General features: G+C 39.4%; 3 protein-coding genes across 3 annotated transcripts; 1 reads left to right on the top strand and 2 right to left on the bottom strand.

Moving 5' to 3' along the window:
* Positions 1-9,387: 9,387 nt before the first annotated feature.
* Positions 9,388-11,478, bottom strand: LOC129717114 (uncharacterized). The gene is made up of 3 exons (XM_055666958.1): positions 11,386-11,478; positions 10,633-11,187; positions 9,388-10,563 (listed from the first exon to the last, which is right to left on the bottom strand). The coding sequence occupies exons 1-3, from the start codon at positions 11,476-11,478 to the stop codon at positions 9,388-9,390; spliced, it is 1,824 nt and encodes a 607-aa protein (XP_055522933.1).
* A 16,393-nt stretch (positions 11,479-27,871) lies between these two features.
* LOC129717113 (contactin) lies at positions 27,872-107,245 on the top strand. The gene is made up of 4 exons (XM_055666956.1): positions 27,872-28,023; positions 28,130-29,246; positions 101,436-103,708; positions 107,030-107,245. The coding sequence occupies exons 2-4, from the start codon at positions 28,217-28,219 to the stop codon at positions 107,243-107,245; spliced, it is 3,519 nt and encodes a 1,172-aa protein (XP_055522931.1). The 5' UTR covers positions 27,872-28,023; positions 28,130-28,216.
* A 375-nt stretch (positions 107,246-107,620) lies between these two features.
* On the bottom strand, positions 107,621-122,727 carry LOC129717112 (epithelial splicing regulatory protein 2-like). The gene is made up of 2 exons (XM_055666955.1): positions 122,722-122,727; positions 107,621-108,082 (listed from the first exon to the last, which is right to left on the bottom strand). Exons 1-2 carry the CDS (start codon positions 122,725-122,727, stop codon positions 107,621-107,623), a joined length of 468 nt encoding a protein of 155 aa, XP_055522930.1.
* Between the last annotated feature and the right edge of the window lie 21,452 nt (positions 122,728-144,179).

Below are 144,179 nucleotides of genomic sequence, written 5' to 3'. Positions count from 1 at the left end.
GTCGTAAATGAATATCAAATATTATGGATGTGAAAATCCGCACAATTAATTTACAAATGGATTTCTAATGGAATCATATAAAATTGAGAGATCTTTTGGTACGTTAAATTCATTGGACAAATTGAATAGAGAATATATGTCGACTTGTTTCAGTGCATGAATTATTCTCCAAATAATACCCCTCGTTATGCTAAATGGTAAAGTAAAGTGTGATGTCGCTACCGTCGCTAAACGGACTGTATTTTCATCAGTGTATGTACTTTTCACTCCCGTTGGTACTGACGTAAAATATATTGGCTATGCCGTTCGCTCTACGGCGACATCACATCTTAGGGCATCCTTAACATTGCGCTTCTATACCCCGTTTGGTAGCGCTCTATCATCACTTCATACCGTACCGGTCGCTGCTAAACGCGCTAGAGAAATAGTAGCCGGGCCTCCGGGAAGCATCGCGCTCTCAAATTTGGCAGCCCGGTAACAGCGCAGCTGAAGGTTTATGCTGGATGAAACGTCAAACAGAGACGGTAGCAACGACCGGTGTGAAAACGGGTGAGTGCGTAAAATAGCCGCGCTGTACACAGTCGCCATAACAACTTAAATAGTAGCGCACTGTTAAGGATGCCCTTGGAGCAAGCCCACCAGTGGCTAAATTGAAGTTTCTAAAGCTAGTTCGGCAACTCCCGCCATAACGCGGCAACCACACCGGGCGTTGCTATCTTGGTTTGGGAAATAACAATCCTCACGTCGGGTAGCAGCGAGTTATTAAATTTGGCAATGCGATAGCAACGAGCCGAACCGTTGCTATTTGATGAAATGTCAAGTTGTGTTTTTTTTTTGCTGGACAGTAAATGTTCGTAATAGTATAACGAAAATAGGAGTGTTTCGAATGCGGACATAAATGGTCGGCTCGGAAGGTGAAGCGCTTTGCCTCGCTTGGTTGAACACGTCGTACACACTTAACTGCATAATGTTTTCTCGGTAAAGTAAAATACCGAACTACTTGAAAACATTTTCGTTTACCGTTGTTCCGTAACAAAACTACTGAGAAATCGGAAACCGAATGTGTTTACCGGAATACCGCAAATTTGTTTGCCGAAAAAATCCGTAAAACAGCAAATTTCCGAGTTCAGTTAACTAAAATACTGAATCTCGGAAGCTTGACATCATTTAACCGAGATTTCGTTGAAGCAAAAAAGCTTTTACCGAGATTCCGAAAAAAAGAACTGTCAAAATAACGAAAGCTTCACTATCAGTTTTGTTCGTGTTTCGGTTTGGATGTGAAAGGAACAGGTTTCGCGGTTAATCATCATTCTGGAGAAATCTGTAATATTCAGACTAACCTAAAATGTTGAGTAAGTATACAATATTATGTCTCAGATCTTGTTTGTGTTTATTGCAAACATAATACTAAAAGAAAACAATTAATTCTTTCCTTACTCAATTTTGTAAGTTAATGACTCGTTTCGCAGGATGGAAGCTGCAGTGATGGATGTGGTTTTATTTCCAGGAAGCAACACAACTCTCCTGTTTCTACCAATGCTGTAAAAAGTTGAATAATTTGACATAATACTTAATAAAATTATACGGATAATTGATCGTTTTCATTTCCTGGATTTATCTTAGAAATCGCAAAATGCGTACTTCAGTAATTTTTACCGAAATTTTCGTAATAATTCGACAGTCAAAATTTCCGAATCCCGGTAAAATATTACCGAGAATCTCGTTGAAGTTTGACAAGTTGTCAGTTGTTGATTTTACAGAATCTCGGCATTTTGATGTATTACCGAGATTTTTACCGAGATCTCAGCTGTTGAAATCTCGGTAATTCATTTTACCGTACTCGGTGGTATTATCTAAGTGTGTGTGTTTATACTGTACAGGACAATTGCGGGGCTAGCGCTACGATCCTACTGACACTAACAGTCTCTCTCGAGCCGAGACTCGAACCAACGACGACTGGCTTGTTAGGCTAGCATCGTACCTCGAGACCAGAGTCTATGTTTATAATAAGAGTCCCACAAAGATGAAACCAAAAGAACCAAATCAGTGTCAAACGAGGATACCAATCGAGCAATGTAAATAAACAAGGTTAGGAGTGGAAAAAAGTGTTGTAATTGAGCGTAATAAAGAATACACACTTAACTGCATAATGTTTTCTCGGTAAAGTAAAATACCGAACTACTTGAAAACATTTTCTTTTACCGTTGTTCCGTAACAAAATTACTGAGAAATCGGAAACCGAATGAGTTTACCGGAATACCGTAAATTTGTTTGCCAAAAAAATCCGTAAAACAGCAAATTTCCGAGTTCAGTAAACTAAAATACCGAATCTCGGAAGCTTGACATCATTTAACCGAGATCTCGTTGAACCAAAAAAGCTCTTACCGAGATTTCGAAAAATAGAACTGTCAAAATAACGAAAGCTTCACTATCAGTTTTGTTCGTGTTTCGGTTTAGATGTGAAAGGAACAGGTTTCGCGGTTAATTATCATTCCGAAGAAATCTGTAATATTCATATTAACCTACAATGTTGAGTTAGTATACAATATTATTTCTCAGATCTTGTTTGTGTACAAATATAATACTAAAAGAAAACAATTAATTCTCACCAAACATGTGAAAAGGGCCCATGTGCCATATGTAAACAAGCCACAATTTCACGTTTTTCAATAAATACAAGCTTAATCTTCCCGTACAAATGAGATTGTTTGATTAAGAGTAAATTCTTTATCAATAAAGCTTATTGGTAAGGGCAGATTTCGCTTGTAATAATCAAAAAACGAGAAAATTTGGCTTGTTTACATATGGCACATGGGCCCTTTTCACATGTTTGGCGAGAATTCTTTCCTTACTCAATTTTGTAGGTTAACGGCTCGCTTCGCAGGATGGAAGTTGCAGTGATGGATGTTGTTTTATTTCCAGGAAGCAACACAACTCTCCTGTTTCTACCAATGCACAGTGGTCCCCCCATAGGTCATAAAGCCAAAAATCAAATTTTATTATTTTGGTATTTCTTCACCTCTCAGCATCCTTTGTAGTCTGCAGCTAACAATGGCATCAATTAATGTGTTGTATTACGAAGGAATTGTTTACTGTGGGACTTGGAAGTGCGCATAGTTTTCACTTTTAAACAGCAGTAAGAAGTATGCTATTTGGTTAAGTTCAATTTCACCACTTTTCAGTAAATTTAAGAACTCCAAAGTGGTTTTTGACATGGAGGTCCAAAAACAAGGAATGTTGAGGCCTTTTTTTGTGGTTTTAAGAATGTTGTATTGTGTTGTTAACGACTGAGCCAACGGTAAAATAGGTACATTTTGATATAAATTGATATCACCAATGTATTTTCATTTGTCAATTCAACAATGTTCTTAAGCGAATTTACGTAAGAGCAATACATCAAAATGTTCGTTAGGTATCGTACATATGTCCAAAATACAATTTGGCTGCCGAGACCTGCCCATTGGTTTGTGAGAAGTGAATACAAAATGGTCACTCTTACGATGTTTTCTCCGTTTTTGTTTTGTTTTTGAGGGTTTTTTTTGGTGGTAATATTTGGCAACCACTTTTCGACGAATACATTTTAACGTAAATATATTTCTAGGTTCATTGCTTAGATGTACATTTCCCAAAATGCATATCTTTAAAATTTGAGCAGAAAAATCTGGAAGAATTCATTAGAAGATACAAAATGTTTTAGAATCTATACACTCATCACTATGGGATTATTATAACTTGAAGCTAGATGAATAGTAAGCTCGAATACATTACAGTTGCACACGATTATCAGTTCCTTTGAAATAATAATAAAACAAAGAGCAACTGCATAAAAAGATATGCCACATGGTTGAATGAAACAGAGCAGATCTATCTTTTGTTATCGAAGTATGATAACAGCACCAAGGAGAGAACAGTTTTTTTTTTTGTGGTCAGCCGAGAACGCAGAAAGATTTTTATTTTATCACTTTTTATGACATTATGTGAATTATATATTTTGTTCATTGTAATTTCCTTAATATGTATTACCATATCAAATAAATGTTGTGAGCCAAACATATCCCTAATTTTCAAATACACATCGAAAAACACACTTCTTTTATATGTATACACTCATTAAATTTCTGGCATCGAACAATAAAAGTTCGGAAAATTGCATAGTAAAAAATAGTAGTCAAGCCAAAGTTGGTAAAAGACACCAGTAATTTTAGATGACCCTTGAGCACGAATCTATAAAAATACTACAAAATAGATGTGATTTTCGAATTCAGCATCGAAAAATACACTAAGATTGACGTTTTGAACTCAAAACATAGGAAAACAATATTTATGACCGCCCTTCTTAGAAAACGGAACCACTGTGCAATGCTGTAATAAGTTGAATCATTTGACAAAATAATGTTCCAATTTCCCTCTCTGCTGGGAGAAATCGTCCGTCTTGATACAAATGGAGTTCGCAATCAAGGCGCAACACGCACTAAACACTGAGGACTCTTTGTTAATGTAAGATCGAACAAAACGCAACTCAAGATAAACTTAACGGGAGTGGGCGTCTTAAGAAATAAACACTAGGATCATTGTGTACTTAAATCTATTGGTTATACATACAGTAGTCTAGTATAATCTGACAACTTCAGCTGACTCAAACGATCGTTGGGGGCCCCGTGATGCTGCGTCTGCCGCACGCTGTCCGCTACCGTCGATTTGCTGTCGCGCCATGCACGATCGCGCCGGCAGGCTTTGCCGCCGGTGGCACTATCTCGCACCACTGCGCTGCCGCATCAGCGGTTTGTGCTCTACAGTCCTAGAGTGTCACACACAGAACTCTCAAGGCGGGAGGACTCGCGCCTGTTCACCAGCTGACAGAACCGCCACCGAATTTGCTCGCTGGAACTTGGTGAGGTGGTCCAAGGTGTCGCCTTTCCAGCGCCCTCTAGCAGTTGACTCAGTTGATGATTGGGGATTGATGAACCACGCTTTGGCCTGTAAATAAAAGGCCCTCTATCGAGGCGATACATTGTTAACTTAGCTTCCATGAGGTCTTCATTGTGAAGCACATGTACCTTTATGAAGGCCTTCTATGTGTGCTTGTGGGTGCGCGAACAATTTGCTTGGGCTCAGGCCCTACGAGCTGATCCTGTGACCGAAGTGATCAAAAGGGATTTAAGTTGAGCCTGTGATTTGTCTGGCATATGACTCGGTCCAAGTCCCCAAGATGATCCCGTTTTGCACCGTAATGTCGGAATCGTTCCTGGTGATCACGTGGTTGTCGTGTTGCAATATGAAGCTCTATGGGAAGCCCAAATTAGTCTTTATGGGATTATGCTTGCCCGTTTTCATGCTTTTACCTTTAAGCAGTCGATTTGTTTAATTTTACGGTGATCCTTTCTGTAGCGAGCTTGCGTAATCATCCGATTGACTGCTCGCAATCGTGTTTGCGGCCGAGGAGTGCCCTGTGGTGCGAGAGCGGAAGCAGTTTGCTGCTTTGATTATTTTCAAGCGAGAGAATGAGCTTTTGGGCTCTAGATTGGCTGCATTCTTAGCAACCTTAAGCGTTATGTTGTGCACGGGAAAATTTGTTGCGGTATTTTTGTCGGCGTAATCTCAAAGTGTAACACAACATCATACAAGTGGTCACGAAATTTTTGCGGAGGCTTACATCCGCAAAAATTTCGTTTACGTTCTGACGTAAGATGTTGAAGAGGCTAATCGATTTTTACTCTATGTAATCTCGACTAAATATTCTCCAATTTGGACATCGATGATCGCAGTTTCTGTACTTTACGGTGTTTCAAAACATATCTTATTAGCTAACGGTAACTGATTTCCTTGCTACACCTCTTGGTGCCAGATATACAAGAGGGTTATCACCGCCAATTAACAGTGCGGAATATTTCTTATTCTAGCCTACTGTCTATTTAAATCTAGGTTGATCGCATCTTCAATATCTGTGTACATTTATTATAGTTGGGCGCCAGAAATTGCACCGAGAAAATACATATTGCAAATTCAAATTTTAATGAGAATTGTTCTGATCTACGCCACGTTTCTATTTTATAGTGTCATGTCATGTGTTGTTTTTTGATCAGTCCTTAGTATATTTAGTGTTTGCGTGCGAATGTATTTACCGAGAAGGAATGGCATAAGTACCCGTTCTGGAGGTCGTGATCTGGTAATTACTGTTGCCGATAGGGTTTCAATTATGATTGTATGGGGCCTCTAATTGGTCAAAAGCAACGGTTTCAGTGGCGTGAGTGCTCTTGGTCGACAGTCTAACTGCGTACATAGCTGGCAAAAAGTAGAATCAATCTGCTTTAATATCCTTCGAGTGATAAACTCCAGTTTTCGAGGTCTTTATGTCTTCTAGCAAGTAATTGTTGCATCCTTGAATTTGTCGTACAATGCATGGAATAAATTTCGCTCCTAGCTTTTTTGTGCGATGTTCCGCTGCTTGAGACAGCTCGAATGAGCGCCTCCATACCACATCTCCTACGTTGAAGCCTCTAACACGTGCCCTGAGGTCGTATCTTTTTTTGCTGCTTTCGTGTGCGGCCTTTATTCTGCCAATGACAAACTGCTGGACATTCTGAATCGTCTTAAGGCGCACCTTTTGTGCTTCAGTCGGATCTTGTAGGGAGTTCAGTTTGGCCAGCGGATATTGATCAGTGAATAAAATATGATCTCTACCAAAATTGCAGTAGTAAGGACTACAACCAAGGGTTTCGTGTTTGGCCGTGTTGATTGCGCAAACAACTTGTTGAATGTGTACGTCCCAGTCTCTTTGGTCTTCGTCAAGAAGGGATCTTACGCAAGTAATTAGTGTTCGATTTGTTCTCTCGGCAGCATTGCACATCGGTGTGTAAAATGCTGTTCGCACGTGTATGATGTTATACCGTTTCAGCAATGACTGGAATACGTGAGACAAAAACTGTGAGCCTGAGTCAGAAACTATTATTCTTGGGGTGGAAAATCGTTGAAAGACGTACTGCTCTAGAAAATCGGACATCTTTTGAGCATTTGCCATGCGGAAGGGCTCTGTAATGATAAACTTGGTCACCCAATCGATGATTACAAGAAGGACGGTGTTTCCCTTTTTGGAGCGGGTGATCGGTCCAATGTAGTCTATTGAAATTAGTTCCCACGGTAGCTGAGCTGGTTTTGGGTTTCCTAAAGTTGGTGTTAGAGTCGTATTGGGTGCCTTGCTGGCTTTACAAACATTGCATGCTTGTACATATTTACGCACGTCCATCGCCATCCGTGGCCAGTAGTAGTCTCGCTGTATCCGATTTAATGTGCGTTCTCCTCCTAGGTGGGCTGCCGTCGGAATGTCGTGGCTGCGATGCATTATATCTCGCCGTAAATGCATAGGAACTACCTTTTTCCATTGATGATGCTTGCCTCCTGTTTCATTCTTTACCGTACAGTTTTTGTAGAGGTGTTCTCCAATGACCTTGAAGTCTGGAAAGTTATCCGGATTCGCTAAAGTATCCTGTACAAGTTTATCGTACCACGGATCAGAAGTGCTTTGATGTATCGTGTTGATTGCGTTGACGATTTCCACTCGACTTAGACAATCCGGTACAACATTCGAGGTTCCTTTGCGATATTTTATATCGAACGAATAGGCGTTTAAGCGTAGAATCCATCTTGCTAGCAAAGGTGTAGGGTTTTTCATTGACTTAAGGTAAGTTAAACTCGAGTGATCGCAGTAGACGGTGAAATGCGTACCTTCCAGGTACCCCCTGAACTTTTCAATGGACCGTATCACTGCCAAACATTCTCGTTGTGTGACTGAGTACTTTCGTTCGGAAGATGAAAGTTTTTGTGAGAAGTAGCAGATCACTCTTTCGTGGCCTTCGGTATCTTGTGTGAGTACTCCTCCCAACGCTACGTCGCTTGCGTCGCAAGCAAGGGCGAACGGTTTTGAATAATCCGGAGTTGCTAGAACCGGAGCAGATATGAGATGACTCTTAAGGGTTTGAAAGGCTGTCTCGCATTCTTCTGTCCAGCGGAACTTGATCCTGGCCTTGGTGAGCTCTGTTAGAGGGGATGCGATTTGCGAAAAGTTTTTTATGAATCGCCGATACCAACCACACATCCCAATAAATCGCTGAAGTTCTTTCTTAGTAGTTGGAGCAGGAAACTTGCTAATTGCCTCTACCTTTTCTTCGTCAACGTGCCAGCCTGTCTCGTCCAGTACGTAACCTAAGTACTTGAGGCTCTTCCTGCAGAAGACGGATTTTTCAGCGTTGATCGTCAGTTGTGCGCTCTTTAGTCTACGTGCGACCTCCTGCAGGAGATCTAAGTGTTCCTGGAACGTTTCGGTAGCCAGCACCAAGTCGTCCAAATATACGAATACTTTGGGCTCGAGATCAATAAAGATGTGGCTCATCACCCGGGAGAGCGCCTGACTGGCCGTTGATAGGCCAAACGGGACTACTGTGAATTGGAAGTGCCCTCTCTGTGGGATAGTGAATGCCGTTTTCTGTTTCGATTCGTTTTCTAGCGGTATTTGCCAAAATGCCGATTCCAAATCAATCGATGACAAGAACCTAGATCCACTCAAATTATTCATAATGGAAGCAATCTGGGGAATGGGATATGCCTCTTGTACTATGACTGTGTTTAATTTTCTTGCATCCAAGCACAGCCTCATTGAACCATCTTTTTTCTTGACTGCTACCGTAGGGTTGTTCCAGGGACAGCAAACTGCGTTTTCGATCACTCCTAGGTGCAACATGCGGTCAACTTCTTTATTCAAGTTTTCTAACACAAATCTAGACATCGGATAGTGTTTTTGCTTGAAAGGAGTTGCATTGCCTGTGTCGATTTTGTGAAAATATAAGCTTGTTTTTCCCAACCTGCCTAGTTTTTGTGACGTTGGAAACTGCTGGATTACCGTGTCCAATCTCTGCTTATCCTGTGCCGATAGGGAACTGACGATGGATGAGTTGATGTCGTGATTAGTTGTTACTCCGCATACGGTGGCTTGGATGCCGAATTTGGACCAAAAGTCCATGCCCAAAATTAGTATTGATGGCATGGTTTCAACAAAAAGCATTGGTATTGCGTGGTTTTTATTGTTGTATGATATAGGCACGTAGGCGAAAAATGATACTGAGTGCGCAGAGTTGTCTGCTGTTTTAACTTCTCCGTTCACTGGAAATTTGTGCAACCCCAATTCAACCGCCAGTGTGCATAGTGAACCGCCGATTAAACTACAGGTTGCTCCACTATCCAGCAGACCACGTATTTGCCGACCTAACATATTGATGTGCGCATATGGCCGATTGTCACTATCGTGGGGATTGATCATAATCGATTTCGCTCTACAGAAAGCGGGAATATTCAGGAGTGAGGGAACAACAGTTTTAGCGGGAGAGCCCACACCCTTTATTGAGGGTTCTCCCATCTGCGGTTTCCCGACTGCTGTGAAACATTACTGGAATCCAGCTGCTTCCATCTTGAGATGCAAGCTTCGCAGTTGCGAGTGGTACATCCTTTTTTCCCGCAACTGTAACAAAAGATGTATAGTTTGTGGTTGGGACAGTTAGGATAGGTATGGCCTGGATTTTCGCATTGCCAACATATAATGGTTGACGCCAACTCTCTTGAGCGCTGCTCTCCATTACCTATGTTCTGTGAGTTTGTTGTTTGCCTGTCTCGAAAATTGTTCTGCAAGCGCACCGCGTTCACTTCCTCCGCGACATTTGCAGCTGTCTCGTTCCGTAGAGCGATGTCCTGTTGCATGGCTTCATGCTCTCGAATCTCCTGTGCGTTCCAATCGTCTTCCTCTTCTCTGTTTAGTTCTATCATGTTGAGTTGAGCTGTGTGAAATGGTTGTCGGGTCAAAATTTGACGGCTAGGATTTTCTGTTCTGTTTGTTGACGCTCGCTGAAATGAAGATGTTTCCTGTTTTGGCCAGTAAGTGCGTGGTGTCAAAGACGACCTTCCTCTGATTGCATACGATCGAGATACTTCGAAGTCCTTGCATACCACTACTAACTCTTTAATTGACCTGGCTCGGGAAGCAGCAGCGATTGGTGAATAATCCGGGTTCAGGTGGGATTTCACGATGAACAGTTTCTCTGATTCTGATATGGCTGGTTCCACTATTTCAAAAGCTGCCACGAGGTCTCTGTAGAACGATGTGAACGATTCGTTAGAACCTTGGAATCGCAAGTACAAGTCTTGCTTAAGAAATTCTTGCTTGATTTCTAATCTGAATGTCTCCCAGCTGGTTAGATAAAGATAGGAACGTGTGTACCATTGGAGAGCGCGACCTTTCAAGAGATGTTTGATTGACCGAAGTAGAGTTTGCTCATCAATTCCTTCCGTGTCGGCAAAAGTGTTTACTTGGTTAAGAAATTCACCCAACTGTATGATGTTAGGTTGACCAGAGTATGCAAAGGGCCACTTGTGAACCGGCTGCGTGAACCTTGCTGAATTTTGCACTTGTCCACCTGACCTCGGGGTGTTTGGTCTATTCTGAGATCGTAAGAAGCGCATGAAGTCGTTCCTGAGGTCGTGTGGTAACTGATCTACTCCTGGTATCGAATGCAGTGGGATCTGTCCTGGATAATCCAGCGGCCAATTTACGCTGGGGGGAGGATTTATCGTGTTGTCTAATTGGCTAACGTTAGGATGCTGTTGATATTGTTCCTGCTGACGATGTTGCAATAGTCCCATTTGGATTTCTATTTGCTGTCTTTTTGTTCTTTCCTGCTGTAGGAGGTGTTGTAGCTCTTGTTGTTGTTGTTGAAACTGTTGCAACTGCTGTTGATGGATTTGTTCCTGCTGTTGCCTACATTGTTCCCAGTATTGACGTTCTTGTTGCTGCCTCAGCAGTTGCTGTTGCTGCACTATTATTTGTTGCTCTTGATGTAAGTCTCGCTTTTCGTCCTCCACTTGTCCCTGTGCCTGTTGATTGACTACTGCTGGTTGCTGTTCCCGATCCTCGATTAGCGGCTGTTGCTGAGATTCCTTTACACTAGATTGTAATAGGGGATCCCTAAGCCTTTGTAGGGTTTCCCTATCTCCAGGGAGAATGTCAATATCCTCTTTTGCGTCCGGGTTGGTGGATGGTTGATTCAGCATGAAGTCCTGTATCCTGGCCAAGATTTGCTTGATTTTAGCCAACGATTTGTTTGCACTGGCCGTTATAAAGCTATCGGTGATTAAAGAGAGTCGGAGCTGGTAATGCATAAGTCTCGATCGACAAATTTTTAGTTGGTCTGCATTGTTTTGTCTAAACGACGATTCAACCGTTTAGAGAATATTTTGTAACCTTGCTTGACATTGATAAATGTTGTCTACATCTGACATTATGTTGTTGGAAGCCGTTGGTAGAGCTGAAGATTTGTTACGTGAAAGTTGACATAGACGTATTACTTTCCCCTGTCGGTCTAATCCTTTTATCTCTTTCGTACCTCGTATCAGTAGCTCAAAGTCCAACTCATCATCTGCCAAATGTTCGAACTCCATGGTTAAATAACGATGTTGTTTTTAGACACCAATCTCTACTCTGACGTTAGTGGGTTTTTAGGTTGGGCGCCAATGTTCCAAGTTCCCTCTCTGCTGGGAGAAATCGTCCGTCTTGATACAAATGGAGTTCGCAATCAAGGCGCAACACGCACTAAACACTGAGGACTCTTTGTTAATGTAAGATCGAACAAAACGCAACTCAAGATAAACTTAACGGGAGTGGGCGTCTTAAGAAATAAACACTAGGATCATTGTGTACTTAAATCTATTGGTTATACATACAGTAGCCTAGTATAATCTGACAACTTCAGCTGACTCAAACGATCGTTGGGGGCCCCGTGATGCTGCGTCTGCCGCACGCTGTCCGCTACCGTCGATTTGCTGTCGCGCCATGCACGATCGCGCCGGCAGGCTTTGCCGCCGGTGGCACTATCTCGCACCACTGCGCTGCCGCATCAGCAGTTTGTGCTCTACAGTCCTAGAGTGTCACACACAGAACTCTCAAGGCGGGAGGACTCGCGCCTGTTCACCAGCTGACAGAACCGCCACCGAATTTGCTCGCTGGAACTTGGTGAGGTGGTCCAAGGTGTCGCCTTTCCAGCGCCCTCTAGCAGTTGACTCAGTTGATGATTGGGGATTGATGAACCACGCTTTGGCCTGTAAATAAAAGGCCCTCTATCGAGGCGATACATTGTTAACTTAGCTTCCATGAGGTCTTCATTGTGAAGCACATGTACCTTTATTAAGGCCTTCTATGTGTGCTTGTGGGTGCGCGAACAATTTGCTTGGGCTCAGGCCCTACGAGCTGATCCTGTGACCGAAGTGATCAAAAGGGATTTAAGTTGAGCCTGTGATTTGTCTGGCATATGACTCGGTCCAAGTCCCCAAGATAATCCCGTTTTGCACCGTAATGTCGGAATCGTTCCTGGTGATCACGTGGTTGTCGTGTTGCAATATGAAGCTCTATGGGAAGCCCAAATTAGTCTTTATGGGATTATGCTTGCCCGTTTTCATGCTTTTACCTTTAAGCAGTCGATTTGTTTAATTTTACGGTGATCCTTTCTGTAGCGAGCTTGCGTAATCATCCGATTGCTGCATTCACTAAATGTGCCTTGATTCCAACGACACTACGACCACTCTGGATCAACTATACTGAGCGACTGACTGCTCGCAATCGTGTTTGCGGCCGAAGAGTGCCCTGTGGTGCGAGAGCGGAAGCAGTTTGCTGCTTTGATTATTTTCAAGCGAGAGAATGAGCTTTTGGGCTCTAGATTGGCTGCATTCTTAGCAACCTTAAGCGTTATGTTGTGCACGGGAAAATTCGTTGCGGTATTTTTGTCGGCGTAATCTCAAAGTGTAACAATAATTAATAAATTATACGGATAAATAAACATTCGTTGTTTTGCTTTCGTCTCGATTAGACGCAAATTGTTCATCTCCGTTTGAGTTTGCAAAATAACAATACACGAGTTATCGTACGGGTGTTTTTTTGTCGATTAGTTCTTGTGCTGCGCGATAACAATAGCCGGTAGTTTATCGGCAGAAACATCTTCTGCACACTGGTAGGGGCTGGCTACCCCGCCAGTGATCCGATACGCAGCTGATATATCAGCAAGAATAATTCTCCCGCACCGCTGTTACCCCGCTAGCAGCACGGACCACCATACGATCGAGCGAGTGGAAGTCAACTACAAGTGGCATCTACAAGGTCGCGTGTAGGATACGGCCACTGTGTCACAACACGAAGCTGGATCGTCATTGTTTGTTCTGCGGAGACGCTCGATTAATCCTACTATCAGCTGTGAGGTCGTGACTTAGACGTTTGGTGAAGTATTCACTTTAGAATTTTTATCATTATTATTAATAGTATTATTATTATTGTTATTATTATAATTATTATTATTATAATTATTATTACTATTATTATTGTTATTATTATTATTATTATTATTATTATTATTATTATTATTACTATTATTATTACTATTATTATTATTATTATTATTATTATTATTATTATTATTATTACTATTGTTATTAGTATTAGTATTACTGCCTTTTTTTTATTTTGATCCATTGTAGTTTGAAAAATTGTTTTTAAAATTTAATAGCAACTACTTGACCCCCCCCCACATTCGAATATTTATCGTTTGTGTGCGGTAGAGCGTAACGCTCCCGCAAAATGGACGACATGCAGGTGCAACTATTCCTGGATGTGGAAACAACTGGGGAAGAGATTGAGATCTCCCCCATCAATTCCCCTCTACCTTCCCCGCTACTTAGCCCCGTACCAAGGGTACCGGCAACACGGGTGAAAGCTAACCCAGATGCTTCGAAAGGTCCGTTCGTAGTTTACTTCAGGCCCATAAAGAAGCCTCTAAATATAATTCAAATCGGCAAGGACCTGGCAAAACAGTTTTCGGACGTAACCGAAATTACAAAGGTTAGATCGAACAAACTGCGAGTTGTTGTGAGTAGCTTGAAGCAAGCAAACGCAATTGCTAGCTACGAGCTCTTCACGAGAGAGTACCGCGTGTACATCCCTGCCAAAGACGTGGAGATCGACGGTGTGGTTACCGAAGGAAGCCTCACGGTCGATGACATTTTGCGCCACGGGGTTGGCTGCTTCAAGAACCCCCTGATTCAAGATGTAAAGATACTGGATGTCAAGCAATTGCATTCAGTATCCATCGAAGAAGGGAAGAAGAAATTCTTCCCTTCGGATTCCTTCCGTGTAACATTCGCCGGATCCGCACTGCCGAACTACATCTCTTTGGACAGGGTTCGTCTGCCTGTACACCTGTTCGTACCGCGGGTCATGCATTGCCGAAACTGCAAGCAGTTAGGTCATACAGCCACCTACTGCTGCAACAAGGCACGCTGCAGCAAGTGCGGAGGCAATCATGCTGAGACCGCTTGCAGTGAGGATACTGAAAAGTGTCTTTACTGCGAGGGAACTCGGAATGACCTTTCGGCGTGTCCCGCGTACAAACAGCGCGAGGAAAAAATAAAGCGTTCCCTCAAGGAACGATCAAAGCGCTCTTTCGCAGAAATGCTGAAGAGTGCTGAGCCACCCTCGACAGGAAACATCTTTTCCTTTTTGCCAACCGATGAGGGTACATCTGACGATCCCGTCGAAGGGTGTTCTTATGCCATGCCAGAAGGATCTAGGAAAAGGAGAATGATCAACTCTCCTAATCTTTCTCGCAAAGGTCGCAAGATAACCCCTAGCGGAATGACCAATAAGCCAACACAAAAAGGAAGCGGTGAAGAAAAACCGAAGCAAGTACCTCCCGGTTTTAATTTTAAATCAAACCAGGAGTACCCACCGCTTCCTGGGGCACCAAAAACCCCTCGGGCACCCATTTCTCGATCAGAAGATAAAATAGAAACAGGGATCATAAAATTTTCTGATATTGTGGACTGGATATTTAAAACATTCAACATACCAGATCCCCTACAAAATATTCTTCTTGCCCTTCTTCCTACAGTGAAAACCTTTTTGATGCAACTAGCAGCAACTTGGCCCCTCATTTCAGCTATCATATCTTTCGATGACTAATACGGCGAAAGAGGTTAGGAATTTTATCACTGTATTACAGTGGAATTGCAGAAGTATCATCCCCAAATTCGATCTATTTTCTCATTTAATAAATACATACAATTGTGACGCATTTGCGCTCTGTGAAACCTTTCTCAATTCAAACGATCAACTCAATTTCCACGATTTTAACATTATTCGTCGAGATCGAGACTCACACGGTGGAGGGGTACTTTTAGGGATTAAAAAGTGCTATTCCTTCTTCCGAATCGACCTCCCCTCGATCTCGAATATTGAAGTCGTTGCCATTCAAACGAATATGAATGGAAAAGACCTATGCCTTGTTTCGTTATATATGCCTCCATCCGCGCGGATTGAACAGAAGCATCTCACTGATATAGCAGAGTTGCTTCCCGCGCCTTTTTTGATATTGGGAGATTTTAATTCTCACTGTTCGCTATGGGGGTCGCTGTACGACGACAACCGATCTTCTTTAATCTGTAACTTGATCGACGACTTCAATGACAGTTTTGAATACTGGGGAAGCGACACGTGTACCTAATCCTCCAGCACGTGAAAGCGTGCTTGACCTATCCCTTTGCTCGACATCACTAGCGTTAGATTGCCGGTGGAAAGTAATCAACGATCCCCACGGTAGTGATCATCTTCCAATCGTTATATCAATTGCTAATGGTTCAACTCCCCCAAACCCAATCAATATTTCCTACGACCTTACACGTAATATTGATTGGAAGTGTTATGAGTCTATTATAGCGCAATCTATCGAGACTCACGAGGAACTTCCTCCGGAGGAAGAATACGCGTTCTTAGCTGGCTTGATAATCGACGCCGCGACTCAAGCTCAGACGAAACCGATACCCGGGGTAACGATTAGACAGCGCCCTCCCAACAAATGGTGGGACAAAGAGTGCTCTGAGCTGTACCCGCGAAGGTCCGCGGCGTATAAGGACTACCGGGAGTACGGCACTGTCAACCTGCTTCGAAAGTACGAGGCACTGGGCAGGCAGATGAAGAGCTTAGTAAAGGCGAAAAAACGCGGGTACTGGCGGCGGTTCGTAAACGCGTTGTCCAGGGAAACAGCGATGAGCACTCTTTGGGATACCGCCAGGCGCATGCGGAACCGTGACGTTTCGAATGAAAGCGAGGAGTATTCAGATCGCTGGATACTCGATTTTGCCAAAAAGGTCTGTCCAGACTCTGTACCGGAACAGAAAACCTTTCGCGACGCGTTATTAGTAACTACGGAAGAGCCTCCATTTTCGGTGTTGGAATTTTCAATGGCTCTCCTGTCGTGCAACAATAAGGCTCCAGGGTTAGATAGAATAAAATTCAACCTGTTGAAGAATCTACCCGACTCTGCAAAAAGACGCTTGTTGAATTTGTTCAACAAGTTTCTTGAGCTAAATATTGTTCCGCATGACTGGAGGGAGGTAAAAGTCATTGCTATTCGGAAACCCGGGAAACCTGCCTCTGATCACAATTCATATAGGCCGATTGCGATGCTCTCTTGCCTCCGGAAATTAATGGAGAAAATGATCCTCTTACGGTTAGACAAATGGGTCGAAACAAACGGGTTACTTTCAGATACTCAATTTGGCTTTCGCCGGGGCAAAGGGACGAACGATTGCCTAGCGTTGCTTTCTACTGAAATTCAACTAGCCTTTGCTCGAAAAGAGCAAATGGCTTCTGCGTTCATGGATATTAAGGGGGCTTTTGACTCGGTCTCTGTAGAAGTTTTAAGCGCGAAACTTCATTCGCAGGGACTTTCACCAAATTTGAATAACTTTTTGCTCAATTTGTTGTCAGAAAAGCATATGTATTTCTCACATTGCGATTCGACAACTTCCCGAATTAGTTACATGGGCCTTCCCCAGAGCTCATGTTTAAGTCCTCTCTTATATAATTTTAACGTCAATGACATCGATGAATGTCTTGCAAATTCATGCACGCTAAGGCAACTTGCAGACGATAGCGTTGTATCCATTACTGGTGGCAAGGCTAGCGATCTGCAAGGACCATTGCAAGATACCTTAGACAATTTGTCTGAATGGGCTCTTAAGCTGGGTATCGAATTCTCTCCGGAGAAAACTGAGCTGGTCGTTTTTTCTAGGAAGCATAACCCAGCTCAGCTGCAGCTCCTACTAACGGGTAAAACGATCTCTCAGGTTTTAGTCGCTAAATATCTCGGGGTCTGGTTCGACTCCAAATGCACCTGGGCTTGTCATATTAGGTATCTGACACAAAAATGCCAACAGAGGATTAATTTTCTTCGTACGATTACCGGAACTTGGTGGGGTGCTCACCCAGGAGACCTTCTAAGGTTATACCAAACAACGATATTGTCAGTTCTTGAGTACGGCTGTTTCTGCTTTCGCTCCGCCGCGAACACGCACATTATAAAATTAGAGAGAATACAATATCGTTGTTTGCGTATTGCCTTGGGTTGCATGCAGTCGACCCATACGATGAGTCTTGGAGTGTTAGCGGGTATTCTTCCGTTGAAACATCGTTTTTGGAATCTCTCTTACCGGTTGCTAATTCGATGCACAGTTATGAACCCATAAGTAATTGAAAATTTCGAGAGGTTGGTCGACCTTCAATCTCAATCCAGATTTATGACTTAATATTTTGACTATATGGCTCAAGATATTAATCCTTCTTCATACGATTCCTCCAATGTCGCACTTTTAGCTACTTCTAATAATGCTATATTCTTCGACACCACCATGAAACAAGACATTTCTGGTATCCCGGATCAATTGCGACCCCAAGAGATCCCTAAGATTTTTTCCAATAAGTTTAAACATGTTAGTTATGATAAAAGGTTTTTCACTGACGGATCTAATCTAGATGAGTCCACTGGCTTCGGTGTTTTCCACGAAAATTTTACCGCCTCCTACAAACTCGATGCTCCTGCTTCCGTGTACGTCGCAGAACTTGCTGCTATTCAGTACTCTCTTGGAATCATCGAAACCCTACCCATAGACCACTACTTCATTCTTCAGTGCAATTGAGGCTCTGCGATCAATGAAGCCTGTGAAGCACACCCCGTATTTCCTGGGGAAAATACGGCGGTTTTTAAGTGCTTTAACAGATAAAAATTACCGGGTTACCTTAGCGTGGGTCCCTTCTCATTGCTCGATTCCGGGTAACGAAAAGGCTGACTCTTTAGCTAAGGTGGGTGCTATTGACGGCGATATTTATGAAAGACCAATTGCTTATGATGAATTTTATAGCATTTTGCGTCAGAGAACACTCAACAGTTGGCAATCATCATGGAACTCAGATGAACTGGGACGGTGGCTACATTCCATTTTTCCTAAGGTATCGACGAAAGCATGGTTCAAGGGGTCGGATGTAGGTCGGGACTTCATTCGCGTGATGTCCAGACTTATGTCCAATCACTATACGTTAAACACGCATCTCTTTCGTATAGGGCTTGTAGACAGTAATCACTGCGTTTGTGGCGATGGCTACCATGACATCGAGCATGTTGTTTGGTCGTGTACCGAATACTGTGGTGTTAGGTCTGAGCTTATAGATTCCCTTCGGGCCCGAGGAAAACAACCGAACGTACCCGTTAGAGACATTCTGGGGAGCGGTGATCTCCAGTACATGACACAGCTATACGTGTTCATAAAACACGCTGGTATTAAAATATGAAACTCTTCTATCTATTTGTTAGATTACCATTCCCGCTACACGCTGAAAGAAGATGATACACTAAGCTGGAGACACTCAAACGAAGACTCGGCATCTTTATGTTCACGCAGACACCTCAGTCCAAACTGCTCAAATAGAACATCACTGCTTAGCCATGTACAAATAAATAAATCGTATAACTCAATATAGTTAAAATCAAAATTGTAACTCCCCTCCTCTCACCTTAAATCCCCACTAGCTCGTAGTCGGCCGCGAGAATAAAGAAAAGGCCTCCCTCTTTTCCCTGCTAATTTAGAATTTAAAAAAAAATGTACTTGGCTCAGTTAAACATAAATTGTATCGTGCCGTGTCAAATAAACTATTTAAAAACTACGGATAAATAATCGTTTTCATCATTTCCTGGATTTATCTGAGAAATCACAAAATCAGTAAATTTCACCGAAATGTTCGTAATAATTCGACAGTTGAAATTTCCGAGTCCCGGTAAAATATTACCGAGAATCTCGTTAAAGTTTGACAAGTTGTCAATTGTTGATTTTACAGAATCTCGGTATTTTGATGTATTACCGAGATTTTTACCGAGATCTCAGCTGTTGAAATCTCGGTAATTCATTTTACTGTACTCGGTGATATTATCCAAGTGTGTATGTTGTGTTGAATAAATTTTAGTTGTTTGTATTCACCCATTTTTAGTTTCAATTTTTTTATTTTTTGCTATGACTTCCGGTTCTATTATTGCTTTAATTTGGTCTCATATATTAATTAAAAGAATGTCAGAGTCTATTGAATCTTTTTGCTTGTGTTGTTGACTGTGTTTAATGATTGTGTCGTGCATGGTTTTGATCTTTTTTAAAATCGTGCCAAGGTTCATTTGTTTCATAAGGTCTTGTTTAACTTGATGTACCGTGTGATTATTGTTTTTCGTTATTTAGTGATTGTCTATAAGTTTGTGTTGTAATATTTGTACTTGGTTCGATCGAATGAGTTATGTTGCTGGTTGGCAGTGGTGGAAAAGTTTCTATCGAATTAAGTCTGTGTTGAACGGATTTTTGTTTGGGGAAGCGGTTTGCAGCTTCAATAAACGTAAGTTTTTCGGATGCCATCAGATATCTGATTTTGTCTTGTCTTTGTCTTTCTGGACAGTTCCAGTCGTTTGCCTTGTGTCCACCGAAGCAATGACAACATCGCGGTTGTGCTTTACAGCTTCTTCCGTCGTGTTCTAACGAGCAGACAATACAGCGTGGTCTGTTACTTTTACATGCTTTAGCAGCATGTCCGTACCTACAGCAGTTGAAACACATTCGCAGAGGAAAAACATAAACGGTGACATTCGCTGGAAAGCCAAAAATTGTCACCTGATTTGGTAGCTCCTGCCCTTTTACAAAAATTTTTACCGAGTAAGTGGGTGTAAGGGTTTCTCCTACCTTCTTTTGAATACGTTCTACTTTGATTATTTCCTTCTTGCCAGCTTGAATGTTTTCAAGTATATCTGAATCTGTTAGGGAGGGAGGTACATTTCTTACTACCCCAATGGATTCCTTCATCATGTTGGGTACGTATATGTGAAGTTTGAACTCATTTCTCAATAGTTTGGAGTTTATAAGTACTTCTGCTTGTCGTGGTCGGTCAAAGGTTATTCTAAACCTATCATGTCCCGCTATCTTTAGTTCTTTATATTCTTTGATACCACAACTATGAAGAATTTTGGCGAGTTCCATTGGGTGGATTTTTCTTGAATCTTTAGCTGATTCTTGTTTATTGATGTCTTGTATCTTCTGTCTTTCGATAAAAAAGACTGTATTATCATTATTTTTAATCCATTCGTCGTTGTTAGTGAGTTTAGTTCTCTTAGGTTTTGTGGTTAGTTCATGTTCAGTGTCGGTACATTGTGTCTTTTGGTTGGTCATGTCGACTGTTTCATTTCTAGGTCTCGTTTTTGTCTGTGTAGTGTCCATCTCTTCTAAGTTATCCACCATCACGGATTCAGTCTTTTTCTTCTTTTGCGTCATAGCTTTAGTTTTTTTAGGTATATTAGTTTCAGAATCACTGTACTCACATTCCTCTATTTTTCTTCTTGTTGCCGATCAGTCTCCCAATCTGGTGTTTGGGTTTGAGAACTTCTCTGTATTTAGTTATTCCTCAAAACCCTCGAATGATAGTTCATCACTGCTCATGTACTTTTATTTTGTTTTAAACCTAAATTTTTACTCTCGAAAAAACTTAACCTAACCTATTCTAACCTAACCTAGAAAAACTTAAATGTTGAAAGGAAATTAAAATCAAAAAATTAACAATTTTAATGTACGCGGCACTCTTCAATCATGCACACACAAATAATTCGATCATATAATCGCGGAAAAACTACAAAACATCCAATTATTAAAATCACGCGGGCACAAAAACCAAATTTTAGGACTTAGCTTTCACTTTCCGACAGAGATGACAGATGTTTTTGAAAAATATCTGCAACTGCTCGAAAACCCGAAAAAATGTGCTCGAAATCTTAAAAAAATCTATCCGTGATTCGAAAAAATTTCGCTCGCGCAAGCAAAAGTCTGTAAAAATCTGCACACATTTCAAGAAAAACAGCGCAAATATAAGGAGATTCTGACAAAAATCGGCAGAAACGTGGAAAAACTGCAAATATCTGCAAATCGATAAATATCTGCACACGGACTCCAAAAATCTGCGTATTGCAGACAAATCTGCACATTTGGTATCACTGCTTTCCGAAGCGTCTGCTTTAACGTTTGGCGCGAGAATGGTCAAGGGTCAAACGTTCTTATGTTCGATTAGAACAAGTGTTGACAGTTCGATTGAAACTTTTCAGTGACAGTCGTCCAAACTTTAACTCTAGGGCTTTAAATTTGGCCCGAATAACATTATAACGACAAGGCGTCACAAACACATTACAAACACAAAGTTTATTGGCGGATGTGAGACAGTTTTTAAAACATCAACATCAGCAGGTTCCGTATAGTGATGGGAAATATCGCCCAAAACGGACATCGATAGCAATCGATAATTCCGGGGCTTTTATCGATGATATCGATAAGTATCGATAATTTGCCAGCTTATTTTTGGGGTAATTTTTTTTTTCCAGATGGTGAGAAAAAAACTATTTCAGATGGTGATGAAAAAAAAAACTATGACAGATAATTGAGTTGGGTAAATTTCCCATGGAAGATTATCATGTTAGCTTTCTCGCAAAAAAATATTACGATCGCTTCGAGTAGTTGGCCGACGTCAAATCTGGCCAGAACACCGTGTCTTCGCGCTTATGGTATTACGTTGATGAACGACGCAACTTCTGTCAGGCACTTCGTACTATAAATTTCCCCGTTCACGGCCAGCCCGGAGCGAAAGAAGAGCAACTTTGACATCCCTTTCTCGCTGATTGTTAGCCACAGCCGCACCTTCTTGGGGAACTTGGTCTGTGAAATAAACTTTACCTCGGTGCTCACTTCCTTCGTGGGGGAGGTAAAATACGAAGAGCCCTGCTAGTCATTGCCATCCAGGGTAAGATAGTTCTAGTCGTCCAATACCACTGCCACGTCGCGATTCGCCGGGAAAATCGACTTGACCATCTTATTCAACCGCTGTCGCTGCATCATTGCCTGCAGCACCGAGACCAGTAGACGGGACTGCCGCTTCTTGTATGTATGTCCATGTTCTCCAGATACTTTTTCACTGTTTTAGAGCATGCACCAACCTCTCGGCCAAGTGCACGCAGCGATTTAGCCACTTTTCCCTCGGTCTTCCTCTTCAGCATCCTTTGAAGCTTCTTTTCGCTCAGGGTCGTTGACCGTCCGGAACCGGGCTTTCTTTCGATGCTCTGATCGTCGTCCAATAGAGTCAAGATGTTGTAGATGCCAGAACCGTCATACCCGGCGTCCACAAAGTGCCGCACGATGTCCGTTTTTGACGCGGCGGGGTACCGTTCTTTGAACGCGCACACTTCTGAACGGAGTAGCTTCACTTTTTTTCGTCATCACAGTTAGAGTTTGACTGATAGAGCTGTCAATTTTTTTTTTGCTAACTCATGGGTTACAATGATTGATGATGCATGAGTAGTTTCGTCAGTGCGCTTGAAGGTAAACCCATGAAAAATCGGCAATTTTTGTCCATTTTTTTACCGCAAACGTTATTCGACAAATGCAATTTCACTATATGAATTTGTTAAAAACAGAGACAGTGATGGCCCAAACAGAATGGATACGTTTGCGTTACGTTGACGTCAATGTGACAGTAAATGTATGGGCTAACTGTCAAATTACCGCAAACGCAGCCGCAACGTATCCATTGTGTTAAGGCCTTGAATGACAAATCTTACGATACTGCGAATGAAAATTCAAACAACCGGACGAGTTAAACAGTTTGTTTTGGAAAGTCTTCGGGTTTTACGCCGGGAGCGCTTTCTACGGAGTAGTTTCAAGCCGAAGTTCATTTTGAAGGTTGTATAATAAGGGAAATAATTGAAGCAGGCAAAATTCTGTCAATTTTAAATGGCCAAAATTGCATAAAATCACGAAAAATGAATCAGTTCTGACAAAACAGGTTTCATTTTACTGGAAAACTGTCCTAGTTTCCTAGTATTACTTAAGAACTGGACGTGACCAAGGGTCACTGGAAATGTTTCGCATTTCCGGAGTGTGTGCCAAAGTGTACATTTTTGCAACGCTTAGAACTTTTTGTGACATTCTGTTTCACTTAGGTTTATATGTTGTCAATAAATCAGAATTTATTTCGGGTTCATTGGTAGCCAAAGATTGAAAATTCGCCAAGGAATCAACGAGGTATGAATTTATTAAGTATGGGTGTTGACTTTGACGGTTTTTTCCCTAACTAATTTTCTTTGAGCTTGCAGCACTCTAACAGAATTCAATCGAACATTGTGGGTGTGTAGGTCTTATTAAACCAAGCTACTTTGCAAACTTGCGTTTGAAAATTTATCTGGATTAACATTTGAAAAGGTCAGACTATTTTCACGCGGATTTTCTCTAAAAGGTTATTTATGCAGATTTTCAAATTAATGTGGTTTTTACGCGAATTTTTGAATTAAAGCGGTTTATCAAGCGGATTTCTGAATTAACATGGTTTTTTCACGAGGCATGTATCCCCCGCGTAAGAAAACCTAACTGTTTTTGAACCTTTTTCTTATGAATCAATATATCTTAGTAAAAATTATCTGAACTTTCCTTTAAAAATATAAAAAAATTAGTTTAAGATCCTACTCTGAAAAAAATATAATTTTAAAAACAAAAAATGATTTTAGAAATTATCGGTGATCTCTGATTTTTTCAAATGAAGTATTTTAGATAGACAATTTAATTGCCTAAAACGTTCTATGCGTTGCAAAAATGTACACTTTGACACACACTCTTGAAATCCGAAACATTTTAGGTGTAGGTTGGTCACACCAAGTACCCAAGTAATACTAATATAATACTGTTTTCCAGTGAAATGAAACCGGTTATCAAAATTGATTCATTTTTCGTAAAGTTCTGGCCATTTAAAATTCGAGAGAATTTTATTTATCTCAATTATTTTGTCTACCCCCTGTATAAATCAGGATACTTTTGGGCGCAACAATTTCGTTGATTTGGATTTTTTTTGGAACTAAAAATTGTTTGTTGGGTAACAGATACTTTAAACTTAAACAGTTCCAAGTTAAACTAAACAATTACCAGAGCCATTTACCATGTCCATAATATTATACCATTATTACCATGTCCATCATATTATAAGAGCTATGCATGTCCATCATATTATAAGAGTTGGCAAGCCAAAGAAAATGCATTTTATTACAATTTCGTATCATTGCTTTTTATGAGATGGTGCAAAAAGTTTGGATACTTTTTAAAGTTCTCCAGTACTAAGGTGTCGAATTCATCTGTTCTTAGGAAACTAAAAACTATAAATACCTTTTTAGTTACCATTATTTCTCAGAAACTCAGTGACACCCGGGGCGAACCTTTACACCACCCCCAACAATGCTAAATCTTGTCGAATAGCAGCAACCAACAAATACCTAGCGGCAAAAGCAACTCCTGGGGTAGGGTAGGTGAGGTCTCCTTCTTTTGGGTCTCCTCCAGTAACCAGCCGCATTGACTTGTGCCTTAGATTATTGAAACATAGATATTCAACTCAACCAACAATACGGGCAACAAAAATGTGGCGCCCCTCCGAGTATGATGGCGGTTGGGTGAACTACATTTAATGAGCACACACAGAAAAATATTAAGGTAATAGAGATTAGTGACTTTTCACCTACGCACACTAATGAACGTGTAAACTCATGTAAAGTTGCTTTTGTTTCCTCCAAAATGTAGATAATCGCATCTCGTTGCTCCGACTTTTTATCACTTTTTACCATTTTTGGTCGATAATGTTAAGCAGCTTCCCCCGATTCATGATCACGAATGAAAAATTCATTCAGAAACGAGTTTAGAACTTATAATAAGTATTCAACTGAATATTTGTCCAGCTGCCAAAAACATAGCATAGCAAACAAAAAGGCGATTTGTAAATACTTTCCTCAACTAGGTGCACTAATACATTCGTACGTAAAAAGGTCTATTGCTATCTTTTTAGGCTTGGTCAGATTTGTGCGGTGTTTTTAACAGACTAATCTATATGGTCTAGATAATAATAATAATTTATTACAACAGGACTATAATAAATGTCAATGTATGAGATGACCATGATATGAATAATTTATTTTGAAGATAGTATGACTAATCGTTCATAGTCGTTTCAACAATATGTTTTTAAGCATAACCAAAGATGACTAGTACACAATACGTTACTCTTGCAGTATGCAGCGGACACGAGTTTCGCTGCGCGTGAACGAAAATTGAACTAATTTGTATACTGTTTATTTGGTGATGACAAGGTGGTGAAAGGTGAAGCATGTTTTTCAATATCATTGTATGGTCCTGTCATCTAATTTTCAATATCCTTATACGGTATTGCCATCTTGTTTTCGTTTTCATCTAGCGGATTGAGCATGATAAATCGATTTTGCTAATAATCACAGTTTTAAGGTCATCAGAGGGCACCGTTATAAAGGTGTTGCGAGCAAAATGTATGAAGTCAGGTATCTTGCTCATTAGCATCATTAGCATAACTCATTCGTTGTTTGTACCAATTTTAATAGTCGATTGAGAACCACTATACAGCTTTAATCCCTTTGCGGAACTGGTTGGGTTAATAATTCTGCCTCAGCCGTCAAATAATGCTGTAGGATGCTCTCCTATTCGTTTTTTTTTCTCTGTGTGGACTCATCACTGCGACCAGAGACATTTTGATCTATTGTGATATTGCCCAGGTGTTTTCTGTACTCCGCACTTCAAATTATTGGCAGTATCACTATTGAAGTGAATGATACGCTTTTTTTTTATTTATATCCGTGCTTGTGTGTGAGAGTTTACCCTTACATTTCAAGCTTACTGCTCTACTATACCGAGCCTCTTTTCTATCCTACCAATTTCGCCAAATTACAATTGCCTGAACTGAGGCTACACCCAACGTTCCTCTCTGGCCAGGTTTATTCTAAGAGGGACTTATTATGTCAAGAGGAAGGAGTCTTATCGAAACCTCGTTCCTCGTGCCAATATCGCCAATTACAATTCCCTGTAGAGGGTAAATATTTCTGAAATCAGTTTTATTATAAGAAGGACTTATTTTGTCAAGAGGAAGGAGTCTTATCGAACCTCGTTCCTCCTACCAACACCGCGTCACAATCACAATTCCCTGAAGAGGCACTCAATGCTTCACCTCTGGTCAGGTTTATTATAAGTAGGACTCATATTTTTGTCAAGAGGAAGGAGTCGTATCGAAACCTCGTTCCTCCAGCCAAGACCGCGTCATAATTACAATTCCCTGAAGAGAACTATTATACGTTACTCAGAACAGTTTTATTATAAGAGGGACTTTTTTGTTAGGATGAAAGTCGGCAAGGGTACTATAGAATTCAGCTTGAAGGAAGGGTATGTAGTATAGAGCCTGAGAATGAACCCATGTTAAAGTCCTTTGACAACCAAATGGCCTGATTCTACTAAGATTCGAACCCACGACCACTCGCTTATCAAAGCGGACTCTGTAACCTTGCGGCTACGAAGCTCTCATCTCCTATTCGGTTTGTAGCTTCCGTTGCAGATTATTGTTTGTGATCTCATTCATTATCAATTTCACTATTCCTTGCTTGAATGTTTAACTCGATTTATTAATATTTACAAAGAACTGAGAAAATCAAATTTGGAAATTTTCACTCATCCTTTTAAGTTCTATTTAAAAACGATACAATATTTATTTTGGTGAATACCGCTAAACGCTATTTTTAACTAAGGCTTTACATTACTGCGTTGAAAATCGTTGTTATATACGTCTCTTAATATCCTCAAAATTCACTTACAACGAGTAGCAGAGCATAGCATGACTTATTTCGTCGAAATTCACGAACGTCAAGTACAACATAAACAATGTTAAAATAATTTAAGTGAATGTGAAGCTTTGTTTTTTTTTTATTTTTGTCACCTTCGACAATTCGATGATAGTATCTATGAGATTCTTACATTTTGTGACTCATGCTAATTTGTAAAATTACGCGAGCATTTCTTTGCATTGTTGTTGTAATAAATTGAAATTGCAAATCATCTAGATTATATTGTAAAGTCGATTGAAAACCGCCGTACAAATCTGATTGAAAGTAACATAATATTTTTCTGGGTGTGAAAATCTGGTCAAGCTCACCACTGAAATGATAAGGAGTACCATGATATTTTTCCGAGTGGATATGCTTTAGTTCACCCAACGGCCTACAGATGGCAAGTTCATAGTGTTGCCTTGAGATTATATGCAGCGAAGCCCAACTTGGATATCTATGTCTCTTTAGTCTATGCTTGTGCTCACCCTTATAATATCGATAATTATCGTTAACGTCAAAAAATTAACGATAATATCGATGTCCGGCATTTATCGATATTATCGATAAGTATCGATAAGTTTCCCATCACTAGTTCCGTAACACCTAGCGAACCTATACATTAGAGAAATGACAAGACACTCACCGTTCAGGCAACTGTCAACATCAAAACGGATAACGGCAATGCAAAATGATACAACTCGCCCGTTTTGATGTTGACAGTTGCCTTAACGGTGAGTGTCTTGTCATTTCTCTAATGTATAGGTTCGCTAGTAACACCTGTCAGTTCGTTAAATGGTCTTAAATTAAATGGTCTATATAATGTTGTTTTAACAGGTTCTAACTTTCTGACGCCTCTGTTATTTGATTAGGTAAATTGAAAATTGGGACGGAGGTATGTGATAATGAATATAATACGTGTGTTGAAGACTGTAATTTTAGATTTATGTTTTATTAAATCAAAATATGTATTTTTCTTTTAAAAATTGCTTCCGTGTTAGGTCAATTGGAAAACTCAAGACCACGCCCAGACAATTCAATAAAACTGTCATTCACCGTATATACAACTATATGTATATTTGTATATCATGATTGATAAATATATACAGTTCAAGATCCTGGTGTTTATGTTAGTAAATGGATACGGGCAGAATGTTAAATATAATCAGGATAGCGGATTGCGCGCACCACCTCAATATGCATCAATTAATCTTGCTGGTGCCTCTGGTGATGATTCATTTTATAGTAGTCGCTATAAGCAATCGGAAAAATTTGGTTCATTACCGGATGGAAATTATTGCCCAGAATATTGGTTGGTTTATAGAAGTTCCTGTATACGTGTACATAAATCCCCACGGAAGGATTATCTAAATGCCCAAAAAATTTGTCAAGCTTATCAAGGCGACTTACTCAGTGTTGATAATATTGATAAACATACATTCATTCTTAAAATGCTGGACAATGAAAACAATAAAAATAATCGATATTTTATATCTGCCAGACAGGTCTCGCCTGGAAATTGGATTAATGCGGATAAATCACAACTAGCTTCCGTTGATGATTCTTTTAATTACAACGATGAAGATAAAAGCAGTTTTAATTCAATTTTCAACAATAATAAAATAGCACAAGAGAAACCGATTCCTCATAGAAATTATGGATTAGGCATTAACACAGATCGGATTTATTTAACATACGCTTTTAACACCATCAATGAGAAATGGCAGTTTCAACCGACGGGGCCGTACGATTTAAATTTATTTATATGTGAGTCACAGCAGCTGTATAGTATTGAAAATTTAAACGTATTGGAGGACGACCGCCGCAGCTATGATTATGGTGTCGAAGTGACAGATATGAACAAAATACCTAGAGGGCCTTATTTCATAAAACAACCACGTGAAACTACGTACGATACTGGAAAAGCCAAAATCACGAAAGATGTTATGTTAAGTTGTTTAGCGGGAGGATACCCTACACCGTCATACTTATGGTATAAAGAGCTTTACTCAAATGATAATGTTACCGTTATAAAGTTGGATCCACTTAAAAATCCTCGATATACGACAAGCGGAGGAAACCTAATAATACATGATCCCCAACAGATTCAAGATCAAGGTACGTGATAACAATTTATTTGCATTTTAGGGACCATTCATTAATGATGTCACGCGTTTAGGGAGGAGGGGGTTTCAAATATTGTGACATTTTGTGACATATGGGGGAGGGGGGGGTGGTTAGCTTGAGTGTGACATCACATTTCAACAAAAAAAAATAAATAAATAAAAAAGTCACATACCTAACCACATAGATCAACTCAGAACTATTTATATTATTTGCATCATTCATTTATAGTTCTACGATCCCCTTTTTTGCTTAAGATTTGCTTTAGATAAAATAAATGACAATTTTTTTCTTCCTAAAAAAGCATAATGTTCATTAATTCCGTTTCACCGTGCATGTTCATTTATGAATGACAGCGCGATTTCATTAATTTTTAATGTCCCTCAATCTAATCAACACAAAAATTGTGACAAAACGTAAATAAAAATGCTTGGTTATTGTAACATGTGGAGAATATTTGGATTGCGAATTGATTGAAGAAGAGGAACTAAATATTGATGGTTTTCAAAAATCAGCAATGATGCTGCAGTTAATGTCTCGGCTTGCTATGTCGTCGATATGCGACTTCACCAGCAGCATCCTTGAACAAAGAACTAAACGCCTTTTCTAGTTATCTTCTATAATCTTCTTTTCCTTCTAGTTTCAGTTTTTTCTTTCAGTAAAATCGTTCTTATTAAGAAAAAATACATTCCTAACAAATTTCTCGATTTCAATCAATTATCACCAAAGAAGGGGAAGGGGGATATAAAAACGTGACGTAATTTGGGGAGGGGGGGGGTTAAGGAAGTTGTGACAACTTGTGACAAGGGAGAGGGGGGGAGTTAATTTTATCCAAATTTTGCGTGACATCATTAATGGATCGTCCCTTACATGAAAATCGTGCATGTCTGTGAAAATGATTTTTGACGTAGGACTACGGAGCAATTCCACAAAAAATACCCCAATTTTAAATAAATTTTTTAATTGTCATTTTTGATTTGGCTGAAACTTTGCATAGACGTTTCTATAGACAAAAAATGCCATTGGCTTAATATTTTGAAACACGATTAATTTCAGAGAAGCTTTTTAAAGGTATTGATGATTACGAAAATGTTTAGAGCCAACACGATTTGTTAGATATTGTTTTCGGAAAAGTTGTAGATAATATTTAATTTTGTCTTTCCGAAAAAATACACTCTAAAAGTATTATTTATTTTTTATTGAAACAAAAAATTATAATTAATTGCATAGAAAAGCTCATTTTTTATGAAAACTACAAAAGATTACCTGAACCTTGAAAATTGTCCGATCATGAAGAAGAAAAAAAAGTTAGGTATAATACAGGTCGGACTCAATTATCCGGAAACTCGATGATCCGGATTTTCGAAGTGGAATACTTCTCTCAGGAAGTTCGGCTACATAGGGATGTGAAATAAAATCTGAAACCGAAAAAAGTGAAAAATATGTCCAATTTCGAATATAATAACAAGGTTAGTATTCGATGGATTTCCTTCGTTCTTGCAGCAATAGATTGGAAAATCTTCTAAGATTCTTCCCAAAAGAAGATAATTGTAATTGTACTATTGAGAATAGTCAAGCCTTGTCAAAACGAAAAATTTGACCTCTGATTGGCCGTTATATAATTGCTTCCCAAGCACGGTCGACAGAATCATATACCCTGCAATTTAAAACATGCTATTTGGCCTATATAAGAGCCTGTTTCAGTCGAAGCCGCTCATAATAGTTCTAGACAGTGCAGTGCAGTGGATACCAGCGATGGCGGAAAGCGGCCACAGCTGTGGCGTAGCAATGTATAGCGCACTAGTTGCAGCGGATTCCAGCAACGATAGCAGCTGGGCCAGCTGATGCAGGGACAGTGGATACCAATGCACAGTGGTCCAGATCGTCGATTTAGCGGTATTTAATTTTTTGTACAAAAACAGCTGTTGTTAGGTTAATAGTATATCTGAAAGATATTTTGTGTTTGAAAAGGCGCTTCTTTTTAGATAATAAAAATTAGGGTAGCTCCATTTTTATCAAAAATAGCAAAACTAACTTTTTTGCTGATAAAGATACAGTTCTTTTTAGTTCAGAGGAATTGTAGATCCATTTATTCTAAACAACTTTGCCGAAGAAAGCTAGTTTCTATCTTGCATAGTTTTCACGGTATGATGAATTTAATATAGCAAGTTAGGGTGTCGCTGAAAAATCTAGTTTTTTCGATGTAACTTTTTTATTTTTGATTCTATTAAAACTTGGTCTTCTAACAGTTTTTAGTTTGAGGTGCATATTTTCTCTGAATACTGGAAAACGCTATCTCATTCACAAGAAAAGTTATTAGGTTTTTCGCTTTCAAAATACGCCCTTTTCAAATGTTTGTATCTACTTAAATAGCAAACACAAACTAAAACTATTGATTGCGTTTGTAAGGTCGTACTTTTCTGTATATAATATCTAAAACCTGGCGGGTGGATATTTTTCTATCTCAAATAAATCTAATTTGAACTTTGCGGTTTTGGTTGGATTTCTCGATACATGGCATATGCATGCTATTATTTTTTTAATTTTTTTGTATTTGCTCGGTCTATATCACTAAACCCAAACGTAAGATCATACAAAGTAAGGTTTTTTCAAACAGTTTTATGATTCATGAAAGCCTTTTTCATAAAAAAAACAGGCAACAGTATATCTTTATATATTTTTTTTTTGTTCAAGGGATTTTAACCGAGGCGTTTATTCGTCCCTAATATCTTATATTCTACATGTGTTTTAGCAGTAGAAGTATTGCATTATATGCAGACTTTAACTCTGCTACGTTTACCAAAAATGGTTTTTTAAACACGAAACAACCCAGGAAATTAGCAGAATCATCTCGGAAAATAAAAAACTTCACCCTACTTTTGTCGACAGCATTTAAGTTACATCGAAAATGGCTTCCTACATAAAGGAGACAAAAGTGGTGAATTATTTCACTAAAATCAATTCACAAGCTTTTTATATACGTCATCGATAAGGAAGAACATTAAAAAGCGATCGTGACGTTAACGATCCTGAAAAATACAAATTAAGGATGTCACCCTCGTACGCCTACATTCGCTTCATACAACTCTTGGCGGAAGTAAGCTATCGTTTAACTATGGCTGAATCATTGTGGTGAGTAGCGACAACCTAGTTTCTGAAGCACGAGAAATCACAATTCGGAATGCGTTGAAAGCGAATTAGTAAACTTCTATATGATGGTGAGAATAACAGAATTTAGCTCGCAGATTTGTCAATATATATAAATTAGTATCAGAGATCACAAGCCTCAATGAAGAAATATTTAAGAGTTTCTACGTAATCCTAACGTTAATCAAAAATAAAATGGGAGTATGAAACATATACTGAGAAATTCGAACATACGCTATGATGATGAACATATTTTTTTCTAAGCCTCTGTGAACCTGTTAGATCTCGTTTTTTTCACATTGTCGTAAAATACATAGGAACGCTTCAATCAATTGGACTGTGCAACGACGAGGCACAGGAAGTACGAAACAAAAGTCAAATTCAAACCGTTTACGCCAGAAGAAATCAGAAAACACATTGCATTTAGTGCTGGAGTAATGCACACCATGCTGAAAACACAACACAAACAGAACATAAAAATATACTGTTGAGTGTTGCAAACTTCTATGTAAACAGCTCTCTTGAGTCATAAAACTATTAAAAAAACACCTTATTTATTATGATCTTACGTTTGGGTTTAGTGATATAGACCGATCAAATACAAAAAAATAAAAAAAAATAGTAGCATGTATGTGACATATATCGAGAAATCCAACCAAAACCGCAAAGTTCAAATTGGATTTATTTGAGATAGAAAAATATCCACCCTCCAGATTTTTGATAATATATACGGAAAAGTACGACCTTTCAAACGCAATCAATAGTTTTAGTTTGTGTTTGCTATTTAAGTAGATACAAACATTTGAAAAGGGCGTATTTTGAAAGCGAAAAACCTAATAACTTTTCTTGTGAATGAGATAGCGCTTTCCAGTATTCAGAGAAAATATGCACCTCAAAAAGACCTAAAAACTGTTAGAAGACCAAGTTTTAAGAGAATCAAAAATAAAAAAGCTACATTGAAAAAACTAGATTTTTCAGCTACACCCTAACTTGCTATATTAAATTCATCATACCGTGAAAACTATGCAAGATAGAGACTAGCTTTCCTCGGCAAAGTTGTTTAGAATAAATTGATCTACAACTCCACTGAACTAAAAAGAACCGTATCTTTATCGGCAAAAAAGTTAGTTTTGCTATTTTTGATAAAAATGGAGCCACCCTAATTTTTATTATCTGAAAAGAAGCGCCTTTTTGAACACAAAATATCTTTCAGATATACTATTAACCTAACAACAGCTGTTTTCGCACAAAAAATTAAATACCGCTAAATCGACGATCTGGACCACTGTGCAATGGCAGTGTATAGCGGCCACAACTTTGGCATGGCTATGGATAGCGCACTAGTTGCAGCGGATCTCAGCATCGATAGCGACTGATGTAGTGAGGCACTTTAGTAAAATGCAGTCTCTGTGCGATAGTGGGCACTAGTAAATGCATTCAATGAAAAATTGACTCATTTTGACAACACGTGAGCCGTCTAGTTTTTAGTGTTATATCAGCATTCCATTGTTTACTTTATCACAACGAATACTTTATTCGCACTGTCAGTGGTAACGCAAAGATGTAATCGGCATCTTATCCGATATTAAATTAAACAACAAATTGTCCTTTTTAGGATGATTAAAGCGTTAATGTTTTCTCTTTAGTTAATTTACATTTTGAAATTTGTAAAAGTTATAAATTTTACTTTATTTCCGTGTCTCAGAACGTACTGAATTATCTTTTCCTTCAGTCATGAGCACGACATCCGAAAAAATTTCATCTCAAAATTTAAAAATTGTTAAGCCCCAACCATGACAAGCAAATTATTATAATATTGAAAATGGTCAACCCTTGTTGAAGCACAAAATTTTATTGATCTGATTAGTCAACGTTTATTTACTAGAAAAAATGACAGACGCGCAAGCAGCCGGGTTCTCTTTCTGGTAAAAGTATTCTACTTCAACTTTGCGGTCGTGACTTAGCACACAGCCCTCCTGTTATTTGTTACCATTGATGTCACTTCCGGCATGTTTGGGACATGTTCGAATTAAGTGAAAATAATCAATGTCCAATTTATTTTATTTTGCTTCTCAGGATTTTACCTTTTTTCGCTTCCCAAATGATTTCTGGTTACGTCACTGTATCATTTAATTTACGTCACTGTATCATTTAACCCTCTAGTGCCCAAATTAATTTCAAGACGGACTTTTTTAAAATCACTATGAATCATTATAAACACTTTTTGAGTATTTATTGAAGCTTTTTAGAGGTTTGAAGGAAGCCCGCCAAATGGCGGCATTGGGCACTAGAGGGTTAAGTAAAATAAAATTCAAACATTTTTTCTGTGATTCGATTATCCGGAAAACTTGATTATCCGTAATGAAATTTTTTTCGATGTTCCGGATAATCGAGTCTGACTTGTATTCTGAAAAAAAAAAATTTTTTTTCATGGTAATATATTTTTTAAGACGAAATTATTATCCACAAGTTTGCCAAAGACACTACGCCAATCAAACAAACTGTTTTAGATGTGAACATATTTTTATTTACTAAAAAATATTTTTTTCTTTTCCCTGCGATAAAACTGAACCTTGGCCTGGTGCATGGGATTGTGTAACAATACCTCGAAAACCATTATCCCAAAACCTGTTTCCCCGAAAGATTGTTTCTCGAATGTACGAATACCCCGAATGTACAAGATAGCGCTCAACTTCCAAGCCGAGCAGACGTGTTGACGCGAAGGAAATCTTGGAAGTCGTTATCAAGTTTTATCGTTTAGTTTCGCCGCGAAAGTTCATCACCGAGCCGTTGTATGCTCCAGTACACCACGACTCTGCGATGATACGCCGCGAAAACGCGTTCCGCATTGATTATGCGGCCTTGCCGAAAAAACCAGACTATGTGAAGGTGTAAAGTTTCGTAAAAACTGTGCTGGGCTTAAAGCCAGGTGAAGTGACGAGAATCCAGTGTAGCCGTACTCTCGGTTGTGCCTTCGTGAAGGTTGTTGACACGGTTGCCAACTGTACAGATTTATCTGGAAATGTACAAATTTTCTCGGTTTTTTCGGTACAGATTCTGTACCGTACAGATTACAGATTTAGAGAAAAAGTACAGATAAGTACAGATTTTTTAGCTGGTTAGAAAGGATTAGACAACACTTTTTGGCCGACTCTGCAACGATACAATGAAAGCGATCTTGCAATCCACGCACTTAGAATGTACTGCCAAATCTCGGTAATTTGCTGCCGAGAATGGCACCGGTTAAAAAACGGCAGTTGTTACATTTTTTCGTAAATCCGAAATATCGGTAGTGTTGCTGAATTATGGGTTTCATTGTTTTTTGGCTGAATTTTCAGCCGGTAATATGCATTACCGAGCCCCATTTTTAAGTGTTCAAAAGTTTTATTGACAATCGAGCTAGTAGTTTGCAATTATTATGAGCTGATTCAACGCAGTCCCAGTTTTCTCTAAACAATTTACGTTGAAGCTGTATAAATATAAAAATAAAAACTTTGGGCCCACTACAGATTTTTCCTGGAAATAATACAGATGAAAAAGATTTTTGCAGCTCCCAGTACAGATTGAAATGTGGCAACACTGGTTGTTGACCATGCGCTGGCACAAAAAGTGTGCGACGAACACGATGGAAAACACAAAGACGGAGCCGTGGAGGTGAAGCTGTTCGATCTGTCAGAGGCTGTATCGGACGAATCCATCACCAAGTTTCTATCTCAATACGGTGACGTCATATTGGTACGCGAACAGATGTGCGGTGCTGATGAGCAGCTCGAGTTTCCGGGTATTTCGACTGGAGTTTGGGTTGCAAGAATGGTTGTAAAACGCAACATCGAATCATGGGTCTTCGTAGATGGCGAATGGACATACTTATCCTACTATGGCCAACGTCAAACCTGCCGACACTGCCGGGAATACATGCATACCGGAGCGTCCTGCGTGCAGAACAAAAAACTGCTCGTGCAAAAGTCGTATGCCGATGCTACGAAACAGCCAGCTGCAGCTCCAGCCAAAACCAACACGAAGCAGGTCTCAATACCAACGCTACTAGGTCCATCTCTGTCAGGTCTGGGTCGTCCCCCAGCAAAAAAGAAAAAGCAACCACAGCAACAGCAAAATCAACACCAAAAGAATTAGATGTCTCTCGCAATGCAATCGGAGCAGCAGTTTCCCTCACTTAATATGCCAATAATCCCCAAAGCGAGATCGGTGCGATCATCCGACAGCAGGTTATTGCCCTCTACCACTGGTCAACAACCTCCAGCTAGCGGTTACATAGATCCAAGATCCGATAGCACTAGACCCGATGGCAACGAGACAGACGAATCATCACTTTCGATGAACAACAAAATAGTGAAAAAGCGCAAACACAAGAAACGACGCAATGGTATTGAAAACTGGGACGAAATTGACGACGGCGGCGACGGAAACAATAGTGACGACGAAGTGCAGGTGTTAGAACTCTAAAATGGACCATTTCGCCAGTTACAACGTTGCCACTATAAATATCAACACGATTACAAACGAAACGAAACTCAACGCTCTCCGAACGTTTTGTAGAACGATGGAGCTCGACATCGTGTTTCTACAAGAAGTTGGGAATGCGCAACTCACCATCCCAGGCTACAATATTGTCACGAATATCGATGAAAGCAGAAGAGGGACGGCAATAGCATTGAAGGACTACATACAATTCTCGCATGTAAAAAAGAGCGTAGACGGCAGACTCGTCGCTCTTTGAGTAGCAAACACTACGATGGCAAATATTTTTGCCCCATCGGGCACAGTGATGCGAGCCGAACGCGAGCGTTTCTTCAAGAACACGATTGCTTTCTATCTTCGGCACAACACCGAAAATACCCTACTCGCTGGGGACTTCAACTGCGTACTGCGAACATGTGATGTGTCGGGCTGCAATAACAGTCCTGCCCTGCAATCCACCGTCCAGCAGCTAAGGCTCAGCGATGTCTGGATAAAATTGTACCCCTCAACCCCGCACAACTCTGTCTCCAGACTCGACAGAATGTACGTCAGTCATGGTCTCTGTGCGCATCTGCGGAACGCAGCCACCCATGTATGCTCCTTCACAAACCACAAAGCGCTTACTGCCCGATTCGCCTCCCCAGTCTCGGGCGCGCACCTGGTCGCGGATACTGGTCCTTGCGTCCCCAACTTCTGACAACAGAAAACATCGAAAAATTCCAAATTCAATGGCAATATGTGACCCGACAGCGGCGGAATTTTCCAAACTGGTTGACGTGGTGGCTTTCCTGTGCTAAGCCGAAAATAAAATCTTTCTTTCGATGGAAATCTCACGAGGTGTTCAGCGAGTTCTACACAGTACCTCAACGGCTATACGCTCAGCTGCAGCGAGCGTACGATGATTATTTCCAGAATCCAGCTATGTTAACCACCATCAATCGTGTGAAAGCACAAATGCTCGCGCATCAGCGGAAATTTTCGCAAAACTTAATGCGCATCAACGATACCTATATCGCCGGAGAAAGCATCAGCACATTCCAGCTGGGAGAACGGCAGAGGAAAAAAAACGTCATTACGGAGCTACACGGGGAAAACGACGAAATATTAAACACCTCTGAAGCAATCGAAAATCATCTGTTTCAATACTTCAAGAACCTCTACACGGCGTCAGCGGTAAACGAGGAAGCGAGGCAACCCTTCAATGCAATCGAGTCGTACCTGAAAATGATATCCCCAATGAGGCTTGCATAGTTGAAATAACAACAGCAGAAATCCTGGGATCCATACGATCGTCGGCCAAAAGAAAAGCTGCTGGCAGCGATGGGATACCGATCGAATTTTACCAACGCACGTTCGACGTGATACATCAAGAACTGAATCTTGTACTGAACGAGGCGATGACAACCGACTTCCCACAAGATTTCGCCAACGGCGTAATAGTGCTAGTGCGAAAAAGAGGAACGACAAACACTGCACGAGGATATCGCCTGATCAATCTGCTAAATGCAGATTTCAAAATTCTCAGCCGAATCCTAAAGGCACGACTTGAACTGATAATAAAATCGCGACGGACACTGAGTGATGCCCAAAAGTGTTGCAACGACGTGCACTCAATTTTCGAAGCCACTCTCTCTGAAAGATCGAATCGCTGAGCTGCGGGCGCGAAGGAGAAGAGGAAAACTGATAAGCTACGATTTGGACCACGCTTTTGATCGAGTGTCCCTGTCTTTCCTGCACGAAACTATGCGCCAGCTGGGAATAAACCCGGCTTTCGTAAATGTGTTGAAACGAATAGCAGAGCGTTCGTCCTCTCGACTGTTGGTAAACGGACATATCTCCGAACGCTTCTCAAAATCAACTACTATTTGATCGGTTTGAACAGACTGCTGGCACAAAATTGAATCGTGATAAAACTGTTGCGATTGATGTCGGGCTCAGTGATGGAGAACCATTATTTGTACCTTGGCTGCAAACAGCAGAAAAGGTTGAGGTTCTGGGTGTATATTTTGTAAATTCAATACGAGCAATGATAAAAATTAATTGGGACACACTGGTAATAAAATTCACTCAGCAACTCTGGATACACTCGCTGAGAAATTTAAATCTCCAACAAAAGGTGGTACTATTAAACACGTTTATCACGTCAAAAATTTGGTATGTTGCATCAGTTCTACCACCGTATTGTGTGCATACAGCCAAAATCACGGCCACTATGGGTTCGTTTTTATGGCGCGGACTTCCTGCACGCGTTCCAATGGAACAAATGGCGCGCGACAGAAACTCTGGTGGAGTGAATCTGCAATTACCGGCATTGAAATGCAAAGCATTGCTGATCAATCGGCACATGCAGGCAAGAAATTCCCTGCCGTTCTATCAATCTTTTCTGAACGAAGCAACTCCTCCCCCCGCAGATCGTCCCTGCCTTAAACTATTATCCCAACAAATCCCTCTCCTTCCACCACTCATACGAGAGCAACCCACGAGTTACCAGATACATGGGCTTTTTCTGGAACAAACGGAAACACCACGAGTGGAAAGAGAACATCCGAACTTGATAGTATACATCACCTATGTTAGTCAAGTTAACGATAGAATCGATGTTGAAGCACTAAATTTCTATTTTCAATGTGAAAGTTAACAATTTGTAAATAATATTTTAAGATCAGAAAAATAAACTAAACTTTAAAAAAAAATGTACCATTTCCCGGGAAAATATTTTTCTGAATGTACCACTTCCCCGGAAAATATTTTCCCGAATAAACTATTTTCGCGAAAACCGCAGAAAAAACGTTTTCTTCAAATGCACGTTTTTTTTTGTTCACACGAAGTATAGCATAGCATAGCAAAAGGAATTGCACACATCGTAGGTGGCTCTACAATGATCAGCTTAGTGATAATAATAATAACTTCACAAACACATCATCTGTTGTCACAGGAAAGAAACTTGGGACTAGTATCCTTCTTAAAGATGATGTGAGTTGCAAACTAAGCCTTTCATGGATACCTAGCTACGTCGTTACAGGAATCAGGGTGTTGTGTTAGTAGGAAAGGTAATATGCCAAGGATCTCTATTTTGACAAGATAGAGTGATGTGTTTTGGATAGCAACCGATCAATGCTGTATGGCAACCTAAACTAACAAGTCTAAGCAATCCTAGTTAATGTATAAAATAAAATATTCTTCATTCCACTTCAAACCTTAACAAACCTAGACGTGTTTTCCATTTCACTGTCTCCTATACTTAATAGATTTTGGACCCAGCACGTTAGGAATATAAGTTTTAATTTAAATATCGCTTAAGATTTCAAAAATGTCTGAAGAGAAGCTCTGGCTGTTCGACGGCAGTAATTTCGGCAATTGGAAGTTCCGAATTTAAGTTCTCATGGAAGACCGGAACCTGCTTAACTGTTTGACGAAGGCAATCGACGAGAAAGAGTATGCGATGGAACTGGCGACCGATGGCGAGGTAATGATCGCCAGGAAAAAGAAGCAACCCGAAGAACGATTGGCCTTGGACAAGAAATGCAAGAACCTCCTGATTCACCGGATTTCTGAAGACCAGCTATGAAAGACAAAAAGACGGCCAAAGATGTTTGGGACGCTTTGAAGAATGCTTTCGAGCGCGTTGGAATCGCAGGCAAGTTAATTATGAAAAAGCAGTTCCAAGAGCTGAAGCTAGTTGAAGGTGGAGAAGTGAAAGCATTCTTACTTCATTTCGAGAAGTGAACATGCAGGAAGAAGGTGTGGTCTGTCAACTCCTACGAAGCATGCATGAAATCCTACGAAGCGCTCATTACAGCCCTCGAGACAATACAGCCTAATCATCTGACCATGGAATATGTGAAGAAGTGACTCCTGGACGAGCAAGTGAAGCGTGCCAATTCAAGTCCAACTGGTGATGCGGAATGTTCTGGAGAATCGGCGTTTGCTAGTAAGAAAATGGGAACTCAGTGCTACGGCTGTAAAAAGTTTGGACATAAAAAAGCTAAGAGTGTCCGGAAAATCGCTTTACTGAAGAATCCGGAATGGTTCAAAACCGAAAATTTCGTAAACAATAATTTGGAGCGAACGTTGCCGAGGAAATGACGTTTGTTGCTACAACGATCTGCGAGCGTTCATCCGTTGCTATGATGTCGAAGAAAACAGTTCATTGGATTCTCGACTCAGGTGCGACGGACCATATGATGGGAAATAAGGCATTCTTGAATAAAATGCACCCGATGGACAGAAAGGTGCGTATTGCGTTGCGAAATCTGGTGAAGCCTAGTTGCCGAGTATGCAGGAACTGTTAAGGTGAATATGCTGATCGGGAAAACGAGAGTTCCGCAGTTAGAGTACCACGGTTAGAGTGTAGCCTATTCTCAGTGCGACGTATTGGAGAAAACGGAATGACGGTGAAGTTCGCCAACGGCAAGGCAACGATTATGAAGAACGATTGTGTTGTTGCAACAGGCCGGCGAGTCGGACAACTGTACATGTTGGACATCGAGCTGCGTGATGTATCTGATTCAGTGGCTGATAATTTGTGTGAGGCAGGAGCGTTGGCTACAAAGAAGGACGCTATAGATTTGTGGCATCGTAGATTCGGCCATTTGGGAACAGCGAGTATGAAGACTCTATGGAAGCATGGAATGGTATAAACAACGACGAAAATCTCCGATTGGCCTGAGATCTGTAAAGGGTGTTTGCAAGGTAAGCAACCAGACAGTCATTCGATGCTGTTGAAGGGCGGCGTGCGTCTCGCCCTCTGGAAATCATCCATTCAGACGTGTGTGGTCCGTTTACGCCAAAAACGTGGGACAATAAGCGTTTCTTCGTCACGTTCATAGATGACTACAGCCATTTTACGGTTGTCTTCTAGAGTCGAAAGACGAGGTACAATCTAAGTATGAGGAGTATTGTGCTCGAGTGTTGGCGTTCTTTGGTACTCGAGTGTCCCGGCTGAGGTGCGACAACGGAGGCGAGTATACTAGTAAAATGTTTCGTAAATTCTGCTGTACCCAAGGAATCAACGTGGAAGCAACCGTCTCGTACAGTCCACAGCAGATTGGAGTAGCGGAACGAATGAACCGTACGTTATTGGAAAAGTCGCGATCAATGGTGCACGATGCAGTTCTGAGCAAATCTATGTGGGGTGAAGCCATACTGACTGCTTCATACGTGAGCCACCGGAGTTCAACATTGGCGCTAAATGAAAAGAAGACACCGTATGAAGTATGGGAGACTTGGTTTTCTCCTCCGGGCGACCGAAGAGCAAGGTGTATTTTACATTTGCACTACGCGGGAATCAAAGGACTCCGCGCGTGCGATTAATTTACGCTACACCTATCAAGCAACTACTCACTCCTATTCATTCTGCACGGGAAAAACGAATCGGTAACACATCAGCAAAAGAGAAAGCCGAAGTTTTACACCTGAAACCGAAGTTTTGCTCCTCAAAACCGAACGATGGCACGCGGCGTCCGTCATATCATTACCATGGCTAGTGTGATTGATTTTCAAAGCCAAGGTAATTTTTCCCAGCATTCAAAGAGAAGAACAAATGAATATCTCAAGCATTTTTTCTGCTTGACAAGACGAGCCAACAGTAGCAAAATGACTCCGGAGATTTCCTGACCATAGCGCATCGGGCATAACATGTTGAGCGCAAATGCAACTGATGTATGACAATAAATTTAAATATGAAAAATGGATACTGAACTCTAATTAGCCACTCTAGTTTTGCAGCTTTTTATAGCCTTTTGCAAACGACCGCAATTTTTCATTGTCGGTACTTCGCATCCTTTATTTGTTCAATTTTTTTTACCCCGTAAGTACTCGGCTGGGTACCCGGTCACCCACAAAATGATATACTTCTTGCTTATTCATTTCTTGACCGATTTTCGATCTTGGCCCGTCAAAATATTGGAAAATCTATCTACTTTTAAAATCCAGGACCAACATGAACCTGTGACCACATCTGGTTCATGTAAATCCTGATCTTCGGGAACATGTTCCGGTGAGACATATCAGTACAATTGTCTCTAAAACCGAACAAAATTGGTATCAAAATTCATGAAATCACTCCAGGAGTTGATTTTCATTCATTTTGAGTCCATCTGATAAGTTGTCCGAAATGGCTATTTCGGGGCAGATTCCCGATTTTAGACATGGTCCCGAAGATCCGGATTTACGGGAACCATATGGGGACCAATGCACATAAGACGGTCCCTATATAAAAGAGTGGCCAAAATTATCAAAATGCGAATTTCATATGCAGGATGTTTTGAGCACATGATTTTGTATTATTTTATCTATATTTTCATAATTTTTGAATGAAATCTTGATACAAAAAAAGGTTCATGTTGGAAAATGCCTTCAAAGTTACCTATTTCATAAACGGAGAAAAATAGTTTTTCTGAATATTTTGGAATATATGAAAACCTACTAAAGCTATCATGATATGTTCACATATGATTGAAAGCTTATTAAATTAGTTTGCTAAAACAGGATGGGTAATGGATTTCAACCCTACAGAGTCAATCGCAGGCCACATTGAAAATATGCGTAATTTTCCTAATTTTGACCATCAAAAACATTAAATGTAAGCACGTGTAAGCACAGCACCTGATAGTGTGTCTGAGAGCCCTACTTGTGCCCTTCAAGAATATGTATTAAAAGTTTGCGGAAAATTTGCGTTTTGGTAGAAAAAGATGATTAAAAATTTTCCATTTTTTTGCAATTTTTGAATTTTTGGGTGATTTATCAAAAAAGTTTTTTGTATATTATAACAATTTGGTGCAAAACACACTAAAAACGTGAAATTATTAGAATAATTGGTTTATTAGAGCATACGTTGTTTAAAACATATGTTAAGAGTTTGAGTAAAATTTGCGTTTTTGTAGAAAAAGATAATTTAAAATTTTTAATTTTTTACGTGATTTTTTGGAGTTTTACGGAGACTTATCAACGTATGTCATAGCAAGGATCATACGAGGTCATACGAGGAAGTTAATAATATCGATTTAGTGAGTTTGTTCATACAACCTAGAACAGAAAATGTTATAAATGATTGCATTGAATTGATCAAGCACCGTTTTAAAACAGTTTTTTACAAACAAGACCATAGAAAACTGTATCAACATTTGGTGGCTCTACAATCGAGATTTGCTAAATCGTTTCGTCTTCAGTAGTTTTGTTTGAATTGAATAGATTTACAACTTTGCTGAAGAAACCATATCTCTTGGATGATCCTATCAAAAGTTAGATTCGTGCGCCATCTCTGCGGACAAATCGCGAACTAACTCTCAAATCCATAAGAAGCGTTTTACTATTATGTCAATCTTTGCAGAAAACAGTAATCGTTTATCTCGTTCCACTAACGAGTTATTTACGTTAATTTGAAAACACAAGACATTTGCCTCAGTTTACGTGGTTTAAAGACAGCCCCTTGTCAGTACAAAACTTTTTTTCTATGTCATAATCATCTGCAGTGGAAAACCAACAATTTGGCACAAAAAAAAATGAATTTTGGCCGGAAATTTCAATTTTCCGACCATTGTGCAATGGCGCTTTAGGTCCGTTTTCCAAAAATAGACAAATTTTCCAATCTTTTGGCGGGTCAAGATCGAAAATCGGTCAAGAATTAAAAAAGTAAGAAGCATTTCATTTCGGTGGGTACCCGGGTACCCTGCCGAGTACTTACGTGTGTTAAAATTGCCGAGTACATAACGGTTAAAGACGTACTCTGTCGAGAAAATTGTAAAAACTTATTGTAGGCAATTGGTCTACCATAAATATCATCGTTTGTTGCGCCCACCTAAGCCAAACTGTCCACCTTCTTATTGCCCGGAATGGAACTATGAAAAGGGATCCACACTAAGGTAATCTGAGAAGATTTTTCAGATGAAGCATTCTGATGTTCCCGTACGGAGGGTGCTTCGAAATTTTCATCGATAAAGAGCCTGAATAGAACTGAGACTGTCCATAAAGATGAAATAATGGTCCGCGGACATTTTTTGCGGCGTTTTGTTTCCTAGTCATTATCGCACAAAAACCTAAATTAATCCACCTAGCGGTCAGACCCAACCTTTCTCATTCAAACTTTTATTTATAAAAATAGATTTACATGAACGCTTCAATCCAATTCACTCTTTAGGTTCTAAAATATTGATGTTGCAATCTATGCATATAAAAAAATGCAGTCCGGTCTGTCTGTCTGTCTAATCCATATAGGCTCGAAAACTACCGAACCGATCGACGTGAAAATTTGTATGTAGAGGTTTTTGGTGCCGATAAAGGTTCCTATGATAGTTTGAGACCCATCCCTATTCTGGAAGGGAGGGGTCCCATACAAATGAAACATAAATTTCTGCACAACTCAAGAACAAACTAAGCAAATGAAACCGAATTTGGCATGTGGATGTTTTAAGAGGTAACAAATATGTCCATAATAGTTGAACGCCCCTCCATTTGCTGGAATGGAGGGGTTCCATACAAATGAAACACAAATTTCTGCACATCTCGAGAAATAATCATATAAATGGAACCAAATTCAGCATGTGAATGTTTCTAGGGGTAACAAATATGTCCATAATGGTTCGACACCCCTCCCTTTTCTGGCAGGGAGGGGTTCTATACAAATGGAACACAAGTTTCTGCACATCTCGAGAACTAATCAACTTGATGGAACCAAATTTGGCAGGTGAATGTTTTTAGAGGTAACAAATATGTTCCATAATCGACCTCAGGCAACATTTTGGATTGTAAGATGGCAACTTTCGGTTTCTGGAAAACAGCCAAAAATGGCTGATTTCCACCCAATATAACAATATCCGGATCTAGAATGATACACAGGAGTTAAAATCGGCCACAGATACCATTTTGAATTCTAAGATGGCGACTTCTGGTATTGGGTGTTATTCGATTATTTTCGGCTGTTTCCTAGGAACATGTGGCTCCAGAAGAGGGAGGGCCGTCGAACCATTATGGACATATTTGTTACTTCCAAAAACTTTCAGTCAGAATGACGCTCAGAGGCCAAAAATTATCCTAAATACCATTTTGAAATCCAAGATAGCGACTTCCGGTTTGTGAAAAGAATGAAGAAGAATGATGAATGAATGATGCAATGTGCCAACAATTGACCTCAGGCACCATTTTGAATGGCTAAATGGCAACTTTTAGGAAGCAGTCGAAAATGACCGGATAATACTCAATGTGGATATTTCCGTAATCGAGATGATGCATAGAAACCAAACATTGACCCTGGACACCATTTTGAATTTAAAGACGACCACTTTTAGTTTGTGGAAAACAACCAAAATAACTAAATACCTCCCAATATGGGTATTTCCGGTGTCAGATTGATGCCAGAAAGTCTGCTGAAAATGACCGAATACCACCCAATATGATATATTCAGAATTCAGGCGATGTACAGAAACCAAAAGTCGAGGATGTTGTCATTTCGATAAAACCAATCATTTCAAACGATTTGTTATTTGACTTTGATCATATCCTATGGCCGATTCGTCGTGCATTTGCAGACTTTGAACACATCGCAAGGAATCAATGAATTTGGAACGTTTACATAGTACGATACCACATTTAAATTATGTTGAGACCACATATATCGATAAAGCAGGTATAGTTTGAAATAGTCTTTGAAGTTCTTTTCTTTCCATAACTTTTGAGCCGCATATCAAATTGTTATGAAGTTTGTTATTTGTAAGTTCGAGAGATGACTCGTTCGTATACCACTAGTTATTTTCAAATAAGTCATGCAATTTTTGAGGTAATAGACTTTCGTTGTTTTATTAACAATTTAATACCTAACGGTTGCTTAAGTTCAATTATAATGAAATAATGAGAACGTATAGGGCAGCCAAACTTTGAAACCACGTGTTCAATCATAATTCATCAGTTAACGCTTAACTAGTCCACTCGTCTGATAATAATGTTAATCAATTCGGTTGTGTAGTTTCTGAGATAATGAAGTTTCGTGATTTTCACATTTCGGTACATTACAGACGAAGTTACAGTTCGATTACAGTAAAACTCAATGGGGTGTTATGAGGCAGCTAGACTTATTAATTGACACTAATTTTGTTGAAATCAGGTCAGCCATCTCTGAGAAAAGTGGGTGAGTCCAAGTAGGGTAACGGGGGTATTTTGGCCAGCTTTGGTAAGTGTTCTCACAATTCATTAAAAACAAACACAACTTTACAACATAAATACCTACTCTATTATACCATTGTTAAAAGCAAAGTGTCTATTTTAATATACACCGTTTAACAATGCAACATATTGAAAAATATCCTAGAAATATCAAAATTTCTACGAAGTACTAAAAACATATTTTGGTCCACCAAATTTTTAATTTGGCCCACCTTTATATCTACAGACGTGTATGGAAATAGTTCGGACTAATTATATTTAAGATCATCATCGGTATTTTTAGAGCAAAAATAGTGGGTTTGAGGAGAACATCCTTCTGCTGTGAATTTTTGTAAACTTTAGGCATCTAAAAATGAAATGATTTGGCTTATAGCGGTTTAACAGGGATTCTCATCCAATTTCATATCGTTAAATGTGTTAAATTGCGTAGTAATTACCTGTAAATTGTCACAAGCTGCTTCTTTGTTCACATGCAACGGTCGAACGGTAATCGAAGAGATGGTAAAACTTGGCATGGCCAAAACATGTTGGCTTCAGAAAGAGGCAAACATATTTCGGCCATGCATTTAACCACTTTTTCAACTTTTTCCAACATGTTAGAGTATACAAACTGTTTCTATTTAATTTATGTTACTACAACACCGAAATGTTTTAAAAGCATACATATTTGTTACAATAGCTTCCGGACGTTGACTTATATATTACCACTTCCTCTTGACTTTGGGTTGACTCAGCCATGACTTTGAATATGTATGAACTAATTCCAAAATAACACTACCTAGAGCCAGTTTTTTGCCGAAAATTATAGTGTAGTATGATTCTTAGGTGTTTTATTCAATGTTGCATGCATAGGTTTCTAATATTCATTGAATTTATCAGAAAAAATGCGTAAAATGTTACCGGGTGGGCCAAAATATGCATGTGGGGCAAAATACCCCCGTTCCCCTAGTCATCGGAATATGTTCCTTTTCATACCTGGATTTCACATTTTTAAACATAACAGGCAAAGTAATAGTCCGATTGCAAAACAAATCAATAGGGTCTTATGGGGCAACTAGACCTTCCATTTGACACTGATTTTATTAAGATCGGTCCAGCCATCTCTGAGAAACATGAGTGAGATTAAACAGTCTTCAGAACACGTTTCTTTTCGTAACTTTTGAACCACAAGTTCAATCTTTATAAAATTCAAAAGTTAAGAGTTTCTCAGGTTGCCCGTTCATTTGAATCCAATTTTGTTCAAATCGGTTGTGTGGTTTTAGAGATAATGATGTTTCATGATTTTTACATTTTGATACATAACCTCTAAACTAAAAATCCGATTGCAATAAAATTTAATAGGGTCTTAAGAGACAACAAGACCTTCATTTGTAATTAATTTCATGAAAATCGGTCTAGCCATCTCTAAGAAAAGTGAGTGAGAATAAAAATCTGCACATACACACACACACACACACACACATACAGAAAATGCTCAGCTCGTCGAGCTGAGTCGAGTGATATATGCCATTCGGCCCTTTGGAGCACTTTTATACTTTCGGTTTTGCAAGTGATTGCTATACCTTTCTAGGAGAAAGGCAAAAACTACTTATGACTGAACCATTTTTTGCAATATAAAAAAAAAACATAACGTACACGGTTAAATGAAGCTACCTAATTATGAGTACGAAAACTACCAGTTTTTGAGTTCGCCTAAGCGAAGTTCGATTTTGAGTAACTTTGATCGAGTGAAATTTGTAGAAAAAACTCACACGATGGAATAATACAGTATACTTATTTTTGAGTGAAATATTCTAGGTTGTATTATTTATGAAATTGGTAGTTTTCTTCGATCCCTTCCATCAATCATTTTCGCGGCTCGAGGGGTTTTGTTTTACCTATTTTTGGATAAAAATTTTTCATCTGCCACAGTGCTGTCAAGAAAGAAACAGTTGTGAAATTACAGTGTTTTTTTACGAGTGCTAAAAACTCGTTTTTTTGTGAAAAAAGGTTCGCAATAGTATTTTGTTTGCTTTTAATGTATTCAAAGTGAATGTAGAATCTTCATCGATTAGCGAAAGGTAAGGTTTGAGATTTTAAAATGCGGAATTCTCCATAGTTTCATATATAATAAATTCTGTTCCTTGTAGACCTCCACTCGAGAGCAAAACCAACCACGCAAAAAGTGGTATCGCCTGTGGGGACACCGAACCGGATCATGAACTGTTGGTGTGCGCCAGAGTGGCACGGGCCGGATTTTAGTTTTCCGGAAACTTAGAGCGTCGAAGATCCCACCAAGAAAACTAACAGCCGCACCCCGAAATCGATTGTGTGATGAGCAACTTTCGGTGGTTAAAGGGAAAATGAACAATGAAGTATTTTCTTTAGTGTTATGAGTTTTATTTATATAAAAAACCGAAATTTCCAATTTTTACTGCAGGAAGTCTCAGTGCTTAATTTGAGTAGTTTGAGCTTAATTATGGGTAGTTTTATCGATCGTTGAGTAATTTTCACCCAATTTGCAGTTCATGCCAGGTTCCCTACTTTTAGGTACTAAGTACTATCGAATTGAGTAAAAAGAACTTAATGAATGGGTTGAAATTACTTATTTTTGTGGAAATATGTTATGACAAGCTACTTAGTTTTGGGTGAAGTTTACTCACTGATATGTTAAAACTACCCACTTTGCATTACCATTGATCTGTAAAACAAACTAGTTGTGGGTTGAATTGACGAAATTAATCGTTAAAACTACCTGTTTTTGTTGATAATCATGAACTGAAACATCCTAATATGCGTTGAAACTAGTCATTTTTGTATCTGTTTTATTTCATATGCTACCAATTTTTAGGTATATTTCGTTATCCAATTATAAGTATGATCATATAACTCAAAAGTAGGTACAGCCTCTTTACTCAGATTTTGAGTTTGTGCGGTTTAAGGGGATTTTGAGTGATTTCTACTTATACATAGGTTTTTCCCGGTAAGCGTGTAGGTTATTAGTTTTCCCATTTGGTTTCATTCATCTACACGGTGCACCCGCCGTGTACTCGAGAAATAACACATGTACACCTGCGAACTAATGCGTGTTCACGGCGTGCGAAAAAATTCTCTTCGCACAAATCGAGTAGGCTGCTCCTCGTGCGGGTCGAAGGGTACACCTGGTGCAGAGAAATGCCAAGTCTGAAGTATGGTATGGTAGAAAACCCAATATAGATAAAATGCGTGTTATTACCGATTCTTAATAGCAACGCCGCTTTTTGTGCGTGCAGCTTTAAGCTATAATTTATTAAATGTGCTTAATTAGCAAATTTTAATTTACAAGTCTTAATATTTACTTACAAATTCGGTAACCAATTGACCTTTGTGTAATTTCGGGAAACTTCGTTTAGCGATTTTCTCCACCACTATAATCGAGAATTGTTTTGAAATTATTTTTCATTATTAAATTAAACAACTTACAAATAACCTTAACCGTTTGTATCAAGTAGCGAGACAAATTATGAAGCAGTCCAATGGATCTAGATATAATCAATTGTTTATAACTGCATTTAATTTATAATTTTCACTAACTTACGGCTCAACTAAACCTTCACCAAGCTAATTATTGGGTATACAAATTTTATACTATCGTAATAATTTTTATAACAATTCTGCGCGACTTTTAGAACGTGAATGCACTTAAAGAATGATGTTGCTATAATTTTCTCAGAATGCCGGAAATTAAATGTTTACTATAATCTATATAAGCTAAAACGTCAACATTTCATTTACTCAATCGCAGGGTTGTACGGTTCGACGTTACATTCCCCCACCCGTGAACCGTGATCATCGGAGTTATCCGTGTGCTCCGTTTCACTTTCATCTACAACGCCAAGTAGCGCGAGGCTGGTTACAGCTCTTCTGAATAACCCTGAGATAGTTTTCACGACAGCTTGTCTTACACGATCGTCCTTGCCTAATAACACTTTGACGACCCTACCTCTCTTCCCTACTTTGATTTCTTTCACATCTTTGAACCACTTACATCGCCTAGTTATAACTGGTACATACTCTTTAATCCATCTTCGCCATAGTTGGTCATTGATGAACTGAACAAGTTTCCAACTGTTTCTCAGCGTGCCGCGACAGTCAAGAGGGTTGACGGGGAGCTGTTTGATGCCAGAAGAACTGCCCAACAAGTAATGATTAGGAGGTAATGACTCTTGATCAGCAGACTCCAAAGGAATATATGTTAGTGGTCGTGTGTTGATCATCGCTTTCGCCTCTAGCATTATTGTCTCCAACGTTTCATCGTCCGGTTTCCTAACTTCAATTTGTAGACATTCAATTGCCTTTTTCACCGATATAACTAGTCTTTCCCAAGCCCCACCCATGTGTGGTGCGCCCGGGGGATTGAACGACCAGCGAGTGTTCGTGTTAGTGAATACTGCAGCCAAAGTACGATTCCTTTCAGCGATTTCCGCTTTCAACTGTCGGCTCGCTCCTAAGAAGTTGGTGCCATTGTCAGAAAATATTTCATTGGGTGCACCCCTTCAAGAAACAAACCGTCTGATAGCCATCACGCAAGATTCTGTCGATAGACTATGGACCACATCTAAATGGATGGCGCGTACCGTCAAGCAGGTAAATAAAGCAATCCAACGCTTAGCATTACTTCTACCTAATCGCACTAAGACGGGCCCAAAATAATCAATGCCCACGTACGTAAAGGGTTTAACGAATGTCGCTAAACGAGCGTCTGGTAGGGGGCTCAGTGGCGGCGCTTGAGGTTTCGCCAATCTTTTCTTGCAATGCATGCAGGATTTTATTACCCTTCCCAGTAAAACTCTCAGCTTAGGTATCGCTGACGTATTTCATTAATAACGGTTTCTCGGTTCGCATGACGATATTTTCTGTGATGTTAATCTGAAATCAGGTATGTGAGATTGTAAGCTGAAACCTTACGAGGATAACATGATCCTCCAAATTTTAATGACTTTCCAAACGGACCCAGAAAACATATTCCCACGGGCCGGATAGTCAAACATCTTCCAAATTATTCCCACGACAAGTGTTGCATATGACATTAGCCATACGCAAACCACTTCTTTCCCACCGAACTAACCCAATTCCTAAAACCTATGTCACTTAGCAAATCCTTATTCTAACATACGATTTCCCACGACAAGTGTTGCATATGACAACTAGCCATACGCAATATACTTGAGAATTCCCACCGAGCCAGCCAAATTCCTAAAACCCATGTTTCCTCAATAATTCAAAATTACCACACATTGGGTTCTCATGCATGTGCATGCAACCACTGGAAAATTAACCAAGTGCATGTGGATATATGAGAACCAAAGAACCTTTTCGGTCCCATATTTGCAACACCTCATAAACTAACCAAAACATTGCCAGCACAGCCAGCAATGTTTAGCTTCCCACGATTCTTTCTCGTCCCACTTTATCCTTTCGAAATAGAACGAGAGCCGCAAGCAGCTAAGACACTAGCGCAACTTGCGGACATCATGAACATGTGCTATTGCCTACACTCAGGCGTATAGGAATAGCCCGCTAGCAGTGTGAGTTTTATAGCAAGCCACACTGTATCAACCAATGACAATTCGATGCTCTGGTTCCGCCTATTTTCATATACATATTACAGACATACATAAACCATGTTACATGTAAAGTAGTATTAGGTAAAAGTTAGAGATTAAGAAGTGACTTAGAGTTAAGTAGAGTTTGAATAAATTAATCCCGTCCAGGAGTTCAAGCTGGAAAGAAATGTTCTTTCGGTGATAAAAAAAAAGAATGCCTCCACCAAGTTCAGTTTTCTACAAGGTTTAGTTATAAAGTTCTCATAAGTTCAGATGGCGACCGTGCGGCGCGAACTAGCACGCCAAGTAAATGAAAAATTAAAAAGTGAAGTGTAATTAGTAAAACAAGTGAGCGAAGGATGAAAAAAATCCCATGGCACGCCAAGTGAGCGAAGAATGAAAAAATCTCATGGTCTCATAGTCGCAAAGAATGAAAAAGTAAAGTTCAGTTGAAGTGAAAAAAAAATCAAAAAAAAAGAGTATTAAATATAAACTAAATTAGTGTTAGCAACACGTAAGTGAGTAGAACTCAAATAAATAATCCAAGTGTATAAACACAAAAAAGGGGGCATTATAAACAATGGGGTTTTTCAGTGCAGACGAAGTGATAACGAACACCGCGAGCAGCAGTGCTAACAGTTCGGTCGAGAATAAATACGCCGCGGGCGCACTGTGCTTAATAGCATTGATCTTAATTTTAATAATCGCGCTTAGGTTGCTACGAAGTGCAACCAAAAATTACATTGGAAAAAAAGTAAAGGCGCCTACGCCTACAAGTCATCAGTGCCTCGACAGTATAAGGGACAATTAAAGACAAAAACAAAAAAAAAATAAAAAGTGACAATGGAAACGGCATATGAAGCAGCCTATAATAGAGTGATAAAATATTTGCCAGAATTATACGAGTTAGGAAAAGAAGAAGCAACAAGGGAAATAATAAACATGAACAAACTCTCAAAGGTGTGTGTGCTAATCAAACTCCTCAAAGAACGTCGATTAGACGAAGAATCACTATTAAGAACCGAGCGATATATGAAAGTTCTGTTCGGAGAAAACAATAACGAAGAGTGAGTGCGAATAAAAACAATGAGAAACTATATGGAGGACTTTGAAGAATGCTTAGCATTCTATCAAGCGTGGGAAGCGGCTATTGCAGCCAATACACCCATAATACGAGAAAAATACAAAAACACTAAAGAAAAAGAAATCGAAGTGATACTAACATTTGAAGTGAACGGTCAAGTGGAAAAAAGAAAAACGCGTTTCGAGCGACGACCGACGGTACTAGAAGACTTAACCAAAGAATGGTTCGAGTCGTGGAATAAACTCAATATTACACCATGAGAAAAAAAAATCAGATAGGTAGTGACAAAATTGGAAAGACAATACAAACAAGTGCACAAAACAATAAGGGCAACTATCTCGCCCATAAGAGATAAACAGTGAAAAAAAAGGGAGAACAATTATAAAAATACAACGACAGCTGAAGTAGCAGAAATAACGATTCGGTGGACGTGACCGAACCGGCATCAAGGACAACAAGCTTGTATCCAGCAGTAACACAGGTGACAGCAGCAGCAGCATCGCCACGGAAACAACAAGTAACCACACTTATATCAAAACAAATTTTTATATATATATTTACAATTAATAATACAATGTTACAATGTTTATATAGTTTAAAAACTGTGTACAAATCAAATTTTTTTTATATCTTTTCAATATACAAATTATGCAAAAAAAAAAATTAGAAAGATATTATAAATAAATGTTCAATTTAACAAAATAGCATATGCTTACACTTTAAAAAGCAAAAGCCTAAATGTCAAAATCATACGAGGATTTGGAAAATTTACATAGATACCTCAAGAAAGCTATAAACACAAAGCTCACGGACGAACTTTTACATACCAAAAGACACCTCAGTAACATACTAACAAAAGGGGTAGAAGAATATTTACATGAGAACAACGACAACATCCCCGACAAAGAGCTTAACACTATCGCTAAAAATACAAGGACTCTAAACTACGAAATCAACAACATAATAGACTTAAAATTACAATACAACAAAAATAACTCTACTGACCCAAATACTGGCAGTAGCAGAAGCAATAACCCACCTGCGGGAAATGAAGACAATACAGCAAAAATCCATAACACTAACCCACCAGACGGTAGCAAAAACACCACAGCAACAATACAAACCACTGACCCACTACCGGGCAGCAGCGGACTAAACAGTAAAGGGCAACAAATAGCTAACCCATTAAGGCAGACGAACAACGACACGTTCGACATAAACAAGCGACCGCGCTTGTACCAACGTTCGACGGAAGTGCTGACGCACTCGGTTCATTCGTTGACGCTGCCAACCTATTAGCTGAGTTAAATCCAGCAGGCCAGGTGGCAACGTCTATAAAACTTTTGAAAATTAGATTGGTTGGAAAGGCAAGACAAGGCCTACCAACCAACATACCAACAATCAACGCTTTAATCCTCGACGTCCAAAAAAGATGTAAATCTAAAGAAACACCCGACACGATAATTGCCAAGTTGGGACAAGTGAAATCAAAAAATACGAACGAACTTTGTGATGACGTGGAAAATCTCACACAAAAACTCAAATTCATGTACATGGAGCAAGGTGTACCCGCTGAAACAGCAAACACTTTAGCTCTAAAATCAGGGTTAAACTCCTTGATAAAAGAAATAAGTAATAGAGAATTAAAAACAATCCTCAAAGCGGGGAAATTTTCAGAAATAGGCGAAGCGGTCCAAAAGGTGCACGAATACACCACGGACGCTGCCATATCATCAGAAAATGGAAACACAAATAACGTATTTTCAATACAACATCCTCGGAATCATAACGGATTCAGAGAAAATAGAGCGTCAATCGCTCAATATAATAATTTCCCACCAAGAAACAACCTCTATAGAGGAAGAGGAAATGGTTATGAAAACCACCGTGGAAATTCTAGAAATTTCTACAACAACAATCCTCAATACAACAACTACCAGAATTACAGACCGAATAGGGAAATTCAAAGACCACCGCAGCAATATTTCAACAACAGAGGGAGAGGAAATTTCTCAAATCGAGGAAATTTCGGAGGCCCTCAACAAAGGAGTAACAGAATGTTTCTGTTACATCCGGAATCACAGAATAACGAAGCAACCAGCGCTTCACCTCAGCAAGAAAATAGAAACCAAACTTACCAACAAACAACCGAGAACAGACCACGAAATTTTTTAGGAGAAAATTATACACAATGAGCATTAGCGCGTCAAATTTCGTAAAAATTTACGTGCGGATGGCAAACTCATTGTGTAACTTTATATTAGATACAGGCGCTGACATCAGCGTTATCAAAATTAATAAAATACCACCAACACAACCAGTCGACCCAAACAACAAAATTCAATTGACAGGAATTACAACCCAAACAATAGAGACAATAGCAACCACTACCACACAATTAGACTGCGGAAACGACTTGGTGATAAACCATACGTTTCACGTCGTAGATAGCGACTTTCCTACAGTCACTGATGGCATTTAAGGACGAGATTTTATCGCTACCAACAGATGCATCATGGACTACGAAAGTTGGCTGTTAAATTTTTCTGTAAATAATACCCCTGTGTCTTTGCCAATAGAAGACACAGTGGATAAACATTATATCATACCAGCAAGATGTGAGGTAATCAAAAAACTCCACGATCTTCAAATTAATGAGGACATGATGGTGGTTTCGCAAGAACTAACTCCAGGAGTGTTCTGTGGAAGTTCTATCATATCCCCGAAAACACCTTTTATTAAAATTTTAAATATAACAGAACAAACTGTACATATACCACTTAAGATTTTTAATTGTAAGATACAATTAGAACCACTTAGCAATTATAAAATACTGGAAAACAAGAAAAATCAACACAAAAATAATCAACGTGAACAAGAAATTTTAAAAAATATTAACACTAACAGCGTACCGGAATACGCGATAGGAGAATTTAGAAAATTAATTCACAACTATGCGGACATATTTTGTCTACCGCAGGAAGCTTTATCAACTAACAATTTTTATACGCAGAATATAAACCTGACAGACAATGTGCCAGTTTATATTCCAAATTATAAAACAATTCATTGTCAAAAAGACGAAATTACGCGTCAAGTGGACAAAATGTTGAATGAAAAAATAATTGAACCGTCTGTTTCACCGTACAACAACCCTATTTTGTTAGTACCAAAGAAAAGTGAAACAAATACGAAGAAATGGCGTTTAGTTGTAGACTTCAGGCAACTAAACAAGAAAATACTAGCCGACAAGTTTCCACTAACAAGAATTGATACTATACTTGATCAACTTGGTAGAGCTAAATTTTTCAGCACGTTGGATCTGATGTCTGGATTTCATCAGATACCGCTCGATGAAAATTCAAGGAAATACACCTCATTTTCTACACAATCAGGTCATTTCCAATTTACAAGAATGCCATTCGGACTAAATATAAGCCCGAACAGTTTTCAAAGAATGATGACAATTGCGATGGCTGGTTTAACACCAGAGATGGCTTTTGTCTATATTGATGATATAATAGTAACTGGATGCTCAGTGAAACATCATTTGAATAATTTAACAAAAGTATTCGACAGACTACGCGAGTACAATCTTAAATTAAACCCGAGCAAATGCAAATTTTTTAGTAATGAAGTAATATATTTAGGACACAAAATATCTGACAAAGGTATTTTGCCAGACAACTGAAAATTCGATGCAATAAAAAATTATCCCATACCAAAGAACAGTGACGAAGTGCATTTAAAACATTACCTTTTATCACCACAAATACTTCAATTTCCCGACTTTACAAAAACATTTATTCTAACCACAGAAGCTTTTGATGTCGGATGTGGAGCAGTTTTGTCGCAAATTACAGACGACGATGAGTTACCCGTAGCCTTCGCGAGTAAAACATTTACCGAAGGTGAACGCAACAAAGCAGTTATTTTAAAAGAGTTAACAGCAATTCATTGGGCTATTAACTATTTCAAATCTTATTTATATGGAAACAAATTCATTGTTAAGACAGATCATAGACCACTTGTGTTTCTGTTCGGTATGAAAGACCCAACATCGAAACTGACAAGAATGCGTCTTGATCTGTGTGAATTTGATTTCGAAATACAGTACATCTAAGGAAAGGACAACGTGGGAGCGAACGCGTTATCACGTGTTGTCATTTCCTCTGATGAACTCAAACAAAATTCCATCTTAATGGTAAATACAAGATCTATGACACGAAGTCAAAGACCAAAAATTATACAAAATAAGACGGAGTGCGAGTCCAAGATTGATCACCTTGCGATGTACACTACCGAAAATTTAAGCGATGTTAGAAAGTTAATGAAATTTCAAACAAAATTCGAAAATGATTATGTCGAATTTGCAGTATATTCAAAGGCGCGAATTACACCAAAGCAGAATGAACAGGTAACCAGTTACCAATTCAAAATACAAAACGGTAATGGAAGTCAAATTGTCAAATTTGCACTTACAAAAATCGAAGAAGATATGAAAAAGATGAAAATAAATAAAATTGCGCTGTCTCGAGACGATGAAATATTTAAATATGTACCCATGGAAGTACTCAAAGAAATGAGTAATAAAGCATTAAAAAATATGCAAATAATAATTTATAAACCAGCAATATTCATTAGTGATGTTTGCAAGGTAAAAAAAAAATTAAAAAGCCACCATGAAACACCAACAGGAGGACATATCGGACAACACCGATTGTACCTTAAATTAAGAGAAATATATGCATGGCGAAATATGAGGAAATCAATTTCTCAATTCATTAAGGCCTGTGAATTGTGCAAATTAAACAAAATAACAAAACATACAAAGGAGTGTACTACAATAACTAATACACCCTCAAAACCATTCGAAGTAGTAGCTATCGACACGATAGGACCCCTACCAAAATCAAATAACAACAATAGATACGCTGTATCAATGCAGTGTGAATTAACAAAATATATAGTTTTAATACCAATACCAACCAAAGAAGCTAACGTCATAGCAAAAACGTTAGTGGACAATTTTATATTAATATACGGATTTTTAGAATTAAAGTCAGATCAGGGCACAGTGTATAAAAACGAAATACTCGACCAGATCTGCAAATATTTAAAAATCAAACAAACATTCGCTACAGCTTACCATCCACAGACAATTGGCTCGTTGGAGAGGAACCACAGGTGTCTAAACGAATACCTGAGATCCTTCGTCAACGAACACCAATCTGACTGGGATGATTGGCTACCATATTATGCATTTACTTACAATTCAACACCACATACAGATCACGGATACACACCTTACGAGTTAGTATTCGGATTTAAACCACGACTACCACAAGAGACATATGACAATACAATAGACCCCGTATACAATTTCGAACAATACAGTAAAGAAATGAAGTATAAAATACAGAAATCCAACGAGATAGCAAAACAAAAATTAATAGATCAAAAATATCAGAGAAAAGAACTGCTCGACAAAAATGTAAACCCGTTACTTATTCAAATAAATGATACAGTATATTTGCAAACAGAAAATAGAAAGAAACTAAATTCGTTCTACAATGGACCATACAAAACCACAAAAATTATGGATCCAAATTGCGAAATAAGACACATCCACTCAAATCAAACATTCACAGTACACAAAAACAGACTTATAAGAGCTTAAAAACCATGTTACCAAATCAAGAAAAATATCATCAAAATTTATTAGAATATAACCCAAATTATACCAATATTGTAAAGGTGAGCAACAAGGCATTTTTCACGATTTATAAAACAATTATTGACAACAATTACAGAAAACCCTACCTATCCTTTTTCAGAATGATCCTTCGGCTTCACCCTCCAGATCATTCTTGGGGAGGAGATGTAAGCTGAAACCTTACGAGGATAACATGATCCTCCAAATTTTAATGACTTTCCAAACGGACCCAGAAAAAATATTCCCACGGGCCGGATAGTCAAACATCTTCCAAATTATTTCCACGACAAGTGTTGCATATGAAATTAGCCATACGCAAACCACTTCTTTCCCACCGAACTAACCCAATTCCTAAAACCTATGTTACTTAGCAAATCCTTATTCTAACATACGATTTCCCACGACAAGTGTTGCATATGACAACTAGCCATACGCAATCCACTTGAGAATTCCCACCGAGCCAGCCAAATTCCTAAAACCCATGTTTCCTCAATAATTCAAAATTACCACACATTGGGTTCTCATGCATGTGCATGCAACCACTGGAAAATTAACCAAGTGCATGTGGATATATGAGAGCCAAAGAACCTTTTCGATCCCATATTTGCAACACCTCATAAACTAACCAAAACATTGCCAGCACAGCCAGCAATGTTTAGCTTCCCACGATTCTTTCTCGTCCCACTTTATCCTTTCGAAATAGAACGAGAGCCGCAAGCAGCTAAGACACTAGCGCAACTTGCGGACATCATGAACATGTGCTATTGCCTACACTCAGGCTTATAGGAATAGCCCGCTAGCAGTGTGAGTTTTATAGCAAGCCACACTGTATCAACCAATGACAATTCGATGCTCTGGTTCCGCCTATTTTCATATACATATTACAGACATACATAAACCATGTTACATGTAAAGTAGTATTAGGTAAAAGTTAGAGATTAAGAAGTGACTTAGAGTTAAGTAGAGTTTGAATAAATTAATCCCGTCCAGGAGTTCAAGCTGGAAAGAAATGTTCTTTCGGTGATCAAAAGAAAAGAATGCCTCCACCAAGTTCAGTTTTCTACAAGGTTTAGTTATAAAGTTCTAATAAGTTCAGAAGATAGTGTTGTCGATGTAGAATTATCAGGAACTTTGTGTCGAAGGACGCCCAGCAAGCAGTTTCTATGCGTCCCCTCATACGTAGAATACCCCTCGAGTCCATAAATGGCCAACGTGATACTATAGTACTCGATTTTGATACAGTACTATAGTATCAGGGTGACGTTTTTCGGGTGGTCCCTTGGAGCTCTCCAACTATGCAATCTCATCGGAGAACGTCCCTGCTTGAGATTGTTTCAAGAGCATATTCTCTGCCCGAATAAGTTCATCTTGCAGCAGATTTCCTCGCTCAATTGATTCCTTTCGTTGTTTTCTTCTAATGTTATCGATGAACCGAAGAACATATGCTTGTGGACTGAATCGTCGCAATTCGACTAATTGAAACGAAATCGTGTGCTGATGGATCATTAACGGCTCTGTCGTGTTGATAACATTCGAAGCGTTTTGCGGCCAATGGGACTCGGCCTTGTGTAAAAACTCGGGCCCGTTGAACCACCAACTGTTTAACTTTAGGTTCGGTCCTTTTCCCCATCTGGTGGCATCGTCTGCCACGTTATTTTTAGTAGATATCCTTCGCCATTCTCCTACATTCGTAGTAGCCAGAATTTCCTCTACACGAATTGCAACATAGTTGGTATATTTACGCTGCTTTGATTGTATCCATGCCACCACCGTGCTTGAATCCGTCCACAAAAACCGCTTAGTTATTGTCAAAGTGTGTCTAGAGCATATGCTGTTCATCAAACGGGTACCTAAATCCGCTGCATACAACTCTAACTTTGGTATTGCTATTGCTTTCAATGGCGCTACCTTTGTTTTAGCAGCCACCAACGATACGTGAGGCCCACCTTTGCCATCGCACAGTGGTCCCCCCATAGGTCATAAAGCCAAAAATCAAATTTCATTATTTTGGTATTTCTTCACCTCTCAACATCCTTTGTAGTCTGCAGCTAACAATGGCATCAATTAATGTGTTGTATTACGAAGGAATTGTTTACTGTGGGACTTGGAAGTGCGCATAGTTTTCACTTTTAAACAGCTGTAAGAAGTATGCTATTTGGTTAAGTTCAATTTCACCACTTTTCAGTGAATTTAAGAATTCCAAAGTGGTTTTTTGATATGGAGGTCCAAAAACAAGGAATGTTGAGGCCTTTTTTTGTGGTTTTAAGAATGTTGTATTGTATTGTTAACGACTGAGCCACGGTAAAATAGGTACATTTTGATATAAATTGATATCACCAATGTATTTTCATTTGTCAATTCAACAATGTTCTTAAGCGAATTTACGTAAGAGCAATACATCAAAATGTTCGTTAGGTATCGTACATATGTCCAAAACACAATTTGGCTGCCGAGACCTGCCCATTGGTTTGTGAGAAGTGAATACAAAATGGTCACTTTTACGATGTATTCTCCGTTTTTGTTTTGTTTTTGAGGTTTTTTTTTGGTGGTAATATTTGGCAACCACTTTTCGACGAATACATTTTAACGTAAATATATTTCTAGGTTCATTGCTTAGATATACATTTCCCAAAATGCATATCTTTAAAATTTGAGCAGAAAAATCTGGAAGAATTCATTAGAAGATACAAAATGTTTTAGAATCTATACACTCATCACTATGGGATTATTATAACTTGAAGCTAGATGAATAGTAAGCTCGAATACATTACAGTTGCACACGATTATCAGTTCCTTTGAAATAATAATAAAACAAAGAGCAACTGCATAAAAAGATATGCCACATGGTTGAATGAAACAGAGCTGATCTATCTTTTGTTATCGAAGTATGATAACAGCACCAAGGAGAGAACAGTTTTTTTTCGTGGTCAGCCGAGAACGCAGAAAGATTTTTATTTTATCACTTTTTATGACATTATGTGAATTATATATTTTGTACATTGTAATTTCCTTAATATGTATTACCATATCAAATAAATGTTGTGAGCCAAACATATCCCTAATTTTCAAATACACATCGAAAAACACACTTCTTTTATATGTATACACTCATTAAATTTCTGGCATCGAACAATAATAGATTGGAAAATTGCATAGTAAAAAATAGTAGTCAAGCCAAAGTTAGTAAAAGATACCAGTAATTTTAGATGACCCTTGACCACGAATCTAACGAAAAAACCACAAAATAGATGTGATTTTCGAATTCAGCATCGAAAAATACACTAAGATTGACGTTTTGAACTCAAAACATAGGAAAACAATATTTATGACCGCCCTTCTTAGAAAACGCAACCACTGTGCATCGATACGAAAGTATCCTACTGCTGAATAAGCACTGGAACTGGCATCGACAAAAATGTGTACCTGTAAGGTGTTTAAATTGTCGATTTCATTACTTGGGAAGAGGCAGCGTGGGATTCTGAGAAGTTCCAAAGAGGAAAGCAAGGTAATTCATTGACGCCATTGGTTGAATAAAGTGGAATTTATTTTATCATCTCAGTCTGCGCCCGATGACCAGATATTTTGCATTAAAATCCTACCGTGAATGATGTCTAGAGACAGTGGTAATTCGCGGCAAAAAAGTTGAGAATTCGCGGGTGGCAAAATAGAAAATATTCGAATTTCGCGGTAGATTCGCGGCCTTTTCTTCAGAAAATACTGAATAAAGTGATTTTTTCTCTGGTAAAAACAAGAAACAATTGAAAATTAACTGTTAATTTAATGTACGGTAATTTAACCGCACAATCCATAATTCCTTTGCATTACTAACTAAAAGCACGTGCTGTGTCAAATTATTTTCTGTTATATTGTGGTGTCTCTAGGCACGTATTATTCATGTTATACTGGCTCACGCTGCGTTCCGTACCTACCGAGTTTCTGGAAATCGATAAATATTTGATTGCCAACCGGGAAAATTTAGGAAAACGTCCGCGATTCGAATACTTGCCAAAATTTTAATACCAATCTCACTGTCGATTATTTTAAAAAAGATGCTGGCTTTTAGGCCTCCCTCATTCATCTCTCAAGTTGGATTTTATGGCTGCACTCTCAGGAATTCTATCATGCACGTCACCAATCGCAAAATTCAATTAGGACTGACAAAGACAAGAGAGCGGTTGTAGTACTGTTTCATGTTATTGGTTGCGTAGAAAACGACCTTCCATTGCCATCTAGGTGCCCATTAATCTTAAGCTTTATCCTTGTTGCTGGTTTTCATGAATTTCGTAGGTTGCAAATCGAAATGTTTCATTATTGTCATAGAATGTTGCTGTTTTTTATTATTTTCGCGGCATTTCGCGGGTTTTTGTGAATTTGCGGTCGAAGCTAGATTTCGCGGAATTCGCGGCTTCCGCGAAATCGCGATTTACCACTGTCCCTAATGATGACGTATGCTATTACTCATTGTGACTCTTAGTACTTCTCGCTTGGTAGGAACATATGTTGAGAGCATAATTTGACGTAGGTCATCGCGTGTTGATAACGTAAAAGTAAAATAATCGTCCCTGGGTAACCATTTTATTCCTAATACAGATTCGGCACCACATGATGTTTCTAGATTAAGTTCTTTGCATTCTCCTGACGCATTCACGTCAACCCCTTCCAGTACCACACGAGAATTTGATAAAAAGTTTCGAATTTCAAATCCTATATTCTTGTGAATTATTTTACCTCACTTCCTACTGGTATTGCCTCCTGGGCTGTTTTATAACTGTCAAGATAATCGTCGACGTAGTGGTTTTCTGTAATTGCTTTCACAGCTTTCGGGTATCGGTCGATAAATTCATTGGCGTTTACATTTTTTACATTTTGTGCAGAGCACGGTGAACATGTAGCCCCGAATGTAGCCACCTGCATCACGTTTGTCTGAGGTTTTTCGTTTGGAAAGTTGCGCCAAAGAAACCGCTGTGAATTCTGATCACTCCTAATAATCTTGATGCGGTGAAACATTTCTTTAATGTCACCTGTCAAGGCCACAGGAAACTGTCTAAAGCGAGATAAAACTGTTGGCAGGGAAGTTATCATATCAGGTCCTTTCAGCAGATTCGAGTTTAATGATGTCCCGTTTGCTTTCGCCGCAGCATCCCATATTAACCGAAGTGTTCCGAAGGGTTCGTGATAACGCCTAAAGGTATATACCATATTCGTTCAGAATCAACACTTTGCACGTCTTCCCTAGTTAACAGAGCGTATCCTTTCTGTAAGTAATCCTGAATCTGATGACGAACCCGTTCGTACAGTGGGGGGTCCCGATTTAAGCGTCTCTCTAATGATTGAAGCCGACGAAAGGCTATCGGGTAGCTGTCAGGAAAGATAACCTTATCATGACGCCACAGAAGCCCAGTCTCAAATCCGTCCGAAACCCGTCTCGTTGTATTTTTCAGCAAATGTTTTACCCTTACCTCTTCATCTGATTCTGGTCGCGAAAAGGAATATGTAATTCCGGCTTCGTTTAACAACAGTTAGGTGAAGGTTTTGAAGTCCAATTAACAATTTCGGTTCGACATTTTCGTAATCTTCAATCGGTAGACCTTTGAGATGAGGAAATTTCTTCGCCAGTTCTCGATACGCCAGTGTTTGTTGGGGAAGAAGTAAATTTTCAACTGTACGCACGTTCGTTAATTTGAATTGAGTTGATTTTTTTGCACCAGCAACGGTAATATCGATACGTTGAGATTTTGGTTCGTTTCGTTTCACGTTACCTGTCCATTGAAGGTGTAACGGTTCTACAGGTCCCTTAAGAGCCAGTTGATCGACCACCGCACTTTCAATAAGGCTTAGCGAAGATCCTTCATCGATGAAAGCAAAAATACTCAAGCTTTTGTCGGTGTAACAATTGTGACGGGGAGAATGCGAAATAATGGTCCGCAAACTGCGTTTCCCTGACGTCTAGTAGTACAGGTGTGGTTGCTGGTTGCTGGTGGGTGAATCAAGGTGTGGTGACGCAAGCGACAACCAGGCATACCACAACCTCTCCAAGATTTACATGTCCATTTTCCATGATAATTTAAACAGGTTCTACACAGCGAATGCTGTTGTACTGTTCTCAATTTATCGTCATACGTATACGACTGGAAAACTTCACAATCTGCCACTCGGTGCCCATTTTTTGACGTTGACTAACGTCTATATCGAAGTTAGGCCCCTGAATTTGAAAATCTAGTAATTCAACCAGGGAAAACCAGAGAAAAGTGGTCAGGTTTTGAGCGCTTATTTCGCAGTCATCTATAATCAGGTTTTCGAGGTTTTGGCATCAATCGATCAGAAATTCTTTTACGGTTAAATTTATGTAACAAAAACAAACTTTTGTTTGAGATACACTATTGAAAAATTGGTAATTAATATCGATTGTCTAAATCATACCGCGCAGCCAATCACTACCTCTCTTCCCAAGCACAGTCGACACTAACGGATACAATCGATCTGACTTTGTTGTTATTGTTGTTATCACTTTCTGTTTCCGATGTTTATGCTGCTGCTAGCGGAAAAAACCTTGCAAATATGCATTTTTTGTTGGTGTTAATATTACGACAGCGGCCGGCGCCCCATAATTCTGATTCCAAAACCGCACCAGTGACATGCGGACGCTAGGTGATAGCAGCTGAAAGGAGGAAATACAAAATAGTACCGGTCATCTCGTGCCGGTTTCACCCGTTATGCTGGTGGCTTTAGTAAATGGCTACTGCAAAACACTTAAATGGCTGGAATTCTGGACGGATTAACCAGGAAACTATAATCGGCAACTGGCACCTTTTGTTGCCTCGAAATTTTGGTACAGAAGCGGCTAATTGAATTTTCTGTTTTACCAAATGCTGCTGCTAGCGGAAAAAACCTTGCAAAAATGCATGTTTGTGTTGGTGTTAATATTACGACAGCGGCCGGCGCAGCTTTCAAGAAACATTTGTCTCTACCATTCCATCATCTATGTAGCCCCGCCTTCTTTCTAATTATCTGACGAAGCCTTGATATAAAACGTATCGTTCGAACATTTCACCCCATCAGTTTCACTACTAAACCGTACCGGATACATACGGACGCTCGGTGTTAGCAGCTAAAAGGAGGAAAAACAAAATAGTAACGGTCATCTCGTGCCGGTTTGACCCGTGATGCTGGTGGCTACTGCAAAATACTAAAATGGCTGGAATTCTGGACGGAAACCAGTAAACAAGAAATCGGCAACTGGCATCTTTTGGTGCCTCGCAGTTTTATAATAGAAGCGGTTAGTTGAATTTTATGTTTTACAATTGCTGCTGTTAGCGGAAAAAACCTTCCAAAAATGCATGTTTATGTTGATGTTAATTTCACGACAGCGCTAGGTGTTAGCAGCTGAAAGGAGGAAAGACAAAATAGTACCGGTCATCTCGTGCCGGTTTCACCCGTTATGCTGGTGGCTTTAGTAGTAAATGACTACTGCAAAACACTTAAATGGCTGGAATTCTGGACGGACTAACCAGGAAACTATAATCGGCAACTGGCACCTTTTGTTGCCTCGAAATTTTGGTACAGAAGCGGCTAATTGAATTTTCTGTTTTACCAAATGCTGCTGCTAGCGGAAAAAACCTTGCAAAAATGCATGTTTGTGTTGGTGTTAATATTACGACAGCGGCCGGCGCAGCTTTCAAAAAACATTTGTCTCTACCATTCCATCATCTATGTAGCCCCGCCTTCTTTCTAATTATCTGACGAAGCCTTGGTATAAAACGTATCGTTCGAACATTTCACCCCATCAGTTTCACTACTAAACCGTACCGGATACATACGGACGCTATCTTGAAAGAATTCTGGACGGACTGACCAAAAACATGGATATATTCGGCACCTGGCCCCTTTTGGTGCCTCGAAATTTTGTTACAGAAGCGGCTAATTGAATTTTCTGTTTTATTACAAAATGCTGCTGCTAGCGGAGAAAACCTTGCAAATATGCATCTTTTTGTTGGTGTTAATTTTACGACAGCGGCCGGCGCCCCATCATTTTGATTCCAAAACTGCACCAGCGACATGCGGACGCTAGGTGATAGCAGCTGAAAGGAGGAAAGACAAGAGTACCGGTCATCTCGTGCCGGTTTTACTCGTTATGCTGATGGCTGTTAGTAATAAATGGCACTGCAAAATACTAAAATGGCTGGAGTTCTGGACGGACTAACCAGGAAACTATAATCGGCAACTGGCACCTTTTGGTACCTCGAAATTTTGGTACAGAAGCGGCTAATTGAATTTTCTGTTTTACCAAATGCTGCTGCTAGCGGAAAAAACCTTGCAAAAATGCATGTTTGTGTTGATGTTAATATTACGACAGCGGCCGGCGAAGCTTTCAAGAAACATTTGTCTCTACCATTCCATCATCTATGTAGCCCCTCCTTCTTTCTAATTATCTGACGAAGCCTTGGTATAAAACGTATCGTTCGAACATTTCACCCCATCAGTTTCATTATTAAACCGTACCGGATACATACGGACGCTCGGTGTTAGCAGCTAAAAGGAGGAAAAACAAAATAGTACCGGTCATCTCGTGCCGGTTTCACCCGTAATGCTGGTGGCTACTGCAAAATACTAAAATGGCTGGAATTCTGGACGGAAACCAGTAAACAAGAAATCGGCAACTGGCACCTTTTGGTGCCTCGCAGTTTTATGATAGAAGCGGTTAGTTGAATTTTATGTTTTACAATTGCTGCTGCTAGCGGAAAAAAACCTTGCAAAAATGCATGTTTGTGTTGATGTTAATTTCACGACAGCGCTAGGTGTTAGCAGCTGAAAGGAGGAAAGACAAAATAGTACCGGTCATCTCGTGCCGGTTTCACCCGTTATGCTGGTGGCTACTGCAAAACACTTAAATGGCTGGAATTCTGGACGGACTAACCAAAAAACAACAATATAATCGGCAACTGGCACCTTTTGGTGCCTCGAAATTTTGTTACAGAAGTTTTGTAAAAGAAGCGTTGCAATTCCCTCTTCAATGGAATATAAGAATACGGTAGTCAACGTCATGCGGTCGTGTCTTGAATACCACCCTCCTACTTTTTACATACAACACACACTTTAGGTGGTCGGGCTTCTAGCGCAGACTCTTCATCAACAGTCTCAGCTTCTTGTCTGTGTGTTTGCACGAACCCTTTATCATCGTAACTATTCATTCTTCTTATTACGACTGGAAGCTGTATGTGAAGGTTCGTTCGTGTTATCAATTACTTCACAGGCCATTTCGACCAGCGTCGACATGAACTCTCCAAATTTACATAAAGTTACAACTTCCGAATTGGCCTTATAAGCTGATCACTGTAATTTAAGACTAGTTGGTAACTTACGGACAAGTTCTTGTAATAAAGTTGGGTTCGATAAATGAGCTTCTTGTCGGGCGGCTTTGATGTGCTCCACCAGATTCTCTACAGCAGTTCCGAATTCGATTAAATGTTCCAGATTGTCTGTTGCTAGTGGTGGTAGCTCTCTCACATTATCAGTCAGTGTTCGTATTATCTGATCGGGACGTCCGAATCGACGTCGCAGCATTGAAATGACATGCGGTACACTGGCGGGAAGCAGCAGTCTTCCACGAACACTGTCCAATGCATGACCTTTGAGACTTCTTTGCAATCTGATCAAGTTTTTTTCATTCGAAAATCCACAAGTTTCTGTCGATTGTTCGTAATTACTAGAGACAGTGGTAATTCGCGGCAAAAAAGTTGAGAATTCGCGGGTGGCAAAATAGAAAATATTCGAATTTCGCGGTAGATTCGCGGCCTTTTCTTCAGAAAATACTGAATAAAGTGATTTTTTCTCTGGTAAAAACAAGAAACAATTGAAAATTAACTGTTAATTTAATGTACGGTAATTTAACCGCACAATCCATAATTTCTTTGCATTACTAACTAAAAGCACGTGCTGTGTCAAATTATTTTCTGTTATATTGTGGTGTCCCTAGGCACGTATTATTCATGTTTTACTGGCTCACGCTGCGTTCCGTACCTACCGAGTTTCTGGAAATCGATAAATATTTGATTGCCAACCGGGAAAATTTAGGAAAACGTCCGCGATTCGAATACTTGCCAAAATTTTAATACCAATCTCACTGTCGATTATTTTAAAAAAGATGCTGGCTTTTAGGCCTCCCTCATTCATCTCTCAAGTTGGATTTTATGCCTGCACTCTCAGGAATTCTATCATGCACGTCACCAATCGCAAAATTCAATTAGGATTGACAAAATCGCGTTGAAAGAGAGCGGTTGTAGTACTGTTTCATGTTATTGGTTGCGTAGAAAACAACCTTCCATTGCCATCTAGGTGCCCATTAATCTTAAGCTTTATCCTTGTTGCTGGTTTTCATGAATTTCGTAGGTTGCAAATCGAAATGTTTCATTATTGTCATAGAATGTTGCTGTTTTTTATTATTTTCGCGGCATTTCGCGGGTTTTTGTGAATTTCGCTGTCGAAGCTAGATTTCGCGGCTTCCGCGAAATCGCGATTTACCACTGTCCCTAGTAATTACTAAACCGTATTGGCCAATCTGCTGGATTGCCGGAAAAGGTGGGTAGGTCTTTTCCCATCACGTGACGCGCAGCTAATTGGCGATTTGTGGGACCTTTATTAAACTCTAACGGCGGTGATGGCGATACTTTGTGATTGATTGAGGTATGGTGATTGTTTTCGTGAAAGCCAGGTGTTAAAGTTGATCTATTTCGCTCTAGCGATATGGAATCTGTGAATAAACGTGGTGTTTCTGGGGTCGGTGCATCTTGAGTAACATTTTCCAGATTGTTCAACCATGTCTGAACCGCGTTACCTGTACAACGCTTGCATGGCTGATAGCTTGAGCTGATAGCTTGAGCTGTAGCACCTTCCTCTGTTGGTCTAGAGCTTGGTGTTGGATCTCCAGCTGTTTCATACGGAATTGGGTTTCGATTTCTAGTTTCCTCTGCATTGTTTAACGATCTAGAAGTATTTGTTGTTCTTGCAATTTTTGCTGCTCGTTGATGATTTTCATCTCCTGTTCCAATCTTCGACGAATGCTATGCTTACTGTCAACTTTAGACACATCTGAACATAGTCTCGAGGAGTTGTCCACAGTTTTTTATTGTTGCAGTTTTTTATTTGTGACAGTTTTTTATTGTTGCAGTTAATGCAGCACCACGGGTGATCTTCGATGCTTGAATCAACGCCAACACATTTGAAGTGGAACCAATTGTTACATATGTCACAAGCAACCATCTCCTCGTTATCTGGCGCATTGCAAATTTTGCAGTTAACCTCAATCGGTGCCGGGTCACTTTCGTTGGCAATCTTGCTCATAGTAAAGTTAAGTGTAAAGCGAATTTCTTAAAGACTGTTATTACCGATTCTTAATAGCAACGCCGTTTTTTGTGCGTGTAGCTTTAAGCTATAATTAATTAAATGTGCTTAATTAGCAAATTTTAATTTACAAGTCTTAATATTTACTTACAAATTCGGTAACCAATTGACCTTTGTGTAATTTCGGGAAACTGTTTAGCGATTTTCTCCACCACTATAATCGAGAATTGTTTTGAAATTATTTTTCATTATTAAGTTAAGTATCAGCTAGCGAGACAAATTATGAAGCAGTCCAATGGATCTAGATATAATCAATTGTTTATAACTGCATTTAATTTATAATTTTAACTAACTTACGGCTCAACTACACCTTCACCAAGCTAATTATTGGGTATACAAATTTTATACTATCGTTATAATTTTTATAACAATTCTGCGCGACTTTCAGAACGTGAATGCACTTAAAGAATGTTGTTGCTATAATTTTCTTAGAATGCCGGAAATTAAATATTTACTATAATCTATATAAGATAAAACGTCAACGTTTCATTTACTCAATCGCAGGGTTGTACGGTTCGACGTTACAATGCGAGTCTTCGGCCATGTCTGCCGTACACAGCAATTGGGCTGATAGAACATATAAGCGGCACATATAAGCCGCTCACCATTTACGGAACCTCACCTTCTCCATCCATCCTCCATTCCCAAGACAGCAGCAATCCAACGACGCACCGGAACTAAATTCTCTCCACGACATAGTAGAAACCGCCTCATCGAAGCCACCAAAAAAAAAGCGATTTTTTTGTTCACACGAAGTAGGTATGTACTAAAACTCCGGTTCCAACCAGCGTTGAAAAATAAGTTATAACTTTTACTGCATATTGCATATTAGGGTGGGGATAAGAGATCGATTTTTCAGAACCAATTTTTTTGGTTCCATTTAGGGGCCCGAACAATCCTAAACCTACCGGAAGTCGATTGGTTTCGTCTCCGCTTTGCGCATTGCATTTAAAATTTGTATGAAAAAACCTATTTTTCTACATTTTTCCTTCTAGAAAGCTCAGTTATGCTCTATTAGTGCATCGAGAGCTCAGTAATGCTCTAGTCTACATTGCGGAGCTTCGCATAGGGAGCTGCGGAGCTCTCTTGTTTCAATGTAATGTAAATCGTTATTCTAGATGTAGGTGGGATCTCAACATGAGACTACTTCTGATGGAAATCTGACTCTAGAATGGAAAATGCAAAAAACAAGGTTTTTTTCATACAAATCTTCATACAAATTGGAAGTGCAATGGTAGGGTTTGAAGCGGGTTACTTTTCAGTGACTTGGTCACTATTTTCAGGCCAGTCACTTAAAAGTCACCTTTTTCATCAAAAGGTCACTAAAATCACTATTTTCTGATAAACAGTCACTAAAGTCACTTTTTCAATTATATTTGACGAGCACCCCAGCGAACAATTTTGTTTTTTTATAGCTTGTTCAGCTGCTGCTAGGCAGGTTCCAGATGAACTACAGTTAATTAAGTTGTTATACAACAAAATTGTTTGTTGGGACAGTTCACAGCTCTCAGCGAAATTGAATAGTGTGTAACACTTTATTTTCTCAACAATTTTTGTCAGAGACAGTGATTCAAATTGAGCGTGTTATTGGTGACACGAATCGAAAGCGTGAGAGGAAAATCAAGCCTGAATTACACGTACCTGCCACAGTCATCGGAACACACCGTGCAAACTTGGGAGGGAGAAACGAATACTACACTCGAAACAGAGAACACGCTCATGCGTCGTTTTTTGATAGCGTGTAACTATCTTCTTGCTGTAACGCATGCATGACTCAAACGAAGGTTTTAGTAACATTAGGAATACTGAATGTGCCAATTTGTCTGTAAAACAAAAAAAAATCGAGTCTGTGTTTTTTTTCAATTCGAAATAAAAGTTTCTCCAGAGTTTTGAGTTTATATATATTTGCGCAGACTTTCTGAAAATGTGTACGAGAGCGTAGCCTGTGAGGCAGATTTTTCGGGGTTTCATGCAGCTGCAAAAATTTTACAATCCTACATCTCACTATTTTCTGAAACGAGAATTAACATTCGACCGTGATGAAGTGTGTTCGAACTTGTAACCAAAGCCTCAAATCCAGAATAGCGCAAGTTTAATAATGAAAAAAAAAGCGGTAAGAGCCGTTTAGCCGTACGGAGCACCTTCCGTTGTTGTGTCGCAGTTGCAAGAACGAAGCAGACTGACTTTGGTCTCGATCACACAGGTCTATAAGAGTTATCAGCATCAACTGACTCTTCTGTGTGTGCTGAGACATTCCTTTCAGTCTGTTCTGTCTGCAACATCACCTTTTAACTATCATCGAAGAAGTTCTAAAATCTGATACAAGGAGCTAACTTAGTTTTAGTAAATAAAATATCGTTTAATGTATTATAAATATCGCACACACTTTACATAACACTGATTAATCACCCAATTAATCTGCAAGCACTGTACACGTTACATTCGTTTCACTTAACACAACACAACGAGTACTAAAAAGATGCAGGTTTTTTTACTGGCCTTCCGCTGGTTTTTCCTGTCATAGAAATATCAAATATAGTTCGACTTTCGAAGCATACGGTTGTTCTTTACGGTTTCATACGGTTGAGACAATTTGCTCAGCCTTTGTTGGATGTGCTGCTGATCTACTGGCGCCAGTTGAGCTGTTTTCGCCTTGGAAATTGGAATACGTGCCATTTGGGACCCTGCATGGGACACGGACAACGCTTACTCCAAGCGTACACAGTCTATAAATAACGCTTGCACAGCAGTGTGTGTAGTTAGGGATGAGCAATAGAATAAGTGATACGATACAGATTGTGGAACAGTACCACCGTCCCCTGTAGTTTAATTGGTCAAAACACCATGCCGGAGACAGGGAGATTGCAGGTTCAAGTCCCGTCGATATGCGGTATATTTTTCCAAATCTGTATCATATTTCCAGTCCGCTTATTTTTCGCTCTCCCTTCTTCACATACTGTCTGCTTAATGAGCTTGCGTGTTAACGGGTAAAAGCCGTTGTTAAAAATAGAAATTTAGTTTGAAAAATATCTATGGGATGTTTACATTTTGTAACTCACGCTAATTTGAAAAATTACGCGAGATTTGCTATTTAGTATTGTTTTTTTTTTTTTTTTTTTTTTTTTGTTCACACAACATTTATTTGACACGGCACAATACAAATTAATGATTTACGGAGCCAACTATTATTTTTTTAGTATTATTATAGTAAATTGAAATTGCAAATCATCTTGACCATATCATCTAGACCAGTGGTTCCCAACTTTTTTGACTCCGCGGTCCCTTTTGCTGAACACAAAGAGCTCCGCGGCCCCCTTTGCGAAGCACAATAAGCTTCGCGACCCCCTAAAATAATACCTGATACTAGTTTTTCAATACCAGGCTTCGTTTTTAGGTCTCAAATCTTTCTGCAAGTATAATTTGTTTCATGTTTTGGTCCAAATACGCAGAAAAGCTGAAAATCCGCTTTCACAGAGGTATCTGAAAAAAATTTCTTCTACTTGTCATATTTGCCAAGAGCTTCGCGGCCCCCTGGGCGAGCCTCGCGGCCAGCTTGCCGGCCGCGGACTCCCGGTTGGGAACCAATGATCTAGACCATATAAGATAGTCGACTGAAAACCACCGTACAAATTCGATTGAAAGTAACATGATATTTTACTGGGTGTGCGAATCTGGTCAAGCTCACCACTGACATGATAAGAAGTACCATGATATTTTTCCGTGTGGATATGCTTTAGTTCACCTAACGGCCTACAGATGGCAAGTTCATAGTGTTGGCTTGAGATTATATGCAGCGAATTCCAACTTGGATATCTATGTTTCTTTAGTCTATGTTGAAACATACCTGATTTCTGTACTATCATAGTAGGCCATATATGCACATACTATAGTACACAAGTTAGCAGTGTTTTAGTGAAATTTACTGTTGAAAAATACATTTTTAGGATGAGTGCGCGGAAAAATGTTTTCTTTGCTTTTTTGAATGAATTACAATAATAATAATATCGGATATCGGATTGTTTTAATATCGAAATGTTTTTATGTAGATTTCTTCCAGAAAGAAGAACCACTTGTTCACTTGATGTATTTTAAGCTCGAAAGGTTAATGAGTACTATAGTAACCAGGGTATGCAAAGAGGTTGTGTGGTCTATTTATGCAATACTACCACAGATGCTGATCTACGGCTATTTGAAAAGCATAAGGGTACCCATTTAACAATTCCAACAAACAGAACTGTCGAAAAATAAAACCATGCTAGTTTCAGTTGTAGACTTAGTTTGAGCTCGTAGTCGGCAGCGAGGGTAAAAAATTTGCCTTAGTTTATAAAAGAAACTAGAAATAAGACCCAGTTGGCTCCGTTAAACATTATATGTATAGTGCCGTGTCAAATATACGTTTTGATAAAAAAAAAAAAATACTACCACAGGACATTTTTGATAATGTTGAGAATTTACTATCCATCGATAATATTGTTATCGGAGATGAAATATCGGTTGAACTAAGGAAACTGAAAGAATTTGATAAAATGAGCTTTTTGCAAAAAATCTCGTTGGGATCATAACCGTTTGATTTTTTTTTTGTTCATCTAATATTTATTTGACACGGAACAAATACAAATTAATGTTTAACGACGCCAATTTTATCTGATTTCTGACTCTCTGAAGTATCTTAATAACTTAAAGCAAATTTTTTATCCTTGCTGCCGATTACGAGCTAAAATTAAATCTAACTTAAGCTAGAATGGTTTGTTATTTGATGGTTTTCCATTGCCGTAGGTAGAAGCATATGCAATATGTTCCGCTGCTGGGCCGAGATATTACCGACTGGCATATAGAGTTGTCTCCCTTGGGCCCTGAGAGTATCGTGCGGGTCTGGTTGTTGGTTCCGAATCCGGGGTCTTAACGTGCTCTTGTCGTTTGGTTGGATGTAGGCGGAAGAGAATGGGACTAGACTGGGCATGGATGGGTTTCAGGAAAACGTATATAAGGGGCATGTAGGGTAGGTCACGACTCGCCAAGACATCACGAACAGGAACAGCCGTCTGCCTACCTTCCGTCTGAAGGGAAGCTATTAATTTAGACCTGGCGTCACGATGTACAGGGCATGACCAAACAACGTGCTCTATGTCGTGATAACCTTCACCACAGGCACAGATACCACTTTCCCCGAACACGCCGGAGATGTGCATCAAATCTATAGTGATTGGACATAAGCCGGAACATCACGCAAATGAAATCCCGACCTGCATCCAACCCCTTGAACCACGGGTTCGTCGATACCTTGGGGATTATGGAATGTAACCACCTTCCCAGTTCCACTATAGTCCATGAATTTTGCCAACTGATGATCGTATTCTGACGTACAAGTGCGAAAAATTCATTAAAGGCAATTGGTCTTTCATAAACTCCACCGTTTGTGGCGCCCATCTTAGCCAAAGAGTACGCTTTCTCCATGTCCGGTGTCGAGCAGTGAGAAGGGACCCACGCTAAGGTAATCTGAAACGATTTTTCGGATAAAGCACTCAAATGTTCCCGTATTTTCACCAGGAACATCTTTCATCGATCGGAGAGCCTCAATGGATTTGGGATGAAATAATGGTCCGTGGGCATTTTTTCGATAATCCCTAAGGTGTACTGAATTGCCGCTTATTCTGCGACGTAAACAGAAGCAGGTTTATCGAGCTTATGGGAGATGGTTAAATTGTTATTGAAGATACCGAAGCCAGTGGACCCCTCGAGAAGTGATCCGTCAGTGTAGTACATATTGTCGCAGTTGATGTTTCGATATTTATTGGAAAAATTTTTAGGGATCTGCTGCACGCGTAAATGATCCGGGATTCCACGAGTTTCTTCTATCATGGATGTATCGAAAAACACAGTAGAATCAGAAGTATTTGATAAGTCGACACGATTTGGAATATTCGAAGAAGGGTTGATATTTTGGGACATGTGATTGAAATACAATGTCATTAAACGGGTTTAAGAATTAAGTTCGATTAACCTTTCAAAATTTTCAATCACAGGACGGTTCAAGACTTCACATTTGATAAGAATACGAGAAGACGGTTTTTCAATGGTAGTACTCCAGCTAAGACCGCCAAACTCATCGTATGGGTCGACTGCATGCAACCCAAGGCGATACGCAAACAACGATATTGTATTCACTCCAGTTTGATCAAATGTGTGTTTGCTGCGGAGCGGGAGCAGAAACACCCGTACTCAATAACAGACAATATCGTTGTTTAGTAAAGCCTTTTAAGGTCTCCTGGATGGGCTTCTCACCATTGTCCGGTTATTGTACGAAGAAAATTCACTCTTTGTTGGCATTTTTTTAGTGGTCCCCGTGGCTCTGTGGTTAGCGATTTCGGTCGGCTAGCTCTTCCACACGGTTGTGATATCGGGTTCGATTCCCGATCGAGTCGAGGATCTTTTCGAGCTGGAAATTTTCTCGACTAAGCACTGGGGCACGGTGTATCGTTGTACTTATCCTACACATACAAAATGTGCCAAAAACAATATCGATAACGAATTCTCTCAACTAATCTAGTTGATCGAGACCGCTATTAGCCCCAAGGCTAAGCGTGCGATATTGTTTTTTGTTTGTTGGCATTTTTTCATCAGATACCTACCGTGACGACCCCAGGTGCCTTTAGAGTCGAACCAGACACCAAAATATTTGTGTACCAAAAAATGAGAAATCGTTTTACCCATTAATTGTGGTTGGAGCTGAGCACTTTCATGCTTCCTAGAAAAAACTACTATCTCAGTCTTCTCCGGAGAGAATTAGATACCTTGCTGTAAAGCCAAGACAGACAAATTGTCCAAGGTATCTTGCAATGGTCCTTGCAAATCGGCAGCTTTGGCTCCTGTAACAGAGACCACGCTGTCGTCTGCAAGTTGTCCTATCGTGCATGAATTAGCCAGACATTCGTCGATGTCATTTACATAAAAGTTGTAAAGAAACATGAGCCCTGGGGAAGACCCATGTAGCTAATGCGAAAAGTTGCCAAATCGCCATGCGTAAAATGCAGGTCTTTTTCGGACAACAAATTGTGTGAAAAATTGGAATAAATCCTTGTCGGTGAAGTTTACCCGAGAGAATGTCAATAGAAACGGAATCAGAAGCCCCCTTAATGTCCAATACATACGCCATAGCATACGCCAGCTGAATATCTGTTGAAAGCAACGCAAGACAATCATTCGTCCCTTTGGCACGGCGGAAGCCAAATTGAGTATCTGATAGTAGACCATTTGATTCGACCCATAGTTTAAACGACGGAGTATCATTTTTTTCATCAATTTCCGGATACAGGACAGCATTGCAATTGGCCTATAAGCCCATTGGCCATTGGGCAGTCAACTGCTTCAAAAATGATTTAACTGTTGGGAGGAATGCTTTAAGAAAAACTTTAATTGGATCGGGTGCATTGAAAGTTTTAAAAATCCAGTCCACAATGTCAGAGAAATTCACAAATCCAGAGTTTGTTTCATCAACTGGATGTGCAAAAGGAACAACTGGGGTTTTAGATGTTCCTGGCAGTGCTGGGAATTCCTTCTAGGACTTTAAATTTGCAAGCCCAGGAGGAGTTTGCTTCGGTTCTTCCGCAGCACTGTTTGGTTTCTTTGTAACTTTCATTCTACTTTGAGAAATCTTAGGACCTTTTCGGGGAAGTTTAGGAGAAGAAAGATTTTTACTCTTCCTGGACTCCCTAGGATTGGCACAAGATGTTCCCGCTGCTGAATCGTCAGAATCGGTTTCATCAGAGGACAACAGATCAAAGGGGTTCGATGTTATGGTAGAAGTGGTCACGGTCTTCTTCAACATCTCAGCGTAAGATCGCTTTGAACGCTCCCTAAATGACCGCTTGATTTTATCTCTGCGCTGCATGTACACCGGGCATGTGGAGAGCTCATGCTGATTTTCCCCGCAGTGAATACATTTTTCAGCATTTACACTGCAAGAATCGTCCGCATGAGTTTCTCCACACTTGCTACATCGTGCCTTATTGCAGCAGTAGGTGGCTGTGTGGCCTAACTGCTTGCAATTGGTGAAGTTCATAACACGGGGTACATAAAATCGCACAGGCAGACGAACCCGATCGATCGAGACTAGGGAGAGCAGATCCGCGAAACGTAACACGAAACGAGTCTGACGGAGTGTACACTTTTGTGCCGTCGACAAGCGACACAGATCGCAATTGTTTGCAATCTAAGATCTTTACTTTTACGTCGTGACACAAAGAATTTTTGAAGCAGCCAAAGCCGCTTTCCAAAATACACTCGACCGACAGATTCGAATCGGTTATGACACCGTCGATCTCCACGTCTCGTGCGGGTATATAAACGCGATACTTGCGTGTGAAAAGCTCGGAGCGAGCAATAGCGTTGGTCTGTTCCAGGTCGCTGACCACGACACGGAGCTTGTTGGGTCTGACCTTGGAGATTTCGGTCACGGCCTTGTGCCCTTTCGTCAGGTCTTTCGAAATCTGCAGGATGTTTACGGGTTTGATTTCGGTCCTGCCTTTGGCCGAAAGATAACAGTAAAGCTGCCCTGAGATCCGTCCGAGCAAAGCCTGGGGCGAGGGGAGACTGAAGAATTAACAGAGGAAGGGTTGGCAGAAGGGACAGGGTCGGAGGGGTTCGGTGATGATGAAGCGGGAGGCAAGAAATATACATCCATCGCGCTAAATCTAGCGCACTAGCGCCGACAAGAACACGTACCTCCTTACCTTCTCCTTCCAACGGGGTTGGTTGTCCGATTGTTCGAAGCTGCAGCCGTTAGCTGCAGAACAATACAGCCACACAGCAAGCCGGGTGCGGAATCACTTCAACGCAGCGACACAATTCACTGTCAGATGGCCTTGAACGCGGATTATCTTTTTGAAATCAAAGCTGCAGCCGGTAGGTTCACAACAATACAGCCACTGCAGTGAGCCGGGTACGGAATCACTTCAACGTAGCGACACAGATCACAAGCTAGTTGGCCTTGAACACGGATTATCTTCTCTTTTGTTTGGCTATTCGTACACACGGACCGGTTTAGAATGAAACGACCACTTTGCACGTCCGTTTCTGTCGAATCTTCGACGCGGAATGACCGTTTGATTTTTTATTTGTTGGATAATCGACAGTTTTCGGTGAAAAGTAGAATTAAAAAAATCGTTAAAAAACTGTCCACGTGGTATGTGGATGGCCCCTAACGTATTTTCGACTATGTATCACGTGTTCATAGTTCATATTTGCATATTGCTTGTTTTTAATAAATAAAATATGTTTTCGCTAAGTTTCTTACGCGATTCACAGTTTTGAAAAAACGTGTTCTCTCATCGTACGCTATATAATTTGAAGTAAACCTTTATTGCAACAGCAGTTTTGCTCATAATGTACTAAATAATAGGCTTTTTAGCATAAATATATGTAAAATAATCATGAACATCACGATCGTGAACTAAATTAATGATTGGGGCAGCATGGATCGTTTTTTCGTGGTCCCCGTGGCTCTGTGGTTAGCGATGTCGGTCGGCTAGCTCTCCCACACGGTTGTGATATCGGGATCGATTCCCAATGGAGTCGAGGATCTTTTCGAATTTTCTCGACTCAGAACTGGGTCACGGTGTATCGTTCTACACATGCAAAATGTGCCCAAAAACAATATTGATAACGAGTTCTCTCAACTAATCTAGTTGATCGAGACCGATTTTAGCCTCAAGGCTAAGCGTGCGGTATTGTTGTTATGGCAGCATGGGTCACCAAAGACGAGGCAGTATAGTTTGCATCGACAGCTGATTTGTCAATGTTAACGTTTCAGTTTTAAGGCTAGATTCGACATAAACGGTGTTGTCACTACGGAAAAAACTTTCATTGTTTCAATAAGCCGACAGTAGAGAAGTTCTCCAAAATGATACTGAAAGTAATCGTCGAGGAAAGTTTAACCCTTTCGACGGTATAACATGGATGAGATGACCCCACATTTTCGTTATCTATGAAAAGAAGGCATTTTTCTTGCTATCCGTAAAAAGTTCATTGAGATTTTATCATAATTTTGTGCTGTTTGAGAGGGTGACCCATCTTACCTTACTAAAATACCTCACCTTACTAAAATTTGCTCAAACCCATTTTGCTTGCCCTGCCTATTTTACAGGGCAAAAAAAAACAACCTTTTCTAAAAATTCTATAAAAGCGAACCAACATTTGATTTTTGTCATTTTAGTTATTGTAGACCGAAACTATCTTCAGTTACGAGATATTGAAAATATGACTTAGGTGACCCATCTTGACAAAGAAGTGGGGAATGACTTAGATACAAAACGGAGATTACTGAGGAGACTGTTAAAGCGGGATGTGTAAGAAAACCAAGAGTATGTTTCAAATGATAAATGAAATAGTTGGCATGTTAAACACGCATGCATGTTAAAAGACGCGGTGACACGGACAGAACAGACAGAAAGCCGTGAGTCGTCTGAAGAGATAGGCGCAGTAGGAGTAACGGTACCGCGAATTTCGTTAACAGCATCACCTCGTGATAAAGGGAATACAACGCCGGTGAAAAGTCCATTCCGTTTATATGGAAATAATACGCTAGGGGCGACCCGAAAAGTTGTGCAGACCAGCTCGAAGAGTCAGGATAGAATAGTTACAGAAGTCAGAATAAATAAGGGTCCCTCGAAAAGAGAACACCAGAGGGTACTGGGAGAGTTAGACTAAGTGTATAAAATAAACCTAACATTACAAAACCCAAATTAATCCACCTAGCGGTCAGACCCAGCCTTTCTCATTCAAACAAATGATTTGTAAATCTATTCACATGAACACTTCAATCCAATAAAGAAATATTCACTCTATGTGTTCTAAAATATTGATGTTGTAATTGAAGCATAAAATATAAAATTTGACGTAATGTTAGTGCTTAAGAAATAGCGAAATAAGAGAAATGACTTAATTTCGAACAATTTAATCACGAACAATACCAGGAACTTTCGAATAGTACGATACCATGTTTAAATTATGTTGAGACCACATATATTGATCAAAGCAGGCAGGACTGGAATTCACCTCAGTGCAGACAGAGCCACACAAATTTGTACACAACACATTTGCCATCAAACCGTGTGTGCCACTCCCGTTATTTCTTGTGTGTTCTACTCACCATTCACTCTTTTGCATTTCTTTCGCACCAAAGAAAAGTTGAAGAGGTTGTATATAAGACACGATCGCAGAGGTAACGTAGAATACGACAGCCTGTCTTATGTCAATGTCTTTCTTGGAATAGGTTTCACAATTCGACCGTATATTTTCTGTCTAGTTTACATCATCAGAACGTGAACGTGCCCATTGGCTGAAACTTTGCATAAACGTTTTTATAGGCAAAAGATGCCATGTTGTGCTATTGGTTTAATATTTTGAAACACAACTCACTTTTGAAAAGCTGTTGAAAATGCTATTTCGAATAGGTATTGATGATTACAAATATTTTAGAGCCAACACGGTTCGTTTGCGCGGTGTGACGTATTCGGCAAAGTTGTAGATAATAGTTTTGTTTTTCAAAAAAAAAAAAATACTCTAAAAACAAATAATTAAATTTTCGAAAAAAATAAATAAAAGAAAGTTATAAAATAATTATCCAAAACAGCCCATTTAAAAAAAACTGATTTTTGTATAAAAACTACGAAAGTTTACCTGAACAACGAAACCGGCCATGAGAAAAATCAGGAAGAACAAAGTTATTATTTACAACTTTGCCAGATACACTATGCCAATCAAATAAACCGTTTTGACTGTAGAAATATTCTTAATTCCTCATAGAGTGCTCTATTGGAAATTAAAAATATGTCTGTAGTTTTGGTGATTGAATTAAAGTGATCAATCGAAAAATCGATCGAAGCAGATAGGACCTTTTGAAATGTTTCTCTAGATGTGGCTCAAAAGTTATGGAAAGAAAAGAAATTCAAAGACTATTTGAAGCTATACATGCTTTGATCGATATATGTGGCCTCAACATAATTTAAATATGGTATCGTACTATTTGAACGTTCCCGGTATCGCTCGTGATTAAATTGTTCGAAATTAAGAGTCATTTCTTTTATTTTGCTCTTTCTTAAGCACTAACATTACGTCAAATTTCATATTTTATACTTCAATTACAATATCAATATTTTAGAACCCATAAGAGTGAATATACATTTATTGGATTGAAGCGTTTATGTAAATCTATTTTTACAAATAAAAATTTGAATGTGAAAGGCTGGATCTGACCGCTAGGTGGATTAATTTAGTTTTTTTTTTTTGAAATTCAAGATGACCATTTTGTCTGGCCTCCTAAGACACACAGACCGAATTATAATGGAAATTAAAAATATGTCTACAGTCGAAACGGCATAGTGTCTTCGGCAAAGTTGTAAATAATATTTTGTCCTTCCAAAAAAAACCTTTAAATAATAGAAAATATATATCTCTTTTCAAAAAATATTATTTTTTCAAATAATGATAACGTATTTTTCTTGATTTCTAAATAATCGAACTGGTTTCATTGTTTTGGTAATCTTTTGTAGGTTTTATTAAAAAAAATCAAGTTTTTAAAAAAATAAACCCCTTTTGAATAGTTAATTTTTAATTTTTCTTAAATTAAATAATCAAATAATTTTTTGAAAGTAATTTTTTGGAAAGACAGAATTATAATCTACAACTTTGTCGAAGACGTCACACCAATCAAACGAACCGAAGTGCTTTTTTGATTTTATACTTATTTTTCACAATATTATGAACCACCCTATGCCGAATAAATGAACCACCCTAATTAAACATAATGTATTCGATGCTAGTTATAGTGTATATTATTATACAAGCTATTTCGAGAGACTAGTGATCAATTTTTTTTGAACTCCGCCTTCCACAATTGAAAAAACGACTAAGTCCCAGAGAGTAGATTTTTGCAAAAAAAAATTTTTCAGAAAAATCATTTGGCATCAAAAAAATAAAATTTCGAAAACCGAAATTTCACGTACCTCCCCCTTGGGTGATTTTCCGGTTTTCAAAAAAGGCAAACTTCAATCGCTTTGCGCCACCCCATTTTAAGTCTGATTGAGCTGAAATTTTGCACAGGGTGTTTTTTCGAGCAGGTGATCATTTTGTATGGGGTTTTGCCTTTCTCCTAGAAAGGTATAGCAATCACTGAAAAAAACAAAGGAATAAAAGTACTCCAAAGGGTCGAATCTCGTATATCAATCGACTTAGTTCGACGAGCTGAGCATTTTCTGTATGTGTGTGTTTATGTGTGTGTGTGTGTAACGCTCTCCCAATCTCACTCGATTTTCTCAGAGATGGCTGAGCCGATTTCAATGAAATTAATTGCAAATGAAAGGTCTAGTTGTCTCATAAGACCCTATTGAATTTTATTGTAATCGGATTTCTAGTTTAGAGGTTATGTATCAATAAGTTAAAAATACGAAACATTAATATCTCAGAAACTACACAACCGATTTAAACAAAACTAATTTCAAATAAACAGGCTACCTAAAAAACCCTTAACTTCTGAACTTTATGTAGATTGAACTTGTGGTTCAGAAGTTATGGAAAGAAACGTGTTCTGGAGACTATTTAATCTCACTCATGTTTCTCAGAGATTGCTGGACCGATTTTCATAAAATCAGTGTTATATGGAAGGTCTTGTTGCCCCATAAGACCCTATTGATTTTTTTTTGCAAACGGATTATTACTTTGCCTGTTATGTTTGAAAATGTGAAATCCAGCTATGAATGTTTCTTTTCCAAAGGTTACATAAACTCACTCGCTTTTCTCAGAGGTGGTTGAACCGATTTCCACAAAATTTGTGTGAAATGAAAGGTCTAGCTGCCTCATGACACCCTATTGAGTAGGGGTATGCGAAACTGGCTTTTCTGGTGTCGAAACGAAACGAAACGAAATTAACCCTTAATTTCGGTTTCGCCAAATTAGTCGAAACGAAATCAAGGTGGATTTCGAGTTCTCGAGACGAAACGAAATTGGTCTCTAAATTTCGCGAAATTTCACGAAATTTCGAAAAATAAAATAAATGTTTCTGAAACATAGCATTACAACGATTTGAAACGTTGGAGCGTACGCTAACGAAGTACCCTTCAGCAGCTGATCGCAAGGTGCTTACCTGGTCGACGAAGAGTAACGTAGGTATTCAGATATCGATAAACCGACAATGACGAGAAAATCAAAAATGTTAAAAACTAAAATCTTGATGCATTCATTTATACAGATTATATTGCAGGTAATAGTAGCGCGATAGATACAAATGATATAAAGGTCAAACTCGAAATGTCTTTGTAAATAATAATTTAATAATCTTCTGAACTGATTCTTTTGGTTTGAATGCAACTATGTTTAAAATAGTAATCCTTCTTTCATAGCACTTTCATCATTCAAAATCCAAGTTTTGTCCTAGAGCTCGAGCTGGAAAACATGAGAGATGGTAGGTAGGTTTTCAACCATTCCTGTGAGTTTTGGTGTCCCTAGCAAAGATAACTTTTCCAAAGAGTTTTACCCTATGCAAACGTAAAAGCGACGAATCCGATAAGCAATTTCTCGGCGGCCTTCTGATGCATTTCTGCATTCTCTAAAAGCAGCAAAATTCACAGGAATGGTTAAAAAACTGTAAAACCTTAGGAGGGCAACCATTTTGAGCTTTAGGGCAACTTGTTTTTCGCTTTTGTCGACCAGTGTTATTGATTTTTTTTAAACACAGTTTAGTCAGACTAGACTAAGTGACATCTTTACCAATTCGAGGAAAACAAAATTTAAGTTAACTATTCTGTAAACTTTGAAGTTTTCAATATGTTTGCACATTTTTTAATATAACTTAAAATTACTTATTAATTGAGTAGTTCCACAAAAAATGTCCCAGTTTCAATATTTTTTGTAATTTTAGATTTGGCTTAAACTTTGCATAAATGTTCATAGGCTGAGGAGCTATTTAAAATGCTATTTTGGGAGGATTATTGTGATTATAAATATTTTCAGAGCCAAAAGTTTTTTGATCAGTGTGACGTCTCTGGAGAAGTTTTAGATAGTAATTTTATCTTTCCGATAAAAAAAAACTCAAAAAATTAATTTTTTAATGTAAAAGAGACATTAAATTAATATAAAAAAGATAATTTTCAAAAATCTTTCTTTTTGTATAAAAATTACAAAAAAATTACCGAAGCGATGAAGAAATCAAAAAAAAATTAAATTTTTTCAAAAAAAAAATTACAACAGCTTTATTTTTATCTACAACTTTGCTAAAGGCACTATGCCAATCAAACCAACTGTTTCGATTATAAAAATATTTTAATTACCCACAGAGTGCCCAATTGGAGATTAAATTATTTTTTCAGCTAAATCGGTTTGTTTGACTGGCATAACTAGTGTCTCTGGTAAGGTTGTAGAAAATAATTTTGTCCTAAAAAAATATGCCCTGTGAGTTTCTGCGACACCAAAAATAATAAAATGCATTTGGGACCATTCCTAAACTACGTGGTCATATTTTGATCCCTTTTATACCCTCGTACTCCCCCGTGGTCTTTCGTGGTCTTGTTTTGTGATCTTATTCTGCAAATATATGTACAATAAAGTATGAAAAATTTATAAAAAAAACGAAGGTTTAAGAAAACTGATTATTAGTTATTGCGCAAATTGTAAATAGAATTTTCAGTAATATCATTTTCTCAAAACCAAAATAACAAATAGATAATGGTTGTTTGATTTTTAATAATATTTCATTGTCCTTAACAAATATAATGATTTCCTTACCTGAAAGTAATTTAAAATACGCTATTCTGTTGAGTATATTCGAAATGATTTTTAATTTGTTGTTGAGTATCAAAATAAATAAAATTTGTTCAAGCAATTTGATCATCTACGATAAATTTTTCGCTTATAGTTATGGTATATTGTATACTCATCCAGAAATCATCTAGAAAAATATTTCGTTGATAATAAGTGAAACCTTACTTTTAGTGATTTTCAGGTATCGGATTTGTAACTTAGTTTTTTTTAATAAATTACCAAGCTTTTGAATGTCGAACAAAATATAAACATCTTTCTTTCTTCCTTCAGTTCACGAAAATCCAGGTCTTATATATTGTTTTTAAGACCAAAACGTAGATTTTTTTTTACCGGTCGTTGAGTATTGAAATATACTTCCAGGAAAAATGTCATAAATCCCGACGCATTGCAGAATAGAACTATTATTGTAAAGAAGTAAATGCCATATAAGGCAAAGCCTGTTTAAAACAAAAAAAAAATTCTTCGTTCGGATAAATTTGAAATATGTTTCAAAAATTTGATTACAGTTAATTGCTGACAACTCTCAAACTTTCCGTGACACTTATTAATTATCAAGTCGTGTCAAATAAATTCAATTAAAAAATTGCGAAAGCTTCGTCTTGACTTAGTGGAAATAATAAATTATAAGTCAGGAAAAAGACTACGTGGTCTATTCGTTAACCCCCACACCCCCCGCGTGATTTTTCGTGGTCTTTTGATAACCCCCCCCCTTCCCCCCCGTCTCCCTATATATGACTACGTGGTTTGGGAACGGCCCCTTTGAAACAAACCAAAAATTATTTTGCTTTCAACCAGGGCTGCTGAATATCACTTCGTTGCATTCGTATTCATTCATTATTGCCGAAGCACAACAACACGTGGCAACAGTGTATTCACTCAGCAATGGAAACAACGCCTATAGTGAACTGAACTGTTATGAGTGGCTTGTGGGCGATGTATAGTAATTAAAACGTTATATGATTACCTTCGTGTTTGATTCGTATTGGCTACGATTTACTCAAGTCATCCGAAGCGATATTGAGCGATCGGATGGGAATACATCGTTTCAGAAGCCTTTGTGACTCAGATCAATGCCGATGAATATTCACGGTGAATGGTATTACCAATCGCAATGATGCTTCGGGGCGAATCCAAACGAAAAATGAAAATTGCCGAGGAAGAAGCTTATACTACCGTGGGCTAGGATTTTGACGTAAGCGCCAAAAGCACAAAATCGCTACAGATCTAAATCGTTTGCAAATTAACAGAAGCGCTTTATTACGCAAACTAATCTGATAGAATCTGAGTAAATATGATAAAAAACATACCCCATTTCTTTAACACGTTTATTTATGTAAACGCATTGAGTTTTAATGCCAACGTCACTTCTCTTGCAAAGCAGCAAAACCATTTCAAAGTTTTGCACTGAAAGTGACGTTGGTACGCCTGAATAGTCTAGTTTGCCATGCGTACTGGTCGGTAGCCAGCGGCAAGGATATAAATAAAATTATGCACTCCACAAGCATGATACACTATCGTATTCGTACCTCAACGTCACTTCTATGTAAAGTGGCGCTAACGTCACTTCTTATTTTTGATATTTCTCAGTTATTTATCAAAATTTTTGGAAACGGCAACAAGAATCTTGAAGGTGATTTTCTATATTATAGTAATATGTAAAAAAATGAAATTTGAAAATTTGGCGCTTACGTGAAAATGCAAGCCCACGGCATATATAAATATATATATATATATATATATATATATATATATATATATATATATATATATATATATATATATATATATATATATATATATATATATATATATATATATATATATATATATATATATATATATATATATATATATATATATATATATATATATATATATATATATATATATATATATATAATATATATATATATATATATATATATATATATATATATATATATATATATATATATATATATATATAGTATATATATATATATATATATATATATATATATATATATATATATATATATATATATATATATATATATATATATATATATATATATATATATATATATATATATATATATATATATATATATATATATATATATATATATATATATATATATATATATATATGTATATATATAAAGATAAGGATTAAACTAAAAAAAATTATTATTATTATTATATTAAAACTATATATATATATATATATATATATATATATATATATATATATATATATATATATATATATATATATATATATATATATATATATATATATATATATATATATATATATATATATATATATATATATATATATATATATATATATATATATATATATATATATATATATATATATATATATATATATATATATATATATATATATATAGTCATGGAGAAAAAAATAAATACACTTGCAGTGTTGGATAATTTTCGTATTTGCGCACTGATTTTAATTGTTGTACGATGTTATGTTGCGTCTTTACGATCTGCAGACGCTCTTTTTTAAAGAGAAACGGAGAAATAACTGGAGAAATTTCTTTGTCGCTGATTCCAAAAATTTTTTGCGTGAGTTAGTGTTTTTAGAGTGGCGAAAAAAATAAATACACTATTGAAATATATGTACAAAACAATTCAAATTAGCTTTATTTCTCTACATATCGTTAGCAAAGTGACCTTTTACGTTACAAAACCCACTTTCAATATTTTGTGGTTTGACCTGTGTTTTGTAAAATCATATTCAAAGTGGTATGTTTACCACCCGGTTTTCACGAGTAGAAGCTGGACTGGCATTTCACGCTGCCTGTACGACATTCCATAAGTCTGTTTTATTCTTTGGATGATGCTTTGAAACCTAGATATTCCCAATCTTCCATAGAATTTCTAAAGGATTTAAATTAGGAGTCTGCGCTGGTCGAACTAATAATTTAATTTTTTCGTTTAAAAATCATCTTCGTGTTTTCAATACTGTATGTTTAGGATCGTTACCATGTTTAAATTATGTTGAGACCACATATATTGATCAAAGCAGGCAGGACTGGAATTCACCTCAGTGCAGACAGAGCCACACAAATTTGTACACAACTCATTTGCCATCAAACCGTGTGTGCCACTCCCGTTATTTCTTGTGTGTTCTACTCACCATTCACTCTTTTGCATTTCTTTCGCACCAAAGAAAAGTTGAAGAGGTTGTATATAAGACACGATCGCAGAGGTAACGTAGAATACGACAGCCTGTCTTATGTCAATGTCTTTCTTGGAATAGGTTTCACAATTCGACCGTATATTTTCTGTCTAGTTTACATCATCAGAACGTGAACGTGCCCATTGGCTGAAACTTTGCATAAACGTTTTTATAGGCAAAAGATGCCATGTTGTGCTATTGGTTTAATATTTGAAACACAACTCACTTTTGAAAAGCTATTGAAAATGCTATTTCGAATAGGTATTGATGATTACAAATATTTTAGAGCCAACACGGTTCGTTTGCGCGGTGTGACGTATTCGGCAAAGTTGTAGATAATAGTTTTGTTTTTCAAAAAAAAAAAATACTCTAAAAACAAATAATTAATTTTTCGAAAAAAATAAATAAAAGAAAGTTATAAAATAATTATCCAAAACAGCCCATTTAAAAAAAACTGATTTTTGTATAAAAACTACGAAAGTTTACCTGAACAACGAAACCGGCCATGAGAAAAATCAGAGGAAAAAGGTATAACTTTTTTTTAATTTTTTCACAGGGTACATTTTTTTTGGAAGAACAAAGTTATTATTTACAACTTTGCCAGATACACTATGCCAATCAAATAAACCGTTTTGACTGTAGAAATATTCTTAATTCCTCATAGAGTGCTCTATTGGAAATTAAAAATATGTCTGTAGTTTTGGTGATTGAATTAAAGTGATCAATCGAAAAATCGATCGAAGCAGATAGGACCTTTTGAAATGTTTCTCTAGATGTGGCTCAAAAGTTATGGAAAGAAAAGAAATTCAAAGACTATTTGAAGCTATACATGCTTTGATCGATATATGTGGCCTCAACTAATTTAAATATGGTATCGTACTATTTGAACGTTCCCGGTATCGCTCGTGATTAAATTGTTCGAAATTAAGAGTCATTTCTTTTATTTTGCTCTTTCTTAAGCACTAACATTACGTCAAATTTCATATTTTATACTTCAATTACAATATCAATATTTTAGAACCCATAAGAGTGAATATACATTTATTGGATTGAAGCGTTTATGTAAATCTATTTTTACAAATAAAAATTTGAATGAGAAAGGCTGGGTCTGACCGCTAGGTGGATTAATTTAGTTTTTTTTTTTTTGAAATTCAAGATGACCATTTTGTCTGGCCTCCTAAGACACACAGACCGAATTATAATGGAAATTAAAAATATGTCTACAGTCGAAACGGCATAGTGTCTTCGGCAAAGTTGTAAATAATATTTTGTCCTTCCAAAAAAAAGCCTTTAAATAATAGAAAATATATATCTTTTTTTCAAAAAATATTATATTTTCAAATAATGATAACGTATTTTTCTTGATTTCTGAATAATCGAACTGGTTTCATTGTTTTGGTAATCTTTTGTAGGTTTTATTAAAAAAATCAAGTTTTTAAAAAAATAAGCCCTTTTGAATAGTTAATTTTTAATTTTTCTTAAATTAAATAATCAAATAATTTTTTGAAAGTAATTTTTTGGAAAGACAGAATTATTATCTACAACTTTGTCGAAGACGTCACACCAATCAAACGAACCGAAGTGCTTTTTTGATTTTATACTTATTTTTCACAATATTATGAACCACCCTATGCCGAATAAATGAACCACCCTAATTAAACATAATGTATTCGATGCTAGTTATAGTGTATATCATTATACAAGCTATTTCGAGAGACTAGTGATCAATTTTTTTTGAACTCCGCCTTCCACAATTGAAAAAACGACTAAGTCCCAGAGAGTAGATTTTTGCAAAAAAAAATTTTTCAGATGACACCAATTCTCGACGTTTCATGCATTTTTAAGTCATTTGGCATCAAAAAAATAAAATTTCGAAAACCGAAATTTCACGTACCTCCCCCTTGGGTGATTTTCCGGTTTTCAAAAACGGCAAACTTCAATCGCTTTGCGTCACCCCATTTTAAGTCTGATTGAGCTGAAATTTTGCACAGGGTGTTTTTTCGAGCAGGTGATCATTTTGTATGGGGTTTTGCCTCTCTCCTAGAAAGGTATAGCAATCACTGAAAAAAACAAAGGAATAAAAGTACTCCAAAGGGTCGAATCTCGTATATCAATCGACTTAGTTCGACGAGCTGAGCATTTTCTGTATGTGTGTGTTTATGTGTGTGTGTGTGTAACGCTCTCCCAATCTCACTCGATTTTCTCAGAGATGGCTGAGCCGATTTCAATGAAATTAATTGCAAATGAAAGGTCTAGTTGTCTCATAAGACCCTATTGAATTTTATTGTAATCGGATTTCTAGTTTAGAGGTTATGTATCAATAAGTTAAAAATACGAAACATTAATATCTCAGAAACTACACAACCGATTTAAACAAAACTAATTTCAAATAAACAGGCTACCTAAAAAACCCTTAACTTCTGAACTTTATGTAGATTGAACTTGTGGTTCAGAAGTTATGGAAAGAAACGTGTTCTGGAGACTATTTAATCTCACTCATGTTTCTCAGAGATTGCTGGACCGATTTTCATAAAATCAGTGTTATATGGAAGGTCTTGTTGCCCCATAAGACCCTATTGATTTTTTTTGCAAACGGATTATTACTTTGCCTGTTATGTTTAAAAATGTGAAATCCAGCTATGAATGTTTCTTTTCCAAAGGTTACATAAACTCACTCGCTTTTCTCAGAGGTGGTTGAACCGATTTCCACAAAATTTGTGTGAAATGAAAGGTCTAGCTGCCTCATGACACCCTATTGAGCTTTACTATAATCGGACTGTAACTTCGTCTGTAATGTATCGAAATGTGAAAATCACGAAACTTAATTATCTCAGAAACTACACAACCGATTTGAACAATATTGATATCAGATGAACGGGTTAGTTAAGGGTTAACTGATGAATTATGATTGAACACGTGGTTTCAAAGTTTGAACACCCGTTATGTATTAAATTGTTAAAACAACGAAAGTCTATTATCTCTAGTACTACACGACTTATTTGAACATAACTAGGGTAGGTGAGCCAGTTATGACAAATGCACCAGTTATGGTTATATCGCATAGGCGCAATGGTACCAGTTATGGCCCTACTCCATGTAAACTCCATAGGCCATAACTGGTTCATGCCATAACTGGTACATTTTTGCCTTTCTCCTAGAAAGGTATAGCAATCACTTGCAAAACCGAAAGTATAAAAGTGCTCCAAAGGGCCGAATGGCATATATCACTCGACTCAGCTTGACGAGCTGAGCATTTTCTGTATGTGTATGTGTGTGTGTATGTGTGTGTATGTGTTTGTGTGAGTGTATGTGCAGATTTTTATTCTCATTCACTTTTCTCAGAGATGGCTGGACCGATTTTCATGAAATCAGTGTCAAATGGAAGGTCTAGTTGCCCCATAAGACCCTATTGATTTGTTTTGCAATCGGACTATTTCTTTCCCTGCTATGTTTAAAAATGTGAAATCCAGCTATGAAAAGGAACATATTCCAAAGACTACATAAACTCACTCACTTTTCTCAGAAATGGTTGACCCGATTTCTACAAAATTACTGTCAAATGAAAAGTCTAGCTGCCTCATAACACCCTATTGAATTTTACTGTAATCGAACTGTAACTTCGTCTGTATTGTACCGAAATGTGAAAATCACGAAACTTCATTCTCTTAGAAACTACACAACCGTATTAAATTGTTGTTAAAACAACGAAAGTCTATTATCTTAAAGATTACACGACTTATTTAAACATTACTAGTGTCATACGAATGAGTCATCTCTCAAACTTACAAGTAACAAACTTCATAACAATTTGATATGTCTAGATAAACCTTTCAAAAGGTCCTATCTGCTTTCATCGTTTTTCCGGAGCGTCTTTTAATTTTGGTAATGGTTCAGCTTTAGTAACATGTTTTCGTTCAGAAGGCTAGAGTTATATCTCCACTATCAACTCGTGCAAATAATGTGGCATAAAAGGTAAGTTAATAAGTTTTGGTGATTGAATTAAAGTGATCAATCGAAAAATCGATCGAAGCAGATAGGACCTTTTGAAATGTTTCTCTAGATGTGGTTCAAAAGTTATGGAAAGAAAAGAAATTCAAAGACTATTTAAAGCTATACATGCTTTGATCGATATATGTGGCCTCAACATAATTTAAATATGGTATCGTACTATTTGAACGTTCCCGGTATCGCTCGTGATTAAATTGTTCGAAATCAAGAGTCATTTCTTTTATTTCGCTATTTCTTAAGCACTAACATTACGTCAAATTTCATATTTTATACTTCAATTACAACATCAATATTTTAGAACCCATAAGAGTGAATATACATTTATTGGATTGAAGCGTTTATGTAAATCTATTTTTACAAATAAAAATTTGAATGAGAAAGGCTGGGTCTGACCGCTAGGTGGATTAATTTAGATTTTTTTTTTTGAAATTCGAGATGACCATTTTGGCTGGCACCCTAGTACACACAGATCGAATTATAATGGAACGACCACTTGGCACGTCCGTTTCTGTCGAGGCTTCGACGCGGAATACCATTTAAAAATTGTAGGGCAACGATGAACATATTTTTAAAGTTACGTTTCGCTCAGAAAATGATACTCCTTCAGCTGATACATAAAAATTAGAAAGCCATGTAAAACTTTAGGACCCAATTCAACTACTCGAAAAAAGGAAAAAGAAAAGAAACCAATGATTCTGATTGTCTGGTTCGCCACTAGGTTTGCTATCTTTGTTTTTTTTTTACATTTATAGCGTGCAAAACAATACAAATGCATTAGGTTAAAACAGTGGTGCTAATTCAAGTGATTTGCATTGTACTTTGAAAGTGGATTCTTTTGAATAAATTTCAACTGAGGATTACTTTACTGCCAAATGTAAATCACTCGGAATTCAACACGAATTCACTTCAATTTGTAGTGCTTTGTTACAAATTGAGTTGAATGCAAAATCTATGGATATAAGCGTGGCAATTTTTCAACTTGTACAAAGAGGTACGACATTTTGTTTACCATGTCTTGCCATGTGTTGCGTATGTCTGTGCAATTGGGTTGTTTAGCTATTCACGGATTTCTGATTTTTATATATCACCTAAAAGAGTAGGTATAATTTTCTGAGTAAAACGTTATTTTTTTAAATTTTATATCATTGTCTTTTGATTTTTAAATGAAGAATAAAAATCGCTACAAGACAGTTAGTACATGGGCGAGCTGTCATTGTAGCGATTTCGAGCAGTTTTAGAAGAACAATGATAGAAAATTTTTGAAAATCACGTTTTGCTTAGAAAATGCAGCTCGTTCACATGATATAGAAAACTAATATACACTGGGGTCGCTTTTTATGCGGGTTGTTTATATGCGTTTTTTTAAACGGGATAACTTTACAATAACGGATTTTGAAACGGACGCTTAACGGTGTCCACTCTGACGAAAACGTATTTGCTGATTTTAAGGTCTTTCGGTATAAACACGAATTTTTTAAGGTGGTTTTCTGCTGGTTTCAACTGTTGCATTTGCAGGCGTAATGACTGGATCAATTCCGAACGACTACTGTCGGTTACTGGTACGTCAAAAAATTCCCCAGGCACGCGAAGCGTCTTCTTTGATAGTTGTGCGCAATCTCAACATAATCAATGGGAGTGTGTGACACCAATGTTTCGCATTTACACATGTGATTGTCGTTTCTAGAGTGCGGTGAAACCTCTCAACTAAACCGTTCGCCTGAGGATGGTAGGCCGTCGTATGGATCCGAGTGGCTCCAAGTAGTGTGGACAATTCATTAAAAAGTTCGGATTCGAATTGCCGACCGTGATCCATCGGTGCTAATCGTTTCTGCTAATGCACGTGTCTTAATCGACCAGTTGGTAGCGACAATGCTTGCAATGGTGCCGAAGTGTGGCGTTGTATTTTCGACCGTTGGCAGTCTACGCACGATTTAACAAAGTGGGCATCATCACGATTCATAGAAGGCCACACGAATCTATCCGCAATCATTTTCCTGGTCGCTCGTACTCCAGGGTGTAAAAGGCCGTGAATGCTTTGTAGAATATTGTACCGCTGCTCTTTAGGTATATAGGGACGTGCCCGATCTACGAGCGATGTGTCGCAATAGATTGGTTGTGTAGAATGCTTGGATGTTATCAGTTCCAGCTGCAATGAAGATTTCTTATGAGTTAGTAATTTTTGTAGTTAGGGATTGATTTTCTGGTTTTCTGCTATTTCGTCAAAATTGATTACAGATGGGAAACCGACAGTTTCGACGCATGAAAGCGTATCTGCCGCAACATTATCTTTTCCAGTGATATGCCTAATTGACTTAGTGAAACTCGAAATGTGTTCGAGATACCGTTCTTCATGTGGTAAGGGACCATACTTAAATATCATCGTTTTGTGACGAGCTGTGACAAGGGGGGGGGGGGGGGGTTTTGGATTTATTATTTTAAAAGATCGATTTTTTACAGGGAAAATGTAAGTATTGCAGCGAGAGCTGTCGAAATCTTTTTATCTGTGGCATTCTGCAATCTTCTGAAAGCTCTACTGCATAAACAATCGCTTGGATTTCCAAACACACAATCTGTTTTGAAAACAAAAATCGTTGTTTCTTTGTGGATTTTAATACAGTCAAACTTCCATGAGACTTTCTAGAAGTCGATATTTTCCTATACTCGAAGATATTTTCAGTCACTTTGATTTCCCATACAAACTCACTCCCAGTAGTCGATATTTCTACTACTCGATGCCTCCTTCGCTCGATGATCCTATGGTAATAGTAACTATGCTAGTTGTTTGGTTTCTATGAGCCAATGTTGTTTTCAAATTCTAAGTTCTGGCGTGAAAGAGTGAATGGAATCTCAATTCCCGCAGAAGATGAAGAAAACTGAGAAATGAAGTAATAATGTGCTGACTGTTGTTAAAATGTGATAGGCAAGATCGGATTTTGATGATTTTTGTTAGCGTAATTAGACGAAACAACAATCTCTAGGGCAATAATACTGGAAGCTCTACAGTTAGTAAAAAATCTTGCTTCAATATTATCCAACTAAATTTGTGATCCAGCAAGAAATCATTTAATAGCAGAAGCAAATCACTTAAAAGCCTCTCTAATAAAGAAATATTATCAGATGCTCACAACGCTTATATTTCTCATTTTAACATTCGCAAATTTTGACACTTGCTATCAAAAAATGTTAGATTTATAGTATTAAAAATCAACGGACATATAAAAATGCCATCACTTTTTATACCTATTTTTAACTTTTGCTATCAATTTTGACACTTGCTATCAAAAAATGTTAGATTTATAGTATTAAAAATCAATGGACATATAAAAATGCTGTCACTTTTTATACCTTTTTTTAACTTTTGCTATCAAAGGAAAAGTTACTTTTACATGGTATATTTTTTCTGCAATTTAACTATCTATAACATTGTCGATTACAGTATTTTAATAAAACGTGTAATTTTTTAGTATACTATATTTTACACATTGACATTTTTGAAGAATTTTTTTTCAGAATTGTGATTTTAAATGATCAATCAATTTCATAGAATAAAAAGTCTATCAATATCAAACAAATTTGCAGCTATATCGGAAACAATCGGCCCGGATCGATTCCCAAAGCAACATGTATTGACTCTAGACACCAGTTGCTACTAAAATTGAATTATATCTTAAGTTTAAAATAATAAAAAATAGTGTACACAGTTCTGTGCAATCTATTGCATGAATAATTGACGTCTTCAAAAAATTATTCTATGAGTCGATATTTCCTTGTGTCGATGGTCCCTTCGATATCGACTCCTGGAGGTTTCACTGTAGTGAAAGTTACAAGATACTCGTTTCTTTTCATAGCTGATAAGTGCAGGGATTAGTTTTTGTTGTGTTTTCTACAGATATATACTGCCGGTACCAGCATAACTGTCCCATACTAATTTTTGTCACTTTTGAGTTATCATCGGGAATCGACTTAGTTGTTATCATATTTTCCAAAAAAATCTAAAATTGATACTTTTGTATGAAAAAACATGGAAAAAATACCAAGTTGTGTTTATCCCATATTGAAAGTACCCGCATTACAGTCCCACTGCATAGTGATACAAACTTCGAACATATAATTTTGCTCCAGATTAGTGTATATCGGATAATTTTAGGCATATAGAAGTATATCATTTAATCAACTAGACTAATGTTATTTTTCAGTAGTAAAAAACTACGTTTCCAGCGATACTGCCGGTTGCTGGTTGAATTTATATGTCATGGGACAAAATATGCGTGTACTTTTGAAATGTACCCGCATATTTTGTCCCATATTATTTTTTTTCAAGTTATGTAACGTAAAACCAATTCCACCCATGGTTTTTTGTTCTCAACGTTAAACTTGTGATGCCATGAAACTGTTCTAGTCATTGGTAATTGCATAAAATAGCTGGAAATCAGAAAATTCACGGATAATTATAAATCGCCGTTTTCTCAACATGTTGTTTTTCATTATGGGACAGTTATCCGGGTACCGGCAGTATAGATCAAGCGAAGTTGTATAAACATATTTCCTTCTCGTGACAAAACACAAACCCTTCGAAGCAGAAAACATTAATCCAGAGCGAAGTTAACATCATATTAAATGCTGTCACAAGTGTATGAGTGATAAAAAAGTTGAATTAGACATGATTTTTTTTCAAGTAATTTGTTTTGTATTTAGTTACCTCTAGTATTTTTGTACGTTTTTCTCAAAACCTGAAGAGGGGGGGGGGTTAATGGAAGGCTACGTTTTTTCAGAGGGGGGTTGAAGTTTTGTGACCAAATGCTACGAGGGGGGAAGGGGAGGGGGGTTGAAAATCGTGGAAAAAATACTACGTCATTTAAGTATGTTCCCTAAGTGGCTGGACTTCGAGTTCAAGGCACAGGTGAGTGGTCGATGGTCGGTGTATATGACGAAATCGCGATCTTCGACGAGGTGGCAGAAATATTTTACTGCTAACTTCATAGCCGTTAATTCGCGCCCGAAGACCGAATATTTTTTCTGTGAATCTGAGAACTTTTGTGAGAAAAATCCTAAAAGTCTCCAAGTGCCATTTACATATTGTTGAAGTAGTGCTCCTGCCGCTGTGTCCGAAGCGTCGACCATCAGCCCCATCGGTTTTGAAAGGTCCGGATAATGTAACAAAGCGGCATTTGCTAGGCTATGTTTACTGTTTTCAAAGGCAGTTTCTGCCGCTGTATTCCATTTTAGTTTCCGTGTGTCGTTTTTTCGGTTGCCTGTAATCAACCGTTGAAGCTCTTGTTGCATGTCTGCAGCACCGGAAATGAACCGTTTATATCCGTTTAATAATGCTAGGAAACGCCGCAATTCCTTAATAGTGCAAGGTCGCTTGTAATCCACCACTGCTTTCACTCGTTCCGGTTGTGGTTTGATTCCATTTTCATTTATCCGGTAACCGAGAAAGTTTACTTCGGGTTGTGCGAATTCACACTTTTCGAGGTTGAGGACAAGTCCATAACGCTGCAATCTATTAAATACTGTTCGGACGTGCTCATGGTGCTCTTCCTCGGATGTAGATGCGATGCAGATGTCATCGACAAACACGACTACGAAATCTAGGTCCCCAAGAACACGATGCATGAAACGCTGGAACGACTGACTCGCGTTGCAGAGTCCAAATTGCATCCGTGTGAACTCGAACAATCCGAAAGGTGTAATCACTGCGGTTTTTGGAATGTCGCACTCTTCTACAGGAACGTTGTAGTATGCGCGTACCAGATCCAATGTGGTGAAAAATTTTCTTCCCAGAAAGTTGTTGAGTAAGTCGTGAATATGAGAAATGGGGGAGCGATCGGGAACTGTAACTCGGTTCAAGCTCCTGTAATCGCCTACAACACGCCACTCCTTGTTTTTCTTTTGGACACAGTGAAGCGGGCTGGCCCAGCAGCTTTTCGAAGGACGACATATTCCGAGCTCCATCATCATTGCGAATTCCTTTTTTGCTACCTGTAACTTATCCGGTGCCAATCTTTGCACTTTACATGCCACTGGGGGGCCTTTCGTTTGGGTGTGGTGGGTCACATCGTGGTTAATGTCACAACGCACTGCTGGTGGTGCTGTAATTCCGCGGTGTTCTATAAGAAGATCTCGGAAAGGGTGATTAACATCGATTGTTGTTATACCGTAAACTGCGGCTTCTTTCAACCCACCTTTTGAGTGTAGTTTAGTGGAATCATCGACTAAACGACGGTTTCCAAGGTCAACCATCAGTCCGAAGTTAGACAGAAAATCAGCGCCAATGGTTGCTGTTGTGACGTCCGCTAGCAAGAACTTCCACGAAAATCGGCGTCGTAGGCCTAAATCTGTCGTGCCGAAACGGGTAACGTACGTGCGTATTCTAGCTCCATTTGCTGCATGTAGTTGAAAAGCCGATGGACTGTTTGACTTATCTCCTCTGGATGCGGGGATTATGGACACGTCCGATTTAGTGTCGATAAGAAACCGTAAGAATAAAGAACCGTCGAAAATTTACAATCTATGACTTTGAAGAACACCGCCCGCCTCGCTTGTCTGAGGTGGGCGCGATGTTAGTTATTTGGATGGTAGTATTTACACGAAGAGCGGCATTGCTCCGCTTGCGAGCCAACTTTGCGATGGTACCAGCAAATGTTATTGTCATTGCTTCGACGTCGGGATGTCGAGCGTGAACGGACATTTTGTTGTCCTGCTTTCATGCGACGTAATTGAGCGGTCAAGGCTGCTACCTGTTCAGCCAGGTCGTCTTGTGATCCGAAAACTGGAGCTGCCGAAGCCGATGCGACTGGGGAGGCTTGAGGAACTAAGTCGATAATTTCATCACCCTGCTTCGCTATTTTCATGAGGCTTACATCGTTTATACTGAGAACGGTTCGTACATTTGATGGCAAGCGTTGTAAGAATAGCATCTTAAGTAACTCGTCGTCAACGTTTTGTGCAGCTGATAATTCATACATCTTGGCCAACAAATGCGTTGGACGGAGATCCCCTAAGTCACACGATTCAAGAAACTTCTCGAGTTTCGTTTGAGGTGTCAGCTCGAAACGAGAGATAAGACGATCATTTATAGAAGTATACTTGTTCTCCGCTGGTGGGTTCCTTATCAGATCAGCGACTTGACATATCACTGATTGATCTATTTTTGCTACGATGTGATGAAATTTTGTTTCATCCTGGGTAACACCAGCCAGAGCAAATTGCGCTTCTGCTTGCGCGAACCACATCGTAGGATCCGATTTCCAAAAATCCGGTAACTTAACCACAACTGCTGCTATGGCTGCTGGTTGCATCGTGGCGAATGACGACTATTTTGTAGACGTTATATTAATGGTATTTTCTGTAGCGCGAAAATGAATTCTTAATGCTCGGCGGGGTAACCAATGTGAGGACTACAATCGTTTCGGTGGATAAACCGGATACGACCGAACGGGAATGTAGATTAACGAAATAAACGCGCGGAATACGATTTCTGAACAGGAAGAACTAACGATGATGCGTATGTTTACGTACACATGTAGTCGTGACAGTTCCTGGGGCTGTGTTGCCACAAACCCAATTCAGTTGAAATTATATTTTACAGAAAATTGAAAGCAATTCTTTTATTTTTTATATTTTTAGGAACTTATCACTGTGTTGCAGAAAACATGTTCGGACGGATACTTTCAGAAAGCGTGGAATTGAATTTTGGATATATATTGGAATTTAATTTGCAACGTTCTTCAGAAACCGGTGAGATGAATTGGGGTAAATCATTGTATTGTGATCCTCCTCAACACTATCCAGATGTACGATATTACTGGTCTCGTGACTTTTTCCCAAACTTTGTTGAAGAAGATCAACGTGTTTTTGTTAGTCATGATGGATCGCTGTATTTTTCGTCACTAGAGATCAAGGATCGGGCTAACTACTCATGTAATGTTCAAAGCACTGTTAGTGACACCGGTAGAAATGGCCCATTTTTCAATCTACAGGTAGTATCTCACCCGCATTATCAGGATTTGATTTTTGCGAACACATTTCCTAAAAAATTTCCCGAAGCTCCGATAGCTGGTAAAGATATTCGACTAGAGTGCATGGCATTTGGCTATCCTGTACCATCTTATAACTGGACTAAACTAAATGGTAATCTTCCACGCTATTCATACCAAGAAAACTTTAACAGAGTACTAATAATTAAAAACTCTACCGTCAATGATAATGGAGAATATATTTGTACGATAAGAAATGATAGAAAATCTCTGTTCAAAAGCATTCTCGTCAATGTACAAATGGAACCAAATTTTACGATACCGCTGAAAGACAAAGCGAAAGATTATCAAAGTTCTGTAACGTTCTTGTGCGAGGCTTCTGCCATTCCAGATGTCAACTATACATGGTACAAAAATGCAGAGCTGATGGAAACTGAAAATTTCAAATTTAACAAGGACAAATATGTAATACAAGATAATGTTCTTAAGATAAATTTTCTTGATCCAGAAGAAGACGACGGAATGTATCAATGTAAAGCAGTCAATCAGCTAAAAGGTGTATACTCTTCTGCGCAGCTGCGTGTATTATCTATGAAACCTTCATTTAAGAAAAACCCTTTAGAATCAGAAATATATTCCATTTCTAATGGCAACACAAGTATTGAATGTCATCCAGAAGCCGCCCCACGACCTAAAATTGTATGGAAAAAGGATGGTAATGTTATAGGGAGTGGAGGACATCGCAGAATTTTGCCTACAGGAACTTTACAGATATCACCAACATCCCGAGATGATGAAGGTTTATACACATGCGTTGCAAGTAACTCCCAAGGCGTTGCAGAATCTAAAGCTCGTCTAATTGTATTACAGGAACTACGATTTATTGAACAACTTCCACCAAAGTTAATTAAGCAAGTGAATGAAATGCTTTATTTGAAATGCGATGTGAGTTACGATGAGGTTTTGGATGTCGCGTTTCTCTGGGCACACAATAATCGTGTAATGAATATTAATGATGAAGAGAATGAGCCATTACAGAATTTCAAATTTAAAGTTAGTTATAACAGCTTAGAAGTTTACAATTTAACGCAATTGGATGCTGGAGAATATGAATGTATTGCAAAATCAGCAGTGAATCAAATTGTTTCGAAAACAACTGTTTTTGTACAGGGTCCACCTGGAGCTCCGGGAGCGATAAAAGTAATTGACATCAAAAAAACCGACGCAGTTTTAGAATGGATTGATGGAACTGAAAATGGAAGACGTATTTTGTTTTATGACATTCTTGGAAGAATCAATTGGAATAAAACATGGGTGAATATATCACAAAACGTTATTGCAGAAGAAGTTGATCGCTATAATGGTAGAAGACGAGCAACTGTCAGTAATTTGACACCAGGTTGTGGTTATGAGTTCAGTGTGGTAGCAGTGAATGATCTAGGTGCAAGTATTCCTAGTTTACCTTCGCCAGTTTACAACACACAGAAGGATAGACCATATATTGCTCCACGAAATGTTGGAGGTGGTGGTGGAAAAATTGGTGATTTGACTATCACCTGGGACACACTACGTCCTGAAGAGCAAAATAGCATTGATATTCACTACAAAGTGTTTTACAGACTAGTTGGCCAACGCGAATGGGCCTCAGAAATATTAAAACGCCAAGGAAATGTTGGAAGGGCAGTTGTTCATATTCCATTCGACAGATATTATACCCAATATGAAGTGAAGGTGCAAGCTATGAATGACCTTGGAGAGGGTCCAATGAGTGATGCTGCAATTATTTACTCCGCTGAAGACATGCCTCAAGTTGCTCCACAGCAAACAATTGCGAGAAGTTATAATTCTACTGCTCTTAATGTGAGTTGGGTGCCTGTATCACAAACCAGAGAATCTATTCGAGGAAAGCTAATTGGACATAGGGTAAGTGATTATACTGTGTAGCGTAGAAGGAAATTTGGTAGACTTATTTTTAGCTTTTGCTAGTTGATACCGTGAAGTTACTGCGGTTACTAGCTCGCGACGAATACCATCTGTCTCGATAACATGTCATAACTTCGAATTTAAGCTAATTTTTAGTAAAATACTGGCTGACTTGAAGGGGGTGAGGGTTATGGTTACAGAGTCCGCTTCGATAAGCAGTTCGAATCTTTGTTAAAGAAGCAGGCCATTTGTGATTATCAAATGACTGGAAAATGAGAATAACCCATGCTTAGGTTTATTCTCATTCTCCTCATCACCACCCCGTGGTGGGCACCATTCCGCTAATTCGCTAATCGCTAATTAGCGACGCTAAAAATTAGTTAGCGGTTTAGCGATTTCGCTTATTTTTGAGCTGGTTAGCGAAACTGTAGCGTCGCTAAAATTTTGGCCTTCGAAACGCTAATCGCTAATTCGCTAAATTTTGTAGAGAAGCGACAATAGAAATATTTAGAAAAACTGTGAATTGCTGATATCATTCATATCAGTGCTTTTGTGTAATTACTACCTTTCCGTTTCAAGCTTACTGCTCTACTATACCGAGTCTCTGTCCATCCTAACAATATCGCCTAGTTACGATTCCCTGGAGAGAACTTTCATATGTTACTCACACCAGTTTTATTATAATAGGGACTTATTTTTATAAGGAGGAGAGTCAACAGGGGTACTGTAGAATCCAGATTGAAGGAAGGGTACGTGGTGGGGAGCCTGAAAATAAACCCATGCTCTTTGACAACCAAATGGCCTGATTCTACTAAGATTCGAACTCACGACCACCCGCTTACCAAAGCGGACTCTGCAACCTTGCGGCTGCGGAGCTCCCTCAATCGTAAATTGCTTCGAAAGATGAACATACTTTACTGCGAAAAGTTACTTTTGTCAGTCTTTTTACCCTAGAATGGAGTTTCAGTTATCGTACAAGCCCCATGAGCATTTTGAAGAACAAGCTCAAGGTCTAGATTGAATTTTCGGCACACCAAGAACTTTTGTAAATTGCAATGCGCTTGAAATTTAGACAACTTTGGTTCTACTTTTTCGATTCAGATAATAATTGAATTTTTATGAAAACATTCCTAAGAGTATCTTTTTTTAATGCAAGCTTAATAACTTTTGTTATTCTTGTTTTTACAAAATCAAGTATGAATACCGTTTCGTTAACCTCTTATTGTAAATAGCTTTAAAAAGTATGTTGCAATTTACCGGTAGTGGTAGAGCAAAACTACCGTGCATGGAATGTTATCGCATACACTAAACAAAAGCCACAACGAATCCAAATAGCATTTCAGTACAAAGTGTATTTATCCCCAACATTCTGACACGCAGTGTCGATTTTCTTAATCTAAAGCCCTACTAGTTCTACTATTTAACATTTAGTTAACATTAACGCCATACAATATGGAACGTGCTCACCGCCGTAAGATGCTCTTCCGTACTGAACTGGATCTTTGTTGACGACATGGAAGTGACGACATAGCTTTTTCGTCGACCGTGTTCTGATCTAAACGACTTGAAACCGACTGGCACTGACCGTTGACGTTCTCTGCCTTTTCTACTCGTGTTCGATGCCGTCTCTTCCCACTCGCGCCGGTCTGTGTTCGGGACCTTTATAATCTCCAACGCGATTTTCTAGTAAACGCCCACGTGCCTGCGTCAGAATTATTGTTTAACCCACATGATTGAGACATCAATTTTGTGTCAACTTATGGTGAATCGGTGCATCTCGGGTCTGGACGTGACTGATTTGTTCTCTGATCTTACTATTGGGAGCGGTCTCTTATGTGCTGTCCCAGTTGGCCTCCTCTCACAAATTTTGACACGTGTGGAACCTAACTGCTAATCACTAATCATTTTCCGATCTTGCCGTGACTATTACGATTTTACAATGCGTCCTTTGTCAGACTGCTTCCACGGAAGGCTCACTTCAAAATTTATTGTCACCAGATCGCTATTATTTCACTTAGACTGTCCGATAGACAGTCGTACTTTCTGGTGAAGCACTGATTCGTCTGGCGTACAAGGATCGAATGGGAGTCACCTCTGTACTCGCCACGATGAATTCCTTTTTTCTCTTTTCGACACGAGCGGAAGCTGCTCTCACTGTCAAAGTCAAACCCAAGCGGTGAGCAACATAATTTCTAGCGTGCGTTTATTTTCAAGTAATCTGTGGGGCTCGGACTTATAGCTATACGGCGATGATTCTACACTGAGCAAAATTTGTTGACACTTTCCAAATAATCTTTTGTAAATGCCTGATTTTCATTGTGTTTAACACTAAACGTAACACAACTCTACCGTAGCGGAAATTTTTTTGTGAATCGGCGATTAACCGATTCACAAAAAATTCAAAACTTATCCTTCGGGATGTTGGTCAGAGACTAAACGGTCAACAAAACCCTTGAGCAGACCTCCAGTTATAATCGACTTAATCGATCCCACATTATATGCGCAAACCTCGGCTGTTTGCCAAATCTTAATCTCCTTACTACATCATCATAATGTTTATAAACGCCAGCTGCGCCTGGCAGAACTACTAGAAGCTAACAAAATGTCTCTGACCAAGTCTTTGTCAAGTTTTCTCATTATTCATGCCCACTACGGCATACATTAATTCGGATTCTAGCCTATCCTATAACTATGATAGGCTCAATCTCACACAAAACGAAAGAAGCTTACCAATTAGTATTTGGCATGACGTGCCAATATTTATATATTTACAAGGACGAAATTTGGTTTGTGATAAATATGAGAAAAGCTGAATTTAGGCAAGCTAATCGCCATGAGCCCAGAACAAGGGGCCCTTGGGTCGCGTTACTTTTGTTTTGAATTTCATGGCGACCCTCGGATTTTAACCTTTGAGAACGCATTCGAAATAATTGGATATACAACAGAAAATTTGTGAACGCCGAGCCAGTCTTGGTTGGGGTTCTCCGAGATTCATGCTTTTAAGTCTCTAACCGAACTCTGCTTCTTCATGTTCTACCTACTTTTACTTCTGGTTTCTCTGGTTCGTTTCATCTCGCTACGATTACGGATCGATTTACTTCTATGGTTTCTGCTTTGTTGATAATGGCCGTAAGCTTCCACTCTCTATCGCCACGGTTCTGCCGCCGATCTCGAGGTTTCCGCTCATCCTATCCAGAAACTCATTGAAGTGTTGCGAATCTCCCTGCGAACCGTTTCCAGCCCGACAGGGTGCGATTTCTCTCGAATCGCGAACGGCAAGCGGTTTTGAGTTACCACTTTGATTTTCCCATTTTGTTTTAGGAGCATCGATTTCTGATTGTCGGCCCGATCTGGGAGTTTGCTCCAGGTTCGATTTACGCTGTTCAGGTGGAGAGGTGTAACGGCCCCCACGCGTCCCGTAGAGGCCTACAGGGTTCCGTCACATTATTCTACCGCATTCTTTTCGACGCTGGCACGGCCAACGAACTTTTCTTTTCGACGTTGGCACGACCAACGAACTCCGCTTGGCTTGGGTGACGAAAACCGATACCCGTAAGCAAATTATATTAAAACAGAACAAAGTCCGAGGTTGGATACTTGATGAGTCGGTAACTCATCGACGTGCGAGAAATGAGTTACTGAAAATGTTTGTAAACAAGGTAGAGTGACGACAGCACGGCGCCCCACTCTCAGTAGATTTAGATTAAGTGTTCTAAAACAGAGACAGGCCGAGAAAAAGCCATTAGGGTAATAAGGATAGGTAGTGATTTCGCGAGGGGAAATTGTCTCTCGCGAAATACACTCTAGGGTTAGCCGAAAGTTCTCATGTAAGCCAAAAATCAATCGTTAAGTAAATGAGATTCCGCACGGTCATGTGACCGTGCGTACAGGAATTGCACGTCGGTTTATCTTTTAACTTCCGAAGATATCACAATTCCTGGTAGGGTAACCCGGGGTTTCCCTACATATTGGTGACAGCGGTGGGATGTTGGGCGGCAGATGGTGCGCCCCAGCTGGGGCAGGGGCTCCGTAGTACGTGGTTGGCGATACCGGTGGACTTGGGTAACCCCAGTACAGAATCGGCTGCAGATAGTAGGCCGCGGCAGGATGGGCCCGCGGAGGTAAAACTGTCGCCTGTGGGTGTCCGAAGGGGCTAAAGCCACCGAATGGGCTGCCGACGATGGTTCCGCCGGGTGACAGTAGCGGCGGTTTCGAAATACTCGACGGCTGCTGGAATCCTCCGTTCAGGACCATATTCATGTCGTCGCCGGAACACTGAAACACTTCGATGTAGCGCTGCCCCAGCTGGGGCGCACCATCTGCCGCCCAACATCCCACCGCTGTCACCAATATGTAGGGCAACCCCGGGTTACCCTACCAGGAATTATGATATCTTCGGAAGTTAAAAGATAAACCGACGTGCAATTCCTGTACGCACGGTCACACGACCGTGCAAAATCTCATTTACTTAACGATTGATTTTTGGCTTACATGAGAACTTTCGGCTAACCCTAGAGTGTATTTCGCGAGAGACAATTTCCCCTCGCGAAATCACTACCTATCCTTATTACCCTAATGGCCTTTTCTCGGCCTGTCTCTGTTTTAGAACACTTAATCTGAATCTACTGAGAGTGGGGCGCCGTGCTGTCGTCACTCTACCTTGTTTACAAACATTTTCGGTAACTCATTTCTCGCGCGTCGATGAGTTACCGACTCATCAAGTATCCAACCTCGGACTTTGTTCTGTTTTAATATAATTTGCTTACGGGTGTCGGTGTTCGTCACCCAAGCCAAGCGGAGTTCGTTGGCCGTGCCAACGTCGAAAAGAAAAGTTCGTTGGCCGTGCCAGCGTCGAAAAGAATGCGGTAGAATAATGTGACGGAGCCCTGTAGACATCTAGGGACGCGTGGGGGCCGTTACATCTGCCCTACTATCCGCAGCCGATTCTGTACTGGGGTTACCCAAGTCCGCCGGTATCGCCAACCACGTACTACGGAGCCCCTGCCCCAGCTGGGGCGCACCATCTGCCGCCCAACATCCCACCGCTGTCACCAATATGTAGGGCAACCCCGGGTTACCCTACCAGGAATTGTGATATCTTCGGAAGTTAAAAGATAAACCGACGCGCAATTCCTGTACGCACGGTCACACGACCGTGCGGAATCTCATTTACTTAACGATTGATTTTTGGCTTACATGAGAACTTTCGGCTAACCCTAGCCCGTTTGAAGATTGCTTTCGCTTCGCACTCGTTGGCATACAAAAGTAAAGCACACATTTTGCTTTATGAGAAAAAACAAAGAACTGTCGTCGCCCTCCGCATCTTTTCGTATTCATTTAGAACGTTGTGTCATTCCAGTGACTTGGTTTTCAAATTCATAAATTCGTTGAATTTTATTATGGAGCCTTCAACTTCAGCAGCACCACCTAATTCAATGTCTAGTAAGTTGTCAATTCATGGTGTTATACATATATTTAAATGTCCTCATTCAACCATAGAAACCGGATTAGGAAGATAACATATATATGAAACAATAAAACATCGAAAATTACTAGAAGAAATGAAAATTGCAGCGAAAGACATTTTTCCTGCTAATAAGTATAATGAACTTCAAATTTTCTGGAAACAATTCAACACGAGATTTAAGCGATCACAGCGGAAGATGATAATGCTGATGATGATTTTTTCAATTTGTAATTAGTTTGTATTACTTATGTTGTTTTAGTTTATTCAAAAAAAAAAAAAAAAAAAAAAAATATATATATATATATATATATATATATATATATATATATATATATATATATATATATATATATATATATATATATATATATATATATATATATATATATATATATATATATATATATATATATATATATATATATATATATATATATATATATATATATATATTAGGGTGTGTCGATTTAAAAATCGCTTAGGCACATATGATTTTCAGATTTTAGGGATCAAAATAAGATACTTTTCTCAAGAAACCATACCTCTTAAATGAATTCTGATGTCCCTTGTACTAACGTGTAGGTACCCAAAAGGTCAAATTTCAAAAAATCCTGTTTTGACCCATTTAGAGTGACCCAATCGAGTCCAGATGTATGACCGACCCCCACTAACTTTGGAGGGCTGACCCACCCATGCTAGTGTTACCCCCCTGGGACCCCCCTAGGGGGTCTCCCATACAAAAATATAAAAAAAATTCAAAAAATCACCATTTTTGGCACTTTATATGACAAAAATCAGTGAAATGGCTATTATTTTTCCGCACAAATGAAGTTTCTAGGAAAAAAATGTTTATTTTTGTTTTTGGATTTTCGTTTTCTCTTTAAAAATTTATTCGATCAGAACATAGGAAAGAAACTAAAAAATTATTGTTTGAAGTCTTTTTTGGTTTCAACACTGGGCAATTTCGCACGGCTCTCTAATGTCGCCTCCATAACAGCCTCTACATTTTCCGATATTACTCGTTTGGAAACGCTAGCTAGCAGTTGAACGTGTTGTTCCGTTCCTTGTATATGTAATGGAATATGCGGATCAGTAAATGGTGAATCATCTTCATTTAAATATGCTATCAATGTTTCATACGGAATGATTCGCGTGAATGGTGGTTCAAATACGTTATTTTTATCAGTCAAATCGATCATTTTCGTGTAATCGAAGCAATGGAAGTTTATATCTGGTTTTTTATATTCTCTAAGTTCCGATGGGTCTTCAACATTGTCTCGATATCGTAAAATTTTCTTGATAGCAGAGTCGCGCACCTCTTTCCTATCATCAAACAACATTGATAGCAAGATATTTTCCGAATGTGCAAAATATGGATTATTTTTAATTACATGATTGACAACAGTGCGTAAATTTGGCTCCAGAAATTGTGCCCAAGTAATGTACTTGAAAAATAATACACTACCGTACACGACAGAGCTGTAATACTTGATATTAAAATACATTGGCACATAAACCTTAATTATAAATTCAACCAGAATTCTTAAATTTTTGGGTGGTTTTTTCATTGTCACATATAATCGTAATAATCTAGCGGCCTTGGTGAGCCAGCGAGAATGTACAATTTTCCCTGGTTTTATGTTAGCCAGATCCACAGAAACCACGCCATTAGAAATTGCATGTGCCATGTCGTATAAGTACTGCGAATCGGTGGAATATTCGTGCTGTTCTGCAACAGGAGGCATATTTTCCAACGCAATTCTCTGAAAGTCGCTCACCACCTAAAAATATATAATAATTAAATAAATTTATTATGATTTCACCATTCAAAATGTTAGAAAATTATAATAAATGAGTGATAGCAATGACTTACCGGAAGAGCTTCAGAATTTTCAATTTGCTTGCTTAGTTTCCCGGTTGTTGATGTTGGTCCAGTGGTGGATGATTTATCCAAAACCCCAAACAAATGTCGAAACGGAAGTTCGTTGAAGTGTAGAAGGCAAACAAACCAATGCAATGGTCTTTTTAGCAGCAATTCGAATCTTCGTATAATTCCACCGTGTGTGCCAGTGTTTGTTGGCTCACCGTCAGTGCATATGCCAATCAATGCATCCAGAGATATGTTTTTATCGTTGAAAAATTCATTCAATTTTGTTGTTTTGTATTCAGCACTTTCCTCTACCAGTCTTGCGTAACCAATCAATCGAGAATTCGGTTCTCTCAAAATAACAAGGTGAGGTTCTTTTACCATCCTACTATGATACTTACCATCAATTTTTTCTCTCGTATAAGTATCATCTTTTCTGCCGTCGAATGAAAACGCTATTAAACTGGAATCATCAAACCTTTTGCGGAGCACTATTCGTCTGCATTTCTCTCTTTCTCTACGAACTTTCGATTTATCCATGATGAGAGGTTCGCCATGCTGATCTTTCATTTCAAAATCTTTGAAAAGACTGGTTGCCAATGCTGACGCTACTCTATCAGACACACCAAATCTGTCACACATCAAGGCAAAGTTAAAACAATCGTATCTTTCTGTGTATTGTGAACTTGTGCTTCTATTCATAACATCTTCATCAACCGTCATCGGTACGTCTACGTATGTTGTATCATCGGGATCTTCGTATGTTGGCATTGTTGGCATTGATGACGATGTCCCTTGCTCTTCAATTTCCATCAGAAATGCATCAATTGTTAGTCTTCTCTGTTTATGTTGATCGTGCATAAACTCTTTGAGGCGTTCTGGAACCAAACCGCAGTTACATTGAGCTGCCGTCAAATCGCATTTACATGCTCCAATATAAAAAATTTCGTTCAGAGTACCGGTAAACACTAAAAGGTCTCTATTCGTCTTCTTAATTTCGGCTTGGTATTTGTCAACCAATCTATTCTATTTAACAGCAACTTATTTTTTGAAATTATTTCCATACCAAGTTTTTCCCAAATTCCAACCAACCTATCTGTTACGTGATTAGAGAATTGTTTATAAGAAAACTTTTTTTGTTCTGTTTTTGCACGTTCGCTTAAGTAAAAATAATATCTCAAGATACCCAGATCGGTTGGTAAATTAATATCATTCAAATCAGAAGACACATTCGTTGTTTTGCTTTCGTCTCGATTAGACGCAAATTGTTTATCTCCGTTTGAGTTCGCAAAATAACAATACACGAGTTATCGTACGGGTGTTTTTTTGTCGATTAGTTCTTGTGTTGCGCGATAACAATAGCCTGTTGTATATCGGCAGAAATATCTGCACACTGGTAGGGGCAGGCTACCCCGCCAGTGATTCGATACGCAGCTGATATATCAGCAAGAATAATTCTCCCGCGTCGCTGTTACCCCGCTAGCAGCACGGACCACCATACGATCGAGCGAGTGGAAGTCAACTACAAGTGGCATCTACAAGGTCGCGTGTAAGATACGGCCACTGTGTCACAACACGAAGCTGGATCGTCATTGCTTGTTCTGCGGAGACACTCGATTAATCCAACTATCAGCCGTGAGGTCGTGACTTAGACGTTCGGTTATTATTATTATTACTACAATTATTATTATTATTATTATTATTATTATTACTATTGTTATTAGTATTAGTATTACTGTCTTTTTTTTATTTGATCCATTGTAGATTGAAAAATTGTTTTTAAAATTTAATATCAACTACTTGAACCCCCCCCCCCCATATTCGAATATTTATCGTTTGTGTGCGGTAGAGCGTAACGCTCCCGCAAAATGGACGACATGCAGGTGCAACTTTTCCTGGATGTGGAAACAAACGGGGAAGAAATTGAAATTTCTCCCATCAGCTCACCCCTACCTTCCCCTGTGCCCTCCCCTTTGCCAAGTCCTGTACCAAGAGTACCGGAAGTACGGGTAAAAGCTTACCCAGATGCCGCTGGCGGTCCCTACGTTGTTTTTTTCCGGCCCATAAAGAAGCCATTGAATATTATTCAAATTGGCAAAGACCTGGCAAAACATTTTTCGGCCGTAACCGAGATTACGAAGGTGAGGCCGAACAAACTGCGAGTTGTCGTGAGTAGCTTGAAGCAAGCAAACGAAATTGCTGGCTACGAGCTCTTCACGAGAGAGTATCGCGTGTACATCCCTGCCAAGGATGTAGAAATCGACGGTGTGGTTACCGAGGGGAATCTCACTGTCGATGACATTTTGCGTCATGGTGTTGGCTGTTTTAAAAACCCCTTGATGCAAAGTGTAAAGATACTGGATTGCAAGCAATTGCATTTAGTATCCATCGAAGAAGGGAAGAAGAAATTCCTCCCTCGGATTCCTTCCGAGTAACATTCGCCGGATCCGCGCTGCCGAACTACGTCCGCTTGGACAGGGTTCGTCTACCTGTACGCCTGTTCGTACCGCGGGTCATGCATTGCCAAAACTGTAAGCAGTTAGGTCACACAGCCACCTACTGCTGCAACAAGGCACGCTGTAGCAAGTGCGGAGGCAATCATGCTGAGAACGCTTGCAGTGGGGATACTGAAAAGTGTCTTTATTGCGAGGGAACTCGGCATGACCTTCCGGCATGTCCCGAGTACAAACAGCGCGATGAAAAAGTTAAGCGTTCCCTTAAGGAACGATCAAAGCGCTCTTTTGCAGAAATGCTTAAGAGGGCTGAGCCACCCTTGACAGGAAACATCTTTTCCTTCTTGCCAACTGATGAGGGTACATCTGACGATCCCGTCGAAGGGTGTTCCTATGCCTTGCCAGAGGGATCTAGGAAGAGGAGAATGCTCAACTCTCCTAATCTTTCTCGCAAAGGTCGTAAGATAACCCCTAGCGGAATGACCAATAAGACAACACAAAAAGGAAGCGGTGAAGAAAAACCGAAGCAAGTACCCCCCGGTTTTAATTTCAAATCAAACCAGGAGTACCCACCGCTTCCTGGGGCACCAAAAACCCCTCGTGCACCCATTTCTCGATCAGAAGATTAAAAAGAAACAGGGTTCATAAAATTTTCTGATATTGTGGACTGAATTTTTTAAACATTCAACATACCAGATCCCCTACAAAATATTCTTCTTGCCCTTCTTCCTACAGTGAAAACCTTTTTGAAGCAACTAGCAGCACCTTGGCCCCTCATTTCAGCTATTATATCTTTCGATGACTAATACGGCGAAAGAGGTTAGGAATTTTGTCACTGTGTTACAGTGGAATTGCAGAAGTATCATCCCCAAATTCGATTTTTTTTCTCATTTGATGAATACATACAATTGTGACGCATTCGCGCTCTGTGAAACCTTTCTCAATTCGAACGATCAACTCAATTTCCACGATTTTAACATTATTCGTCGAGATCGAGACTCACACGGTGGAGGGGTACTTTTAGGGATCAAAAAGTGCTATTCTTTTTTCAGAATCGACCTCCCCTCGATCTCGAATATTGAAGTTGTTGCCATTCAAACGAATTTGAATGGAAAACACCTTTGCCTTGTTTCGTTATATATTCCCCCATCCGCGCGGATTGAACAGAAGCAACTCCTTGATATAGCAGAATTGCTTCCCGCACCTTTTATGATTTTGGGAGATTTTAACTCTCACTGTTCGCTATGGGGGTCGCTGTACGACGACAACCGATCTTCTTTAATCTGTAACTTGATCGACGACTTCAATATGACAGTTTTGAATACTGGGGAAGCGACACGCGTACCTAATCCTCCAGCACGTGAAAGCGTGCTTGACCTATCCCTCTGCTCGACATCACTAGCGTTAGATTGCCAGTGGAAAGTAATCAACGATCCCCACGGTAGTGATCATCTTCCAATCGTTATATCAATTGCTAATGGTTCAACTCCCCCGAACCCAATCAATATTTCCTACGACCTTACACGTAATATTGATTGGAAGCGTTATGAGTCTATTATAGCGGAATCTATCGAGACTCACGAGGAACTTCCTCCGGAGGAAGAATACGCGTTCTTAGCTGGCTTGATAATCGACGCCGCGACTCAAGCTTTGACGAAACCGATACCCGGGGTAACGATTAGACAGCGCCCTCCCAACAAATGGTGGGACAAAGAGTGCTCTGAGCTGTACGTGCGAAGGTCCGCGGCGTATAAGGACTACCGGGAGTACGGCACTGTCAACCTGCTTCGAAAGTACGAGGCACTGGGCAGGCAGATGAAGAGCTTAGTAAAGGCGAAAAAACGCGGGTACTGGCGGCGGTTCGTAAACGCGTTGTCGAGGGAAACAGCGATGAGCACTCTTGGGATACCGCCAGGCGCATGCGGAACCGTGTCGTTTCGAATGAGAGTGAGGAGTATTCAGATCGCTGGATACTCGATTTTGCCAAAAAGGTCTGTCCGGACTCTGTACCGGAACAGAAAACCTTTCGCGACGCGTTTATAGTAACTACGGAAGAGCCTCCATTTTCGATGTTGGAATTTTCAATGGCTCTCCTGTCGTGCAACAATAAGGCTCCAGGGTTAGATAGAATAAAATTCAACCTGTTGAAAAATCTACCCGACTCTGCAAAAAGACGCTTGTTGAATTTGTTCAACAAGTTTCTTGAGCTAAATATTGTTCCGCATGACTGGAGGGAGGTAAAAGTCATTGCTATTGGGAAACCTGCCTCTGATCACAATTCATATAGGCCGATTGTGATGCTCTCTTGCCTCCGGAAATTAATGGAGAAAATGATCCTCTTACGGTTAGACAAATGGGTCGAAACAAACGGTTTACTTTCAGATACTCAATTTGGCTTTCGCCGGGGCAAAGGGACGAACGATTGCCTAGCGTTGCTTTCTACTGAAATTCAACTCGCATTTGCTCGGAAAGAGCAAATGGCTTCTGCGTTCTTGGATATTAAGGGGGCTTTTGACTCTGTCTCTGTAGAAGTTTTGAGCGCGAAACTTCATTCGCAGGGACTTTCACCAAATTTGAATAACTTTTTGCTCAACTTGTTGTCAGAAAAGCATATGTATTTCTCACATGGCGATTCGACAACTTCCCGAATTAGTTACATGGGCCTTCCCCAGGGCTCATGTTTAAGTCCTCTCTTATATAATTTTAACGTCAATGACATCGATGAATGTCTTGCAAATTCATGCACGCTAAGGCAACTTGCAGACGATAGCGGTGTATCCATTACTGGTAGCGAGGCTAGCGATCTGCAAGGACCATTGCAAGATACCTTAGACAATTTGTCTGAATGGGCTCTTAAGCTGGGTATCGAATTCTCTCCGGAGAAAACTGAGTTGGTCGTTTTTTCTAGGAAGCATAACCCAGCTCAGCTGCAGCTCGTAATAACGGGTAAAACGATCTCTCAGGTTTTAGTCGCTAAATATCTCGGGGTCTGGTTCGACTCTAAACGCACCTGGGCTTGTCATATTAGGTATCTGACACGAAAATGCCAACAGAGGATTAATTTTCTTCGTACGATTACCAGAACCTGGTGGGGAGCCCACCCAGGAGACCTTCTGAGGTTATACCAAACAACAATACTGTCAGTTCTTGAGTACGGTTGTTTCTGCTTTCGCTCCGCTGCGAACACGCATATTTTGAAACTAGAAAGAATACAATATCGTTGTTTGCGTATTGCCTTGGGTTGCATGCAGTCGACCCATACGATGAGTCTTGAAGTGTTAGCGGGTATTCTTCCGTTGAAACATCGTTTTTGGAATCTCTCTTACCGGTTGCTAATTCGATGCACAGTTATGAACCCATTAGTAATTGAAAATTTCGAGAGGTTGGTCGACCTTAAATCTCAATCCAGATTTATGACTTTATATTTTGACTATATGGCTCAAGATATTAATCCTTCTTCATACGATTCCTCCAATGTCGCACTTTTAGATACTTCTAATAATGCTATATTCTTCGACACCACCATGAAACAAGACATTTCTGGTATCCCGGATCAATTGCGACCCCAAGAGATCCCTAAGATTTTTTCCAATAAGTTTAAACATGTTAGTTATGATAAAAGGTTTTACACTGACGGATCTAATCTAGATGAGTCCACTGGCTTCGGTGTTTTCCACGAAAATTTTACCGCCTCCTACAAACTCGATGCTCCTGCTTCCGTGTACGTCGCAGAACTTGCTGCTATTCAGTACTCTCGTGGAATCATCGAAACCCTACCCATAGACCACTACTTCATCTTCACAGATAGTCTCAGTGCCATTGAGGCTCTGCGATCGATGAAGCCTGTGAAGCACACCCCGTATTTCCTGGGGAAAATACGGCAGTTTTTAAGTGCTTTAACAGATAAAAATTACCGGGTTACCTTAGCGTGGGTCCCTTCTCATTGCTCGATTCCGGGTAATGAAAAGGCTGACTCTTTAGCTAAGGTGGGTGCTATTGATGGCGGTATTTATGAAAGACCAATTGCTTATGATGAATTTTATAGCATTGTGCGTCAGAGAACACTCAACAGTTGGCAATCATCATGGAACTCAGATGAACTGGGACGGTGGCTACATTCCATTTTTCCTAAGGTATCGACGAAAGCATGGTTCAAGGGGTTGGATGTAGGTCGGGACTTCATTCGCGTGATGTCCAGACTTATGTCCAATCACTACACGTTAAACACGCATCTCTTTCGTATAGGGCTTGTAGACAGTAATCACTGCGTTTGTGGCGATGGCTACCATGACATCGAGCATGTTGTTTGGTCGTGTGCCGAATTCTGTGATGTTAGGTCCGAGCTTATAGATTCCCTCCGGGCCCGAGGAAAACAACCGAACGTACCCGTTAGAGACATTCTGGGAAGCGGTGATCTCCAGTACATGGCACAACTGTACTGTTATTTGAAAAAGACTGACATTAAAATTTAATATTCTTTTGTCTATTTGTCAGAATACCCGTATACGACGCTGGAGACACGAACACGAAGAGCCTAAATCTATGTTTAAAAAACAAAAAAGAACACCAGTCGAAACACAAATAGATCGTATATCTTAATTAGTTTTAAGCAAGAATTGTATTTCCCTCCTCTCACCTTAAATCCCCACTAGCTCGTAGTCGGCCGCGAGAATAAATAAAAGGCCTCCCTCTTTTCCCTGCTAACGTAGAATTAATACGAATTGTACTTGGCTCAGTAAAACAGAAAATGTATCGTGCCGTGTCAAATAAACTAATTTTAAACAAATCAGAAGACACACCAAAAACAGCAACATCATGCTTGGGTATATGACTCATTGAGTTTTCGATAGCTGATGATGTTGTTGCTATTTCATCTTGCGGGTTCATTGTAAACTAAAAAAAATATATTTTGACTTTAACAATTTTCACTTTCACTTTCAGGTTTTTATTTCAGGTGTTGACTCTTTGGCGGACGATGTAGAATGATTTATGTTGACGTTTCTATCCTATACGAAACCTACACTAGTTCTACACCCAAGTATGATGACAGTTCTATAAGGTATGCTATTCACGTCGATGCATTAGTATTAGTGATCGTTATGAACTTTTTCCAATTTTGTATGGAATTTGAAATGATTTTGCATTTTAAACTAAACTTATTGAACATTCTTTCCTGAAAAGTTATAGAAATGATGTTGAAACATGTTTTATTTGTGGGGAATACATAAACATGCTGCGGTCTAGGTAAAATATGCTGTTTTTCATCAATTTGCCGGTAACCTTTTTGCACTTTTCTTTTTTTTCTTGTACTCTAATAGCGCTTCTAAATGGAGTCGCTTATGTTTCATACAGTAACAAAAGTCATGAGCTATGACAAAGACTAAGATTATGCTCCAACTATTAGAAATATAGCATTTTTATTTATTTTATTTCGACATATTGTCGCAACTTTTCACACTAAATCTAAATTAATATCAATTTTTAGTGTGTTTCAACTGGAGATTCACTCTCCAACTAAAAAAATCGATATAAAACAACATAAAACGAGAAATTTCCAAAAATGTTCTGAATTCCATACAAAACGCGAAATTTTTCATAACGAGATTTGTCTGTGTGCGTGGATAGACAAAAATGTAGCATACCTTGTAGAACTGTCATCATACTTGGGTTCTACACAGAGTGAATAGATAGAGAGACGCAGAGAGAAATTCAGTCAAAACAGCAACACGGTTTATTTATGTATCCATCAAAATATTTTTCTGGCAGCCCCTTTTTGCTCAAGTTCCAGTTGACTTCAACGGAGTGTTGTTATCGTCAGAGTGAAAAGATAGTTATTGTATTTAAATTTAAAACAAGTTCGTTTGATAAAGTTTGATAGAGATAGATAAAATGAAGTGCGTTTTGTGTAATAACAAAAAACAGTAAGGAATGTGAGTTTTTTTCGTTTCCCGAAGAATCCGATTGTGAGGAAACAGTGGATGGATTTTTGTTGCCTCCCAGCAGACTATTTCATTGACGAAAACACCCGACTTTGCAGTGTTCGTTTGGTTTTTCTGGTTTCAGACTCTGCGTCACTCTATTTATTCACTCTGGTTCTACAGTGTGCGTGGGAACAGTGGAAACGGAGCATCCGTGCGTGGTAGCCGTTGTGGTAGCATACCAGCGGTGCTCGCCTGACTGGTCGAAATAAAAATATTACATATGATGTAACAGAGTGATATACGATTTTATGTTCAAAAGGACGCCAACTGCAAACGCCATCTGCAATGAGAATGGCTCAGAAAAATGTGTAATTGTGTATGTATGCGCTGAAGACTCAGGACCGAATCCCATGCGAAGCAGGAGAAAACAAAAATCCAAAAACAAAAAAAAAACATTTTTTTCCTAGAAACTTCATTTGTGCGGAAAAATAATAGCCATTTCACTGATTTTTGTCATATAAAGTGCCAAAAATGGCGATTTTTTGATATTTTTTGATATTTTTGTATGGGAGACCCCCTAGGGGGGTCCCAGGGGGGTAACACTAGCATGGGTGGGTCGGCCCTCCAAAGTTAGTGGGGGTCGGTCATACATTTGGACTCGATTGGGGCACTCTAAATGGGTCAAAACAGGATTTTTTGAAATTTGACCTTTTGGGTACCTACACGTTAGTACAAAGGACATCAGAATTCATTTTAGAGGTATGGTTTTTTGAGCAAAGTATCTTATTTTGATCCCTAGAATCCGAAAATCATATGTGCCTAAGCGATTTTTTGATCCCCTACAAATCGAACCGCCCTAATATGTATGTATATATATATATATATATATATATATATATATATATATATATATATATATATATATATATATATATATATATATATATATATATATATATATATATATATATATATATATATATATATATATATATATATATATATATATATATATATATATATATATATATATATATATATATATATATATATATATATATATATATATATATATATATATATATATATATATATATATATATATATATATATATATATATATATATATATATATATATATATATATATATATATATATATATATATTTCGGCAAAATTTGTTTAGTGCAAGGGGTTGTCCATAAATAACGTATTTTTTCAATGGAAAGGACGCCCGGTGGCACTACTTGTGGTCAAAGATCATATAATTCTATAAAAAAGGAAAAAAGTGCCAAAAAATATTAAAAATTGGATTTCGTGCTTTATGGACGGCCCCATACAAAAAATTGATGCCAAATTCGTGTTCAGCGCCCCAAAATTATGTAAATACCAAGTTTTTGTCGCATTTATCGACACTTTTTTTGCTTGGCCAGCCTTTGTATGGAGTCACCCCACTGTGCTGTGTTGCTAGTATCTCGCAACTCGTGCTGCACAATGACTCTATTTCTGGCTGCCATATAAACATGTCGACTAAGGACTTCCTCTTTGGGCATGCTCCACGGACTCAAGTCGTCCGGACCACTATTGCCGTGTTTCTTGAACACGATGTAATCAAAATTATTCCCAATTTGAAGCGTATGCTTCTTTAAAAATTCTGCTCCGATTATTCCGTCGCTTGGCAGATTTGCTAATATGTGAAATTGTGTCGGGATTAGGAAGTCTCCGACTATTAAATCCAACGTAATTGTACCTGATGTTCGCACAATGTTGCGGCCAATACCTCCAAAAGTAGTTACATTCTGTGTATTCACCGGTACATTCAAAAGGTTTACAATGCGTGCATTAATTATATTCGTGCATGCACCTGTATCTAAGATAAAGTTTAACGTAAATTGGACATTCTGCCTAGCCAGCAGCGTTAACATTAAGCACCCTTTGACATCGTAATAGACGCGCTTAGCCACACAAGCGCTGTTATCTCTTATGTGATTGCATGCGGTCTCCCAATCTGATATTTTAATGTTGCTGGGTTCATCTGTGCACATACGCCAGTCGACGTCCTGACACAATTCTGCGAAGTCATCGCTGAAATACTCTTGTGCAAACGGATCTTTTATACCTTGTTTTGGGTAATTTGTATCCCCCCTTCCAGTATGTCTTATACTCAAAATATTTCGGTGTCTGCGGTCGCACGAGTGATCGGACCGTCTGTTCATTGATCCACTCTGACCATAATAATTGTGCTGCCTGTTTCTGGCATAGTTCTCCTGATTACGCCAATTCCTAGGAGCGTCGTGATTGTTATAACTGGGCCGATTCCCGCTATATCTTTCATAATTTCTAGTCCTGCGACTGATATGCTTATCTCTTTTGAACCACCTTTTTCTATAACTCGTACCCGTGTGGTTGATTGAGAAAATATTTCTGCTTCTGATACAATGCTTGGGCGCGCCGTGCTGTTTTTCGAGCAATTCTAAGCCACGCCATCGCTTTTCAATATCAGAGATATGTTTGATCTCCTGTTAATAATTTTCTAAGTTATTCAGCAGCTCCTCTAAATTCAGCATTTCTCTACCTCCGGCGGCTTCTTTCAATAAGCGGTCGTGCAGCCCTGCTATGCAATGTAACCGGAGACTCACTATCATACAAGACTTCCCACTTTTGTTTTCGTAGGAGTCGATTTGTCTCTTAATTTTAATTACTCTTTTTTTTTGTATTCAGGGAAGGTCTCATACACTCCCTGCCTCAATGTTTCTACCTGAATAATTACCGCTCCTATAGATATATTTTCTCCAAATTCCTTGTAAAGATTCTTTTTGACCTGTTTCCAAGTATCTGCTCTTATTTTATGTAATGCGGCAGCTGCTTTGCCTTTCAATAAAATTATATAAATCGGAGAAGTGTGTGGCACTCCCTCAGGTATTTTTAGGGCAAATTGCTCAATATGGTAAATGAACGCTTCTAGTTCGTCTACCGATCCGTCATATTCTGGGATGCACTGCATGGCATCTCTTCCTAGGAAGTGTACTCCATTTTACAATAAATAATACTCTTCCGGATAAAAGAAAATAATCCCAAAATTTCTTTTAATTAATTGTAAATTAACGGGTGTTAAATAAAAAATGAGAATTTTTTCAATCACATATAAAAAAAATTTTTTTTTTCATCGATTTCAGTATTTTTTATTAATAACATAATGTGTTTTCTTCAAAAAAATATCAGTGAATGTTTGAGTAAGAGCCGTGGTCTGCTGTTCAACGCAACTTTGTTGCGATGCTCTCACAAGAACGTTGTACGGCACTTACGTCCATTTTCCGGATACAATTCCGGAATCTTGTAGTCAGTTGCTTCGTATCCTTGGCCCTCCAATTGTTTTTATATACTAGGGCACTGAGTTAGCCAAAGAAATCCTCTACGCGGCACTGGGGCAAGTTTGTTGGGTTACGATCTTTCGGCACGAACGGTATCTTTTTCTCCTCAAGATACGCCAGCGTTTTCTTGGCGTAATGGGAAGACGCCTTGTCTGGCCAGAAGACGTACTTCCCATCCGCGTGATGCTCGTTCAGGAACGGCAGCAGGATTTTATCGAGGCACTCTTCTTGATAGATTTGTTGGTTGATTGCCAGACCGCTCGGCTTAAACCAAGGCTTTGAAATGCCCCGGTCGGAAATGGCGATGTACAACATAACCTTTTTTTCAAACTTGTGCTTGAACTTGTATTTCACTTCAGGCGGTGTGGATGACTTGTCGCTGGAGTAGTAATTATCATTTCCTGGAATATGCGTTTTGGACAGCGGAAAATAGCTTTCGTCGTCCAGAACGAAAGACGTCCCGCGGTATTTTTTGGTCATCCACCGACACTGTGTTTTAACCGTCTCAATCTGCTCCTTCGTGTACTCCGGCGACCCCGTCTTCTTCCTGCAGACGATTCCTTCCATCTTGAGGGTCCGATGGATCAATACGTGGGAGCAGCCATATTTCCGACCGGCGTCACGGAGGCTGGTTGCGTCCTTGTTGTCAAACAGCTTCTTTAACGATGTCTTCCTCTGCTTCGTCATTATCGTCACCGGACGACCACTTCCGACCTTCCGCTCTACGTTCAGGGAACCCAGGATACGATATACCGTGCTAACACGTACATTTTCTTCCTTAAAATGTGTCACCGTGAACTTTTTTCCTTGCTGGAAATGCATTTCGTAGAACCGTACAATGCGTTCGCGGAGCACGTGCTGTTTCGACGCCATCTTTGCTTTGACTAAATTCAAACTAGCAAAACCAAACACGCCTACTGTTTCTAGGGAGTCCAAAGAGCAATTCTCTTGGAGAAAGAAAATTTTACGCTCTGTATTTGAGTTACTGAAAAATATTGAAAAAATTCTCATTTTTTATTTAACACCCGTTATTTCCAAGCTCTTTCCAAATAATTGAGATTCCATATTGCTGATATTGTATTATAAAAATTATTAGCACTGTAAAATTATCCGTAACCGTAAAGGCTCATGTGGCCTTCTTCCTCTTTTTCCTATGTATCACTATCGCTTCTATTAACCAGATGTGATACCGGAGCGCGATCTGTTTCAATTTTATTGACGCTATTTTAAAGAATTTGAGTGCCAAGGTGCGAACTATTTGGCGCCAAAAGTATAAAAGTGCTCCAAAGGGCCGAATGGCATATATCACTCGACTCAGCTCGACGAGCTGAGCATTTTCTGTATGTGTGTGTGTGTGTGTGTGTGTGTGTGTGTGTGTGTGTGTGTGTGTGTATGTGTGTGTGTGTATGTGCAGATTTTTATTCTCACTCACTTTTCTCAGAGATGGCTGGACCGATTTTCATGAAATTAATTGCAAATGAAAGGTCTTGTTGCTCCATAAGACCCTATTGAATTTTATTGTAATCGGATTTTTAGTTTAGAGGTTATGTTTAAAAATGTGAAAATCATGAAACATCAATATCTTAGAAGCTACACAACCGATTTGAACAAAATTAGTCTCTAAAGAACGGGCTACCTAGAAAACCCTTAAGTTTTGAATTTCATAAAGATTGAACTTGTGGTTCAAAAGTTATGAAAAGAAATGTGTTCTGAAGACTGTTTAATCTCACTCATGTTTCTCAGAGATGGCTGTACCGATTTTCATAAAATCAGTGTCAAATGGAAGGTCTAATTGCCCCATAAGACCCTATTGATTTGTTTTGCAATCGGACTATTACTTTGCCTGTTATGTTTAAAAATGTGAAATCCAGGAAAGGAACATATTCCGAAGACTACTTGGACTCACTCACTTTTCTCAGAGATGGCCGACCCGATTTCCACAAAATTGGTGTCAAATGGTCAATGGTCTAGCTGCCTCAGAAGACCCTATTGAATTTTACTGTAATCGAACTGTAACTTCATTTGTTATGTGCCGACTTGTGAAAATCACGAAACTTCATTATCTCAGAAACTACACAACCGATTTGATTATTATTATCAGATGAGCGGGCTAGTTAAGGTTTAACTGATGAATTATGAATGAACACGTGGTTTCAAAGTTTGGCTGCCCTACACGTTCCAATTTCATTTGATTATAATCGAACTTAAGCAACCGTTATGTATTCAATTGTTAATAAAACAACGAAAGTCTATTATCTCAAAGATTACATGACTTATTTGAACATAACTAGTGTCTTACGAACGAGTCATCTCTCAAACTTACAAATAAAAAACTTCATAACAATTTGATATGTGGCTCAAAAGTTATGGAAAGAAGAGAAATTCAAAGACTATTTAAAACTATACCTGCTTTGATCGATATATGTGGCCTCAACATAATTTAAATGTGGTGTCGTACTATTTGAACGTTCCAAGTTCATTGATTCCTTGCGGTTTGTTTGAAGTCTGCAAATGCACGACGAATCGGCCATAGGATATGATTAAAGTCAAATAACAAATCGTTTGAAATGATTGGTTTTATCGAAATGACAACATCCTCGTCTTTTGGCTTCTGTACATCGCCTTAATTCTGAATATATTCATATTGGGTGGTATTCTGTCATTATCAGCAGACTTTCTGGCATCAAGCTGACACCGGAAATACCCATATTGGGAGGTATTTTTGGTTGTTTTCCAGAAACTAAAACTGGTCGTCTTCAAAATCAAAATAGTGTCCAGGGTCAATGTTTGGTTTCTATGCATCATCACGTTTACGGAAATATCCATATTGAGTATTATTCGGTCATTTCCGACTGTTGCCTATAAGTTCCCATTTAGCAATTCAAAATGGTGCCTGAGGTCAATTTTTAGCTCCTTGCATCATTCTGGTTCCAGAGATACTCATATTGGATAGTATTTGTTTATTTTAGGCTGTTTTTCACAAACCGGTAGTCGCCATCTTGGATTTCAAAATGGTATTTAGGATACTGGTTAAAGAAAAACTCATATTGGGTGATATTTGGTCACTTTGGACTGTTTTTCAGAAGCCGAAAGTCGTCATTTTGGACTTTAAAATTGCCTGTGAAATCAATTTCTGTCATCTGGGCGTAATTCTGGTTCCGAAAACATTCATATTGAATGGTATTTAGTCATTTCCGGCTGTTTGCCAGATATCGGATGTCACCATCTTAAAATTCAAGATTGTGTCTGTGATCAATTTTTAGCTTCTGTGCATCTTTCTGGTTCCAGAAATACTAATATTTAATGGGAATCGTCCATTTCAGGCTTTCCAGAAACCGGAAGTTGCCATCTTACAATTCAAAATGTTGTCTGAAGTCGATTTGTGGCTCCAGCGCATCATTACGGCTCCGGAAATACCCATATTGGGTGGTATTTGGTCATTTGCCGCTGTTTTTCCGACACCGGAAGTCGCCATTTTGGATTTCATAATGGCATTTGGAGACAATTTCTGGATTTTGAACGGCATACTGGTTAAAGAAAGACTCATATCGGGTGGTATTTGGTCATTTTCTGCTGTTTTCAGAAACCGGAAGTCGCCATCTTAGAATTTAAAATGCTATCTGTGGTCGATTTTAGCTCCTGTGTATTATTCTAGATCCGGATATTATTATATTGGGTGGAAATCGGCCATTTTCGGCTGTTTTCCAAAAACCGGAAGTTGCCATCTTACAATCCAAAATGTTGTCTGAGGTCGATTATGGAACATATTTGTTACGACTAAAAACATTCACCTGCCAAATATGGTTCCATTTAGTTGATTAGTTCGCGAGATGTGCAGAAATTTGTGAAGAAACATGTACTTCCAGAAGAGGGAGGGGCGTCAAACCATTATGGACATATTTGTTACCTCTAAAAACATTCACATACCAAATTTGGTTGTATTTTTTTATTGGTTCTTGAGCTGTGCGAAATTTGTGTTTCATTTTCATGGGATCCCTCCCTTATAGAAGAGGGAGTCGGGTTTCAAACCATTATGTACATATTTGTTACCACTAAAAACATTTGCCTGCCAAATTTTGTTCCATTTGGTTGATTAGTTCTCGAGATGTGCACAAATTTGTGTTTCATCCAACTATTATGGACATATTAGTTACCCCTAAAAACATCCACATGCCAAATTCGGTTTCATTTGCTTGGTTTGTTCTTGAGTTGTGCAGAAATTTATGTTTCATTTGTGTGGGACTTTCAGAAGAGGGAGGGGTATCAAACTATCATAGGAACCTTTATCGGCACCAAAAACCCCTACATACAAACTTTCACGTCGATCGGTTCGGTAGTTTTCGGGCCTTTATGAATCAGACAGACAGACAGACTTGACTCTACTTTTAAATGTAAAGATTACAACATCAATATTTTAGAACCTAAGGAGTGAATATACATTTATTGGATTGAAGCGTTCATGTAAATCTATTTTTACAAATAAAAAATTGAATGAGAAAGGCTGGGTCTGACCGCTAGGTGGATTAATTTAGGTTTTTATTAATTAAATAAATAATTTTAGATTTTAACAGTAATCAAATGATTATTGAAATAATCATTTTTATTTAGTGTAATTACACCCATTTTACAACTAATCAAACGTTGTAAATGTTTACATCAGGCGGCGTAAGATGCCATTTCTTATTCATGAAATCATATTTTAACCTCGTAGGCTGAAATTCAACCCGCTTGCCATGCGCCGCAGCCTTGGCCGTGAATTTACACAGCTGATCACAATATCTAGAGACCTGCCTTAATGTATATACGTGACGTCATCCCCCAGACAATAACGAGCCGTGGAAAGAAAAGAGACAGTTTAATAACACCAAATTAGTACAACTGTCCGAAGTTAACCCGTACTTATTGATATCTCACGAGTGCGCTATTCGCTCTCCCGCTCTTATACGGGGTTCTCGCGATCTTCTGTGCACTGCGTTATAATATGCACAACAGGTGACAAACACCTATGCACGTACAAATGCCCTACTGCGAATTAGCATACGTCATAATCGCAGCCATTCAAACGCGGAAGAGAGCACATTTAAAAAAACATCAGTCATAATCATAACCGTTCAAGTTACTTGCGGGCGCGAGCTATCGTTCTCGCGAAAATTCTCGCGCAACTGAAAACTGCGACACCTGATCGTACATCAGTACTCACTCTCTGGAAAGGTACTCGATCGATGCCTCCGGTGTGCCAACCGGTATGTGGTACCTAAATTTTGGCTTCCGTGTGTGGATCTTTAAATTATACCACTGAGCGCGGGGCGAAATATCGTTTAAATTAAATGCGCTAGCACGCACTCGTTCAGACGAAATTACCTAGCGCTCCTAGTGACGCAAAATTGTGCTTTATGAAGCGCCACAACATTGTAATCAACAAAAAATCCAACCAAATGAAACTCTAGAGACAAACCAAAGTGAAGAACCGCCGGGAAAAAAAAACGCCGATGCGCATATTTACTGTCTCTTCTCTTCCTGAAAAGAAAAACTTACTACTTACATACCTCGTTTAACAAACCTCGTAATTTGTTTCTACTTTTCTTTTTGTCTCATTCCTCGATACCAAGGTGACATATTAATATTTTTTTTTCAAAGTGCCCGTGTAACTTTCAATGTCGATACTCTTTTTTTTACATTATTATTCTCTCATTTTTTTATTCCAGCGATAAATCCTTTTTTTTATTCAACGTATATTATTTTTAGAATAATACTCTTTTTTTTATTTATAATTATTATTTTTTCTTTTAGTACTTCGTTATTTTCATCATTCATTTTTTTTTATAATAAATCTTTTCCGCTGCTTTTTTTTCTGGGCTTTTTCAAACTTTTTTTTTACCTATTCTTTTTTGTATCATAAGAGGAAATGTAAAACAACGAAGAGAAAACTCTCTAGTTCATTGTACATTGTACATCCAGACCGTTCCTCCTGAAAACACTTAGGATTGACTACGCGCGAAGAAGACCATGCTTCCGCAAGCATATGGCTTTTCTTCCTCCGATTGACAGACCTTTAATTTTATTTTTGTCTACACGACCCGGCAGCCTTCAACATCGGGCGCACTTATTGTTATACTAAGTTTTTAAATTTTCCGTAAATTCTTGCGGCGGATTAAACTCACCGCAAAACTTACTTCTGTGTTATATATGGATAATTATAGTATCATTACGAGGCAAAATAAATAAAAATGAAGATTACTCACCCTATCATTGTCCTCATTCTGAAAGTTCGTTTCCTTTATTCAGTTCACAGCGAAAACTTCCTTCGCCGGTGTCGTAATCATCTGTTCGTGGCCACTCCTGGGTACCCGCCGGCCGTAAACACCCCTCCGTTCGACTCCCCGCACTCGGCTACCTGGCTACCTGCCAGGTTCTTCTTGGGCTGCATCGTAGTCGTCTTTAACGATCTGGAACACGTCTTCGTTATCTCGGTTTTGCTGCTTACTTCGGGTTGTGTGTTATTACTCATCTTAAATCTTAAATGCTAACCCTGCTGAGCAAGTGGTGCATATATTTTTTTTTGAAGTAGAATACTTCTCTCAGGAAGTTCGGCTACATAGGGATGTGAAATGAAAATCTAAAACCGAAAAAAGTGAAAAATATGTCCAATTTCAAATGCTAATAAATCGGTTAGTATTCGATGGATTTCCTTCGTTCTTGCAGCAATAGATTGGAAAATCTTCTAAGATTCTTCCCAAAATAAGATAATTGTAATTTTATTATTCACACTATTGTACTATTGAAAATAGTCAAGCCTTGTCAAAACGAAAAATTCGACCTCTGATTGGTCGTTATATGCTTGCTCCCCAAGCACGGTCGACAGGATCATATACCTTGCAATTGAAAACATGCTATTTGGCCTATATAAGAGCCTGTTTAAGCCGGAGCCGCTCATAATAGTTCTAGACAGCGACAACAGCAGTCGTCCTTCCTTAGCAGCAGCACTAGCCCTGTGGTTGGTCACCACGTCTCAGGAGCAGCGCGGTTTTTCTCAACGTGTGTCGCCAGACTGCCATTATTCCCCCACTGTCGGGGCAACATGAAGATTGCCATCAGGAAATCCAATTTTGGAAATCATAATGCCTTTTTCAAGGCAAATAAATAAGTCATTGAAAGTTAATAATTTTTGTCAACGCAAGCAAGCATTCTGTGTTGCATCCTAGCAATTTAAATTTGTCGCACCCGTCGAATTTACTAATGTGAAATAGTTCCACAGTGCATGTTGTCCGTGTATCTTAATTCCCCCAATGTTAGGGCAGCTCAAAGGTTGTAATTTGCAACCAATTTTGAACCGCAAAATGCTTTTTTCAAGGCAAATAAAATAATTGAAGGTTAATAATTCTCTGGCATCAACACAAGCAGACATTCTGTGCGGGATGCAATCAAATTCTGTTGTAGTTGTTTAATTTTTACTTTATTTAGTAAACCCCCCACTGTAGGGGCAGCGCAAAGGCTGCGATCAGCATAACCGACATTGAATAATAAACTGCCCTGTTAGAACGCATTCACAAAAGCAGTTAGTTCGACTATGCAGAGCTAATATGAAGTCGATTCAATCAATCAGCATAAACAGAATTTCGTCGTCTCCCAGCTGCCAAGTTGCAACATGATGCAACACGCAACAGCGAGCAAACGAAATCGTTTGATGTTACAAACCGCAATAAGATACGGGTTAAAACCGTTGCGTGTGTGAGAGCACCATCGGTGTTTATTCGCTGGATACACTATCTACTGTCTACTGAACGCAATAATCTGCTTACATGCGACACGGGGACGGGAACATTTTCTTCCACCAAGCTGCACAACACGACACAAAACATGTTATTTTGTTGCTTCAATGAGAGTGCTATCGGTCCGGCTCGACAGAATGTTCACAAGAAATCATTTTTGTGCATCCGTGCTACGAAACTGAGGAAAAACTTTAGAAACTGAAAAAAGAGGTGGAGCTTGTCAAATGATCGCTCTGAGCAAGAATAAGTCACACATATTTTTCAAGTTATATCATTCCACCACGTACCAGACTCCTACCAAATGCATGAAATTGCAATTTTATCATTCGAACTATTGTACTATTGAAAACTCTTAAGCCTTGTCAAATGGCAGAGCTGAATGCCACCACGGGTCGGTAATTGGCGATTACTGAAGGCCACGGAAGTGCTCACTGCTAGCAAGCAGTCCCGGACCATCAGCGGGAGCTAGCCTAGGTCGTGGCGAGATTCAGGCACTGGGCCGCTGAATTCTCGCAAAAGCCACACTGGCCGGAAGCAGCTCCGACGGAGTAGGATCAGATGTCTTTTCCTGACTTGCGCCGGTCGGGGGTGTCATAGTTGCCCATAAGGCGCTATGGCAGCCGCCCCTAGCCATGGCCTCACTGCTCCGGCATAGACTACCTTGGGACCATTTAGGCGACTACTCCATTATGGATAAGGATAGCGGCTGGTAGGGGGACCCAATAAACAAAAATGTTGAACTCAAAAACAAAAGAGACGGGTGCGGAGGGGTTACCAAATCCCTTCGCACGAGGTGGCATCCAGCGGTCTCCGCAGAAGAAGGCGGAGACGGATGCGGCGAAGTCTGGAGGTGGAAAAACGGCGAATCCGTCGGTGTCCACACCAGACATCTCGGTAGACGGTCCCTTGCTAGTCAAGGCCGTCGAAAGGTGTATGGACACGCGGCCAAGAGTGGCGGCGCTGTCTGAACAACTCGATGCCATAATCGAGTTCTTGGCGAACAGGCGAAACATCGCTGGCGACCTGAAGCAGAGCCTCCTCCTGCTTCGGAGCACCATTGATGAAGCCAGAAAGGAGCACGAAGAACTCGTAGCTCGGGTGAAGGCGGCCGAGAAAGCGGCCAGGACCGGGAGGGCGACTGCATCTAAAGAGGTGCAGACAGACGCCCCCTCGTTCGCGTCGGTCTGCTCCACGGGGCAGGTCGCTAAGCGAACGAGGCAGTCCCCGGGGGAAACGGCCCCCGGGAACACCAAGAAACGATTGGTCGTGCTACTCCCACGGGAACACACGCCAACCGGTTCAAGGTCCACCGCGGAAAAGGCACAGGTGGAGGCTACGGGCAACCCTTGGACTACCGTAGAGGGTAGGAAGCGTCGGGAAGGTGCGACGCGACATGATGGCGGAGCGGCCAGAGGACCAAAAAAGGTCAAAAAGGCGCGGAGTAGGGGTGATGCCCTCATACTCAAGACGGATGGGTCGAAGTACTCAGAAGTCTTGAAGAAGATGAGGGGGGAAACCCAGCTCAAGGATCTGGGGGCGGATGTGCGGAGTATCCGCCGATCTCGCACTGGCGAGATGATACTTGAGCTCCGGAAGGACGCCAAGAACAAGGGGGCTACCTACAAAACGGTAGCTGAAAAGGTCCTAGGGAAGGAGGTGCAAGTGCGGGCACTCACCCCAGAAGTGACTCTCCAGCTTAAAAACCTGGACGAAATCACTGAGGGGTGCGACATTGCACAAGCCCTAATAGCGAAGTGCGGGGTGGAGGTGGCTAAGGAGTCAATCCGCCTCCGCAAAGGTCCGGCGGGGACCCAGATAGCTACCTTCCGACTACCGTCGGCGAACGCTAACCTGGCCCTGAAAGAGGGCAAGTTGAAGGTCGGCTGGTCTGTATGTCCTCTGGGCATACTACAGCAACCAGACATTTGCTTCCGGTGCTTTGAGGGCGGACATAAGTCCTGGACCTGCAAGGGGCCCGATAGGAGCCAGCTGTGCAGGCGTTGTGGAGATGCAGGCCATAAAGCAAAGGACTGTGTGGAGTCTCCCAAGTGCATGGTATGTTCCGGGAAACGGGACGCCAAACACTTTATGGGAGGCCCCAGGTGCCCAGCCGGTAAGCCGGCTGCGAAACCACGGGCGTAAGGGTGACGCAACTGAACCTGAACCATTGCTTCGCGGCTCAGCAGCTGCTACACCAAGCAGCCACTGAGTCGTTGTCGGACATCGCCGTCATATCGGATCCCTACCGCATCCCTCCCGGAAACGGTAATTGGGTTGCGGATAAGTCCAGTTTGGCGGCCATATGTACGACGAGCAAGTTCCCGGTTCAGGAGGTTGTCTCAACCTCAGAAGAAGGGTACGTAGTTGCTAAGGTAAACGGAGTGTTCTACTGCAGTTGCTATGCTCCGCCACGTTGGTCTACCGAAAGGTTCACCCAGATGGTCGACCTCCTATCCATGGAGCTAACGGGCCTAACGCCGTTGGTGGTGGCGGGCGACTTCAACGCTTGGGCTGTTGAGTGGGGAAGTCGCTTCACGAACCAGAGGGGCCAGATCCTGTTGGGGGCTTTTGCAAAGCTCAACCTAGATCTGGCCAACGTTGGGAACAAAAGTACATTTAGCAGAAATGGTGCGGAGTCGATCATCGACGTGACGTTCTCCAGCCCAGGACTGATCAAGAACTGGAGGGTAGACGATGGCTACACTAATAGCGACCACCAGGCGGTCTGTTATAGTGTAGACAACAACGAGAGGCGGCAAGCGACGGGTAGAGCCAACACTCCGACCGTTCGCGGGTGGAAGACATCGCACTTTGATGCCGAGGTATTCGAAGAGGCAATGAGAAGGGAGCGCGAGGGGGGCAGTTGGCTCCGCCCGACTGCTGACCAACTAGTTGCTATGCTATCGCGGGCGTGCGACGCCACCATGCCTAGGACTCGCCAACCTAGGAATGGAAAGCCACCGGTTTACTGGTGGACGGACGCGATAGCCGACCTTCGCAGTGCGTGCCTCCGTGCAAGACGGAGGATGCAGCGTGCGCGAAACGAAGAAGAGAGGACAGAGCGCCGCGCAGCATTCAGTTCGGCAAGATCGATGCTAAAGAGTGCGATAAAGGCCAGCAAGAGGGCCTGCTTCGATAGGCTATGTGCGAGTGCCAATACAAATCCGTGGGGTGACGCCTACAGGATCGTAATGGCCAAGACTAAAGGCGCGCTGGCGCCTGCAGAGCGATCACCAGCGATGCTGGAGCGTATCATCGAGGGACTCTTTCCACGCCACGAGCCAAGTCCTTGGCCTCCGGCAGTCGAGTCTCACGTCCGACGTTCCAGTATCTCAGACATAGACCAGAGATGGTCGGCCAATCTGCCGAGCATCCAATCCGTGAGCGACGACAGCCGTGTCGAGGCAGGGGAGGAGGCAAGGGTTACGAATGAGGAACTCATCGTGATCGCCAAATCCCCAAAGGTGAGCAAGGCACCGGGACCGGATGGTATCCCTAACCTGGCGATCAGGCTGGCGATAAAAACGGCCCCCTGGCTGTTCAGGGCAGTCATGCAGAGGTGCCTGGATGACTGTCTCTTTCCGGACAGGTGGAAGCGGCAGAGACTGGTCTTATTGCCGAAGGCTGGGAAACCGCCAGGGGACCCATCGGCATATAGGCCTATCTGCCTGCTGGACACCGCGGGCAAGGTGCTTGAGAGGATCATCCTCAACAGACTGGTGAGGTACACGGAGGGTGTACACGGTCTGGCAAGTAACCAGTTCGGCTTCCGGAAGGGCAGGTCCACGCTGGACGCAATCTCTTCCGCCATCAAGACGGCGGAGGTAGCAATCCAGCGCAAGAGAAGGGGAATACGCTACTGCGCAATCGTCACGCTCGACGTGAAGAATGCGTTCAATAGTGCCAGTTGGGACTCCATAGCGCTCGCGCTCAGGAGCATCCATGTACCGGTGTCGCTGTACAAGATTCTGGAAAATTATTTCCAGAATCGAGTACTTGTTTACGACACGGAGGAGGGTCAGAAGTGCGTCCCAATTACCGCAGGAGCTCCGCAAGGTTCTATCCTGGGCCCGGTGTTGTGGAATGTCATGTATGACGGAGTGTTGAAACTCAAGTTCCCTGTAGGGGTTGTGATCGTCGGCTTTGCAGACGACATAACGCTGGAGGTTTACGGCGAGTCTATCGAGGAGGTCGAGTTGACGGCCGCGCACTGTATACGCAAGGTCGAGGACTGGATGCGCTCCAGGAAACTGGAGCTCGCGCATCATAAGACGGAGGTCACGGTTGTGAACAACCGTAAATCGGAGCAACAGGCGGTGGTCAGAGTCGGAGACTGCACCATCACCTCGAAGCGATCCCTGAAGCTCTTGGGGGTTATGGTGGACGACAAGCTCACGTTCGGGAGTCACGTCGACTATGCCTGTAAGAGAGCCTCATCGGCTATTGCAGCACTATCTCGTATGATGTCCAATAGCTCAGCGGTTTATGGCAGCAAGCGAAGACTTCTTGCCAGCGTGGTTTCGTCCATACTTAGGTATGGTGGGCCAGTGTGGTCCAGAGCGCTAGGTACTAACAGTTACCGTGGTAAACTGGAAAGTACCTACAGGCTCATGTGCCTGAGAGTTGCGAGTGCGTATCGTACGGTGTCATACGATGCAATCTGTGTCTTGTCCGGCATGATGCCTATCAGCATCGCCATCAAGGAGGACAGAGAGTGTTTCGACCAACGTGACACAAGGGGCATACGAGGTACCAGAAGGTCATTCTCGATGCTCCGCTGGCAGCGGGAATGGTCCAACTCCACAAAAGGCAGATGGACGCACCGACTCATACCGGAGATATCCGGCTGGGTCGGGAGACGACATGGTGAAGTGAACTTCCACCTGACACAAATCCTGTCAGGCCATGGTTGTTTCAGGCAATATCTGCACAGGTTCGGACACGCGGTGTCCCCCATGTGTCCCGAGTGCATGGAGGAGGAGGAGACTGCTGAGCATGTCTTCTTCGTATGCCCCCGTTTCGCAAGAGCGAGGAGCAACATGATGGCTGTGAGCGGGCCTGGCACTACTCCGGACAATCTAGTCCGGAGGATGTGCGACGACCCGGACATCTGGAACGCGGTCTGTGCGGCCGCCTCTCAGATTGTTCTGGAGCTGCAACGTGTGTGCAGGTCAACCACCAACACGCCAGTGGTAGCTAATTACCAGTCTCCAGGTAGTTAGCTAGGAGGTTATAAGAGTAAAGAGGGTGCATCACGCACAAAAGCCACTCCCCGACGTAATACTTAACCGTCGTTCCGGGAAGACCAGGGCTGGAGACTGGAGGGGTTTAAGTGGGTCGGGACAGGGATCAGTAGGTGTCTGGGCGAGTGTAACTACCCCAGCATCTCTCCCCTAGTCTCATCCCCACACCCTGAGTTCTCTTCTCAGGTGTCTGTTTGCAGATTTCCCCGCCATCTTAAAAAAAAAAAAAAAAGCCTTGTCAAAACACAAAATTCGACCTCTGATTGGTCGTTATACCGCGCTTTCCCAAGCACGGTCGGCAGAGTTATGGACCTAGTAAATTGGGAATGCATCATTTGGCCTATATAAGAGCTTCATCAGATAATAAACAACCATTTCATCGGATATTAAATTGAACAACTGAAATTTGAAGAACACAAATGATTATTTGAAGAGTTAATATTTTCTCGTTTTGCGCTATAATCCAAAGTTAATTATCTTCATCTACATGCATACTCTGACTATTATTACGTGTTTGCGTCGCTTAGTGTTTGGCTACGGTCATGCAGAACGTAAATAACGGCGCGATGCGATTCGGCAAGACGAAATCTGTTGAAATGTATAGCTCTACTTCGCCTTAAAAAGAGCTATACATTTCACCACGGTAAGGCGAATCGCATCGCGCCGGCATTCGCGTTCTGCATAACCGTAGCCTTTGTTCCGTTCCCGTTTAATGATGTCGCATTAAATGTGCATATTACAATTCGGCAGCACTTCAACTCATTTGCACTGAGCCAGAATAAGTCACACATATTTTTCAAGTTATATCATTCCACCACGTACGAAAAATAATTCATTCCTATTTTCATCCCTATATAAGAGCCTGTTTTAGTCGAAGCCGCTCATAATAGTTCTGAACAGCGACGACAGCAGTCCTTCCTTAGCAGCAGCGGGAGCGAGCAGTGGGTACCATCGATAGCGGCCACAACTGTGGCATGGCTGCGGATAGGCGTAGCAGTTTCAGCGGATCTCACCATCGATAGCAGCAGGGCCAGCAGATGCAGGTACAGCGGATACCAATGGCGGCCACAACTGTGGCATGGCTACGGATAGCGTTGCAGTTGCTCAGCAGTTGGGCCAGCGTATAGCGGCCACAACTGTGGCATGGCTATGCATAGCGTAGCTGTTGCAGCGGGTATATCAGCATCGATAGTAGCAGGGTCAGCTGATGCAATGACACTCCCTTCACTAAGATGCTGTTTCAGTGTGGTAGCGGGAAGCATCAGCAGCAGGCTTGCATGAAGTGAATACATCAGCCAGCAACTTTCTCTAAGGCCTCTGCCATAGTAGACGCTTTAAGCGGCGCGAACCGATTCGCTCGGCCGTAGGTAAATGTGCAGCTCTACTGATGGCTGTACATTAACCTACAGCCGAGCGAATCGGTTCGCGTCGCTTTTCGCGTCTATTATAGCAGAGGCCTTATGGGAAAGGTGTATCATTTTGTTCAGAAGAATATTATTGTCGGTAATATTACAGAGATGCGATTGCGTGAATCCGATTTTGAATTGAACAATTGTTCTTTTGAGAACAAATGAAACACTTATTTGAAGAGTTAATAGCTAATAGCAGTAAAGTGACAGCCTCAGCGGCAGATGCAGATGCAGCCGGTACTTCCCTGAGGCCGATGTGGAAGTAAATGGGAGCAGCACGGCGAAACTGTTCGGGTAATGCTTAGACGCGCGTCATTTTTCGTTTTTGATATTCCCCACATGAAACGACGCGCTTATGATAGCGGTGGTATTAGTGGTAGATGCATTTGCCAACACTTCCTCCAGTGAAGCCGTGTCTAGTTTTCAATGTGAAAACACCTTTCTCATTGTGTTGACCGTGCGCCTTAGTCCTCACTATCAAGGTAACACAGAGATGTAAGATAAACACTACATCCTATGATAAATTGAACAATTGTCCTTATAAGGACAACAAATGAATTAATGAAGATTTAATTTTGAATTTGAATACTTCTCTCAGGAAGTTCGGCTACATAGGGATGTGAAATGAAAATCTAAAACTGAAAAAAGTGAGAAAAAAATCAAATGCTAATAAATCGGTTAGTTTTCGATGAATTTCCTTCGTTTTTGCAGCAATCGATTAGAAAATCTTCTAAGACTCCTACCAAATGCATGAAATTGCAATTTTATCATTCAAACTATTGTACTATTGAAAACTCTTAAGCCTTGTCAAAACACAAAATTCGACCTCTGATTGGTGGTTATACCGCGCTTTCCCAAGCACGGTCGGCAGAGTTATGGACCTAGTAAATTGGGAATGCATCATTTGGCCTATATAAGAGCTTCATCAGATAATAAACAACCATTTCATCGGATATTAAATTGAACAACTGAAATTTGAAGAACACAAATGATTATTTGAAGAGTTAATATTTTCTCGTTTTGCGCTATAATCCAAAGTTAATTATCTTCATCTACATGCATACTCTGACTATTATTACGTGTTTGCGTCGCTTAGTGTTTGGCTACGGTCATGCAGAACGCAAATAACGGCGCGATGCGATTCGGCAAGACGAAATCTGTTGAAATGTATAGCTCTACTTCGCCTTAAAAAGAGCTGTACATTTCACCACGGTAAGGCGAATCGCATCGCGCCGGCATTCGCGTTCTGCATAACCGTAGCCTTTGTTCCGTTCCCGTTTAATGATGTCGCATTAAATGTGCATATTACAATTCGGCAGCACTTCAACTTCTCATTTGCACAAAATTTAAAAATATTCAATGAACTTCATTCAAAATATCAGACAAAAAGAAATTACAATACTGCCAATGAACGGTCAACGTTTATTTACTAGAAAAAATGACTGACACGCAAGCAGCCGGGTTATTTTTCTTGTAAAAGTATTCTACTTCAACTTGCGGTCGTGGCTTTGCATACAACCTTCTTGTGATTTTTTTTGCTAATAATTCATCAATTCTTTTTTTGTTTTCTTACTTTTTTCCACTTGCTGTCTAAACTTATTGTTCACTCGCGTACGGGCTTCTTACATTTTATTTTCTGTTCTACGCTTCTACTTACAATCTATGCCCGTATTTTTTTTGAAGAAGAATACTTCTCTCAGGAAGTTCGGCTACGTAGGGATGTGAAATGAAAATCTAAAACCGAAAAAAGTGAAAAATATGTCCAATTTCAAATGCTAATAAATCGGTTAGTATTCGATGGATTTCCTTCGTTCTTGCAGCAATAGATTGGAAAACCTTCTAAGATTCTTCCCAAAAGAAGATAATTGTAATTTTATTATTCACACCATTGTACTATTGAAAATAGTCAAGCCTTGTCAAAACGAAAAATTCGACCTCTGATTGGTCGTTATATGATTGCTTCCCATATAGATATATGATAGTTATATGATAGACGCGAAAAGCGGCGCGAACCGATTCGCTCGGCCGTAGGTTAATGTACAGCTCTACTGATGGCTGTACATTGACCTACAGCCGAGCGAATCGGTTCGCGTCGCTTTTCGCGTCTATTATGGCAGAGGCCTAATGGGCAAGTTTTATTTTGTTCAGAAGAATATTATTATCGGTTATATAACAGAGATGCGATTGCGTAAATCCGATTTTGAATTGAACAATTGTTCTTTTGAGAACAAATGAAACACTTATTTGAAGAGTTAATAGCTTTTGGTACCAATAGCAGTATAGTGACAGCCTCAGCGGTAGATGCAGCCGGTACTTCCCTGAGGCCGATGTGGAAGTAAATGGAAGCAGCACGGCGAAACAGTTCGGGTTATGCTTAGACGCGCGTTATCTTCCGTTGTTGATATTCCCCACATGAAACGACGCGCTTTCGTATGATAGCGGCGGGATTAGCGGTAGATGCATTTGCCAACACATCCTCCAGTAAAGCCGTTTCTAGTTTTCAATGTGAAAACACCTTTCTTATTGTGTTTGACCGTGCGCCATAGTCCTCACTGTCAAGGTAACACAGAGATGTAAGATAAACACTACATCCAATGATAAATTGAACAATTGTCCTTATAAGGACAACAAATGAATTAATGAAGATTTAATTTTGAATTTGAATACTTCTCTCAGGGAGTTCGGCTACATAGGGATGTGAAATGAAAATCTAGAACTGAAAAAAGTGAGAAAAAAATCAAATGCTAATAAATCGGTTAGTTTTCGATGGATTTCCTTCGTTTTTGCAACAATCGATTAGAAAATCTTCTAAGATTCCTACCAAATGCATGAAATTGCAATTTTATCATTCGAACTATTGTACTATTGAAAATTCTTAAGCCTTGTCAAAACACAAAATTCGACCTCTGATTGGTCGTTATACCGCGCTTTCCCAAGCACGGTCGGTAGAGTTATGGACCTAGTAAATTGGGAATGCATCATTTGGCCTATATAAGAGCTTCATCAGATAATAAACAGACATTTTATCGGATATTAAATTGAACAACTGAAATTTGAAGAACACAAATGAATATTTGAAGAGTTAATATTTTCTCGTTTTGCGCTATAATCCAAAGTTAATTATCTTTATCTACATGCATACTCTGACTATTATTACGTGTTTGCGTTGCTTAGTGTTCGGCTACGGTTATGCAGAACGCAAACAACGGCGATGCGATTCGGCAAGACGAAATGTCGTCGGTTTCGTGCAACACTGGCACAACTCGAAAATCATAGTTTCAAGAAAAACGCGTTTGAAAATTTACGTCGAAAATTTATTTTTCGATTTTCAAGAAAACTTTGAAGTTACCAATTACCAATCCTCATTTAACACTTCTAGGTCTATCATGCACATATTATGAGTACGCTGTCCAAGTTAAAACCTTATTTTTACTAACTTTATGGAGAAATTTCGATTTTTGCAGCAAAATCTAATCATAATTCTGGATTTTTTTTGGAATTTTGAAACGGGGTTTCGTGGGATGAAACTTAACTATATTTCGCATCGTTTGCCATCAAAAACTCGAAAATGCAAAATTTTGAGTTGTGCCAGTGTTGCACGAAACCGACGATGTGTTGAAATGTATAGCTCTACTTCGCCTTAAAAAGAGCTGTACATTTCACCACGGTAAGGCGAATCGCATCGCGCCGGCATTCGCGTTCTGCATAACCGTAGCCTTTGTTCCGTTCCCGTTTGATGATGTCGTATTATATGTGAATATTACAATTCGGCAGCACTTCAACTTCTCATTTGCACAAAATTTAAAAATATTCAATGAACTTCATTCAAAATATCAAACAAAAAGAAATTACAATACTGTTAATGAACGGTCAACGTTTATTTACTAGAAAAAATGACTGACACGCAAGCAGCCGGCTTATCTTTCTTGTAAAAGTATTCTACTTCAACTTGCGGTCGTGGCTTTGCATACAACCTTTCTGTGATTTTTTCTTTCGGTTAATATACTTTCAATTCTCTTCCCCTACTAAGGTGTACAATATTTTTGTGTGTATATTTTGTTTATCTGATTTTACAAAAAAAGAATATTTAAATGTGCATTCTTTCTTTTATTTCGTTTCACTTTTAACTTTGATATATGATGTTTTTCAAGATTAAACATCATGTTGACACATATCAATCCGATTCATCTTTAACAGGCCTTTTACTTTCTATGTTGAAATATCAGTTTAACTTGTCTTTTGGCCATTGAATAACTTTTTTTCAATTTGATGAAAAATCATAAATGTTTTGCTTGTTTGTTACCTTTTGGTTACATATTTTTCCATCCTCTTGCTTTTCTTTGGATATAATCTTTCATTTTCCTTACAACATTTTCACTAAAATATATCTGTTTAACACATTCTTTCATCTCTCTATCTTCGTTTTGTCATGTTCTCATCGAACAAACCGCATCGGTTAAAACTCTTCCTTTTCTTTGTCAGGTATTCTCTGTCTGTTTCATAAATAAATCTTTTCGTTGCAACAATCGCGTCGGTTAAATATTCATTTTATTACCTCTGTCTTCATATATCTCCTATCATCGACTCTTTCAAAAACTCTCGATACTCTCTTGACTTCCTTGTTTTCCATTAAGTTTTGTAGTTTTATTTTTTGTATCTTTTTTTTATTCTCTCTAGAATTTCTTTTTATACCGCCATACTTACATTTACTTACACTTCTCCTGGTATGCAGTAGTCTGCATAATACCTCTCCCCCTTCCGTACGAATGTGCGACCGCCTGCTTTAGAGATGCCTGAAAGATAAGAAGGTTAGGATAAAAGTGGGAAAAATCTCACACACGCATTCATTCTGGGTTCGTTACTTCTTGTCTTTATCATCCATTCGGCATCCACCTCGATCATTCCGAGATAACGACTCCCATTGTGCTCAATCACTCAGCCTTAATTAAAGTTAGAAAAGTCTGAATCTCCCCAAGTTAGCAGTCTCCTTGTCTGGTAGGTTTAGCCCTCTTGTCCAAAGTCTCTCCTAGTTCTATTTTCACCCGTCATTCATGTTATCTTCATCAAAAATTCTTCCAATACTTCATTAATCGATTTTCTTCTTCTGTTTCTGATTGTGCCATAAGCCATTTTAACGTAATCAGACCACGTTCTCAGGAGGTCTTTCGTTTACTTTATATTTTTCCCATGTTAAAATTTGCATTTTACAAAAAAAAAAAACAAATGCTGTCTTAATTTCTTCAATTCTTTTGTTTTTTTCAATTACAACCTTCCAGGTCATTCTAGTCATTCAATTTCCCCAAGTTTTCTGTTTATTTAACTGTTATCGGCAGGGTTCCTTGTCCCTCACGCCTTCATTCGTATTTAAATTTTTCCAACTGTGTTATGCCATTTGACCGCTATCCTAACGGGCTGTATATCTCTTTCGGCGACTTTTCGTATTTCTTCACGCCATTTCCTTCTCTAAACCTTGTCACGTCTTTTGATTCCTGTCATTGAAATGCTCTTGCAGCGTTGCCAACCCTCCAGTTTTTCCTGGATATCTCCAGTTTTTTTCGGGAACGCCAACGAAACAGCCAAAGGTTGAATATCTCCAGTTTTTAAAAAAAAATTCCAGTTTTATCCAGCTTTCTATTAGTCATCTTATTTATTGAATTCTTTCCCCTCAAACGTATGGTCTTTTCAATATTTTGTGCTATCATGCCCTTCAGTTCTCTGGTTTTTATCGAATTCCAGTCGCATCTTCAAAATTTCGAGTACGTTAGACTTTATACCTAGTTAATATAATCTTCATCAGTGAAAAATCAAAATGGCAATGCATTGTCTCTTTCATTGTTGTTTGCATGAAATAATACGGTGCAATATATGTATATCTTGATAAACATTTCAAAAGGTCCTATATGCTCTCATCGTTTTTCCGAAGCGTCTTTTGATTTTGGTAATGGTTCAACTTTAGTAGCTCGCCCAAGCGTAGTTTTTGTTTAGAAGGCGAGAGTGATCCCTCCGCTATCAACTTGTGCAAATAACGTGTCATAAAAGGTGTTGGATAAGTTGTGGTGATTGAATGAAAGTGATCGATCAAAAAATCGATCAAAGCAGATAGGACCTTTTGAAATGTTTCTCTAGATATAATTGTTATTTACGCAACACTCTTGTACCGAAAATCAAACAAATTTCTGCAGAAGGTTTAAAATGCAGAAGGTTTAAAATTTTGTATCCAGTTTTCTCCAGTTTTTTATTTTGAATTCTTCCAGTTTTTCTTGAAAAAAGGTTGACATCGCTGGGCTCTTGATATTTTTGGCGACTTTTTCTATTTCTTCACGCCTTAACTTCAGTATACTTTTTCCCGTTTGGTTCTGCCTATTGACTCCCGTCAATAAAATCATTCATCTTTCTCGGCGGCCATGTCTTCACGCCTTTATATTCTATTTTCCTCTTTATTTTTTTATTTATCGTATTTTTCCCCGCAGGTATAATATATTATCGTGTTTTCCCATTCATTACTAATTTTGGCCTCGAACCTACGTAGCTTATGGTCGGCTCTTGTTAACGCGATTCTGTACTGGTGTTTGTTGGGCTCATCAACAGCCGGAAGATTTCTTTGTATTCACCTGTCCGTTTTTCGTTAAGGGGTTTTGTGTTTGAATATATCTTGTGATATATTAGACTCAGCATCGTCACTTCGTGTTTTCCTCTGGATTACTTAAAAAAAAACATTCAGCCCGTTATCTTGAGTTGCTCAGGTGCTTGCGCTGTCGTAACTTCCAATGTCGTATTCCAATAAACATACTCTGCCGTCAACTGAAATTCATATAATAAGTCATAATATCGTTTAAGTCGGTTATTATGAACTTACTCTAAACGGTTTCCGTTTTTGATTACTGTGGTCATTTCACTTGGGAATTCCACTACTTCATAAGGTCCTCTCCACATATTCTGGAGCTTTTGACCTGGTCCTGTCGGGACTGATT

The sequence above is a fragment of the Wyeomyia smithii genome, chromosome 1 (genome assembly GCF_029784165.1).
Source record: "Wyeomyia smithii strain HCP4-BCI-WySm-NY-G18 chromosome 1, ASM2978416v1, whole genome shotgun sequence".
Taxonomy (NCBI): domain Eukaryota; kingdom Metazoa; phylum Arthropoda; class Insecta; order Diptera; family Culicidae; genus Wyeomyia; species Wyeomyia smithii.
Note: the sequence above shows the minus strand (reverse complement) of the source record. Positions and strands in the feature narration are given on the sequence as shown.

Bases quoted from the DNA above. Each gene is read 5' to 3' on its own strand.
- LOC129717114 (XM_055666958.1), bottom strand. From the start codon at position 11,478: ATGGAGTTCGAACATTTGGCAGATGATGAGTTGGACTTTGAGCTACTG. The intron at 11,188-11,385 runs GTAATACGTCTA...ATGCATTACCAG, and splicing joins GATTAGACCGACAGGGGAAA to CTCCGACTCTCTTTAATCAC. The intron at 10,564-10,632 runs GTTAGCCAATTA...TATCCAGGACAG, and splicing joins AATATCAACAGCATCCTAAC to ATCCCACTGCATTCGATACC.
- LOC129717113 (XM_055666956.1), top strand. From the start codon at position 28,217: ATGATTGATAAATATATACAGTTCAAGATCCTGGTGTTTATGTTAGTA. The intron at 29,247-101,435 runs GTACGTGATAAC...TTATATTTTTAG, and splicing joins CCAACAGATTCAAGATCAAG to GAACTTATCACTGTGTTGCA. The intron at 103,709-107,029 runs GTAAGTGATTAT...ATTTTGTTTTAG, and splicing joins GAAAGCTAATTGGACATAGG to GAGCATCGATTTCTGATTGT.